Here is a 122,929-nt window from a genome sequence, read left to right as displayed (position 1 = left end):
AAGTGTTTTTTAGTTGACATGCTAATAAAATTTGGCCACTTGAGCTTAAAATACTTTTTCTTTTTGGGGTAGGTTGCTATGAGGAAATTTCCTCATCAGCCCTATTCAACATTTCCTCCTTCCAGACACAGCCTGGTCTCCTCCTGACAAACGGCTGCTTGAGGATCAAAGAATGTACACTATTGAGAAAGGTGGGAATATTTTTCCAAGCATCACTCACTCTTCACAATTCTCTGTGTACATTCTCCGTAGGTTAAAATTCCCTTGGCAGAGCTCTGAGCATCTCCCAAGGGCTCAGACAGTCGCTCTTCGCTTGGTTTTCTCCAGGGAAAGCTCCTGTATCCCACTGAGGAAGCTTCTCAAGCGTGCCTTTCCCTCGAGAGCGACCTACTGTATTTCAGAGACACACTGGGTAGCTTTTCTAAGGAAAGAGAAGGCACTTTCCTAATCTACGTAGGTGCCAGTGTAACCTGCTCTTCACTGAACAGCCAGTACACAGATCATATCCCCTCATCCGGAGAGCCTGGGTGGGCAACAAGCTCATCATGTTGACACTGAAAGTTTCATCATTGGCATCAGAATGGCACAGGTTGGCCAGGTACTGCCTGTGTCAGAACTGCTGGTCCACAGTGCCAGCCAGGCTCAGAGACACCGGAGAACCGCAACAACCAGAGAGCATTTCTTCTTAGACACCAGCACAGACACTGAAGATTAAGAAAGCAACAAGAAGGAAGCGCCTGCAGCCTCCAGTGCTTCCTGGACAATGAGTTCTGGCAGAAGGAATAATTTTGGAGATAAGTCTCTCTCGATCACAGAATCACAGAATGTCAGGGATTGGAAGGGACCTCAAAAGCTCATCCAGTGCAATGCCCCCATTGAGCAGGAACACCCAGATGAGGTTACACAGGAAGGTGTCCAGGTGGGTCTGAATGTCTGCAGAGAAGGAGACTCCACAACCTCCCTGGGCAGCCTGGGCCAGGCTCTGCCAGCCTCACCGAGAAGTTTCTTCTCAAATTTAAGTGGAACTTCTTGTGTTCCAGTTTGAACCCATTACCCCTTGTCCTATCATTGGTTGTCGCCGAGAAGAGCCTGGCTCCGTCCTCCTGACACTCACCCTCCTTTACATATTTATAAAGCAGCGGAGCAGCCCAGCAGGTAAAGCAAATCCCATCTGTGCCTTCCTTATGAACATTTTTTGTATTCGTTACTGCTATTCCATAGAACTTCTAGGAAAACTTACCACTATTAAACCCTGGAGTAACTTGTAAAAATTTGTTCTTTGAGGGTCTTTCCTTGTTTCATTTGTGTGTGCTCATGTTCTTCTGTTGCCAGTCCTTGGCTCCACTGCTTTGGCATTTCTTTATTCCTGCTGCGAGCAGCACGGGACAGGCAGAAGCATAAAGGCCGTCGAGATGCGAACTTCAACCTGGGCTTTATTCCTGCTTTACCACTCCCAGTGCAAATCTCCCTCAATCTTACTTTCCATCCACAAAAAGAGTAATTCTTACCTAACATACATCTATGTAACCTCCTAGCACCCTGTGGTGCATCACGATATTTAAACATAAAATACATAAAAATCGACAGAGTTGTCTTCTTGCCTACCCTTTTGTTTTGAGGTAGCACAAACTAACTGAACTGTGCTTAAGAAATGTTTGATGAATTTTTAACAGTAGAGCTGCATAAAGATTAATGTTGCACAACCTTCCTAAATGTATCCGTTCTGGTGTTTACCTGCTCCACTCAAATGTTTTACACATCTTCAACCGTGCAGTTCATTTTTTATTCAGGAGTAGCTCAGTCCAAGTTCAAACTACAAAGAGATGGGAAAGGCAGCACGAATGGCTTCTGTAAATACGTCAGTGGCAAAAAGGAAAGGAAAAAAGGGGGGGAAAGAGGGAGCAAAGGGGAGGAGGGAGGGAGGGAGGGAGGGAGGGAGGGAGGAAGGGAGGGAGGGAGGGAGGAAGGGAGGGAGGGAGGGAGGGAGGGAGGGAGGAAGGGAGGAAGGGAGGAAGGGAGGAAGGGAGGAAGGGAGGAAGGGAGGAAGGGAGGAAGGGAGGAAGGGAGGAAGGGAGGAAGGGAGGAAGGGAGGAAGGGAGGAAGGGAGGAAGGGAGGAAGGGAGGAAGGAAAATCTGCTGCTCAGTGTGGGAAGGGACCTCATGATGAAAGACATAAAAAAGGTCAAGGTACCCAGTACTTTTTTTTCTCTTTTCACGGTTTTGGGCTCCCGATCCAATAAGATAATGACCTACTGGAGCAAGTCCAGCAGAAGACCATCAAGATGACCAGGGGGTGGAAGCGCACAATGCACAAGGAGAGGCTGAATGTGCTCACCTTTAAGAACAGAAGCTCTTACTGCTGCCTACAACTACCTGCCAGGACAGCAGAAAGAAGACAAGAGCCAGACTCTGCTTGGAGGTACGTGGGGATGAAATTAAGAGTCAAAAGCCACTTGTGGAAGAATGGACGTTCTGGTTAGGTATGAGGATGGTTTATTTCTTACCTTTAGGGTAGCAAAATCCAGGAACAGGATGGCCACAGAAGTTGTGGTATCTCCGTCCTTTAAAATAACTTGACTGGAACTCCAAAGGTCTCTTCCAGCTGCACTTCCACAATTCGGTTCTACAATTCCACTTTGTGACTCATGTAAAAGAAAGCTGCAGGGTAATGAGTGGAGACCATGTCTCCCTGACTTCCAGCAGACCCCTAACTGATGGAATGCCTCCACTATTACAGATATGTTCTATATATATATCTTTAAACAACTGCTGTATTGGGATAGATTTTCCACAAAGAACACAAGATTGTATTATGGACCTAATACTTCTGCAAGCAACTAAACAACATGCAAGGTTATTTGTTTTTTCCTGAGTACAGGAGACAGGATCAAAAAGACACTCAAGTATTATAACCTTCCACTAAAGGAAAAGCATGTTGGTAACAGCAATCTAGTATCCATATACTTCGTCAAACCCTTTCTCTCTCTCACTAATCACATGCACAGGAACATCTGTGCAAGCCAGTTGGCTCCGGACAGCTCCTGTGGCTCCTGAAAGACTATTTCTTGGCAGGTTCTGTTTTTTACTCTAATTGAAAGGTTAATCAAATCAGCCATGCTTGTATGTCGGCTAAATAAACACACTGTCTCCACTGATGATGAAACAGATGCATTACCACTCACGTTTCCCACGGGGTTCATTTGTTCCATGATCGCATTCAGTTTTCTTCAGGCTTCTCTTTGCAGCACCTGACAGCATTTTGGATAGTTTTCATAAGGAAATTTATCTTTCAGATTCTATTTCATTCACATATCTCTTACCTCTAGTAGTCTTTGGCAGAGGTGTTGTATATCCTCAACACCGCTTGGTTGTGGAAAACGTGGAAGGAGTTAATCCTAAAAGAAGGTGAGAACTCTTATCGAGGCATAAACGCGTTGTCGAGTCGAGCAGCTGGTGTTGCTGAGGCAGAACGTGCCAACACCATCAAACCTGGTTCCTCTCTGCCTCTCGTCCCTCGTGCTACGTGTCATTGTGCAGAAAGCCATTCCGTCCCTCGTGCTACATGTCATTGTGCAGAAAGCCGTTCCAGCAGGTCCCGTTAGCTTTTAGAATCATCCTGCTAGTTCATATGTGTTTGATTTCAGAGCTAAATGGTGCCGCTGACTCATTACATGCGTGTTCTCTCTTTTTGACACCGGTGTTTACATTCAACACAGCGATTCATCGTTTGTTGGGCATACAGAATATATGGTGAATGCAAGACACGTAGAAAAGTATTTATTAAAATTAAGAAGTTTTGTGTATCACAACATTTCCAAAAGTCCAAAAGCTACAACAGCTGATATTTCTTTAACAGGAAAAGGCATTGAAAAACATTCTGCAACCTGGTAACTAGTATAATGAAGAAAGTCTCCATCCATACAGAGATCAACACAGATTTAGGTAATTTCAATATTACATATTCTGAAATGTATTTTAAAGAAAAAAAAAGGTGCACCTTTTTTCTCCATTAAAAAGATAGTATTTGTGAGATGCATTACTGAAGTTCTTTAGGGTAGAATTCATCTCATCTATATTCTGTGTTGTAAAAGACGTGGGGACTGAACTAGTTTGCTAAACAGCACTCTCTGCAAGGGTCTTAACAAAGCCGGGATTTAGAGATATCTCCTATTGACTGTAAAAAAAGATCAGACTCGTCAGGTATGTGTCTGAACAATTTAAGTCATCTGCACAACAACTCATCATCCAACAACCAACTCCCACTGCACTGTCCTTTTTTTTCTAGTTTTAAAAGTTCAAGTGTAAAATCGTGACATTAACTTCCAACCTTAGGGCTCCATATTAAAGCCTTTTTCTTCCTCTATCTCGCAATGAAGAGGAAACTGTCTTATATAGAGCTGAACACCACACTAAGAAAAAGCACATCATTTTGCCACTACAAGTAAATGGCATTTGAGGAAAAGCACCATTTCCTCCCAGCCTGTACTATCCCTTTTTAACCTCCAATGCATCTAAAACCCTCTTGAGCCAAAGTAAAACATTCTCATTCACAATGTCACCGTACCAAAAGTTGCACCGATAGAAATTGTACCATGCGTGTTACCATCATGTAGTCCCTTATAGCTTAACAGAAATGTCAAAGACAGGAATAAATCAGGACGGCTGAGGAACCCAGAGGCGGCACCAGGTACAGGACTGACCTCTGGGGTCTTAAGTTGTCTGGAAATTTACTCCCACCATGTTCTTCCAGCTTGGATTTGTCATTCACTTCAACACTTTGCTGAACAGAGACATGGGGAGAAAGGCAACAGCGCTCAGATAGCAGGTGGGTTTACATTTTAAGCCATAATACAAAAGAGAGATTTTAAATCAGTAATTTCTCTGCAGAAAGCTTTGCATAAGCTAAACATAGTTTATTTCAGTTACTACTGTATTTGTAAAAAATTCCCTGCAAAATGGTTCTGCATAAAAATACAAAATGCTTGAAAAAAATAGTGTTGTTTAAAGCATAGCTATTGTTTAAAGTATTTTTTATCCTGCATTTTGTTCTGTGAATGGTTCACAATGTGCTGTAATATACTCCATGCCATACACACAAGTATCTGCACTCCCGCACCAGAATCTAATGGCTGATCAAACAATACCTGATTTTTAGGATTTTTCCATCTACTAGAATCTAAACTGACAAAAATGGTAAAGTCAGACTATTAGAACTGTGTGTGTATTAAGAAATACAACTTAGGAGACTGTTTTTAATATTTATTTAGTAAAACTCACTATACAAACAAAAGTTATCACAACAGCGTAATATGCAGGGTTATTATTCCTCCTTCCTTCAAGCTGCTTCGTTTCAGTAAAAACACATAGGCATTTGCAACGATTTCCCTTTAAAGCACTGGGATCTCATATATTAAAACATACCTGGTAAAATAAGCTTAAAATAATTTTACATTGCTTGGAAAAAAGATCTGAGTAATTTACTCTTACCAGAGTGCCACTGCTGCACAGTATTCAAAAAAATGAACCACCACTAAAATATAGAGTAAAACATTTAAAAGTACATTTATTTAAAATGTGGGCAAAATATCAATATAAAAGAAAATAGAGTATAAGAAATAAAAATAAAGTACAAAACATTTTCATCTTCAACATCCATAATTTAATAGATAGCAAGCCCTTTTATTTTTTACATCCAAATTACACTTTTGGCTGAAGTACCATCATTTACGTTAAAATGTCTAAAAACAGGCTAATCATGATACCTAAAGTGGGCTCTTTTAAAACGGTAGTATAATACAAAACATAGTAAATTATGTTTCAGCATAATAAAATTACACATCCTAAAAAAGATGCAGTTTATTTTTGCTTTCCTGCTTTAAACTGCTCATCATCCCCAGGAAAACAGCTGGAAAACAGCATCCACAGGAAGTTTTAGTTGCTTTGTACAATGGCTGAACAGCTAGATTTAATGCTCCAAGGACTCCGAAGCAGTAAGGCATTTTACTATCCATCAAGTAAATTTATATGTATGTTTGTTAAGAAAGAACAACTTCAAGAAATGACTGTAAAATAGAACTTATATCAAAAATATGCACCAAGAACCCTTATTGGTCCCTCCACTGCATTTATCAAACAGGGTTTGTAATTTTCTTCAGTAAAAAGCTATTTTCTTCAACTGCAAGTAACTCATGACAAACATTTCTCTTAGTGACAAGATGGTTTTTTCCTGCTGCTTGATATTCTATTACTTTCTGACAATCCTACCTCCCTCAAGTATTTCCTATGAAAAATTCCACTTTGAACTTAAGCTAGTATTAAATTACCATCCTATCGAGTAAATATTAAACATCCTAAAAATATAAATTATCAGTTCCTAATTAAGAAAAACTTTTGGTAAATCACAATTCCCTAAGAAGCAGCCAGCCTTTACACAAAAAGGATATGATTCATAATCCAGTGTTTGAGTAAGTACTCCAGTCAGGACAAACTCAGCATTGTGGACATCTAGAAATATAAAAACCATTAATACAGTTTACATGCTACAAAGACATTTTTCCTCATTCTGCAAGTGCAGGAGGGGCTGTTCTGCACCTTTCTGCTCTTCACACACAGGTGCAAGGGAGTATTGCCCCACCACTACCACTGCCCTACTGTTAATAAATCCTCCATGTCTTGGGTTCTACATACAAGTAAAAATGGAGACGTTAAACCCCCAAATCTTTAGCTAACTTGAAAGAGTAATCTTGCCTCAGGCAGGATGGAAGCCCCAAGTGCCAACCTGCCCTTCCAGAGATTTATGATGAGCTGGCTATAAAATATCTCTATTAGAAATACCTAGAAAACAACCAGCTCAGATTTCTCCATGGTTTGAATGACAGACTATGTATTCCTCCTATTATTATCTGAAAGCTTCTAAAGATGTCTGTACTGGTAAAACTATAATAATTTAAATATAAATAATAAAACTATAATAATTTTTAAAAATAATCAAAATTACATTGATAGCTTCTACATACCTATGCCTCTCGCAAAATACTCTCGACATAAATGAAGGTCATTTTCACAGGAAATCAAGATTATCTCCGGCAAACTCTAAACAAAAAAAAAAATCATAAGCTCAGAATAACACAGTAAGGTATTAACAGTAAATTTTAGAAAGCAACACTCTACACACTTTGTTCTGCTTGTGTTCCATGAGTTTTCGAAAAGAAGGTTGCTTAGATAATACTTTTCCTCCTGCGCATTCCACAATAGCTTTCATGGTGGAAAGACTGGGACAAATTCCAGGTGTAATATAAAAATATTTTCCCTAAAAAAAAGAAAAGAATGAATAAGTAAATAACATAATTTGGTTAATTGATTTCTGCAATGCACTAGGTTTTATTATCATGTAACTCTGCTCTTACACAATCATGGGGCAGGCTTTGTAAGCTGGTATTAGGTGTCGCAGCTGATGGCAACAAATTCATCAGCTGATGAGTTGTCCTCAATTATCACTGATGTTTCTCTGGAGGGGAAACACCACAATTTTGATAAATTTTATAAATTGTGATCAATTTGAACGTTTTAGGTGTGCTTATTTCAACACCTGTAAAATAACAACCAGGAAAACTTCAAGTGAACACGGGCTAAACCACAGTTAAAAAAACCCACCCAAGATGTGTAAAAAAAACAGTGCTCTTTGCCTCTTTAAGCACAGGGAAGTCTCAAGTGTTCCAAAAGAACTTTCAGCTTTTAGTTCATAGCCAATTTATTACTGACAAAAATTACCCTACTACTTGACTGAGCCTGATACAGGTGATCAAATCACAATGCAGATTGTCTTTGTCTACCGGCTAGGAATGAAAAAAAAAACCTTGCTATTTAGACTGCAGAACTGAGTGAAATGTAGTATTTAGACTTAAAAGACCTAGATACTTATTCATCACAACTTGTAAAAATACCCTTTTTGGTGCTTAGCCTCAACAGAGAGTCTCAAATTCAGTTAGGCTAAAGAATCTCTAGCAAAACTTGGATCTTCAGATACCTCTCTGCACTGTAACATAATTTTAACCGGAGGCACAAAAACCATCTGGCAAACAGCCTGGTGGTAAGTGCAGCCTTCAAGGAGAATCAGACTAGAACTCCCCGAGGCTGAAGTGCAAACTCAGTCTCAGACTCATTTTTATGGGCAAGTGGGTTGACTACCAGGCGAGTGAGAGACAGAAAAAGAAAGAGAAAGGGAGAGAGAGGGGGAGAGACACACAGAGAGTGAGAAAGTCCCTTCCATAAGTGGCTTTTTACAAGTAACAGAGCAACATTCTAGATTTTGTAAAGGAACAAATACTGTTTGCTATACTGAGTATACAATGAGTATGTTTTGTTCACATCTGCAGGATCCGGTCACTCAGAGGGCTTAGATCCACCGCAACGATGCTCATGCAGGAAATAGGCACAAAGTAAAAAATAAAGTTTATAACAAATGCTTTACTTTATCTGCTAGTCTCTTTTATTGCCCTTGGCTATAAAACCTGTGGTCTCAACGCTGAAAAAATTAGGTTGAAAAGCTCCAAGTATTGAAATGCCATTTTATACTGCATACCTTGAACAATGGAGCTACTTGTGCTCTCTTCAGAGACTCCTCCAAACTAAAGCAGAAAAGCACCTCAGCTTCAGCATCTCTGAGCACAAAGTTCTGCTCATCTGGAAAAGAAAAGACCAATAGTGTAACACACAGAACACAAAAACATCCACATAACCCAGGATGTAATCTGATCAGAAAATGCTGATGATACGTGATGCTAAATGGTAAATACCTGCTGATTTTAACATGATTATAATAGCCCCTTTTATTAGGCTTCTTACAAGGATGACACAAAATTACTTGGAGAATAAAAAACTGTGTGTGTATTTTACACTTGTGTATCTAGCAACAACCACTCTCCTACAAAGTCCCTTTTTCTAACTTATTGGAGGAACTTTCAAACTTGTATTTTTTGTTTTTGTACAAAAAATGAGCAGAATTATTAAGTTCAAATCACTGTGACAACCTATGGGAGCCCAGAAACTGTCTCTGACTTCTCAAGCAGCCTTAACAGAGCAACTTTCCCATCTGTTTCCCTTGGCCTGTTATTCAGCTGATTTTTCATGTAAAACATATTTCTAAATCAGATTTAAAATATCTGATATTAAAGAACAAATTTTATATGGAGAATAAATTCTGACAACCTGCAAGAGATGGTGTTACTATTCTTCCATAAGACAATCAGTACGACAATTTTTCCAAACAATTGTCATATTTTCCATCATAGTTATAGGTAGAAAAGTGAAGGCAGCCCACTTGCTATAAATTAACAAAATTTCAGTAGACAAGTAAAGTACTTCAAGTACTAGATCAAAACAGTTATCCTTCTAAATCCCCAGACTTTCTTTATCTTCTAATAGCTTTCGAACGGATTGATTTCTCAGTTCACTGATGCTGAACCAAGCAAGTTGCCTTCTGCAGATTTATAAAAATGTTTATTGGTTTATTGGTTAATTATCCATAGATTTAAGTTTGTGTGATGGTTAGGCAGCAACGTTATATATTTGCTCCTTACAAACAAAACATATAAACCAATTATAAACCAAATAATCAGCCTTTAAGATATTCTTCAGATCCGACATCCTTGTCAAACAGACCAAAACCATCAATTTTGGTATTTTCAGTTGTCAACGGAAAAGCAGTGGAAATACAACGTTGATATCTTCCAATCCAGTTACGGTACTAGTCTAATTAACTATGATTATTTTAAATGCATTTTTGTATGTATTTTTGTATGTAAAGTAATCGTAGGTAAAAATCTGCAAATGTATATGCAAGAAGAAAATACAACGCTTAACTACATCCAATCATTTAATCACCCTAAAGCAAACTTTTAAAGTATTTTTTAAATTCAACTTAATGCAAAGAAACTGTATTAAATCAGATGAAAAGTAAATGAGACAAAATGTGCTGTTGAAAGTGAACTTAATAAAAAAACTCCCATAATTTCTTCTGATGACAGTTTTATTTAACGATACCACATAACTTCCCACCTCAAGTGAAATACTGCCAATATAATTGTTTAAACATAAGTTCTGAACTATGCTTGTCAGATTTGCTTTAGACTTAAAATCTCTGCTTTTAAAATGAACTTGTTAGAAAACTGGCAAGAGACACTAAAGTCAAAAGTCAAAAGGAAGTGTATTTAAATAAGTGTGCCATCTTTGCATACTTACATCAATAAAACTTATGTTTACTATACAAGTGGTATTAGTTTAACTTACCAACAAACTTCTGGCATTTGAAACACTCTTCTAACCACTCTGGAGTTACTATGTGCTTGACTACAGAAATTGCTGTCAGGAACTTGACAGTTCGGGTCACTTTACTGGCAATGAGATGGGTGCATTTCTGGGCAGATTCTGCCACTTCACCTCCAAGGATATACAGTTTCTGGAGGTATAAAACACAAATCAAAATGAACAGCCCTTTAAAAACTGGAGGAAAAAAATTAAGAACCATAACATCAGCATCTAATAAAACCAAGCTCCAAATGAAACAGTAAACATAGGAGATTTCTGTATTACAGCCATTCCTAAAGCTGATTAATTTTGACAGAATTTACAGCCATTGAAAATCCAGGTATTTCCAGACATACATTTCATCTTGCAAGACTGAGAGACATATTCACTTCTGCGGTTTTTTGGGTTACGGAGTTTTTTTAAGTAAGGAAATAACCAAGATACAAATTACAATTTTTTTTTAAGTGAAACATGCTATTATATTTATTATATTATATTAAGCAGAAAACTTGATAATTTTGCTCTTTTCTATGGAAGGTATAGTATACACTGCAGCTACAGTAAACTTAATTTTGCTAGTTTTTTCTTCAGAAATACAAGCATCTCATGAAAAACATGTATGCTCTAAATGCACTAGTTCCACAAGTATTTGTCATGATACTGAGCAACTAGCCTTTTTTCCTTGGTTTAAGCTACCAAACTAACTCAGGACAGTTACTATCTTGTCAGTTAAAACAGAAATCATTATCTGAAGGGATTAGCAATACAACTAATCAACTGGTGAGGCATATCAAATTACCACAGGTGTTAGGTACAAATAAAGAATGCTTCCTTCTCATAAAAATTTAAAGAATTGAAAAAATATTTGGACAGCTTTAGTGTTAAATGCCGTGGATTTCTGATTTTCTTTGACAAGCATTTTGTATGAACAAATAAAAAACCCACCAATACGTTTGGATGTAAACTTATTATCTCACACCTGCCATAAGCTTTGTCATCAGCTTTCTTTGAAGCATTTGGCATCACAGACAGCAATTACAAGAAAAGAATCTTGGGTCTTATCAGTACAACCATCACTACTTTTCTCACCTTAATTTGGTCACGAAATTTGCCAATTTGAAAACAAATGTGGAAAGGGCCTTCTTGCTTTTTAAATATTTGTATGGAAAGAAACTTATTTCACATAAATCTACACTCTAACCTCAGCCCCAGTAAGTATAGCTTTTTATCCACTAGTCTTAGATAGCAAAAATTCCACATCAAGAAAACATTATCAGACGTTTCAATGTAGTTCACAAGAAATAAGCCTGAAAGCCACCTTAATGTACTGTTGAACTTGCATAGGTTCAAATCCTGTGAAAAGCACCATCGGCGTCAATTCTGGGGTGAGTTTTTTAGTAGGTGGTGGTAGGTCTTCAATCCTGCAAAATACATGAAATACAGCAGAATGTGAATTCTGAAACCAAAGTTGTGTTATTATTATTTTAAAACTAGACAAGTACACTCTTGCAATTTTTACCAATGGAAGTACTCAGGTGAATGAGAATTAGGTAGGATCAATCTTCTGAAGAAAAAAATTCTGTGCTGAGAACAGGACACATTCTCCTGTTTCTGTTCTCTCCCAATTCTCCGACTACTTCACTGTCTAGTTATCCTTTTATTCCTGCCAGTTGAGTAGCTAGCAACATGCAAAAAACATTGCTAGTTATTTCAGTTCACAGGGCAGAGGTTCCATCATTTTTCTGTATAAAAGTAAAGAACTACTGGTACATATTGCTCGCTGGTCTTACCTTGCTCTTTTGGAAGATGGCTGAAGACTGGATTCATTTTGCTTTGGTTTCAAAGGCAACCTCACACCCTGAAATTAGATCATCTACATGTTTACATCTGAATTGAGCAGGGAAAGCAACTTTTATTCTGAAAGACAACAACTACATATGGATATTCTGAGACTATAGTAAAGAAAATTAAACACAAATGAAAAAGACATACTACAGGATGCATACTGGTGGATCTACTGCTTAGACAACTGACTTAAGAGCAAAGCTGAGCATTAACCAAAGCTTCTCTGTAAAGTTATATAATCATTTATGTGAACACCAAATAAAATATTGCAGGACTTTTTTTTTCTTTAAATAAAGCTGATAATCAATGGAAATCCCAAATAACCAAATAAGAGACTGAAAAACATGTCCATTTGTATGAAGACTCAAATATCCTTCCAAGTGCTTAAATATCAACAGAAAACACTGGCACCTGCGTTTTAAACACTCAGGTTCCCTAATGACATAAAAAGAAGCTCCAGTGATGCTCTGGTAGTCACTGGATGGACACTCCTGCCTCACTAGTGGAGATCAGCCACTAGAGCATCTGCCCAGGAGCAGAGAAATGTGGCTTCGAGGCTCTCCTTGGCCTATATAACTTGAAACCACAGCTCTCACTTGCAGGAGCGTGTGACATCTCTTCCTTTTCAACCTTCAAATCTACACCTGAGATATGTTAGAGGCACAGAAGCAGAAAAATAGGCAGCATTATTCCAGCCTTGTCATGAGGATGGTCCATTGGGAGGAACATGCCACAGGGGTTTGTTCCCTGCACTTTTATTCTAGACAATCACTATAAAAGCAGCTGGAAAGAAAAGTGCCTGCACTCACTTTGTGATAGACATTTGAACTATGAAAATGCAAAAGGTAGATGGCATCAACACTGTCTGACAGACAGCTGTCCTCAAAAGAGGACCTCATACTTTAAATCCCAAGACAAATAGAAATGCCTGCTGTGATGGCACTGAAGTACCTTGTCTGACAGTTCCACATGCCCGGCATTTTTTATTACCAAATCCTATTCTTCACACACGAACACCCTGAGGGGAGCTGAACAGGATTACCTCCAGAAGTCCGTTTCAATCTAAGTTGCAAGATTCTCACTTCACATGGGCAAGAAGGGTCCCCATATATTAAATACAGAAAGGGAGGTACTAAATTAGGCTTTCTAACCCCTAAGTTCTCCCCATTTGCTACATAAGACAAAACATGGACCACCACCTTGTCTGACTGAGTCATGCAAAGAAGGCACATGCTCAATTTTAAGGATGAGCTCAACTGCAGTGTGGACAAAAAGGGCGGTGGTAGCAAACCCAAACCTGAGTTAGTTAAAAGCTATTTTATATACTAATCATGCACACTGAATCTCTTCAAGGATTTTTTATTTTGCCACTAGTAGAAAACATCCTTCTCCAGGAAAATATGAAGTATATGAATTTTTAAAGGCAGTTAATTTCCTATAAATACATTCCTATGGATAAACAAAACAATTCCACAGGGGTCTGTAAGAAGAAGAACATTTCAATCTTATGGCCAAGGATATAGTAATGGCTATTGCTAAAGCTGAAAGGTATCAAAACACCAAATAGTGCCCAGACCCCATTTAATATATTAGTACAAATTAGGTTATGACAGTTACTAAGCTCCTCTTATCTTAATTGTTTTGTATACTCTTCAGAAAAGAAGTGATCCAGAACACAAGAGGCAGAGCAAAACTTTTTTGCAATACAGAACAATATCTGGCAGTCATCTGTTGTACAAATTAATTGAAAGATCACTAGCTCAAATTGGGATTTATTAATACCTACATCAAGACAGACACTGTGAAAAGTTATCAAGTACAAATCTGAAATGGGAAAAGAATTTAAAATACAAGAACTGAAATAGTTTTCTATATATTCACAATAATGAAACAGTTCAGAAGTTGTAGTTGCACCCCAGCTGTTACACGTGTCTTGTGTTTTATATGTGTCACAGAAAACACTACATGACAAAAACTAAATGTTTGTTATCTTTCTTAAGGTGCTCTCTTTGTTTCCTTATTGTAGTTCATTTACACTGCTGTTATTTCCAGGCTTATCAACTATACTTTTTAAAGCATGACTTATTTTTCAGCTATCAAATACATGGTATACATGCTCATAGTTCTACTTCTTAGAATATTTCAAATAAATGGTACAAAGTAGTTCCAACCCTAATTAACATTATCTTTCCTACTGAAAATTTAGTGAATACTCTTAACAAAATTCTTACTGATTTCAGGTGCTCTGCCTTAGTGTGGTCTGATTTTCAGATAGTATTAGGTACTGACTCAATAAATACTAAGTGCTTTCTAAAGGTCTGATGCAAAAATTGAAGAGTGAAGCACTAGACCAAGATGCCTCAAAAGTAACTTGATTTCGCATATCACACTGCAGTTTCTTAGTTCTGCAAAAGACCATTTCTCAGATTTCTCAAAATAAAATAAGAGAGACCACTAGTAGGAAGCACAGCCAGAAGGTCTGTTTAAGTCCCTTGTGCACATTGCTCACACCATATACACACATGTGCTCACACATTAAAAACACTGAAGAGTAACCTTATAAAAGTGGCTGTAAATATACAATAATTCAACATACCATTAGAAGTTCTGGTGACACTTTTAATGGGACTCTCCAAGCATCTAGGAAAGGATGAACAAAACAAGAATAAATCCATTGTAAAGTTATTTATAACAGAAAGGAACATGCTTCTATTGATTAAACAGGTACATACACAAATGCTATAGAACACGGGATTTTAGGACTGCAACTCTTACCCAGAAGGTTTAGAACCAGATGTTGACTAGGAGAAAGTGGATCTTGAAGGTTGAAAACTGTATATCGACTGTGCTGTATCTGCCGTAAAGCTTCAAAATTTCCTAGCAGTATGTCACAGAGCCACTGTGCATTTACACAGGGTATTCTCCATTCTTTAGCTTTCTCATACTTCAAGCCACTGGGCCTTATTGTTCAGAGATAAAGCAAAAAATACATACTTTTATGAAACAGATAAAATAGCAATTGCTAATAATAAACCTAAAATACCAGTACTTTTGGGGTGGCCTGTTATCTATTTTAACTGTGACAAAGTAGGTACTCTGAAAAAATATTTTTGCTTTACATGCTAGAACAAGGCAATTTAGGGAGAATTTCTGCCCCAAATGGAAACAAGTTAGACTTGGATTTAACTTAATTTTCCCCTCCACAACATTTAAAAAAATTATTAAAAAAAAACCAAAAACATATATATATTTCTTATAGATGATGTAACAGTCAGCATCACTTATAAAACACTGTAAAACGGCAAAATTAGAAATTACTTGTTTTTGCCTGTCTTCAGAAGGCAAAATTTATCATGTAACAGCGTGTGGTACTTCAGTTCAAGAAACAAGATGACTAAGTTTATTGCCATCGCATCACAGAATTGACTAAAATTAACATTCTTATAATGAGATATAACTAGCACCTGACATTAAAAAAAGCGCTAACTGGCAATAGGTGACTGAGAATGTGAGAACCACAGAGATAAAGCACTTACTCTTTACAGATCAGAACAGTATTGCTGCGGCACAGGTAGCCTGTGTATTTGGCACCTGCCAGGTAGGCCATTAGTTTGAGGTCATCTCTGTCACTGTCAACAAATCCTGTCACAGAGATTATCTACAGGTAGAAAGAGAGCATTACAAACAACTGAATATAGATGGCATTTAAAAACACTCCTGTTGAAAATATTTTTTCTGTTTGGTTTCTTTTTATATTAAAATAAAATATACAGTACCATAACTATGCCATATAGGCACTTAATTAAAATATGGCCTGCAGGAAACAAAGTATAATTTAAAAGTGATTTGTTCATACATAAATTTTTCAGGTTTCTAGCACCAGTTCTTATTCAGGAAGAATCATTTTCATTGTGCTATTCAGCTTTTTCTCATTTACAAAGAGTACACTTTTACTATGAAAGAGCTCACAGCTAGTTTTCTTCTCACACGTCTCACTGCTTTCTTCTGCTGCCTTTTATATTCATGGAGACAGACAAACATTTATACATGCCCTACTCTACTTTCAAACATCTCCTGAACGCTCTGCTCTACCCTGCCATGAAGCCAAATAAACTGTGCCAGATGATAACAGGTGGTGAACTGTAATCCCACCTCTTCCTTCAGTCTTGCCAAGTTTTCATTGTTGCCATTTTCTCCTTTTATGTAGGAAAAGGTAAGAGCAATTCTGTCATTGATAGTCTACTCCATTTATTACATTACACATTAAAATTACTACTAACTGCTGTGTTCACAGGTATGTTGTTACATTCTAGTTTTCCCAAGCCCATATTTCTTTTTGTCTTTTAAAAAAGGTTAGTAGCGAGGTCAACATCACAAAGAAATACACTGCCAAGACATACTTTGGCATCTTGCTTTATATTGCTGAGTGTGTTTCAAGATGTATCCGATTCACTTGCAAATTTATCTTTCAACCCCTCAAAATTCCACTTCCCCAGTGCTCCTCATTGCACAGGTTACTGGAACCGTGACCTGACTAACAGTTCAAGTTCTCTGACTAACAGTTCAAGCTTCCTTTTCTGATATTTGCTAGGTATTGACCCAGAAAACTCTCAAAAAATACCCTCAAACTATTGGGTTATGTTGTTAGATGTGCTCTTAGTAATAAACTGCACAGCTCGGATTCCTGTCACCTTGTTATGTGTACTTCATGCAATCTTTGCACCTCAGTTTCTGAAAGAATAATTCACAGAGGTATTTGTTACTCCTCAGCCCTCTGAACTCTTGCAACACACTGAATCACCCAGTAGCATCCCACCACATCAACACAGGACCTGAAAAGTAACAGAAGCTTTTCTTCTGAGATGAAAGAGATGTGTATTTTGCTTTGAGTAAGCACTTTCTAGCTGTATTTTAATGTTGCTCATGTAATGAAGAAAGCACTCTTTACAAGTCAGCTTTTTCTTCTTACATGTTGGGAGCATGGCTTTCCTCCTGGTGGAAATGCTACTGGAAAATGAAGGGCTCGATGAGGTGGGACCATTTTCTTCTTCTTCAAGATGGAGTTCAGCCAATGTGCTGTAATACATCTCTTCCTTTCTCTTAAAGCCTAGGAACACAAGCATGAACAGCTTACAAAATACATATTTATTTTTAACATTATCTACAATACAAAGTGTTCATTGTAATTGTTTGGTTTTATCTACTTTTTCAGGATCCTTCTTCTCATTGCATCTTTCTCAGTGTTCTCTGGAATAAATCTACTACATGCACTATGAAAGTTTGTTTTACCATAAACCACAAATCCTAAAAAAGCACATTATGGAAAACTTTAATTTTATACTTACAATCTGAGCATCAAGTACATATTGAAAAGCCCTCCCTTTCCAGTAATAAAATGAAAGGATGCATGAATAGACATCACCAGTTTGCTTACCTGAGCATACATGTTACTGACTTGGCTTTCACAAAGCAGATGTGTACATCTGCTTGTAAGGGTTGGGTCTACCGTCCCACCGTGTGCTTGAATGATCTGGTAAGAGAACAAATCCCAAATGTCTAATATATGTAACAACTGTAAAATTACCCTAAGTAACAGTCTGAAATTAAAAGTCTACTCTTTAGGATGCTGCCACCATTAGCACCGTTTCACTGAAGAGTTACCCCCCCAAAAGGTTTGTTATCTTGCTTAAAAACATTTTTGAAAAATAAAAATGGAGAAAACAAAATTAAATATGCACCTTCTCACTGTCAAAGTCACTGACAAAAAGTCTAATTTTTTATAGAATCCATTAGAAAAAGATATACAAAACAAGATATACAAACAAAAATAACCTTTCTCAGTTTTTTTATTTTTGCAGTATAACTATTAAACATTTTTTTCATGACCTATTCAATTCTATCTCAGCAATAAACACAAGTGCTGTTAAAAATGTCAACAGCTTACTTGATTATGCAAAATTGTAGGGAAAATTCAACTATAAAGTCCATCAGAAGTTTCTGAAGAACATCAAAGTCCTCTCATTTAGGAAAGGATACAATCAGATATTTCTGAAAAATAGAAGTTGGCAAAAAATAGAAACACTCTATTCCTCCATCTCATTCACTCAGGTGGATACCTCACAGGCTACTAAATGCCAAAAATATATGCAAAAAAGACTATAATTATACAATCAAGTTAAAGATAGAGAGCAACGCAACATTACATTTGCTACACCACAGCTGCCTGATCAAAAGCATAAATAGTCAGGAAATAGTTAAGGCTATAATTTATTTAGCCAGTGTTCTGACAAAAGACCTAATTCAAGCAGGCTGCACATTTAATGCAGTTTTATGAGTTTTTCTGGTCAGCTGTAGTTGAATAATGGTTTTTAGGTTGTAACACAAACATCACACAAAAGGATGCCCAAAGAAAAGTGGACAGTGCTGAAACACTTCCAATCATTCCTTTTATGATTTAGTTATTACGACATTATGTTATCATCGCTTTTTTAAAAATAGAGCAGAATCTTACCCGTTTCCAGGTCGCTAGCAGCTGTTTGTCAGACATCTGTTCTGGATAATCAGCTATTGCAAAGACACAGCCCAGTAGGAAATAGTCTTCTGGAACTGGAAGAGTTTGGCACATAAAAGAACAAGAAGTTAAACACCGACAAATCTGAAGAGTTCATCTCAGAACATACTGCGACACTAATCTTTCCTTTTACCAGGTTATGAACTTCAGTCACTTTTGAAGTGAATCTTTCTTGGAAAACGTAGGATCCAAAATTTCAAAGCTGACAGCCATATCTAAAGGCACAGCTCAGCCCAGGCTTTGGGTTTGTCCTGGGTGGTGGTTTTTTTTCTGGAGGAAGGGGAGCTAACAGGGTAGAAAGAAGGGCCACCAAAAGGAAAACTTATATAAGACAACAACCTGCTCTTTTATATAGATCAGCTATGAAGAGTCAAAACAATCAAAAAGCTCTCAGTTTTGCTAGCATGGACAGAATTCAAAGCAGGGAATGACGGCTTTCTGATACTGAATATTCATTAATTTACTGTTTTTTCCAAAATTTAAGCTGTATTTCCAGTTGTTATCCTCTTTGAAAGCTCTCCTTTCCCCTCTTCCAAAGGAAAAACTAAAATTAAAAAAAACCAGGGTATGTGTAGACTAACACTGTTCTCATAGCATAATTTACATGCTAGTGGCATAAACTATATATTTGAAAAGAAAAATCTCTCAGTGCTCTCAGGCTTTTCAGATTTCTGGATCATCCTTAGTTATAGTGTAAATCTGTTTGCCTAAAAATTAATAAGACGGGTCCTGAGCCATAAATAGTGTTTCTAAGTCTTAGAATTCTATACCATAAATGCAGCATTATATTTTATATTCTAATCCACATTATGTCATGTCATTAGCCACTTTTTTTTTCCAGGATCACAAGGCAATAATTACTAACTTTCTGCTGCTGGATCGTGTCCAAAAAGCGGCTGCTGTTGCAGTTGCTGCTGTTGCTGCTGGTGGTGTTGTGGCTGCTGGGGTGCAACTTGATGCTGTAGTGCTTGAGATGTCTGAGTTAAGTGCGGTGTTGCCTGATTCTGCATTTGCTGTTGCTGATGCTGTTGGTGCAAGCGCTGCAAGTGCTGCTGCTGCAATTGCTGCTGCTGCTGATGTTGCAGCTGCTGATGCTGCAGCTGCTGATGCTGCAGATTCTGTTGCTGTAGCTGCTGCAATTGCTGCTGCTGTAGCTGCTGCTGCTGCAGCTGATGAAGTTGCTGTTGCAACGCATGCTGCTGCTGGAATTGGAGCTGCTGCTGAGGTCGGTGGAGCTGCTGCTGCGCGTGTAACTGCTGCTGCTGCTGCTGTGGAAACTGAAGCTGCTGTTGTGCGAACTGGTTCTGCTGATGAACTTGCTGTTGTGAAAACTGATGAGGCTGTTGCTGTTGGAAAGACTGCTGGGCAATCTGGGGTTGTTGCTGCTGCTGCTGCTGTTGTAGCTGCATAAGTTGCTGAGGCTGAAGGTGTAGAAGAGGATGGTGCTGCTGCTGCTGCTGCGCTTGGTGCGACTGCTGCAATAAATGTGTCTCTGGTGTTAGTTTCACTTGACTAAACAGCACCGCATTTGGATGTCCCTGTTGGCTATGATTTACTTGCTGTTCTAAACTTTTTGTAGGTGCTGAAAGTGATTGTAATATCTAGAAAACAAAGATTAATTTTGTGACCTTTTTGTTGTCATTCAATATAAACAAATATGCAAAGAACTACTGGGAAAATACAATTCTCAAAAGAAACTTATGCTTAAATACATTGCGAGCTAATAAAAAATCTCTGTTAATAGCAAAATGAAGACAGGACTTACAAATAGGAAACCATGGAGCTACATGTGGCTCCTAATATAAGGCAATGCATATTCTAGCAAAATTTAAGATTAAAACTCATCCCTGTATTATGGATATCTCAAACCGCATTATGACTATTAATACTGTATTAATAATTACACTGATCCACTCAATCAATTGTAATATCAATTTTACAACTCTGTTGGCCCATTTAGTTCAAGGTTTAGTTCCACGGTCTTATTTTCTTTATCTTAAAATTTGCTAATAATGCCTCCACTAATTAGTGCTGTTTGAAACATGGAAATTTAATACAATCTTGCTTGCTTTTGAACCAATTCAGGAATATTTAGTTCTATTTTTTAAACTGAATCTCAAAATACAAACACTGATCTGCTGAGCACTAGTAGTTTTTTGGGGAAAAAAAACCAAACCAAACCAACTAACTAACCAACCCCAAAAAAACCAAAACACACACACACACCCACACCCACACACAAAACCCCACACTAACCAACCTATACTTAAGAATAATAGATTACAGGTTTATATAAAACGCTGAAGTGATCTGAAGTTTAATTTAATTTCTAGATGTAAAACTCTACGTTAAGAAAAAATCATTTCACTCTAAGCAGACGTAAGTTAGCAAGTGAGCTTTTAAAGCATTAGAAAAGAGAAAATTAGACAAATTCCTAACAAGACTAAGATGAGTTCTATGTATTAAAATATTTTAATATAAACTACCTATTAAAAAATAGAAGGAGCCATAAGAAACTATATATTTGTCATTCATGAAGTCCTTTAAACATGAAAACAGCTTTGGTGAATGCTGCAAAGCCTGTTTCTTTCACCCACAGAGTAAACTTCAGTGATATGCGTGTGCAAGAGAAATCAAACCACATCACTAAAACACAAAGCAAATTAACTGTATCGTTGCAGTGAGACATCACCATTAGAGATGGTTCAAGTATTAATTATAATGCCCTTCAAAACACCTTGGGTTTCATATGTGTAATTTTGATGTTGTTGGTATAGTGTAGATTTACAGCCATGATTATCAATGCATCACCCATCACTAATGTCTAGACAGAACTACAGTATAAGCATTCAATAGCTAAAAATAACATGCACAAAAAGAATGTTTCCATAGCTCAGTAGGAGATCTTAATGCTGCTCTCCACAAAAAGTCCCAAAAGTCAAAATTACAGAAGCTTCAGGACAAATATTTCCAAACAAAGGGATAAAACTTTAAAAAGTATCCTAGGGCTATATTCAGAAAGTAACTTGGTTAGCTGCAAAATGCCTTGTTATTACAGATCCTGCCATTCCGCAGAAATTTCAGGTTCAAATCAAACTAACTTTCCAAGATTATGCACCAAGACATGGGATCCACCCAAGACTGGTATCCAAGCAGGACACAAAGTACAATTTAACCCAGCCAGAGGGAAGTTATAAGGAAAAAGGTAGAACTGGTAACCATCCCTCTAGGAAGCAGCTTCACAATTCCAAAATGCAAAGCTTTTCTCCAGGTGCTGGAGCTCGCATGGCAGCCTACACAGCAGCCTGACACAGTGCTCGAGAACAGCCCCTGCACACCATGGCCAAGTCTCTGTCTAACAGACTTGTGGAGAGTAAAGTCTAACTGAAGCACGATAACATCGACTGCCCTGTAGCTCTAGAAATACTAGTTATAGAAAAATACTTCAACAAGGACACCGCTAAAGAGTATTTGATAGTACAATGCCTGGTGTTGTAGATATTGTGTTCGGACATGAAAGCATCAGCCAACTTACCAGCACTGGCCAATCGACCAAGACCTGGGCGGTTCTGCTCAGTCCGTACCCAGAAGTCTCAGTCCTTAAACAATTCAAGGCACTGAGAAGAGGAATCTAAGACTCAGTTTTAAAAGTAAGCCTGCATTTCTGTTTCTTATTTAGAACTCATATAGATAACAATGAACCAACATTTCTGAGTGACTCCACTTTTTGTGTTTAAGTACTAGCTGTAAGCTTCTATATTATACAGGCACCTTTGAAAGTTTTACCTTCAGATAAACATCTGAATAAATGCATCGGTACAATTATTTAAGTAAAAGATATGTCTAACATTTACCAGCACCTACTTTGCTCACATTCCCTTCTCATGAACATCTTAGAATTTCAATGCCGCACGTTATCCCAGTGCATGCTCATTCGCTATTTTCTTCTAAAAATAAATCCAATACAAAAGCTGCAATTATTTCAACTATACAAGTGGCATAAGAACTTGTAAATTAGGGTGTCTGCATCATAATCCTGACTATACTGTATAACAACTTAATGATGCCAAGCAGAAAACCACAATATAAAACTGAACCTACTGTGAGAACAATCAATTTCACAGTTTTATGTGTTTGTAGCACAAATAATTCCTCACGCTAAATAAAAAGCTTGAAGGGTATGAAATCAGTTTTCCTGAACTAGTCAAATAATTCTAAATTAATAAATATTTTTTTGCTCTTGCTAAGAAATTAGTGCTGAAACTCTAAACCACGCAATAGTTGAACACAGCTTTACTCTTCCAAGCAGTTTTCCAAATGCATTCTTACTTCTGTAAACCTGCTAGGAATGAAGTTGCTTATGACAAAGAGGTTACTAATTTGACTACAACTTCTAAGTAATACGCAGAACTTTTAATCCTTTGTACATTTAAAGAAATATAAAGGGAAAGTGAATATCTTGGATTACGATAGTTCCCAAGAAAAAGTCCAATATCTTATAAATTAAAAATCCAACACTTACATGTGCTACATTTGATGGTCTATTAATCTGCTGAATATCAGCACTATTAGTAATATTCCTTAATGTCCGCATGGCTGGACTCCATGTCGCCATCATTTCCTGTCGATCAGAACTTTGGGCACCTTGTACTGAAGCCATTAGGTTGCTTCTCATATCTGGAGGCAAAATATTACCTGGCACTGGTGGAACATTGGCACATAAATTAATTAAGCCCGAGTCTTTCCCTTGAGGCAACCTACGCTTTGCTGTAGATGCCTGTGGGACTTCAGCTGGTGTCCAATTCAAATTCCTTTCTTGCTTTTCTGGAGAGGAATCTGAAGAATCATCAAACATCAGTTCCCCTTTTGCCTTCTCAGCAGTAGTAGATTTTGGTGAAAAAGCTTGATCACCCAAAGGTGATCCTTCTCGCGAAGATGCTGGGCTTGATAACTTTTCATCAGTACTAGCTTCATTCTGAGACTCTTGTTCTTCATTTTCTGCTTCTTCCTCCTCTTCCTCCTCCTCCTCTTCTTCCTCCTCGTATATAACTAAACGGGGATGATAAGGAACCTCTTCTTTTTTACTCTTATCAGCTATAGAATCCAGTACCCAGTCTGGTGTCACAATTTTAATGCTGTCCCGTTTACAAGCACATTCATATTTTTCCTGGAAAATAAAAAAATAAAAAAATTAAAGACAAAAAATCCCAAATAACTTTTTCAAGAGCAGGGCTAGAGAATGGAGAGGCAGATCACAAAAGGCTGTCCAATAAAACAAAGTGATCTCTTCCTGAACAAACAAGAGAAATTATGCTACTGTGCATTACCACAAGTTCCAAGAGATTAAAACAAAAACCTCCACATTTCTGATATAAAGGACTCAGAAGGCACAACTGCAGAAGATTAAGTCTTCGCTCACAAAAAAACCACCACAAATTCTTCTCAAATACAATCACAAAAGGATTTGAGAATCATTAAGATCAATCATGAAAAAAAACCTTCAGAACTTCAGCAGCTAGCAACATCACAGTCAATACTAAGGTGCTGTTGATTTTAGGTGGATGTGAAGTTAAGTCTAAACACAGTTTATACTTACGTTTTATCCACTCATAACAAAACAACAACAACAAAAAAAACCACACCATCATGAAAAAGCATTTGGGGAAAAATCAGAATCTCACAATAGGGACAAATATTTACAGGTGACACTGAAAAAAATGCATTTCAGCAGCAATGTAAATCAGAAACCAGTCAGATATTTCCCATACACCTTCTCAGAAGCTGCAAACTGATGCTGCCCTCAACTTTAAAGCTACACTTCTGTCCAAATATTAGCTAAATCCATTTCAATGAGAGGTTGCAATGTTGACAAAATAGAAAACTTTATCCCTCCCTCTTTCCTCACTATTTAATCATTTGAAGATATATACAACTAGCAAAAGTTCAGTCCTCCCTTTCCTATGAATAGACACAGAATCAGTGTTCTATTTATTCAGACATCCCCTTTGATGGAAACCCTTCACACATATCAAAACAGTGGGAAAAAAATGAAAACTTTCTTTCGAAGATTTGAAACTAATTTCAAGATCTAATATTTAAAAGCGATTGAACTGGAGTTTTCTTTGTGTGACAAACAATATAAATTAACAACGAGCACATTCAGAGGAAATTAATTTAATTGAATGATTCTCTAGAGTTATTTCCTACAATGAAACTGCCATTCATACACAATAAAGAGATTACAGATGAAATCGAGTTTATTTGCAGATATGAGTCTTCTTTCTTTCTTCGTCGTGAGAATTATTAAGAATCTTGTTTTATCATCTTGTGTCTAGTCAAAGCAACCATTCAAGTTTTCACTAGTGTCAAGATGTTCTCATTACAAACTGCTGCAGATTCCCTTGTAGTAGAATGTCAGAGGGGCAGGGCTAGAAGCATTCTAAGTAACCATCCTAGGAAACTGTTCCCATTCAATGATTATACAAATTAAACTGAATATTTATTTTATCCTACAGATATGAAATGCTAATGTGTTTTTTTCAGTTTCTTGACTGGCAAGCTCAAGACAACATCCTCTGCTCTAAAAAGCTTATGATTTAAGGTAACACTTCTTAAATATATATCATTGGCTCTTAAAAAGACCATCTTGGGTAGCAAAGCTCCTCATCCAAGCACTACATTTTGTTATGATGCGGGAGGTGGTGTTTGCTACACCCTTCTAAGTCTTTCACAGAAGAGAATGCACTTTAAAAAACCCCTGAAAAACAGAAAACCAACACCACCACCCCCCCAAAAAAACCCCAAACAATTAAAAACTAAAAAGGTTGTTATCGTTTTAAATGAAACAGGGAAGAAAAAGCAAGCATTTCCATGTCCACACTCTCTCTTCTCCCAGTGCTGATCCATGTTTTATTTTAAAGCACTTTCCTAGGTACTGCATGCGTAAGTTTATTGTCATCCTACTAGCGACATGTTTTTATTTTAGTATTAGGTAATTTACATTAACTCCAAAATACAAAAAGAGCCATTGGTGGGACAACAATATACTCAATTTGTATAAAATGACATTAGAAACTTCACAAAGTTTTACAGATTTATGTAAGGAGGTAGAGTACAGAACCTGACCTTAGAGCTACTCATTCAAACAACGAACCTGTGCGACCACTCCCACTGATTTGAAATTAAAACAAAAGGATGATGGAAGTGTGCTTATGTTATTAAAGGACAAGAAATAAACCACAAAAAAACAAAATCAAAAACTTGCTCCATCCAACGCATTAACTAAAAGCATCCGAACTATCATTTTAAAGTGAGCTTCAATTTGTTTGAAGTATTTTCAGTTTCTGAACAAACACAATAAATCAGTTACAAATGTATTTGTTCTTCAGGAAGAGGAGTTCCTCACCACTTCATGAAGTTCCAATGAACTATTATAACCAAAGCATTAATAGCATGAGAGGAGAGGAGGCCATTCTGATGTGCTCAGTGCTGCCTTTGGCCAGTTACCTGATCTTTCTGATTCAGTTTCTCCATTTGCATAAGGACAGGAACGTCTGACTTCTGACACAGGAGAAGGAAGTCAAATGATGACATTAAATCAGGGGGAGCTGTGGACTCTCTCAAGGGTAGAGAGGCCTTACAGAGAGATTTGGATAAACAACAAAGCTGGGCAATCACCAGCTGTATGAGATGCCGGATCCTGCACCTAGGACGGGATAATCCTGGTTATACATATAGATTGAGGGATGACAGGCTGGTGGAGCAGCCCCATGGAAAGAGATCTAAGGTTGATGGCAAGTTGAATACAAGTCAGCTGTGTGCCCTGGCAGCCAAAAGGGACAGCCACGTCCTGGGGTGCATCGACCATAGCACGGCCAACTGGGAGAGGGAGGTGACTGTCCCATTCTACACTACTCTGGTGTGGCCCCATCTCAAGCACAGTGTGTGGTTTTGGGTACCTCAGTTTATATAAAGGGATATCAAATTATTAGTGTGTCCAGAGGAGGGCAACCAAGATGGTGAAAGGCCCCGAGGGCAAGACTTACAAGGAGCGGCTGAGGTCACTTGGCTTGTTCAGCCCTGAGAAGACTGAGAGGGGACCTCATAGTGGTCTACATCCTCTTCAAGGAGGATAGCGGATGGGCAGGTGCTGATCTCCGCTTTCTGGTGACCAGTAATAGGACACGAGGAGATAGAATGAAGCTGCATCAGGGAAATTTCAGACTGGACATTAGCAAAAGGTTCTGCACTGAGAGGGTGTTCGGTCACTGGAACAGGGAAGCGGTCACAGCCCCAAGCCTGACAAAGTTCAAGGAATATCTCAATGATGCTCTTAGTCACTTGGTTTAGTTTTAGGTAGTTCTGTGAGGAGCAGGGAGTTGGACTCAATGACGCCTATAGGTCCTTTCCAACTTGAGATATTGTATGATGGGAGTGATTTGAAGTATGACTTCATCAGAAGTTGGAGAGGAATGTTGTGTGCTGTTTATCCTGCCATCTCTCTTTAAAACGAATGCATTGAGGGATTCTGAGAGTTCTCTTTCAAGAAAAAAAACCATCAACTATAAAGAAAAAAAACCTCTTCCTCCTTCTGCTTTCCTTGTTCCTTTCTCCCTCATAACAAGGGCCATTTAATGCATTTTTTTCAATTTTGCCCTTCACTTCTCTTCACTGATTCTGTATCTAGATTTATAAATCACAATCACTAACAATTATGACGTGTCAAAATTAGGTTCAGATAAACAGAATAAAGAATAAAATGTTTTATTCAATCAGAAACACAAATACCAATATGAAATTGGACATTTTTTGAATTCATCAGGCTTAAAGCCATGCTGATAGTAAATACAAATGCAATAGCTGCAATGCAGAATTGTGCTGAATTTAGCTCTTCTAAGACTAATGAACAGCCTTAAGAATCCTAACTTCAAGGAAATGGAAAATTTTTGATTATTCAAAAGCAAATGAGAGCTACAAGAAGAAGAATTGCACACATAATAAGATCTTACCCCCTTTGGCTCAGGCACAATCAAATGAGTACACTTATTATTGAGGCTCAGCTGGCAATTCCCTCCATAAAAAGTAATCAAAGCCCACAGCGTATTTCGGTCTTCAGATGAAACCTAAAAGGAAGGTAAATAAGCCTTTTAGTTCTATCCAACCAACTGCCTTCTGCTTGAAGAATTTTAGTACAATCCATGACATACCATTTACAAACCTGGCTAATGTATTACTTGCCACAAATACCAAATTAGCACGAAAAGTCACAGAGAAGAAAGGGTGACAAAGAGACGGCACAAGAAATTACATTAAACAATTATTTTTAGCCTGCACAGAGAAAGAGAAAACATTCTTCACTCCTGTAAAACTCAACACTAATATATGACCTTCCACGAGATAAAAGTTAGTGATCAAGCAAACAGGAACTATTTATCTCACTTTATTCACTGGCACCTTTGTTAAGGTATCAGTGCATAAGCAGATAAAATATGTTGACTGAATATTGTGTTAATGCAGAAAAAGGAACAATAGGAGCAAAATATAGTCTAGAGTACTCGGTGTTTTAAAATCACTGTACAGCTGAATACAAGAAAAATTACTGATTGTTCACAGTTTGAAATATTCATGCCCTCATTTTCAGTGAAAAACTGTTTTATGTGATAATTCATCTAACATACAGAAAGAAGTCATAGTACAACAGAAAAACTAGTACCTCTCCTCAAAAAAAAAAGGCAAAACCAAACAAGCATTACATATATATTGCACATTGGAGTAGATTGAAATATGGTTCACTTCTTACCTGAGAGAGACATGCAGTGACTCCAAAAAAGATCTGACACGATTCTGGAGAAAAGGCATTTACACTGGAAAGCAGGTGTTAAGGACGCAAAATTATTTCAGTAAGAGTTTCCTGAGGGACATTAGAAGGAAATGAAATAGCGTGCATGATATGTCTCAGATATTATCAAATATCTGACCATTCAAAAACTTTTATTTTAAAAGCATGTTGCCTTTTTCCAATTCAAGTTGTAAGGATCAGGGAAAAAAAACCACAACAAAGTACAAACTGCGTCAAGACACTTTTAATATTATGACTTATTTTGGTGACATTATAAGCTTGCCTCTTACCAGAACATATCCCTCAGCCCATCCCAGGATGCTAAACACAGGAAGTCTGGCTTACAGAAGTGTTTACCAAGAGCTTTCTTTCATTATCAAGTGCTTATCTTCCATGCTTAGAAGTATGAGAGAACCTGAAGAAGAAACTTCTGCTACAGTCAGCAACAAACAATTATGATGCACAAGAAATTTGATAAAACAGATCAAGAGAAGTGTGTTTTTCTAAAATAAAACCTAAAAGCAGACACTCGTGAGAAAGCCGAAGTGCCTTTTTTGCACACTTACTAAAAAAGATGGTAATATGGCAGATGACTCCATTTAAAACCAGCAAGAAATAAAAGCACTGTCTTAAAAATAAAAATAGGGTTAGAAAGTAATCCAGAAGCCAGAGGTTTCAGAAATGGCTGTTTGGTAACCAAATGGTAGAATTTTTGCTTGAAGACATCTTTTGGAACCTCACCTGCCCTTTGCAATTTTTGAAAGACTGGAAAAGTAAAAAGTTTTCTAGCATACAGCATGATGATTCCTAACACACAGCATGGTGATTAAGTCCACAAAAGGCACTAGGGCACCAGTTTTCTAATAGTGCAATTTCTCCATCAGAAAGAATGCTAATAATGCAATACTAGGTTATTTAAGCCTGAAAATGTAGCTAATTCAAAGGTGTCTTTTTATTTTTTCAACAAGTCCTCAGGAACAGGGAGAAGGCTTATAGATGTGTGACATAACAACAAACATATCAAGGGATGAGCTCATATATCAACAAAAGCAGCAAAGTAAAGTATTAGAGAGATTACCTGCAAACAGTAGTATAAGGAAGCATCAAATCTCCTGTATTTTTTTTCTTACAGAGGTGTAACACTGCATTGAAAGTTGGCTTAGGCAACAGATCTGGGATGCGGGGCGAGGGGTAATCTAGGAGCTGCTATGAAACAAACTGAGAAAATATCACACTGGGAAGTAAAAACAGAAACACAGCATGAAACTAACATGAAGTTTTCCACCATGCTTTGAAAATTCAATCAGATCTCTAGTAGCAATGCAGATTTGTTTTCAGATGCATGAAAGAGATAGATAAACAAAACGGTATGCCAAAAAAAACAGTGAGAATTTTTACAGACTTAGTAAATATGGCTTACAGGAGGAAACCGAAAGATCAGAATTGATGTGTTTAGGAACCTAAGAGGGCACATCTTCAAATCCTTTAAAGGCTGCCAAATGAAAAGAGAAGTAATTTGTTCTCCCTGTTCAGAGTGGCTCAGATAAATCAAGACAGGGTTAGACTGCGGCGTGGTAACAGGGTGAAACTCTAGTGAGGCACTGTGAGGTGACTGGGGAGACCGTGACACATCCAATACAGGAGGGGCCTTGTGAAACAGGAGAGAATGGTTTGACAGAAATGACCCAGGCAAGACAGACAGACCAGCTGACTTCTGTAATGTCCCTCCCTTTTCTATACTTTCACATGACTTTGCATTTACGATATATGTACATCACGTTATAAAAAATCACCACTAAACCAGATGTGTATGGTGTTACAATACAAGCGCATACTGAGATTTCTGTAATGAAACACAATTATTTTCCTGTGCTGTTGAGAGATGCACCAGCAATACAAACATTTTGATATCCAGAAGAGACAATACACAAAAAAGCCCAAGAATACCCCAAGAAGTCAGATGAACATCCTGACTTTCTCTGTGTTGCTCGCTATCCCATCTAAGGCAGAGATTCAGTACTGGATCTTTCAAAAGTGCTCAGTTTTCTACTCCCTGCCTGAACATCTGCTCCAGGCACATAAAGCAGCAACAGCTTGGTGTTTAACTTCACAGAAGTCCATCAGTTTGACTGCAGCTGGCACTCTTATTTCAACTCAAAGTGAAACAGACCCTCTTAAAACAGTTACAATCAGCACAACAATCATGTTGCGAGTGGGTCTGGAAAACAAAAAAGAGGAAATATGACAAAACTCACTTTTCTTCCCTCCTAGCAACAAAAATCCACAAGTGCTCTGACCCTCTGTCAGCTGTACAAGACTGTGGAAAAATAAAACATCCCGCGTTCTTGCTTTTGCTGCTATCAAAGAGGTTTAAGAAAGAAATCACCAGGCCTCTTCCTGGCATTATAACTGAGGCTTTCACACACGAGACTGTCTTTCCTTCTTCATTTTTCTGTTACTTTGCTTCAACTGCAGGTTAGTCAGATTTTGTGAACATACGTTAGCAATTAACAGAACACTCTGCCTCCTGAAGTTCCCCACGGTGAAAACAACTTTCACAGTTGAATGTTAAAATGTATTCATAAGAAACAGGCAAAATTATTATGCATTTATATTGTAATAAGTCATTCTACATTAAACTTCACCTTTAAAAACTGACAGGCAAATGCCCATAAAATAAGTACCAGAATTGGTAAGCTGCCATAAAATCTTTAAGGCTCTAACTAGATGCATAAATCTGACAAAAGATGTTTCTAGGACTTGTTTCTTCAGAAATGTGAAGAACACTTTGAGCATTACATCTCCAAATTAAAACATAAACAAAAGACAAAACGTAGAATCTCAAGCCTCTACCTAAACAGGGTCCAAACCAAAGCAACTGAGCAACTAAATTATTCCTATTAACTACTATATTTTTTCATTGTGGTAGTACCTCAAACCCTAATGAAAGGCTGAATGCCACTGCACGGGAGTTGTGAAGAGACTGAAACAGAACAAAGTTAAGATTTAATAACCCGTTTTAGTGAGCACTACAAGGCTCAGAATAAAATCTAAAACCACCAGGTTGTAAGGACATGAAGTGCTCGGGAGAATAAAGCAAAGGTCCAAGGACACATTTACTGCTGACAGGTGTACAAAACTGCCTTCCTCCTTGCAACCCAAGAATACGACACCACTGAGACCCGCTCTTTTCATTTGGCCATTCCAACGTATACCCACAATAAACACTCCCTGGGCAACAGCCATTCAGGGCTGCATTCACACATTTATTGCTACAATTCAGTTATGGATTGCATCACTCTGGGGTTTTATCTGTTGATTTCTCTTCTAGGTACACAATAATGCCAGCTCTTAGAGCACCCTTTTAAAAATGCCTGGTTTTAGACAGAAGACCAATTTTCTAATAGTGCAACTTCTCCATCAGAAAGAACAACACTAATCATGCAATGCTAGGTTACTTAAGCCTGAAAATATAGCTAATTCCAAGCCATTTTATTACTTTTTTACGCAGTCCTCAGGAACAGGGAGAAGGCTTACAGGTGTATGACATAAGCAACCATCCACTCCCATCCTGATGATGAAAGGATGATAAACACATATATTGTTTCCAGATGCAAAACCACAAAAGTCACCAAACCTAGATTACATCACAATAATCAATTTTTTTAAAATACAGCAGTAGCTCTGCTAATTTGGCTTTTGCCATGTAAAGTTTGATGCATCTTTTTCCATTTGGAAGCCAAGTCGTTAACGGAAAACTTCCTTCTGCTCAGGACAGAAGACTATCCATGACTACGGCAAATGTTTCACCCAAACTGCTGAATCCTATCCAACATGTTAATTATCATGATCAAAACAGCTGCAAAGACCTCACTATATAATTTTATCTGATGAATTTAATGTTTTCTCTTCCTACGATTCACTTCCTGAGATGAATTCTCTTGGAGAACTAGAGAATATACAGGCTATTTCACAAATACCTGAGACACAGCAAGATGTAAAGGCATATACCCTGAAATACTGAGGATAAAACATGGATTCTGAAACACCAGAGCACGTTAAGACCTGAATTCCTAATATGAACACCTGAATTCTTGCATCTACCACCTCTTGTTTTCTATTACAGACACAACCACCTGCTAACCTCATTCCAAAATGAGGTCTCATGCCTAACAGCATACCTGCTTAGTCCTGGCATTGTTTGTTGCAATAATCTGCTCCTATCTGTACTGAAATGTATTGCTTTGTTTCAGCTTTTCCATACATAGAATCTTTATCACGAAAGGTCTGAGAAAAAGAAGTATGAATTTTTTTCCTTAATAACAGCCATTGTCACAATTCCTATAATCCAAATAAAAAAACGAGGGGAACATACATAAAGATGAAACAATAATAACTGACAAGAAGAAGGACTATGCCATCCATATGTGAGAATATATGCTCCAAACAAGTTAAGAAACAAGGGTCTACCAAAGGCAAGGACAGACTACCCCAAAAATGGGAATACCAACACTATCTGTTAATAAAGTGTTATAAATAACACAGTGTTGATATGAGTTATAGCATATTCACCCCTTACTTAACTCTGCCTCTAGACAAGGCAAAATAGGTAATTCTACTGTGAACCAACGTTTGCCCACTTACTGCACTGTACTGTTTTTCCTGGATCCTCACAGTTAATTATCAACATGCAGCTAAAATGTTTTGAGTCCATTTGCTGCCAGTTTTCTTGCAAGTGCCTATTAAGCATCCCAAATAGCCAGAGGAACAGGAAAACTGAAGTAAGACAAAGAAGCTTCTAGCACGCTGCGAACTCGGCAAGCAAGACACATCCATCATTTTAAAAATTTAAGTTGTACATACTTGAGACAGTCTTAAATCCCTGGACAGTATCTATTTTAACATGTTTTCTATAGAAATTATTCAAATGTGAACTTAAAGGATACGGTAGAAGAGCTCCACAGCGAACAGACAGGATCACCCAGGAAGGCTGAAAAATAAAAACCATGAGACATTAAAAAAACCTCCACATGCATGTGTGAAATGTGAATTATCTTCCGAGTTCATACTATAGCTAGTTTCAACATAGATCTCACAGCTTTGAAGTTTAAGTGTTTCACAGACATTGTACTTAGGCCTTTTACAAAATAAATCAGAACAATCTTCTTTTTGTAGAGTTAATATGAAGACTGCTCAAAGGTTGTGCAGCAATATGGGAGCAAGACGCCCTTATCTCATCCTTCTATTGTGCCAGGAAAACCATTTACAGTATTTATTCATCCTCTCAATTTTTTCAGTCTTCCCTGCTCTAAAAAAAAATAACCCTACCTTACACTCATCACCAAGGAGTCAGGAACCATAACCTTGCATAGAAAAGAGTTTGTAAACACACAACCATGAGGGCTGCAACGCACACAGGTGCTGACCCGTGAATGACAGAATTCCGGGACAGACGAAGGTGGTGGAGAAGGGAAAAGATACAGGACAGTGGTCCCAACACAATATAAGAAATAAGGGGGAAAGAGTGGCATCACATTCAGTATGAAATGACATTTACTCAAAAATAAACCAACAAACAAATATATTGTGGTAACTATGCATATGGTGTCCCAATTCTTGGTATGCTCCCTCCTTCAGAAAAAAGATATAAAAAATTAACTAAAATCATCCAATTCATAATTACTCAATACTCTGCAAAAAAATTGGGAGATTTTCCTCCTTTAAGTTTTTCTCTTTCTTGTTCTCTATTCTTTCCTCTCAATAACAAACCACCTTTGCCTCTGATTTCTATTCCCTTAATACTTAGTCTAATCTTCTTGGTTACAGATCATGCTGTGATATGTTCAGGTCAAACTAAGTGACATTACTGAAAGACTTGCTCTTATTTGGCAAATGAAAAAGTTCAGCTAGTAGCAGTTATAAAGTAAACTATTTAAGTAAATGGCATTAGAAAGCACTGTAATGATGCTGATGCCCTTCCTTCACATGAGAACGGCAGCAGTCTTCTTGTTTGTAAGACTAAAACTATGCCACAGAACACTTCAGAAAAAGGAACTAAAATTAATCACCACGCTCACTATAGCCACAAAATCTCTAGCTAAGCACCTTCTATTTTTTTTGGAATTAATTCCTACTTCCACACTGTCAGATTAACCCTCGTGACATAAGTTGTCAAAATACTTTAGTGCCACCAGCAACGACATAGAAAAAATAACCCAAAATCATGTACCCAAAGATATTGGCAGTGAAATACTAGTGCTTTTTCTTCTAATCATTCTCAAGACTTGCAGAATGATGAGTTTACATTTTCAAACATGAAGTCCACTAACTTTCAACGGAAAAAAATAAAACAGTATTGCAAGATAGTATCAAAATACTGGTAATTCCAGCACAAGTAAGGAAAGACTTGAAAAACTAATATCAAAAGAAAAAGAAAAAACCTACAAGTTACTATTGTTTAAAATTAGCACAGTACACATATGCAGAACCAACATATCCATTTTGCACCTTGCCAATTTTATGTTTAAAAAAATCCTCATCGTCTAGTACTTATTCTAAACTGATGCTTCCCATTCCCAGAAGCTTGTAAGAACCTTCCCATCAGAAACATTTCTAAAGTACAACTAATAGGACACCATCCTACAGATGACCAAAGGAAGAATCTGGAAAAAACAAGCAAACAAACAAAACAATAGAAAACAAAAAAACAACCCAAACCACTGACAGATACAGAACAAAAAAGAGAAAGGAGAGAACAGACTTGTACAAGAAATCTATCAGTCAGGATGAAAGTTTGCGTAACAATAATAGAAGATTTTTCATGTTTCATTTGTTTCATTTTTTTCATCATCCAAAAATAAATATTTTCTGTTATAATAATGAAGTATCCACATCAGTAATTTGACAATATCATGGATGTGTCATTCACCTTTACCACAGGGAGATCAAAAACTTCACGAGATTCTCCAACTTCTGGATTGTCTCCATCTTCTGCAATAATATGTGAAGCCAGTGCATTGTAAGAAACTTCCTTCGCTTTCCCAGCTTTCAGAAGTTGAATAACCTAAACCCAAAAGAAAAGAGGGAGAAGTTAACTACTTTTAGCAACTTTTATTTGAGAAAAACATTAATGCAAGAACACACTAACACATGAAAGGAATTAATATGACTTTCTCAGTGGTCCTCCTGTAAGTGGCTAGCACGCCTTTTGAAGATGGAAATGCATCCCATTTAAAACCTGATCACCAATGGTTTGCACCCCTGTCATATTTTAATCATACAAGTTAAAGATTTACTTTCCAACAAAATTCAGGCTGGGGCAGAAATCTGGAATGTCAATTTTTTTCCAAAACATATGTTCTTCAAAAACATCTCAAAATAATTCTCTCTAAGGCATAAAACCCTTCTCCTCTGTGTTTGTTTTTGTATATGATAGCTTCAGAAGCATTTGAATACACTTTAAAAGAAGAGCTTGAAGCTTAAAAAAGGTAACCCAGTGGTTACCTTAGAAATGGTAACATGATTACTTTACACTGCAGTCTTCATAGGAATTTTGCCAGATTTAGCCAATTATTTACTTGGATAAGTGAGGAAAAAAAAAAAAACAAGTTCATGCATTTTCTGAAAATGTTCATTTAATAGCTGAGAAAATAATTCCTTCACTAAACACATTTAAGAGCTGGAACTTAAATGTCTCACTCCATCACTCTGTCCTCAGAAAATACAAAGCACCTCACAACTCATATCTTACTCCTATTTTTGCAAGGCACATATAGATGATGTTGGTTTAAGAGTTCACTATTCTCTCAGCTCATTTGGAGAGAACCCGGCCCTGGTCCCTAAAAACAGGACTCACTTTTATTTGAATCAAAATAACAGAGAAGGCAGTGGGGTGTAGAGGAAGAGAAACATGTTTTAAAAACAATAAGGCCTAGAGTTCAAATGTTAAAAATGCCAGTTAAGATTACTCTTTCTCCTTTCCTTATTCAGAAATGAATAGAGGTTCACTTCATAATCATCTTGCAAAACCAAACTGGCATGATGTTCCTCCTCCAAAACCTGCCAGGGACAGACACTTATCCCTCAACACCTGTTGGGGACCCACCCTTTGTAACCGGGTGCTCTGCCCACTAGATGAAGAGCAGAGAGCAAGGCATCGATCAAGCAAAATATTAATTGGTCCTCATGCAATTGCTACCTACCCTGTACACTAAACAAGACAGTGAAGGCAGTGAAAAAGAGAGTCTTTCAAAACATGGTGTCAGGCTGTTATAAAGCATCTAGGCTAAGGAGAAAAACAAGGATGGAGAAAAGTCACCACTCAGTAAGCAGACAATTTTGTCATTTCCTGGCTGAAGTATTTGACTTTAAAACTTCATTTATTTAAGAAATCAACTTTTTTTCTGCAGTGGATGAATATGTGATATTGTCAAATTACAAAAGAATTACTCTAAAATAACCAAGAAAATCGATCACAAGCTTACTGTTCTTGCCACTACAGAGTCAGGAACAAGAGAGAATGTTTCCATTTTACACACCAATCTCCTGTATCACAGGATACCTTCCTGCATGAAATCCAGTTAACTGCAAAGTCACCCAAGATGCTATAATTCCAATGCGAAAAGCCAAATCAAAATAAAACACTTTTGAAAACAGCAGATATTTAATAATAGCCCCAGCACACAAGCTCCTTGTCTGGCAGAGCTCTCCCTGAGTTACGAGCCCCATTCAGGTGTTTGGTTTTGGGAAAGCTAAAACCAAGAGTGAACACAATGAAAACTACACACCCAAATATGTGACATAGTGTGAGAAAGAACATACAACTAATGGGCTAAAAGTATGGGGTTTTTTTAATATCAAACCAATATTGCATTAAAGAGTCTGTGCAAAGAGTCTACTTAGGCAAAAAGTTATGCTAGTTTCAGGTAGCAAGTTTAAACACTATAAATACCATTGCTAGTAATTTCTCATGATTATTTAAAGTGGTGTGAAAAGGCTTTTCCTCATTTAGCTCATGTCAACTTCAAAACTCCTCTAAGAACACAACTTCTTCAGTTTCAGTAGTGTACAAGGTAAGAATCTAAACCGCTATCAACCATATACTTGTAACTAGAAAATAAAATGCTGAAAAGTCCTCATATGATCATTGTAATAACCCTGCACTTTAGGTGTTAGCTTAAATCCATTAAGTGAGATTTCTTTTTTTTTTTTTTGACATATACATTTTATTTTTGTTCTTTCCCACTAAAATCTGTGTTGGAAGAAACAAGAGGAATATTTCAAAACTAAGAAGGCAATGAGCATTAAAAAAAAACCCAAAATAATAAAACAAGAGATAACAAAAAACTAAGTATCCTGCTCATGCTGCATTTAATTACTTTTATCTCTTTCTGTATGAAATACCAATTTTAACTGGTACTACCAAAGCATGATGGTTTGGGTTTGCATCTTTTAGGAAAGCAGCAAAAAGCATTTATTAAAAAAAATAATAGCTGGCATCTACCCCTCAGCCCTGTAAGGTACGAGCAGCCAAGTCCACATCCCAATAGAATGGATTTAAAGCTGGGTGCCTAATTCTCCCTCATTTGCCAAAGAATATCTAGGCACAATTCCAGACTTTTGTTTCCCTTCTAGTTTACCCTGCATATGTTTTAATAGGCAGTGGGTATTCAGTTATTCACCTGAATATATTACATTGTTTTTCTTACTCTTGGATTTGTTTTGATTAAGAGTGCTCATGTGTGCTAGGGCTGTTTTAATATTTATTAGGACAACTGGTCTTCCATGAAACCATTTGTAAATTCAAGCTGATCAAAGCGTGCTCCTCCCCAAAATGTGGGGCAAAGTTATTTTCAAAAAATCAAGCTGGCAACCATTTGTATATAAAGAAGTTAAAAAACTTCAAACATATTTGTAAGCTTTATGTTAGTAATGGACCAACATTTCACTCTAAAAACTGCTTAAAAGCTACTTCTTGAGCTCGATTTATAATTTCTGCTTCCTGCCTCGGTTCAAAACACAACCACTAAGTACTACTGTGGTTCAAGCTGCTCCCAGGGTATCACGGAGGACACCTGCAGAAGGGAGGACCAAGGCACTCATGAAGAAATGATCCCAAGCTCAGCTCAGCACAACGTCCTCGCTCTGACAGGGCTCTGCATCCCTCCCAGGTGCAAGGGATTTCAGCATGCAGAGCACTGGAGGGAACAGTGTTTGAACAGGCCAGTGGGCTACAGAAACAACTCAGGTGCACAGGACTTGTCAGTTCGGCCATCACTCACGGTGAGAAAGTGGCTCAGCAGCTCCCAGCACGGCTGAGCTCAGACACAGTGCAGCCAGTTCCATGCAGTGCTGGGCCTGAGCTTACCAGTGCTGCCAGAGCTACCTTCACTGTCTGCCTGCAACCCCAAGAAGCCATCCACAAACTGAGGAGAATTTAGGGGACCTAATTTAGAGCAAATTGAAGCTGTCAGACAATGGCATTAGCTGCTAAGAAGAATAAAACTTAACAGAAGAAAGAAAAGCAGCTGAGTAGAGTGCTAGTTTACTCACTCTGTGAGAATACCCCTGATTGTCTTTGCTATGTCAACACAAAAGTAACTACATGCCTTTTGGGACACTGTGTATATATGATAAATGATATACAAGAGTCTTATTGGTTTTTGCACTCACCTCCACATAATACTGCTGCTCTAGGCTTTTTTAAAAATACAGGAATTGTTATTCAAGCTCTAACACACTGTTAAAAAAATATGCCTAAAGACTTTGTTTTGTCTCCTCCCCCCCGCCCTTCAAATATATTCTTAGTCTGTGTTTCTTTTAGCATATAATCCTATTCCTATGAAGAAAAAACACCTCAACAGGTCTGTGCCTATATGTGAAGTTCACTTAAAGGCCCACAAGACTCAGTGAATGTCAGGACATGAAACTAAAGGAACTCAGAGGCTCGATTGCAGCAACTACCAAAGCAGCAAAGACTTTCAGTGTGAAACCTGCAAAAATCTGTTTGCAGAAAGGTGCTGTCCTAAAGCTACATACAGTACACTTCAAGCACTTGTTTAATTGGACATGCCACAGAAAGCTTTTTTTAATCACCTTCACCCGACATGACTAGATGTTATTAACTCTTAGGCCAACTTCATCATCTATGTCAGGGGTGTCAAACTAGTTTTCACCAGGGGCCACATCAGCCTCGCGGTTGCCTTCGAAAGGCTGAATGTAATTTTGGGACTGGATAAATATAGGAGTAGTTACATCTAGGGCCAAATGCACAGAATCACACAGAATGACGGAATGTCAGGGATTGGAAGGGACCTCAAAAGCTCATGCAGTGCAATCCCCCCATGGAGCAGGAACATCCAGATGAGGTTACACAGGAAGGTGTCCAGGGAGGTTTGAATGTCTCCAGAGTAGGAGACTCCACAACCTCCCTGGGCAGCCTGGGCCAGGCTCTGGCACCCTAAACATGAAGAAGCTTCTTCTCAAATTTAAACTGCACCTCCTGTGTTCCAGTTTATACTCATTGCCCCTTGTCTTATCATTCATTGTCACCGAGAAGAGCCTGGCTCCGTCCTTGTGACACCCTTTACATATTTATAAACATTAATGAGGTCACTCCTCAGTCTCCTCTTCTCCAAGCTCCAGAGCCCCAGCTCCCTCAGCCTTTCCTCACACGGGAGATGCTCCACTTCAACACCTTCACTGCTCTGCGCTGGACTCTCTCCAGCAGTTCCGGGTCCTTCTGGAACTGAGGGGCCCAGAACTGGACACAATATTCCAGATACAGTCCCACAGGGCAGAGCAGAGGGGGAGGAGAACCCAGTTATCCAGGGTGTTGCCCAGGCCAGGGGGCTGCACGGTCAGCTGTCAGCAACTTCTGCTCTTTGCCTCCTCTGGATCCGGGCTGGCACCATACGGAGATGACACCTCCAGCACATCACACACAAGGGGTCTGAACGGTCCCGTGGCGGCTACGAGAACCACGGGGACCCTGGGCTGTGCAGGGCCGGCCAAGCCCTCATCCGTGACACCTCCCCCCGCCCGGAGCGGCCTGTCCCTGTCCTGAACCCGGGGAGGGGCCTGGACTGGCACAGCGGGACGCCGCGGGCGGGCGGTGGGGCCGAGCGCGGCCCTGCGGAGCGCCCAGCGCCCGGAGCCGCGGGCAGGGCCGCTGCCCCCCGCGGTGTCCGGCTGCCCGCCCGGCCCGGGCTGTGACAGGAAGTCCCTTGGCCCGCCCCTCCTCCGCTCAGGCGGCGCCGGGGCCTGCGCGGCGGGGCCGCCGGTTCGTTCCCATGGCGGGTGGCAGCGCTGGCCGCGCGCGCGGCCGTTACCCCCTCACAACAACAACCACCACAACAACAAAACAACAACAACAACAACACCCCTTCGGCGCGCGCGCTCCCCCTCCCCCGCGCCTTTCCCGGGCGCGTGCTGCGAATCGGCGCGTGAGCCTCGAACCGGCGCGGGAAGTGGCGTTGGGGGTGGGGTGGGGGGAAAGAGGAGCTGGAAGATGCCACAGTGCTCCCCCCCGGAGCCGGGGGGGGAAGCGGGAAGGAGCTGAGGGAAGGGGCAAAGGGGAGGGTGACCCGGTACCTTGGGGTCGATGTCTCCCACCACGAAAAACTTGACATCTTTGAACATATCCTCCGGGACTTTCAGCTCCTCCTCGTCCGCCGACATGGTCCCGGCTGCCAGCACCGCACCCCCCCCTGCGCCCCCTCCCCGATATTCCCCACGCTCGCTGTGGAAAACCGCCGGGGCCCGGGTCTCCCGTCCCCTCCCCCCGCCGAGTCGCCGAACCGCGCGAGCAAGGCGCGCGCTGCGGGACACACCATCCCCCGCCGGGACGCAGGGGGGGTGGAAGGGGGAGGGGAGAGCCGCCCGCACCCAGCAGCTCTCCCCGCCCGATCAGCCACCGCCGCTACCGCAGGACAGCGCCCACTCCTGATCCATAGGGGCTATCTCTGCTCCTCCATCTCTCTCCGAACCGGACCGGGAACCAGCATCCGGGTCCGAAATTCCCCCCGTATGGAACGCAATGGACTCGCCCCGAACGACAGAGGCGGGCAGCGGGGATACCCGGACCCGCCCATTGGCAAACAGGCGAGGGGGGGGGGGAGGGGAGCGCCCCGCCCTCGGCCCCGCCCCCAGAACCGCCCCTGGCCCCGCCCCCTGGTCGCGCCGTGTGGGCGATAAAGGATCGTTACGGGTCCTGTCGGCTGCTTCTGCCATTTTTTCAATTCAACAAGAACCTTTTGAGATTCAGTCCTTTCTCAATATACACATTACCCTTTGCACCTGGGAGTCTCTGCAAATCCAATAGGCATAATTATGTATTCCAGCATCCAACTCATTAATGGACATATTAAATACTAACCAAATGAGACACTGTCCTTCAAAACTCTTAATTCAAAGCATCCTCCTAGGTTAATAGTAAAACATTCAAGCGCAGAGGATGTATCTAGCTTAACTGCAGACAACTGATCAGAAAACTGAAACAGTCATTTTAAATTACCTTTATATTAAACAGAAAGAAATGAGCACTTTGAGAGCCTGATCCATTAGGCGTATTTTTAATGTGTATTGTCAGATAAATCTTACCCTTGCACTATACTTTCCAAAGTAATTTTGGACCCCTCCTAATACTTTTATGTCAATATTTCCCTACCGTACTTAAGAGCGATGTTACAAGATGGCATCAAAAGGGTTATTTCAATAAAAACACAGGATCCTTATAGTTTGTCTCCTGTTTACGAGGCATTCATACTTTTCTCAGAAAAATAGATTAGGTTTAACGAACCTGACATATTCTTGAAACGGACCTGGTAGTAACTATTAATCAGTTTACAAGAAAACTGTTATTTATCCAGTATTTTGAGGGGGAGTTAAAGAGAAATTCATAGTATCCAAGTTCCTAACTTCTTTTTCATCCTTTTTCAAGGAAGGTGCTTCATCTGCCTTTCTTCTGGTCTCCTGGGTCTACACATGACATCCACCCCTTTCTACTCCAGCTATGGAAGAAACACACAACCTATCACTACCTGTTCTTTTCCTACTCCAGAAAGAGATTTTACCCTTTGGTTGTGGGTTTCATTGTATTACTCCCCCAATTACAATATACTTTTTTAGTGAAAACCAAGGTAAGAAGTCCTGAAACTTTTATATGATACACTTTTTTTGCAGTGCAGGGAAAAAAAAGTAGAAATAATCATCTGCTTTTAAATCTCTTTATCCTTTTCATCCAATAATTCATACTCTCATCTCACTTTCTTTTCTAATAACTCTTGTTTATGGTCATTTTCTTCTGGCCCAAGTATTTCCTGGAATTTCTTCAAAAACATTTCTCTGAGTCTTGCTTTCCTTTATAGCCACAGTCCAGGCCCCCAAGTCCAGCTCTTGCTTTCCTTGTTCCACAATTTCCACTCTTTCCAACTTCAATTTTGATCCATTTTGACTTCTTCTCGCTAAATTAGAACTACTTTGCCCAAAATCTTCATTCACCTGTGGCGAAATATTTTTCTTATTCTTCTTCAGCCATCAGATATCATTAACACCGTTGCTTCCTGAGTCCTTTCCTTTTGGATTTCAGTGCCTCTGTAATCATCTGCATCTGCCAGCACCGGTAATTTTCAGCTCTTTTCTTTCATAAATATCTCTGTCTGTTGGGTTTCTGTTCCACGTTTTTCTCTGAATTCTTTTCTCTTCATCATGTCATTCATTACTTGGCTTCATCTTCTTTCTCAGTGGGATTGCTAAATTGCCCCTTCTCACAAGAGTACTTTCCTTATATCTAATCTCATGCGCTATTGCATATTCCCACTCCACACAAAGAAAACCAAGTGATTTGTCCTCTTGATTTCCTATTTTCTCAGTTACTCTAATGAGTTCCCCTGGCTTTCCGATCTTTTGGACTTACTGTAGCCACACTATTTTTAGTTCTCCGTACACCTCAAAGATAAATATATTACATCAAGTGCTATGCAAATACTGGCAAAGAAGCATAATGCAAACAACGAGCACACTCTGAATGTGATTTTTAATAATAATGCTGCTTCCTAAACCTTCAGCTCAAATTGTGCTATTGCAGCATCAGGTTGGGGTACTTTGGATTTTCTGTTTGTTCAACCATTCAAATCAGAAGAATGAGAGATAAATTTAGTATTTAAAATTCCATCTATTTGAAAATCCTCTAGAGTATATTAGCAATACAACGTCACAGTACTGTGTTGTTACTGAAATTCATTGCGAAAGCAATTTCCCACAAAAATACACCCATTAATAAGGTGTCAACCTTAACCAGAATTGTTCTTTTCGACCAACTATGACAAACTTTTTGACCAACGATGACAAAAATCCGAGAATAAAGTTCAATGCCATCCAGAGTATGGAAGTGTAATGTAAAAAATGTGAAGAAAAAGGAAAAAAAAAGAGGTTAAGAATTTACCAAAATAGCTTGATCAAAAGAAATTTGTTTTATAAAAGCAAAGAAAATTGTTGGAGCCCTGACCTGGGATGTGGAACATGGACATCTAGGTCTGCTCTTCTCATTCTGAGTGGAATAAAAGCAACTTCACTGAGGCACAGGGTAGGTATGGCCACTGGATGATGCCTTCGTGCTCTGTATGTTCTTCAACCACAGAGCTCTTGATTAAAATGGGAAGAATGAGACCATCACATCCTCCTCCAACCAAACAAATAAGCCTTGAAAGCAGGTCCTGGACAGAGCCCTGTAGCTGTGCTCAGTGAGAGAAGGAGAAATTGGAAGATCTTGCCTGAGCTCACGTAGAGGTAAGAAGGTACGAAGCCAGCTCTGCGGCACAGCTGAAGCAATGGCATTTCTGCACGTGCCATGAAGCACCGCGCAGCAACAGGTCTAAATAAAACTTACCTAGTAGAAGCCGAACAGTGTTAGTGGCCCCTGAAAAGTAATTCTGCAAATTGCAGTGTTGGACTTTGGGTGACACAGAGGTGCTGTTGTATTACCAACAGAGATACTAATCTTCTTACATAGAAGCACGTCTTCTTTTTTTTATGCACAGTTTTGTTGGCTTCAGGATGACTGCTCCCAGGAGAAAAGAATCTTCACAGGAATCACAAATTCTTCCCCTTAATTATCGTCTAAATAAGCAGTAGAATTAAATTAATGAACCTATTTCTTACTTCTTTGTGTATTTCATGAATCACCGGTCAACAAGTTATTTGTATTTCAGTAATTACACTATTTCTAACAAAAACGAATAGCTCTGATTTCTGCATCGTGTGTATGCTCTACATTATGAACCATAAGAACAGAAAACTAGGTTTAAAAAGTACATTATTGAACGTGAAAAATATCCCCTGCATTTGCCAGATACAACTTCTGGGCTCTGCTCACAGGTTAACACAACAAACTGAGTCAAATCACGGGGCTGGTCCTGCTGCTTAGTCACAGCAAAGTGAAGGACGTGTTCACCTATATCTGACCTTAATATGGATTTGTTAGGTTCTGAGACAAAGCTCATTAAAGCTCAGAGTGACAATGGCAGGAGAGGCCCTGACACTCTGTACCATCAACCAGAGCAGGGCTGCAGCTCAGGGCTTGTAGGTCCAGATGCCAGCAACTGGGGAGACTGGGATCCAGAGGCCAGCTACTGAGCTGACTTGAGTGTCTGAGAGCAGCTTCTGGAGGGATTTACCTTCTACATATCATAGAATCATAGAATGTCCTGAGTTGGAAGGGACACACAAGGATCATCGAGTCCTACTCCTGTCCCTACATACGACAACCCCAAAATTCACACCATGTGTCTGAGGGTGTTGTCCAATTGCTTCTTGAATCATGTCAGTTTGTGACTGTGACAACCTCCCTGGGAATCCTGTTGATATATGTGTGTAGATATATATATGTATATAGTCACTAGTGTACTTCTATACTGTCCAGCCAGAGGGAGAGGAGCATGAGGCCATTGGTGCTGTCCGTGTTCATGTGAGTGCTCTGAGGGTCTCAGTGATGTGTGGCTGATCACGTATACATGCACATATATATTATATATTTGTACTTCTGTGCATGTGCTGGCTGGAAACACATCTTCAGCCTCGCTACTGGTTGGACCTGGGGACATAGAGCGGCAGCAGCCTTGTCTCTCTCTGGATGTTGGATCTAGAATGATATATTTTCTTCTAACAGCATTCGTTCTCCCCATTAATTTTGTCCTCCTTCAGAAGGGTTTGCAGTCTTTCCCTGCCAGGTCACCGGATTTGTGCCCGTCACGTAGCCCAGTCACATGGTGCTGTGCTCATGTGTCCAACCAAGCGACTGTTGGTAGGTTTGATCACAACACACAGGTATGAGACTATTTCAAAGGAACTTAACTCTTGCAGAGATGCTGAGCACATGACAGTACCTTAATGTACCCAAGAAATGTCCACGATTGGACTATTAAGTACAATTTTTGCTCTGATGTTGCCACAACAGTGTAATTACATGGGGGCAACCACTCGCAGAGATGAATTATGCCTTAATACCAGTTCATTTCTGGGCTTAGTTACTCTAGTCAATAGACTGAACAGAGATTGTGCAAATCACCGTGGTCCACGAGGATCTGAACAGCACATTGCACGATAAACACAGCAAGCACGGGATCTAATATGTCTTAACTGTAAGAGTTCTCTACACAGAAGTGCATGACCATGTTTCCAGAAAAGCTGTAAAGTGATGTTTATTTTGCAATGGGCGTTACTTTTACATAGTGAAAGCCCACTGAGTTGACAAGATTTGTGTAGACAATTAGTCTTTGCTTACATAAATGCCTTATTTGTGTGCACAAATGATTATATGAAAAATTCATATGCACCTACAATATCATATTTAGGCATAATTGCTTGTTGAAAAACAAGAGTTTGATTTTTTTATTGCAGTTAATTAAACTCAGAACTTAGATTAAATTGTATATTTGTTTTACTTCAGCGAGCAGAAGGCTTTCTGAGTCCTTTGTTAATAATACATACTCGTTTGGTAGCAGCTGGCTCTCTAGTGTTACTTTTCCAGTGAAATAGACCTTCACAAAGCACCCAATTTTTTGGAGAAAGCTGATGTTAACTTCAATGTGTCTGGAAAGTTGTTGAGAAGTCACAGGAGAAACATTTCCTGCATAACCACCATATCGATTTCTTCATGTGAATAAGAATCTGGTTTTATAATCTGAACCAAAATATGTATAACAGGTACGTAGAAGGCTCTGCTTTGGCTTGAACTGTGTATGCATTTTTCCTCTTTCCTTCAGTGGGACTACCTGCCATGGCAAATATGTTTTATAATTAAAAACTTACTTTTTATCTGTACTGCAACACTGAATCCTAAAAAGCTCTCTTGGAACTGATAGTTTCATTTTCAATTCTCTTCCAGTACCAGAACTGCACTGAGGATGCTTTGTCATCTGCTTGACAGTTTTCTCTTTTAATATAATAGTTGCAAAATGTTTTGCAAATCCCAAGTAACAAGGTGTACCTTTACTATAACTGTGCATAAATGAGCAGGAGAGGAGAATGCTCTCATTAGCACATCCAACATAAGGGCATTTTTTATCATAGTGTTAAAGGAGGATATATTCTCCTTTCTATTACCTGCTACAGAAAGTGTCTGGCATAATAGCCCATAGGGAAAGGTGAATGAGATGTTGTGTGTCACATTGCAAGGATGGAAAACCAGCCCTAAGATGCAGCTGGATGTGCTTTTATCAAAATATAGCCAGCGTGACAGCAAACAGTGTAATTGCACTAGTTACACTTGGCTAAAGCCACTGCTGCTCCAACAAGTGTATCACAGAACCACATCGGTACGGGGCTTGCTTGAAGGTTGTCTACAGGGAGGGCTGCATAGCAGTTTTTTAGCTAATAAAGAAATTAATTATGCAGACTGACACAGGGCCCTTCAAAGCTGCAGAATGTCCACACATACAGCTGAAAAGAGCTGCCAGCATGGATGGGGGAGAGCGGGAGGAACTGCTGGTTAATCCCTCTCCTTTAAAGCTTCCAGTGGTAACAACTATACAACCTTCCTGTTACTTTGTTCTTGTGTTGTAAAAATTCCTTATGGTTAGAAAGTCTTCCCTAATACCTAATCTAAATCTTCTGTTCTGTAAATGAGGCCAATTATTCCTTTCTACCTTTCCCTCATAGTACCAATAACCCTCTCTATATAAATTTTCTAGATGGATACGTACACACACACACATATATAGAACATTATAATACTTTCTTAATGAGTTTGTGGACCTGATTGCAATGCACCATGAAAGAAGAATGCAAGTCTTCCCAGTACTCTGGGTAAGAACAAAAAATTCGCCATAAATAAAATGTGATACTGTAATTTACAGGCTCCGTTCTTTGCACTTCAGGAGAAGCCTTTACTTCTGTTCCTACTAAGGTACCTACCGATTTCTGTATATTTTCTGAGTTTGAAAAAACGTGTTTGTGAAACATGGTGGGTAATTATCCCTATAGCCCTTCTTTGTAGCTTGTCAAGATTTTCTTCTTTTACAGGCTTTCCATTTGGGTTAATTAGTATCAGCCAAACAACGGAGAACAGAATTTTCCTTTAAGTCTGGGCTTTCATTCATGCAGGCTTGGAAAAAAGTTAATGAAACCTGAAGTTACTGAACTGAGTTTTTCTAGAAAGGAATAAACTTGGCATCATTTGTGCCAAATCTTTATTATGTAATTTAAAGAACACTAACACTTGTGTTTATTTTTGCATTATTAATGCAGAAAAAAAGCAACTGAAGTTGGTGGAGTTCCAGAGCATGTTACAGAAAAGTGTGAAGAGTGAGTCTGGGTTGTTCTCTGAGACAATCTCCATTATTCATTTATGGCTTTGTGTTTAAGAGTAAAGATACTAAATTCATACTGATTAAACCTTTACATCACATCGCTCTCTTTCTGTTGTTCAGAAAGTTAAATGTTTGCTTTACCCATCCTGAAAGGGGAATGGAGGGACGACATTTACTGCAGGATGTGGCATCACCTCCTGCTTTGCTGTTCTGCTGCCTCATGGCCACTGCAAGATGGGCAGGTTTCCTCCATCCTTTCCACGACACCCTCTTTGGTTAGTTGGCTGGTTAATTTTTTGCGCATTCACTGAAAGCTGATCATCTGGTTTGGTTCCTTGAGCCTGGATTTCTGCAAGGTCTGAAGTAGCATAAAGGAGCACTCAATGCTGCTGAGGTGGGAGGAACTGTCTGCTTAGATCCTCCAACCTGCAATCTCACTTCAGTTGGCTTAAACCACCCCTAAACCTCCCCAGGTTCGGGTCTCTCATTTCTGCATTTGCACTTTTTTCAGCATTCCACTCACACCAAAACTTCAGTGCCTCGGGGGTGACCCACACTGATCTCACTGAGAACAGCCTATTAAAAATGGTTATTTTTTCCATAGATAATTTTCCCAACTCAGTTACTGGTTGGTGCTGGCAGCAACCGAGGGTTCACAAAGTGGGAGATGGACGGCAGCAGCTATACAAGCCCGTCTGGCCGCCTGTACTGCCAGACAAATTCGTATCTAGCCATGGGGTCTTAGTGCCAAAACCAATGAAAAAGATTTCTGCTAGGAAATTTTCCCGGGTTGACATAAATTCACAGCAACTCCATCAACTTCAGAGCAGTTTCTTCATCTTACAGAGTATAAGGCCAGAAGGTCACTTAGATTATTAACCTTTCACATGGAGCACAAGGAGCAGAATTGATCAATCCATTGGTTTTCTCTAAAAACAACCCCAGCCTGGGAGCACATTTCTGTTTTATGGTGTTCCTAAATGCTGAAACTTAGAGCAGCATTTTCAGGGCAGCTGAAAGACACGTCCCTGCACATCCTTAAGCACAGACACGGACGTATAGACCATGCTGCCTATGCTATGGCACAAACAGAGAAGCTGATTGCATTTGTCACACATACGGGGTTGCAGCTTTGGGAAGCTCCCAGTGCTTACACGTGGATGTTAATGCACTATGCAGACAAGTAGTCATTGCTGCTGGGTCGGACCATAGTTTCTTTTTCTGTGGAAGGAACCTGATTTCTGTTTCTCACATGTTTTCAAATAAAACAAAGAACTTACATTGACATTCTTGAAAAATATGTTCTGACAGCATTCTGGTAATAGCCTTGCAGCTAGAAGAAACCAGTAGATTTTCTGGTCAGCCTTTCTTACAATTTGCCCTTAAATTTCATCCAAAATACTCTTGCTCTGAGCTGAGTATCTTGAGTGACTCGTTAGTCAAAATGGGGCTTCCCAAAAGATATTGAACCTTGATCTGAAGACGTCAAGAGATGAAGAATCCACTGCTGCTCTTAGCTGTTCAACAATTTTAACACGACCTCAGGGCCAGCTTAATTAATTAGCGATTGATATCTAGAACTCTCTGCCTCTTTAGTATGCCAAGCAAAAACCACTATGAAGTAACACATTTGTTACTTAAGTCTCTAATTGTCTGCCTTTTTTCAGTGCTAAACAAAAAAAATTAGAATTATTGATTTGGTATCTAGAGTAAGTCTGTTTTAATGATCTCAACTACTCAGAGGTAACAAGGAGTTGGAATTCAAAGAAACAAGTCTTGCTGTGAGACTTTTCTCATCAGAACTAAGCTCAGGACAAATGCTTATACTCAGGATACTGCTTATACTTTCAGGCCAGTCCTGGCTCTAACTCCCCTTTTTTATTTTTTTCTTTCTTCTAGGATGGTTTCCCAGAAATAAAGGTTGTGTAAGTCCCTAAATGTTCTGGCTACTTGGAAGATATGCCCTGTGATACGCTGAAGCTCCCTCAGTATGAACAAATAGTTCTCTGAACCAAGAAAGCCTATGATCCATGTATATTCCAAGGTCTAATTCCTCTGTGAACCATCTGAGGCCAAATGAGGTTTAAGTTTGGAATGTGGCTCCTTCAGTGTTTAATAAGGTTTTTCATCCCCACCATATCCTTGATGCACCTATAAGCCGGTCAGATATGGTTGAAACTGCCCAGGAATTGGGGAAAAGAATCAACTGCCAAACCACACATAAGAAAACGTGATCACATTGAACCTCTGCAGGATGCCAGACTACAAAGCAGCTGTTTCTTTTGGTTTGAGTATGCTGGAGTGTGAACTTGTTATCTATCAAATGTGCTTAAAGGAGCATCCTCCTCCTTCATCACTGAGGCATTTACCATATTCATGTCAACATTGGTCATTTTTAATCTATGACACTGCGGTAGATACTCACAGGTTTAACCTTTAAAGAAGCCACAGAAAACTTCTCTGAGTTTATTTAGAGCTTTCTGAGCTCCCTGTATAAATTAGAGCAGCCTCAGGGTCCCAGGACTTGCCAAGTCTGAATTCTCAGTGTTGCAAATGGAAGAAATGGTGGCATGAGGCATCGAGCACGGAAGCTGCAATGATCTTCCTTCGGGGTGTCAATTACATTTGCTGTTTGCCTTATGGCACATGTAGGTGATTACAGTGTGAAGGCCAGGATACATTTGTTTAATGTATCCTTGAACTCTATTACATTTTCCACTCATCTTGCTAGAGCCTTATCTTCAATTACACTCCTTTCCACATGCCCCAAGCTGTTCTTCGTTACAAGACTAACCTGACCCTCTTGTATCCGAAATGTCAGAGAATTAAATCAAATTTTTATACTTTTCGACTTGAATAGTTATCTCACGATGCACATAACAAACAGATAATGAGATCTGCATTTTATTAGACACAGCGGCGCTTACTGATGTTTAACTATTAGGCAGAACCATTTTGCTGCTCGTGGTTACAATTACATTATGTTTCTCTGTGGCTGGATGGCTATCAATTGATTTTACTCATTCTAAATGTGTAGTGTAATATTTTCTGTAGTGTAGTTTGCACTCAGATAACTGGATATATTTCTATTCTTTTATTTTTTTCCTAAATGGGCAGGGACATTTCCATAGTTACATTTCTCTACAGTGCGAGCTTTTTTGCCTCCTATGTTTTGTGACAATTTTCCCAAGCTTTTCCTCTGAGTCAGGGATGCTCCAAAAATCACATTCTTAGCTTTAAGCGTATCTACAAACCCTGTTCATTTTAACAGGACTAAAGCACATACCTAAAATTAAACACAGGCATGAACAAGGATTCATTCCTGACATATGCCCATGTAAAAAATGACCCATGGGGCAGGGTCCAGCGGCTGACATCTACACCAGCTAGTTGTAGTGCTCTACACATTTTATGCTTTAGATGTGCATGCTTGTAATTTATGATTCATACAGTGCTCATAATAATTAAAGGATAAAAGCACCAAACTGGGATCTAATCAATGCAAATATTTAGGTCCATCACAGGATACACGAAGATTTGCCCTCCCAGAACAGCCGAGCTGCCATGTGGCTCTGCCACACGCCGGGAGCCAACTCACACACTCATAAATAATCCAGTTGGTAAATATCAAACGATTCCATCCCTTCCCTGGTTTGTGTGTGTGCTCCTATTCTGGCTCAGGGCAAGGGAAGGAAGAAAGCAATGCAGGACGGTAAATCTAACTCTCTTTACATTAAGCCCACAAGAACAGAAGCATATATGTCATCATTTACTGCATCTCAATTTGCAGGGGGTAATTTCTCATAGTATATGCTGACTTGATTGCTTACTGAACACACCTTGGAGACTGGTCTTGCTTTTGTACAGCAAAAGCTCATCCATGTCTCTCTTGACTCTGAAAGAATAAAGGATATAGAAGCTACTGTTGCAATATTATTATTCAGGTAAATAAAAGAAAGCTTGATTCAGATAAGGATGTCTTTCTGAGATTTACTAGGCAGTCCAGAGGATTTAGGTATCTACATTTTAGACATTTCTGTTTTATAAAAAAAAATCTTAGTACATTTTAAAATAATAATCATCCTTGAAATGAATGGAAGAAAGGCACCCAGAGCCACAGAATACCTAAGAAAATCTCTTTCCTTATGGATTTCACTGATGCTTACAGAAAGCAGCTGCCATAAGTGTTTCTAATAAATGCTTGGAATATTGATGGCTAACTCTGTTTACACAACCCAAGCCCTTGCACTGAACCTCACCTCTGAAATTGTCCAGTTGGGTATTTCAGCAGTAATTGCTTGCAAGAATCACGCTAATGAACCCTGCATGGTTCTCCACAACCCTTGGTGTTCTTTTCCAATGCTTGCCATTAATCTCAGGCTGTGATGTGGTGTTTAATGGGGCTTGCCTCTCACTGGGCAGGAGGGGTTATCTGGGGCAAGGACACTGGGATTTATGGTTCCACACTGCTGTCATAAAAACAGAAAAGCTGTAAGAAAGCCTTGAAATGAAGACCAAGCACTGTGGCAGACATCATTTGTCTTTGTGCCTCTTCCTCACAACATATCAAGCCCTGGACTCCACGTACAGACTCCCATTGATGTTGGTTGTGCTCTGGGAGGGATGGTGGCAGGAGGACAGAGCATGGGCAGCCAGGCTGGCTGGAGTGTGACCAAAACGGGAAGGATGGGGAGTAAATGTGTGTGAGCAGCTCTGCGAGACAGAATGGTGCAAGGAGTCAAAGCGAAGGAACAGGAGATATTGTATGTGTGAAAGTTGGGTGAAAGGTTTTCAAATATTGAACTATTAAGTATGGGGTTTTTTTCCTCATTTTTCTATTCAGTTATTGGTTGCAGTTACAAAATGGCATTTATAACCCTACTGCCAAGTCACTTGCTAGTGGTGATGGTTTAAAAGCTGACCATGTTAACCGTTCTAGCACTCAATAAAGCAAAGAAGAGAGGAAAAGCATCAGCATACAGTGAAGATGGTGAAGTGTGTGGAGGAGGAAGGCCACTGCCAATCTGCCCAGAAAGCTCTGAAGATGTATCAGGTCAGACAAGGAGTCCTTTAAAAACAAATAAACAAACAAACAAACCAAAAAAAGAAAAAAAAACCAAAACAACAACAAAACACAACAACAACAACCACCAGAAAAAAACCCAACATAGCGAGATTTCTTTGTTTCCAAAATAAGGTTCAGCTTTTAAAGCAATACATGATCCATCTTCTATGCAGATACATAATACCTTCTCTAATGAAGACACCCCATGAACTATGCTTGTATAAGACCCTGAAGGAATTCGATGGTATCCAGATGGAAGATTTTTACTACATTTATGCTGAAATTCTGATAGGCAAGTCAGTTTTTTTGGTTCCTTTAGCAGCTGAATTCAGATCCACTGCGACACTGTCGAAACCTGAAAGCAGAAAGTAACCACAGAAGAGGGTCTGTGGTTCTTACAGGTAGAAGAAGGACACACAGAAAATGGATATACAGAAGCCACCAGCTTAATAAATCTAGCCAGGTCATTGCTGTTCAGGTCACATACAAAAAATCTCTTCAGGGACAAGAATTACAAGACACGTTGCATCTACCTGAAGACACCTGAAGAAAGGTGGAAGGGAGGGCTGCTGCAGCTCGCAAACTGCTGGGTCACCAGCTATGAGTTACAGTCTACCAACCTTGACTCTCAGACCAGCAGACAGAAGGAAATCCAGCTATTTTATAATAAAATGCATTGCTAAACAGTTAAGAAAGGTCTGGCAACATTTTGCCGCCAAAGTAGTGAATACTCATTGTAAAAAATAATGATGCTGCTAATAAAAATCCTTGTGAAAAATAGAGACACGTTTAGACATACAACTGCTTTCATCCCATGGGTTCAGCGAATTTTATAGCTGTAGCAAGAAGACACTGCTTGATCGGATGCCTGCTGCAGTAGAAGGAACCAAAATGAAATATTTGTAACATGATACTGCCAAATTCTGTGAGAGAAATGATGTTTTGGGTCCTTTCAAGCTGCTGTCTCTGTTCAGATTGCTGGAAAAGTTCGCTGTCTTGCCTGTGATCAAGAGGCAAGCTTTTTGTCAGCCTACAGGAGATGTCTGCAAACACTTTGTTTTTCAGCATGGCAGCAGGCTCATTTTAGTTGCAGAAAGAAAACGTGTGGTCATGTCTTACCATTTGACTTCTTCTAACTTGTAAATAATTCCTCTCATTTCTATGAGCCTCTCACTCGCTTGAACAGCAACTTGGATATGAAATATAAATAAGAAAAATTATACAGATTTCCCATTTTCTCTAATGGCCTGTCATGTTGCACGGCTTGAAAATACTAGGAATTTACTCCACTGAAATTAACAGCAGTTTTGTTGATCTGCATGACCTGGGCAGGCAGGGGCAGGAGGACATACAGGTAAGCTGAATAATCAGGAGGGAAATATTTCTCATCTGGAAGGAAACAGCATAAGAATATGAACCCGAGACTCTCATCAGCGATACCCGAGCAGAGAAAGCTGTAGAACTGTGCTTCCTTTGGCAGGTAGAGATGTGGCTGTGGATGTTCAGAAACCTCCAGGGAATAAGGCAACAGCCAATGGCATAAAAAGAAATTAAGCTCTTAGGGTGGAAGAAAAGACATCCTTTGATGATGGACATCTGTGGTTTCATTTTTGCAGATATTGCCAATCAGATCCAATTACAAAATCAATCTCAAATGCTTAAGTTAATGGAGGTTTGGGAATATTTTCCTCCAACCAAGGAAGACATGGGCAAGGGAACATACTGCCAAGGAGTCAAAGGGAGCAGAATGGGGATGGAGGTGTAAGGAAAAAAGTGGAAGGATTTCTGACCTGGAAAACTGTTTAGAGTGATTTCTCTCCCTGTTACAGTAATTGTATCTTAAAACATTTTTCCTCTGGAACTCTGAAAGAACATTTCCAGACTAAAGATGGATTTATGTAAGTAAAGATTCAGAAACCTGTCACCTGCAAAGGGGCAGAATGGTAACCTGGAAAACACCACACAACAGAAAAACCTGTGTTCAGTCAAACCCTATCACAGCCTTCCCTATAGCTTCACACCTATAAGAATTATCTGCCAAAATACATAAAACTCAAGATAAACAGATCTCTTCCACAACTTGGCATACAGAAAAAGAATCTGAACTAAAATGATAATTGAGTTTTAGAGACCCATCCATTTGTTGTCATCGTGCCATCTGTCTCCCTGGCAGAGTCCTGGTCGTCTGCATTGGCAGCTCTGATTGCCAAAGCTCATGTATTAAGTTAGAGTTACCTACTCTCCCCACACAGTTTCTTATTATTTTCCTGTAGGCCTGCTATTCTAGATGATTGACAGAACTGCAGGATACTGTGTATTCCCAGAAGCATAATATATTCTGACATTTTAAAACTTTTATTTTTTATCAGAAACACAGATAATTTTCTATTGTAGTTTGTAAGCAACTTGCAGCGACCAAGTCTTTCAGAGTCCAGAGATAGTCTTACTTTTAAGGGACTGCCACAGGTAAAAAAGATCACGGGTGCTGATATATATATATATATATGTTAAATATTTGCTATCACCAGAGTAATAAATGAAAACTGTGAGAATGCCTTATGAGGGCATCACCCACTGAGGCTGCCCCTAGTTACTGCATTACTGTCACAAGTACTCACTGCAAAAACTAGAATGACACCTAGCGTAACACTGCTGACTGCTCTGAAGTTACACAGATGATTAATGTTGGCCCTTAAGGAAGGAAAGAAGTGGCAAAATTATTTACATTTCATATATTTACACAGAGCACAACTTTAACTGTGGCAGTGAATGATGTGGGAGTTACCCTAAGACTTTATGAAGCCATGTTCCATCTGGTCCTATGACCATAAACAGGTTTTTGTCTGTGCAAGAATGAAGGGTTTAATTCCAGCAGGAGTTAATCCACGTCAGGCAGAAGACAGATAAACAGTCCATTTACTGAGGCATACACAGTAATGTGAAGTGCCAGAGTCCATCCTCCCTTTAGGCTGGCTGTATAATATTAGTAGAATGTGGCCAAATTCAAGAGACACAATGGCTGAGATCCTTACCAGGGAGATCACATAAGAGAGGACTATGCTCTAGGCAAGAGGCTGCTCTGTTGAACAGCTTCTCTTCTTGTTCTGCTTTGTTGCTATTGCAGAGCTAAACAACATTTTAGTTATGACACTGAAGTCATACAGTGGGTGAGAATTCCTAAAGGAAAGCTTGCATGCCCTAAACCAGGGGTGTCAAACTCATTTTCACTGGGGCCCACATCAGCCTCATGGTTGCCTTCAAAGGGCAAATGCAATTTTAGGACTGTACAAATGTAGGAGTAGTTACACGTTTGACACTCCTGCCCTAAACCAAATAAGATCTGCCAGTAGTGGCTCGAGGAGGGGTAGTTTTCCAGACACACATACAAAAAAAAACCACAACAAAAAGAGAGAGATAACAGGATTTCAACTCATTTTCCCCTCTGCTGCAGGATAGGGAGACTTCTCAAAGTTCCTCATAAGCATCTGGAGCAAGAGAACCGGGTTTGGCCAACAGGTCAGTCACTGGGGCACTCTGGGGACATGGGTCCTCCTTGTTCCTGGTCTGACGTGCTCCCACAGTTCTGCTGAGTGTCCTGCTAACACACAGCAGGATTAATCTCTGCTTCTCGGTCAGTAGGAATTGCTCCACTTTGCAATAAGTAATTACTTGTTACTGGGAAACGAAGGCTGACTCCATCTTTCCATTGCTGTGGCACTTGGCTGGGATGTTAGAAAATCTCAGGTGAGTCCATGCTCCATTAAATACGTGATTATTGAACAGCTTCAACATAAGAAACCTGAGAGATAGCTATCCAGAACAGCCAGCCACATGGCAATTAAAATGCTTACATGGGATAGGAGGTATCATGATTGAAGCGTGTAGCCTGAACTGGTATGCTTTGAACATTGTTTGCCTATGCTCCAAATAAGTAGTCTAACTTAGGAGAGAAGCATCTCCCCTATGGGGACAGGCTGAGAGAACTGGGGTTGTTCAGCCTGTGGAAGGCTCCAGAAACACTTTAGAGCAGCTTTGCAGTACCTAAAGGAGACCTACAAGAAAGCTGGAGAGGGACTTTTTACAAGGGCATGTAGTGATAGGGCAAGGGGTGATGGCTTTGAACTGAAAGAGGGTAGATTTAGATTAGATATAAGGAATAAATTTTTCCCCACAAGGGTGGTGAGGCACTGGAACAGGCTGCTCAGAGAAGCTGTGGATGCCCCATCCCTGGAAATGTTCATGGCCAGGCTCGATGAGGCTTTGAGCAACATGGTCTGGTGGAAGGTGTCCCTGCCCATGGCAACAGGGTTGGAACCTGATGATCTTTAAGATCCCTTCCAACCCAAACCATTCTATAGTTCTATGAACTCATGGACCATTGGAGAGAGAGGGTATCACTCGGTCTTCCTCCCAGTTAGGGCTGCCACCCCAGACCTGAAATAGGTTTTATAGAATGAATTAGTCAAAGAGATGAAAGCTTCATGAAAGCTGGTGTGTGTCCACGAAGAGCTCTGGTTCAGCATTCCCCCTTTCCTGTCCCACAACTACAGTCCGAACAGCACAGGACACTGAAGACAGAGGTGAGGCATCATGGGAGTCTATCACAGTGCTGATATTGCCCATCTGTGAAGGCCTCATTTTTGGAAAGACTAGAGTAAGACTCAGAAGTGTGGATGGGCTCTGAGGGTGTGAGAACAATTGCACAATCTGTGCATTTTAACTGTATGTGTTTCAACACTTTGTTGTTATAGAAGAGGAGCAGGTGTTGTGCAAGTGTGTTCAAAAAAGCATGTCTGGATGTAAAACATGTGAGCTGGAGTTGATGAATGTTAAATGAAAATTAAGTAAAGATTACCTGAGTTTTAGCAATTGCCTCGACATGATGCAGACTTACTGAGCAGTCTGGCTGGCAACTGAGCAGAGCTTTCGGTGTTGGTATATATATCTGCAGTGAGTACACGTTCCTTTAATCCTTGCTTAACCTAGCAGCTCCACCTACCCTGTAGACTGAAATTCTCATGTATTCATTAAGTATGCTCAGCAAAAGCACCTCTGAGCCATCTCCTCTCCCTTTTCTGCCAGTTAGAAGAGCAGGGGTTCAAAAGACCTGCAAACGGATTCACAGTAAAGTCCATTCACTCTATCCCCAAGAGCAGATGCTACTTGGATGTGCACTGGTTATGTTGGGAATTACCTCCTAACTCCAACCACCAGCTACATACTTTGAATTGGAAGGTACCTCCAGTAAAAGGTATTTAGTAGCAAGCAGCATTTAATGTCTCTACTGGAGGGAACCATGTAAAATCTAGGGAAGTCCTGTCACTTTTAGTTCCTCTGGGTCCATCAATGAGGATGTGAGATTATCCTGACTTTGTAGTGTAGATCCTTTCCTCAGAGACTTTCATATATGTGATCATTCCACAAACATTATCCACTCGCTACAGATCCCAGCCTTCCACTCACTTTAGAAATAATCAACACTTCTGAGGAAATCAATGGGCTTACTAATCTGTGTAAAGTAAACAGCATGTTGACCTTTAAAATAACAACATTCAGCCCACATGCTTAAAGATTGCAGAATCAGAACTGTGGAATGACCCAGGCTGGATGTGATCTCTGGACATCACCTATTCCAACCTCCGTTAAAGATGAACCAACTTCAAAGTTAGATCAGATCACTCACACTGCCATCCAGTTGAATTTTGAACATCACCAAGGATGGAGATTTCACAGCCTCTTTGGACACATTTCAGTGTTTGCCCACTCTCCAGGTGAATATTTATTTCCTAATTTCTAATTGGAATACCTGATGTTGTGACTTGCTTTCACTGCGTCTTGTTCTATTGCTGTGCATCTCTAAGAAGAGTTTGCCTCAACACTCTCTACACCCTTCCCTGAGGTAGCTGGAGACAGCAGTAAGATTTTCCCCTTAACCTTCTCTTTCTAAGATGGGTAAACTCAGTTCTCCTCTTTATACATAATATGCCAGTCTGCTCATCATCCACTGGACTTCCCCCAGTGTGTCAGTGTCTTGTACTGAGGAACCCCAAACTGGACATAAAATTCCACGTTTTTTTGGACAGAGGGGACATCTCTTGCTCATACAGGCAAGGGTGCTGCTGGCCACTGTTGCTGTCAATGGCACATTGCAGACTGAAACTTCTTGCCCAAGAGGCCACCCAGGTCCTCTTCTGCAAAATGCTGTTTACCCAGTGAGTCCCCAGCCTGTACTGCTGTATAGGGTGCTTCCATCCCAGGTGCAGACCTTTACATTTCCATATATACTGCATATATATATATGCATTTGCCTATATTTTCTATTTCCAATTAGTACTCAATTGATACATGCAACCCCCAAATTTGCTAATATGTATTTTTAAAAGTCCAGCAAGATAATTAAAATCATCATAATTTTTCATTAGAGCATAATCTAGTTTTACTTCTTCAGATTTAATGCATTTTATTTCCATTTCCCTGTAAATGTAATTTTTGTCTATTTATTCCTGAAGCAAAAAAATAATAACATCATTTCAGGAGCACATATTCCATAATTTGAGGTTGATTCTGTTAATTCTGGGCTTCATAGTCTTCTCTGGGAAGGGCCCACGCACCAAAAAGCTCTCAGTCCTAGCAGCTGCTAAGTGTTTTGATCAATTGAATGACAGTCAAGGATGTTTGGCACCTTGCAAACCAGGAATTTTAAATCAGGAGTCTTCATGAAAGCCTGCAAAGCCCATTTGTCCTTTGAGTTATAAGTAAAAAACCTACCCGTTCCAAAATTGTCACTATTCATGTCTATAAAAGATAAAATAATCATCTCTCCCCCAAAAAGATGGCAGTATACTTCCAAAATTATGTTACAGTCTCTAAGGCTACATCTGTTCTGGTAACTACAATAGGCCGGGTCCTGTCCTCTGGCTCTGAGGACAAATGTCACAGCAGAGCATGAGTCCGTGTGGGGAAATTCCCATCCCACCAAAGCAAGGTCCTGAGTGAGTTTTGGATATGCTGCCTTGTGTTTCACTTGGTAGCATGGAGAAACAAGTAGCAGTACTAGAAAAATATCTCATTTCCTTAGCCCTTGCTGTTGTAACTTTGCTGGGTTTCATTTAAAAGTCCAGAGAGATTCAGAGGAGACAGGAGAAAGCACCCACTTGGTTTTATCCTCCACATAACACAAGCACAGCATGTGTCAGGTACCCCCTAAAGATCTCTTTCATTCGTGTTTTCTCCCCCAACAGTCTGAAGGCGCAGGTCACCAGCAAGTGTCATTGTCACCGATTCTTAACACTGATGCCCTTCCTCCCTTCTCCCCGCTGGGGATGCAGACTGTGAGCCCTGTGTTAGCACCTGCTGGCTTCTCACATCATGTGTCAGCTCCGACCCAAAAGCTCTTTGGTCCCGTTATCCCGGAGACACCCAGAGAAGCCCAGCACCAGCACAGCCCTGCCCGAACGCTGCCCGAGGCTCGCAGGCTAGAGCTGGCCGGCATCCCCGCAAGGAGCTGGTGTGCGGGGAAACCAGCTCTGTGGGTTTAAAATCTGCTTTCTGCTGTCAGGCCCAGAATCCCACTTCTCATCTCAAGCAGCACCACAAAAAACGGGTGAAATGCTCAAACATTTCCTTAATGCTTAATGAAATGTTATTAACTTATCAATTAATAACCACAGCCGAGTAATAGATTATTTCTAACAAAAGGCCCGCCAATTGCTAACAAGTTACGAAATGTCGGAGCAGAAGTTCTCAAAGAAACAATCCCCTGCCACATCCCCCCACATGGAATAACCAGGATTACTAGCGGGTTTGCTGGACACTGACTGTAACATGTATGTGAGCTGCAGAATTCCCGTGGCATCTCACTACCACATTTTCAGAGGAGCCCAGGTACAATTTCACAGGGATGCTAACTTTCTCAGTCTGACACGGAATATGCCCCACGGGGGAGAAGCCGCCCCGCGCAGAAGCGGCGCAGACAAAGCCGGGGGCTGCACCCCGCGGGGTGCGGGCTCTGCCTTCGCCCCGCTCCGCCCGGCGCAGGTTCCGAGGGACGATCCGCGGGCTGAAATGACTAAGCACGAACTCGCCAGCCGCTCCCCGCCGAGAGGCTGCTCGCTCCGCACCCGCGCACGGCGAAGCGGGGGGGACGCACACACTCACCTGCCCGCCCCAAGCCCCGCCAGCGCCGACTCCTCCGCAGGGGCCGCCGCTCCTCCGCGAGGGTTCCGCCGCCGCGGCCGCAGCCCAGCGCCGCCCCGTTCCGCGCCGCCCCGCAGCCGCGCACCCCGCGGAGCCGCCGCCTCCCGCCGCCGGGGCGGGCCGGGGGCTGCCGTCAGCCGGCGGCTGACGCAGGTCTCTTCCTCCCGGGGATGAAGACCCCGGCGGGCAGCGCGGAGCCACCGTGCCCGGCGCCGCTCGGGGCGGCCGGGGACTCTCCGCGCCCGCGGTAGGGAGGTGCTGCCCCCCCGGTGCGGGAGTGCGCAGCGCCGAGCACCCCGGAGGAGCCCCCCGGAGGCCCCGGCATGGAGCGTCCGCTCAACCTCAGCTGCTTCGCTGATACGATGCCGGACGCCGGCAACCAGAGTGGGTCCACCAGCCTGGATGGTGGCCGTGTGCATCTCTCTGTCTTCAGCGTGCTGGTCCTCACCCTGTTGGCCATGCTGGTGGTGGCCACGTTCCTCTGGAACGGGCTGGTCTTGGCCACCATCCTCCGGGTGCGCACTTTCCACCGGGTGCCCCACAACCTGGTGGCCTCTATGGCCATCTCCGACGTGATGGTGGCAGCCCTTGTCATGCCCCTCAGCTTGGTGCATGAGTTGTCCGGGCGGCGGTGGCAGCTGGGCCGGTTGCTGTGCCAGGTGTGGATCTCCTTCGACGTGCTGTGTTGCACCGCCAGCATCTGGAATGTCACGGCCATTGCCCTAGACCGCTACTGGTCCATCACTCGCCACCTGGAGTACACACTCCGCACCAGGCGCCGCATTTCCAACATCATGATCGCTCTTACCTGGGCACTCTCCGCCTTCATCTCTTTGGCCCCACTGCTCTTTGGCTGGGGAGAGACTTACTCAGAGGACAGTGAGGAGTGTCAAGTCAGCCAGGAGCCTTCCTACACCATCTTCTCCACCTTTGGCGCCTTCTATCTGCCCCTCTGCGTGGTGCTCTTTGTGTATTGGAAGATCTACAAGGCCGCCAAGTTTCGCATTGGATCTCGGAAGAGCAACTCCATCACCCCCATTACACCAGAAGCCCTGGAGGTAGGTCAACTCAGTTGTATTTCACTCTACTCAACTGCAGGTCACAGCCAAGCCCTTGCAGCAGTGAGGGAAACTTAGAGCTAAAGCATGTGAGCAAGCAGCATCACGCCAAAGCCCTGTGAATCCTTGAGGCTGTCAAGGGAAAGCTGACAGCAAAGCTTGCAAGCCCACTCTTTTGACTCCTTCTGAGTCCCAAGCTGTGAGCACACAAGGTGTAGCTACAGCAACTTTGGGCCAGGTTGCGAGCCTGAGCTCCAGGTGGGCGTGTGGTGACTCACAGATGTCCCCCCGTGGAATGCTGAATCAGTGCTTGTGAGCGTGAGTAAGGGGTCACTGTTTCTCCCTTGTGGGGGTGTGAATGGTTGGGATCCCATCTCTGCTGTGGACCATAACCTGGCAAGCAGCTGTGCCTTTGGTTGTGGTTTTACCCACACAGAAGACACACGTGCAGAGTGTCCTTGTAAATCTTTTCTAGTTGTGGCTGCATCGTGTCAGTTCATCCCAGGCACAGTGACTGTGCACTGAAAAGACTTCTTGGGGGGGAGGGAGGAAATGTGTGCTCATATTCTTGCCTTTCCTACCAAGGACTCCCAAACTCAGTGAGTTCAGAGAAAGCAAGGATGCTTTTGTGCACGGCATGTGGGTGTGTGCCCATTCTACTGATCTGATTGTAAATGGGGAAATAATCTCATTGCAATGCTGTGTGAGCAATTCCCTGTGCCCATGTATCTCTACTCTCTTTAGTTTGTAGCTTCACTTTAAAAATAGTCCCTGTTACCCAGGACAGGGTCATACAACCACTTTCTCCTCCGTTAGAGCATGACGTAGATGGCCTGTGTTTCCCCATGAGCTCTGGCCATCACTTGCGTGGTTTGGTTGTGCCACTGCTGTGTGAGATCAGCTGACTGAGGCACATATGGTGCCATTTGTGTTTGTGTTTGGCAGGTGAAAGAAGCTGCCCAGCAGCCACAGATGGTCTTCACTGTCCGTCACGCCACTGTTACGTTCCAAACGGACGGAGACACGTGGAGAGAGCAGAAGGAAAAGAAAGCTGCCCTCATGGTCGGCATCCTTATCGGGGTCTTCGTGCTCTGCTGGATCCCCTTCTTCATCACAGAGCTCATCAACCCCCTCTGCTCATGTGACATCCCACCCATTTGGAAGAGTATTTTTCTATGGCTAGGCTATTCAAATTCCTTTTTTAATCCACTCATCTACACTGCTTTCAATAAAAACTACAACAATGCCTTCAGGAACCTATTCTTTAGGCAGCACTGAGCAGAAAAAGCTTTCCTGCTGCCCCAGGAAGCTGATTTCAACTCTCGATGAACACTACCAAACTCTTGAGGAAGTTTAAAGCCACAGATACTGAAGTGATGCTAAAGACACATCCCCATGTGTTGTATGTCCCAGCAACAGTGCTGGTTCCTCAGACTCTCCACCCCAGCCTCTAAGTCAGTCGCTCTTTCTCCTGCAAACAGCATGGAAGGGTTTCTCTGGCCAGCAGCAGAAGGTTGTTCCTCCAGTGCCCCACTGCCTTCCTCCTGCTGTCCTAGTGATGTTCTGTTTGGTGGCAGTAACAGTGCAGAGGAGTCTTCTGGCAACGAGTCATATCTGAAACTCTGGTTTGGCCACTGCCAGTCTCTCACAGCATTAATCAGCTTTGTCCCATGTGCAAAGCTGGGACCCTTTAATGTCAGGGGGTTGTGTGATTATATATGAAACTAGATATTTTATGGCTTGGTTGAAAAGGCTGTTTGTCTTGTCTTTCAGTGATAGAGATTAAGTGTTTGTATTTGCAGAACAGTAAGGGTTAAGAGCAGACTGCAAGTACAAAACCTTTTCTCACATGCTCTATCAATAACAAATTTGCTATTGGATTCTGTGTAGCAATTATTTTAAAAACATATTTATTGTGAAAGCTTAATGCATGGTGTACCCTGGAATGAGAAAGAATGCATGGAAGCCCCACCTTTCTTGTTCTCTGGCTGCCACGTGTGAGCATCTGCCTCAGACCTTTACTTTCAGAAATACCAGCTGTAAATGTTAATCTTTGTGTCTGTGTTTCCCATTCTAAACCATAAATGTATTTGGAGCAGCTGTGAGGCAGGTTTCCTGTAGTTGCACAGGATGCAAGGAGCACATTTCAGTTGGCCTGTCAATGAGGGTCTGTGTTCTACCATTTCTGAGCACGATTCAGGTCTTCTTGAAACCAAAAGAAAGATCCACTTCGTTTTTGTGAGCACTGGATTCCAGGCAAAGGGCAGTTAATGACAAGTCATGTTTCATTTTGAAAGTGTGACCAAACCATAGATGTCCTCTCTTGTAAGGACCAGATTTCAATATTTCTTCTTTTGCCTACCCCTTCTTCGCTCTCTCCCCCCTAAAGCTCCAGTCCTGCCTGGTCATTATTCCTCTCTTGCCTCCCTGTCTTTCCATGTTGCCAACTTAATCATAGTAGTTGGCATTTCACTCCCAGAATTAAAATTATGCACTTCATGCTCCTCTGCTGGAAGACTGACAGCCCTTCAGATAAGGAAGAGCATTAGTTTTAACTGTCAGCTCTTATGGGGCAGCCACTGAAATCAGACCAGAACTGAAATGGTGGAGGAAAAGACAAGACTGGAATCAGAACAACATGATTTCATGTCAGATATCTCAAGAAGAAGAGATAAAAGGGAAAAATGTCAATAAATCATGGGAAAGGTCCCTGGGGGTGGGTAGAATTAGTTCCTATCCTTAGCAGATCACAGGACATCAGATGTTAAAATTGTCACTGGTTCTTTAAAACAGTCAAAAATCCTGGTAGAGTTGGTAAAAAAAGTCTCTTTTCTTTTCATATCTCAGGACAGGTGAAAATGGAAGCAGAGCTCAAGGTGCTATCAAGTGTTGAAGCTCTTTCAGGACCAGTTAGACAAACATCCATCAGGACTGACATAGATGTAGCTAATCCTACCTTGCAGCAAGAGGAGAAATAGGACATCCTTCGAGATCTTTTTCAGCACTATTTTATAAAAGTCTCTTAGAAAGATCAGGTAAAATCTTGCCCTCATTGAAAGAAACAGACAAATTCTCAGTGAGCTCAAGCGAATCGGAATTTTATCTACCATGTCCTGTCTTGTAAAAGCTTAGTTTTAATGTTAACTAATTAAAGGAGAAGATGAGTGGGATGGGAGCAATCTTCTAACTCCCCTGAAAGAGTCTCTGATCTGCACTAACCATGGACCAATCCCTCTACACCTAGTGAAGCGCATTTTCTGTCTTTGCTACATATTTTACAGTATTATTAGTGACACCTCTGGTGTATCAAAAATTGTAATAAACTCTAGAGCCACTTTTTTTTACTGAGGATATAAAGGTTGCTTTGCTTTCTCTGGACAGTCTGTCACCAGTGCAGTGTTTTTCTTTTTGGGAACTTACTCCTTTTGCTGCCTCAAGGGCTGTTTTGCCGAAATGAATTGGAAAAAAGTGCTTCCTTGCCCAAACCAGATCTTCAGCTAAGCTTGGTGGTGCCTGAAAGAGGGAGATTACTTGTTTGGCCACCACAGCAGCTTTTTAAACACCGAAGTGTGGATTAACCAAGAAGTTGGACTTCAGTTCACCATTTTAGCACATAAAATCATGTCTACACAACCCTATTTCAGTCCTGGCTCTGTCCATCCCCGTTTTTATTTTCTCTTTGATGAATATTGCAGGTTCCCTACCTGTGTTGTGTGGGATCCTTGCACAGGCTGCGGAATCAATTGCAAATGCAGATTAGTCTCCTGTGTAAGCAGACAAAAATTAAACTGAAATTGAAGGGGAAGATCCCCACTTTTGCTGCAGCTCTTTGCTGGGATGAAGCTCCCTTTCATTACACCCTGCATTTGTCTATGTTGTGCCTTAAACGGTAACAGGGAGATAGGAGAGGAATTTAAAACAGTACTACGTAATTCTAATTGGTCTGTAGTCATGGATAGTCCACCATCCTGGTGTAAATTACATCCATGCTTATTTGACAACACATATCTCATACAATGCAGACTGATCTGCAAATAACAGTTTCCAGTTTTTAATAAGTTTTGTTCCTTGAATCTCGACATAATTAACAGTTATGTTATGGGCCAATTCTTACAGCTCTTACTTGATACTTTAGACCACTGGCTTTTCTTCTAAATGCCATTCTGACAACGTAATATGACCACGCAGGAAAAATATCAGTATTCTGGAGACTGCACTGAAGAATCATATTGAAACATGTTGCGATGGTCCAGGCACACTGAAGGGGCACAAAGAAATTTGACTTCTGATCCTGGCTCCGAGGCTTTTTACAAACCTCTCAGTATTCAAACACAGATGCTGAGTGGGCTCCCAGGGACACAAATCAGATTTGAGGAGATACAGAGTCCCAGCTTCAAAGGATGTATCTTGTACCTTCTTGTTTCCATTTATAAAAGAGAGCCAGTGGTGTGAAGAGGTCTGCCTCACCGAGGCTTTGTGAGGATTAATTAATAAATGTTTATCATGTAATAGGAAGGTGGAACACTCTGGTTTGAATGCTGAGCAGCGTTATAAATTTGGCTTATGTTTAATTCCTCAGAAGAACATCATTACCCATTATTATTGAGTTTCCCATGCAATTTAATGGCTACATAATACTTCCAGAAAAGATTTAACTAACCCTTCTTCCACTTACAATTAATTTATTTTCCTCTTGATGCTCTGACAGCTCGGTGAACATCTGTATGGGAGCTCGATAGCCAGGGCAGCGATGGCGCGTGCTGAATGCTGTCTGCTGAATGTCTCCTCGCAACGCTGAGTACGTACTGTCAAGGTTCAAGGAGCAGCAGCTCTCCAGGCAGCCTGCTGCCGTGTTTATTTTTTAGGGAGAAGAAAAGGTCACAAAAGAATGCCCTTGGATTACATGACAGGTTGGCTGACCACCTGTCTCCTCCATCCCCGTCCCTCTGACCTTTCTTCTCGCTGCAGGTGACGCCATCCTGTACAGCCAGAGGTGGGACAGAGGTGGGCTTCACCCCCTGGTTCATTCGCCTGGGCTTGTCCTAAAAATCACGGCTGATAGACATGGCCTTTAAACTGGCAGTGGCAGCCAAAAGTGGGAGTATCCTGTAAGTTGCAGGCAGTTAAGGAAATTTCACCTGACAAAGGTAATTAATGACTATTAGTTCCAGTGATTGCTGCGGTGACAACTGACAAAGTGTCAGAGTGATTTTTGCAATGTAGTGATTTGAGCTGATTTGTTCGTGAGGGCTTGTTGCCGTTTTACTTTTGGATCCCTTATTTTACCTCCATTGGCACAGCAGCAAACTGGGACACCAGCAAAGTCATGGTGAACGTGATATGGGCATCATTAATCCGGGAAGAGTGGGGTTAAACATCCATGGCAAGATCTGCATCCCCACTGTGACAGAGCCCTGACTAAACATCACAGAACTTCCAGCATATTAATCAAATTTAAGAGGTGACCGAAGAGCCCTTTAAATCACTCTTATTTTCAGTAACAGTGGAGTGCTGAGGAAGTTGCAGGAGACTGGAAGAGAGCTGAAGTTGTGTCAGTATTTTAAAAGGGCAAATTGGGAGACTGAAGTATTTATAAGGCTAATACTGTTACTGATTTACAGCTTGAAATTGATCCTTGGCAAAAATGTGGAACAGCTGATAAAGGACTCAATGAATAAAAAATTACAGGAAATAAATATAATTAAAATAAATCACATTGATGTCTTTCTTTGATTGCAGTGCGTGGCTCATTGCTGATGGTGATACAAAGTATTCACTCCTCAGTAATGAATCTGACTTGACAACACTCAACGCTTCCATGAAAAAGTGAAAGAGAAATCAATATGAAGTTCAAACTGTCCAATATTTGCTAATGACTTACGGACTGGGAAAGGTGTAAATACAGAAAATTGAGTCACTTGTACAGAGAAGTGAGGATGCAAACTGGCCGAGGGTATTTTAGTCCAGTTTGGGGAAACAGCTTGCACGCAGGGGCTGGGACCCTCTGGGCGGTGGGGAGGCACAGCTGTCTCAGGACCTGAACGCACAGAACTGTTCAGCATTTTGGGAACAAGCAGAGTTATTTCTTACCTGTGCATGGGCTGTGTCCAGCTACGGGTTTTAAGCTGGTCACTGGAGGGTAGGCTATCATTTCAGTTCCTCGTCTTTTCACCATTCCCCACCTCCACACCACTGCCAGGCAGTCAGCCTCCGCATTGCAATTCACCCGACCGTGTAATCTCCCGTGCTGGCCAAGCCACATACTTTCCCTAATCATCCTAAAAAGTAAGGCAGATGGGTCCTTTATCTGGATCCCCCAGCGCATTGCTGTTGTTCCTCTAACCGTTTCAGGGGTGGGAACAACATCTGCAATGCTGAACATTGTCTGCCTGCTCGGTGGTTGGGACCAAGCAGGATTGGGAGCAGCTCCGGGGGTTGGTCCATGGGGTAGGCACTGCCCCACCACAACTCTTTGACAGCGACTAGGATGGGGGAGGAAGAAACAGAAGCTATAATCTCACCTTGGATTTCCACTGGAGCCATTCTCAACTGTCAAGGTTTGATTGCAGGGTGACAATAAACCATGGCAGATGCTTTGTTAACCCTCTCTCCCCCGCCCAGTCCCTTCAGCACCCCTCTCCCCTCTTCCCACTAAGGAAAGGCGATAGGAGGACAAAGAAAAAGCAAAGAGAGAGTGAGTTGGAAAAAGTTAAAAATGTTTTACTAATGCTACTAACAAAATAGAGAAAATAATACAAAATATACAAAACCAGTCTTGAAAGTCCTGGCAAATCGAAATTGCTCCGGCAGCTGTAGAGCCGGCACCCAGAAGTCCTGGGTTGGACTCTGCAGCAGACCGGAACTGGATTGGAGGATGCAAAGTCTGTTGCTAGGCCTCAGTTGGCAGGGACTGCAAGCAGGGTCTTCTCCTAACATCAGCCATAGTTGAAGAAGACAAAAAGGGACAAGATCCTCATGATCTCCCACTTTTATATGAAGTATCACGTGAATCCAGGCAGTCAGCAATAGGACAAGGGGGCATGGGCTTAAACTCTGCCAGGGGAACTTTAGGCTGGATATTAGAAAGAAATTCTTTACAGAGAGAGTGATCAGGCATTGGAATGGCTGCCCAGGGAGGTGCTGGACTCGCCATCCCTGGAGGTTTTTAAACTGATATTGGACATGGCACTTAGTGCCATGATCTAGTAAACAGACTAGAGTTGGACCAAGGGTTGGACTCGATGATCTCTGAGGTCTTTTCCAACCCAGTCGATTCTGTGATTCTGTGATTCTGTGAATGGGATGATTGGTCAGTTTTAGTCACCTGTTTGGTTCGCTTCTCCTTGCCCCTCTCACTTATGGGACATACATCTTTATCAGCAACCTTGCATTCCATTGCTGTGTCTAACAAAACATATATCTTGGTTTAGAAAAGTGCAGTTATTAAGAAGACTTCAGCTGAAAGTAAAATTCACTAAAAGAAACTTGTCTTGTTTTTAACAAAACCAGGACATTGACAAACCGATCCATAATCCTGCTTCTAGCTGCCCTCCTTGCTTCTGGTGAGATTAAATTCAGACAGGCTGCCCCTACGGTGGCTCTGGTCATCTCTGTAGGAATGCAAAAGGGAGAGAAAAAATTTCCCTGATGCCTTCATTGAAGGGAAAAAAATCCCCAGTCCAACTACTTCTCTGGGCACAGGAACATTTGGTGCATGGTTTGGACATCCACCTTGCCCAGGTCGATCCCCTTCCCACTGCTGGCTGTGAAGAGGAAATCCCTGTACCATTTAAAACTATCTGCTGCTGGTCAGATCCACAAGTTTGTGCTAGCGTTGGCTTGAAATATTGCATTTTCAAACAGTTCAGGGCTGTGACCAAAGATCAGTGTTTCTTCCTTGTGCCTTTCCATCACTAAACTGAGGTTTGCACCAGCCCCACCACACTTGACAGAGGAGTACAAAATTAGCATCCTTACCTGTCAGGAAAACCCTCTTTCCTGGATCAAGGTACCAAACCAATAGCTGAGGTGCCACGAAATCCAAGGATCTGCTTCCTCTTGCCTGAGCTATGATGGCTCAATGTTTGAATCACCTGGCTCTCCATGAGACACCTGGTTGGGAAGTCCTATAGCTTAAGCCATGCCTGGCCTGGCTCGTTTTGCTAAGGTCCATCATGTGTCCCACATTTCTACCACTCTCCTGTTATGCTGCGTTGGAGCTCTGGACATCAGGATGCCATTCACACATTGGCCAGGGTGCTGCCTCTGCAACATCTCCTTGGCTGGACCAAATAGGGTTGTTTCCAACCCAGAAGAGCCTGTGGTGCATAGGCTATGGTGAAAATTAGTGCAATCACCTTGCAGTCCCCTTGTAGATCTGCTAACAGCCTTATATCCTGCCCCACAGGTTGCCTGTGCTTCTGCTAGGCAGACTTTATAGGGGAAAAGCACACCTGATGATCACGTAGTTTTGCAGTTTAGATGGAGACCTGTTCTCAAGGAGGGGGGAGAAATAATTTTCATGCAATGCCAAACTCCGCTCTTTCGGCAGGCACCAGAGCATATGGAGCCTCTCACACAATTGCCTGGGAGTTGCAGGTCTGTGAAGGTTTTTTTCTCTCCTCAGCTGCTCACCTGGTGCCAAAGTTTCCAGGTGCATTAAGGCAGGATGCCCCTGCCGCGCGTCTTGGACCTTCCGCCCGCACATCACGGCATCAGGGTGAATATTAAACAGACAGGAGGAGTACAGCAGATGCGAAGTGCAAGTACACTTGCTGGCACAAGGGGTTACTCAATATCTGGAAATTGAACGGAAAAAGAAACTGCAAGCCCACAGTGTTAAGCAATTAAGCTTTTTTGAGGCTTTGTAAAAGAAGGCGGGTAGATGGTGAGGTGAGGTGATGCGGCACTCAGCCACGCTCCTCTGCTTCCCGCAGTTTTGCAGCACACACGTCAGCCTTACTGGGGATTTCAGAGCACAGTACCCTGACTAAAGCCCTAGGGCTACTTTATAAGCTGCTAGCAGTTGCCAACCAAAATGAGTGTCAGGGCTGTTTCTTATTAAAATGAGCACTTCAGGCACCTGGAGAAGATTTGAAGTAGCATAAACCCTTTAAATTCCTTCCGAAACCCCAGGAGTAGCCAGCGTTTGTATGCACAACACAGCAAATAACTTTCAAACGAAACCTGTTTGACAGCAGATCTGTTGCTGCTCCTCAGATCAGCTTCTCCACCACTTTTATTCACATGTGTCTCCAAGACAGCACATACCCACCTGCCATGTGTGCACTACAGCATCTTCCCCACATGACTGCTGAGTCGTTAGCACTCCAGTGTATCTGGGGTACTGTGTTCAGTTCTGGGCTCCCCAGTTTAAGAAGGACAAGAAATTACTGCAGGGAGTCCAGCAGAGAGCTACAAAAACAATGAGGGGCCTAGAGCATCTTTCTGATGGGGAAAGACTGAGAGAGTTGGGTCTGTTCAGCCTGGAAAAGTGAAGCTGAGAGGGGATCTTATCAATGCCGATGAATATCTCAAGGGTGAGTGTCAAGAGGATGGACCAGACTCTTTTCAGTGGTGCCCATCAACAGGATGAGGGACAACAGGCACAGACTGAAGCACAGAAGGTTCCATCTGAATACGAGGAGAAACTTCTTTACCTAGAGGTGCCAGAGCCCTGGAATAGGCTGCCCAGGTTGACTCTGGAGTCTCCTTCTCTGAAGACATTAGTGTCTGGACACGTTCCTGTGCAATCTGCTCTGGTGAACCTGCTTTAACAGGTGGGTTGGACTAGATGATCTCCAGAGGTCCTTTCAACCTCAAACATCCTGTGATTCTGTGATTGTCCCACATGGAGGTATTCCCTAGTTTCCGCAGCTTTAGGTGCAAGGCAACACCCCAGGCCATGCAGACTCCTGTTCCCGGGTGGCCCAGCCTCTGTGGTACACTGTATAATTCATCTAGCTATGGAGCAGCTGGGCTGCTTTTCACCTTCATCCCTCCAGCCAGCAACCCCAGCTGAGCAGTGGATCCCACCCCACATCACTTTTTCTGGCTTCCTTCTTGCTCTTGGAGTTGCTCAGAGGAGATCTCTGGTGGCTTGGTGGAGCCTGGTTCCTTATGTACTGCCATGGTGGGGCTCTTGGAATCAGGGCTACTCCACCACTCAAGGGCTCATAATGAAGATAATCACTTCATAAATTGAATGACCCATGCCTCAGATCAAATGAGGTAATAAAAAGCTGGTGAGTTGCACTGGTATTGCCCTAGAATGCCTGTTTGCAGTATGCTCTAAGCACTTCAAAACCATAAAGGAGGCACAATCCTCACAGAGGGGGCTTTTTTTCAGGAAAGGGAATTGTCCTAGCCTCAGCCTCTCCAGCACTATTAATATTAATGGGAGAGACATTTGTGTCTTTTAGGACACCCTTTCTTATAGAGGGGCTTACGTGCACCCCGTGCAATGCAGCCGGACCCCAATCCATCACAAGCACCCACATCAGTGCCACCAAGAAGACAAAGAGCATCAGGCTAGACATGAGGAAGAAATTTTTCACAATGTATCACATTATCACAGTATGTTTGGGATTGGAAGGGACCTCAAAAGATCATCCAGTCCAATCCCCCTGCTGCAGCAGGAACGCCTAGGTGAGGTTGCACAGGAACATGTCCAGGTGGGTTTTGAATGTCTCCAGAGAAGGAGACTCCACAACTGCCCTGGGCAGCCTGTTCCAGTGTCTGTCATCCTCACTGAGAAGAAGTTTTTTCTCAAATTTAAGTGGAACTTCTTGTGTTCCAGCTTGATCCCATTACCCCTTGTCCTATCATTGTTTGCCACTGAGAAGAGCCTGGCTCCATCCTCATGGCACTCACCCTTTATATATTTATAAACATTAATAAGGTCACCCCTCAGTCTCCTCTTCTCCAAACTAAAGAGACCCAGCTCCCTCAGCCTTTCTTCATAGTGGAGGTGCTCCACTCCCTTAATCATCTTCGTTGCTCTACGCTGGACGTAGGGTGGTAAAACACTGGCCCATGTTGCCCAAAGAGCTGGTGGATGAACCATCCCTAGAGACATCCCAGGCCAGGCTGGACGGGGCTCTGAGCAACCTGAGCTGGGTGAAGATGTCCCTGCTCATGGCAGGGGTTGGACTGGATGAGCTTTGGAGGTCTCTTCCAACCCAAACTATTCTATGATTCTATGATTCTGTAAGAGCATTGTGCTTTTAGCTCAGCTCATACATGACGATGTGGACCTGCACAGAGCCTGGAGCCTGCCAGAAAGAAAAGAGGTGGCTCTGGAGAGGGGCAGAAGGGTAAGGTGAGGGCAATGGGCTCCCTGCAGGCTCCCTGGCTTGGCTCTGTCTGCAGGAGCTGGAGCTGCAGGCGACAGACAACACGCTCTGCCTGGCTCCACTGCCGCCGATTTTGGCAGCAGGCAGACATCAAGATGACTCTGCTAGCTTGCAGGGAAGGAGATGTGAGGTCAAAAGCACCATCTGGCCTCGCTCACCTTCCGGCTCCTCTGTGGCGAGATAAGAGTCTGTTTGGCAAGACGTGAGGTTAAGGGCTGAGCGTGCTCTGATCGGCTCAAGGGTGGCAGCACAGGGCAGAAAAAGACTGATTATTTTTCGTTTCCTTCTGCCAGCTGACGTGCAGGGGGGGAAAAGGAGCAATAACCCTTTTTATTGTTCCCAGATGTGGTCTTGAGAGATGGCAAGATGCTCAGACTATTTTTTTTTTTTTAATTTGAATGGTAATGAAGCACCTAAATAACCCAGAGAAACCAAACCTTAGCGCAGACAGTGGAAGGAAAGGAAAAGTGCACTCTCTGCCGCTGAGCAAGTATCCTCCAGCTTTGCAAGATGTCTCGATACTGTGTAGAATGAGCAGCGTGTACATGTTGTTCAGCACTTGGATGCTCAGCTTTGTACAGCCCTTTGTAAGCGGAAAACATCTTTTGTGCTTTCCCTCTACAGCTGTTATAATAGCCCTCTGAACCAGATCAAATCCACCATTCTCCTTTCCCTTCCAGTGCTCTGAATTTTGAGATGCTTCAGGGTATTTAGAGTGCTTTTCTGGACTCCTTTACCCAGCTTTACGCCCTATAACATTTCTATTCCAGGCAAAGGCAAAGCCACCCAACAGGGCTCTTGCAGCTGGAGTGCCAAGTGATGCACGTTGCTCAGAGCCAGGGGTTTCGGGGTGTCTGTGCCATATCAGGGAAGAGGCAGCTCTGATTTAACTCAAGCCTCATTGCCCCAGTTTCTACATAAACATCCCATAGCACTGAGTAGGCAAGAAACCCGGGATTACCCAGATTGCAGGGCAATATACTTTCTGAAGAACAGTTGATTAGTCTTATGGTGCTGGGATGCAACTTTTTTATGCACAAATGTCCTTAGAAGACTTGAAAGAGATGGGCGAGTACAGGAGCCTCTTTTGTCACTTACAGAGCAGCATAGGAGATGTGTGAACGCACACACATCAGCTTCCCAGATTCATTGCTCTGAGTGCTCCAGCCAAGCAAACAGCACTGCATACCTAAATACACCCAGGAAAATATGTTCTCCTTGGGCACAATGATCAGCCCACATGCACTGGAAAATGTCAACGCAGATGCATAATTTTCCTATAAAACATGCACACACACATGAACACACTTGTTTTTCACACTGCATCAACCATTTTAGCTGGTTTTTTGTTATTTTGCTCTTGAGTAGAAAGACTGTGCAAATGCATGAAGGACAAAAATCTCTCTCAGCAAAAACTTAATTACTAAAGCCTCTCTCTGATCAAGGATAAAAGGAAAGGCAAATTAAAGGTAAACTGATTTTCACCAAGGAAAATTCTGTTAGCTTGTTGGATTTTTCTATTGCATCAATTGTATGTGATTTGAGAAGATAAAACATGTCTAGAACTCTTTCTGGAAGAGGTTAGTAGATGTTTTAGAAATCACTTCGATTGCTCAGGATTGAGTGCTATGTTATTAATCATTATGCATGAAGGGCTGATGTTACAGACATAGACAGAGTTCACAAAATCAAAGAATCACAGGCCGGTTGAGGTTGGCAAGGGTTTGGAGATCATCTGGTCCAACTCCCCTCCTCTAGCAGGGCCACTTAAGGTCTGTTGCCCAGGACCATGTCCAGGTGGCCGTTGAGTATCTTTGAGGATGGAGGCTCCCCAAGCAGCCCAGGCAACCTGTGGCAGTGCTCGGGTATCCTCACAACAGAAAAGTGTTTCCTGATGTTCAGAGGGAACATTCTGTGTTTCAGTTTGTGGCTGTTGCCCTTGTCCTGTCACAGGGCACCACTGGAAATCTGTCCTCTCTGCACCCTTCCCTTTAGTATTTACATCTAAAGCTCCCTCAGCATTCTCTTCTCTGGGCTGAACAGTCCCAGCTCTTTCAGCCTTTCCTTGCAGGAGAGATGCTCCAACACCATCATCATCCTGTGGCTCTCCCTTGGACTCTCTCCAGTATGTCTGTGTCTCTCTTGTACTGGGGAGCTCAGAACTGGACACAGCACTTCAGGAATGGCCTCACCAGTGCTGAATAGAGGGGAAGGATCATCTCCCTCAACCTGCCGGCAACGCTTTTCCTAATGTAGCACAGGACAGCGTACGCCATCTTTGCTGCAAGGGCACATTGCTGTCTCAAGTTAAACCTGGTGTCCACCAGGACCCCAGGTCCTTCTTCACCAATGCATTTTCTAGATGGGTGTCCCTCTAGCATATATTCGTGCACAGAATTGTTCCTCCCCAGGTGCAGGTCTTTGCACTTCTTATTGAACTTCAGGTTTCTGTTGGCCCGTTTCTCCAGCCGGTTGAGGTCCCTCTAGATGGCAGCACGACCCTCTGATGTGTCAGCCACTCCTCTCAGTTTGGTGTTATCTGCAGACTTGCTGAGGGTACATTCTGCCCCATCATCTAGATCATTAATGAAGATGTTAAACAGGGATGGACCTACTATTGACCCATGGGGTACACTGCTAGTCACTGGCCTCCAATTAGACATTTCATCACTAATCACTGTCCTCTGAGCCTGCACATTCAGCCAGTCTGCAATCCAACTCACCATCAGCTCATCCAGTCCATGCATCAACAGCTTCTCAGTGAGGATCTTAGGAAGATGGTGGCAAAGACCTCACTGAAGTCCAAGTAGACAGTACAGTTGATGAAATATGGTCAGCACTAAATGGTATTTTCTGGAGCATCTTGATGCCTAACTTCTCATTCAAAAGAAGTGAAATGTAGATTAAGGGTAGACATATGGAAGAAATTTTTTGCACGGAGGGAGGTGAAACACTGGCTCAGGTTGCCCAGAGAGGTGGTGGATGCCCCATCCCTGGAGACATCCCAGGCCAGGCTGGACGGGGCTCTGAGCAACCTGAGCTGGTGAAGATGTCCCTGCTCATGGCAGGGGAGTTGGACTAGATGAGCTTTGAAGGTCCCTTCCAACCCAAATGATTCATTGATTCTATCATTGCAAATAATACACATTTTTCCACTGAGTATCAAAAAAGCCTATGGAGACTAGCTCACATTCAAACATTAAATTTGGAGACTTCTCTAGGTAGATGAGTTGTATCTTACTTGGTGTACAAATTAATTTAAAATCAAGACAAGTACAGAAAATTAGTTTACATTTTTTGCTCTCTGATGACTAGATAAATCTAGGAGACTAGCAGAGTTTTGTTTTGTTTTGTTTTTTTTCCCCTCTTCCTTATTTTGATTCTCTTCTTACACATAAAAAAATGAGGGTTACGGAGGGACAGTTTTTGGTCCTGTGGGCCTGGGTCATCTGGGCTGTGAAAACCAATTTTTACTGTTGGATCATACTTGCTGCTGTGCTGTCCATTTGTCAAGCTTCTTTGCTTTTTCTGAGGCCTCTTGGATTCCAGGCCACGTAAAGAAACTTGTTGTCTTCTAATTTTGCTGTGTCTTCAAACCATTGTAGCTGGCAATGTGTATTACTACTACGATGCCATGAAGCAATAAACCAGCAGCCACTACCAAAGCTTGTGGTACCCACAGTTATCCTTTGCCATTATGAACCTCCATCATTTAATCCTTTTTGCTTCTGTGCTTGGTTGCATTCTAGGAAAATACTTTGTCTTGTGCTTTGAGTCTTAGGCTCTTTAGTCACACCTCGAGCTGGACCAAGTATTCTTGATGCTCATATTTGAGCAACTGGCTAAAAGCAAAAGCATCTTGGGCCATGGATGTTTCAAATTCTATTCTAATCTTAGAAACTGATATTAGCAAGAGCATTGCATTTGCAAAGCTAATTTCTCCATCTCCTGTTCTGTAACCTGTGTAATTCACTCTCATTTTCAGTGGCTCGTGACTTCAGAGCTTGAATTACGTGTTAGTCTAAACCTACTGTCCTGGTTTTGTTAAAAACAAGACCAGTTCTCCTATCATCTTTCCGATCTAAAGGAAGGGGTGGTGGGAGGTAAAAGGGATAATAGGGAGCATCTGCCACAGTTTATTGCCACCTTGTCTTAAACGTTGACACCTACTGAAATGACATAAGTGAAGTTTAGGGTTTTTTTTAAAGGTTTTTAAAGCTTTAGACTAACAGGACAGAAAAACTTGCAAGGTCTAGCACATCATTTTGACTGCAATATGACAAATAACTTCATCACTTCACATTCATATCCTCTATGGCAATTAAATCTAGTGTATTGTTCCAATGTGTGATTGCATGTGGGAAGCAGGGATATAGCCTGTACTCTGACTTACAGTATTCTAGGAATTAATGAAAGCTATTCTTTTTAAAGAGAAAAATATTTATTGTCTCCTATTTGTTACTGCCTTTAGGGATCATTCAGAGAATTCTTGTAGCTACATGTCTTACAAGTATTTAAAGTAGAAAAATATATGATAGCCTCCTTTTTTCTTCATATTTTTCTTCCTCTATTAAAAAATAGTGTGCATTGTGTGAAAGTTATTTGGTGGTGTGTGGGTGTATTATGTGTACATCAATCCACCATGGGGGAAACTAATGAAGAGCAAGGAGCTTTGCCCACAACTTAAACATCTCTTTGAATCATTCATTTGACTGGCATTTCTGAGAAAAAGCTAATGGTTTGAGGATGAAAGAAAAGCCAGAATTGTGGAAGTAATATAAGGTTCAGCTGGGGCTGATGTTGCAGCGCTTCTCTGCAACTTCTGCCATAACGCTGATCTCTCTGGGAAGATGATGAACTGCCATTTTGCCATCAGCTTGGTCTGTGTTCAGGCTTTTCTTGCTCCACATGCCTTGGAGAGCTCAAAAATGCTCAGCCACCCCCGTGCACCACTGAGGACACAGCCCCATGTGTCCAGCAGCTGTGGGGCATCTTTGCTGACAATTGCTTGGGTCTTGTGGCACTTCAGTGCTGCCTCATGGAGAAGAAGGTTAATGTAATCAGATAGGAAGAGTTTTTGGCAGCCCTGTGCTGTTCTTGTTTTGTGGTGCTTCTGCTTGAGACCGTGAAAATGGTCTTTGCAATGAGATGGAGCTCAGGTATATGGACAGGGATCATCACTTGATGGTAACAAAGCACATCTCAGGCGTGGGAAAGCACTCCATAAATCTGTTACCAAGAGAATCTGGGAAAAATAAAAATCTTCTCATCCAAGATGAGACTTAGATGATATAAACTATTGTTTCTAGAAGAGTTCAAGCATTAACTACGTGGGAGGTTTTTTTACTTGGTGGGATGGGAGGGAGCACTGAGAGAATTTCTTCTTTCACCCAAGATCCTGCTAGTCTAATAGCTCCTTGGAGTGAGTTCATAAAATCCACGTAGAATAGGAGATTTACTACAGCTACATCACCAGACAACAGGGAAGGGGATGTTTTTAACAGTGGCACACTGGTTCTTTGGCTACTGGCCATGCTTTGTAAATGAGAGCATGAATGTCCACAGGCAAAAAATATTGATGCTGTTTCAAGTGATGGCTCCTGTGGACTCAAAAGGAAATCACTCTTTTGCAGCTGAATAATACAGTAAATACAAAAAGCCTTACCACTACCAACCACCAGTGTTACACCTATTTTTGAGCCTGGAGACAAAACAGCAGGCTGAACTTCCAGCCCACAGTTTCATGACAGAAGTGCCCATCCTAAAGATATCAGAGCTTATGCTTTTTTGCCCTTCACTAGTCAGTGGAAATGGATGTTGGATTTACCGGCTGGATTTTTGAGTATCTGCTCAAGAAACGAGATACGGATGTGCTTTACTCATGGGTGGGAATAGCGCTTCAAAACCTGCCTGCTATTTACTAGTATTAAACAGGTCATATGTGGTACTTACTTGGTTTTCGAAAAAACATCAGGCAAATAGCAGGAAGTCACCACCTAGATAAGTGTTGTCTCTTGGTAACACTTTGCATTTCTTAATTTTGTCAGATTATTCCCTAGCAATTCAGCACTGTGAAACACTAGAAGGTGCCTGCCTGAAGCAGTGATCATCTTATTGCCCATATTAAGGTTTGAAAGCATCAAAATGTCCATTGGGTTGATGCTATTCTTATGTTGCAGCCCTGCCTTTGCCTGCCCATGGGCCCCCACTCCAACCCTGACCCACCTGGTCTTGGCTCATCCCTGTCTCCTTTCCCGTGGAGATGCCCAACTTCACTGGGCTGACCCTGAAAGCACTTGCTTGGGAAATGCTGTAGAATGAGGGGAGACAAAACTTTTAGAACGAGGTTTCTCAGTCCCCGTGAGGTTAATACAAAATATGTATTATATATTTATATACATGTATCTCTTCGGATGCCAAGTTCCTGGCCAAGGTTTGCACTTCAGAAACTTCCGGAAGGCTCCGCTGTTCCCCACGGGCCATTGACATGGGCTGCTCCTCTGAGCTCCCTTTCCGTCACTGCTGAACCAACCATAGATACCCAGGACAATCCTAGACACTGGCCTTATGTTTTAAATATTGCAATTAGATGCCTAAAGCAGGCAGTGTGGATCTTGCCTTTGATCTGTGCACATGTACCATCTCCTTTATTCTTTTATTACCTGTTGTAAAATCCTTCCCTCAAAAGGGCTGTGATCCCAGCTCAGGCTTCTTACTGATTCCCTGCTGCAGATGCCAAAGGGATTTATGGGAGGTGTAAGATGGAAAAAAAAAAAGGCTTAGAGGAACTCTCAGTGCAGTTTTCAGTGAGCTGATCTGGAGAACAAAACACTCTTTGCCTTTGCAGTTCAAGTATCCACAAAGCAATAACCAGCAGCTCCTCTCCCAGCACTCACCGTGCTGTAATTGCCTCAGTGCGACCGCAGACCTGTTTTTCTGAGCTGGACCTGTGGGGAAGGGGCACAGCAAGTCTGTGTCCCCCACAAGGAATGACCTACATGTGAAACTGGTGCATTTCCCAAAGCTCACAGTTGCAAGTGTTTGCATCTCTGAAGCACGCACTGACATTAAGCAGCAACGTCCCAGTGTGGAGCAGGGTCACTCTTGCAGGAAACTTTCTGTCCTGTGCTATAGAAGTTGGAAGTGATGTTCCAGCAAGCTCTGCAGCCTTACAGAATATGAACTAAACCTCTTTTGACCCACTTATCAGATGAATACAATTTTTGCATGTGAGTTATATTGCTGGCCTGCATAGTAGATACTACTATGGCTGACAAGGACTTACGCCTCCAAGCAGAGCAGAGGGCAGAGAACTCCTCCCAGGGGATGTAAATGGTGGTTTTGTGGGATGGAAATAACCCATGAGTAAGTGATGCCAGCTTGGACACTCATCTCTTCATAGACCTGGTGGAGCCTGGTCCTACTTGTGATTAGGAAATAAACACTGGACACAGAGGGGGTGAGTCCTAATGCCAGAGGACCTTAATGCCTAAAGAAGTACGAGCTTCTCATCCAGACTTGTGAATGTTTGTTTCAGGCCCACATATACATTGCAAAGGGGCACAGCTCCATAGGTAGCCCTGCAACATCATCGTAGTCCGTGGTAGAAGAGAATATTGGTGAGGTGCTGGTCTTTGTTTGAATCAGCTCTTGGCTGGAAAGCCCAAAGGGCTCTGATGTGAAAAATCAAAGAGAAAATGTAGTCAGAGCTGCTTGAATGGTCTGCTGGTTTCTGAGGCTAAATCAGTAGAAAGAAATATGTAGGCAGCAGTGACTGATGCGGGAGCGCTAGCAAGTTGTTCTGAGCCCAACGTTCAGATTTTTAAAAAGGAGCAAAGGATGAAGTAGCAAATACAGAATTTGGAGGAACTTGAACAATTATGCTCATATTTTCAAAGCATATTAAAAAGGAAACACCTGGTTGGATTTCTCTAATTTCTCTGAAACCTTGAAACTTTCTATAGATTTCAGAGAAAAATGGAGCAAAAAAAAAGTCTCCTTCCACTCTGTGTGTCCAGCTGGGAAAGTGCTGGGGCAAGAAAACAGCCCAGTGTGGCTGATCAGAACATTGCAATGCACAACAAGTAAAGCAACTGTGGTTGTTTCTTGTGAAAGGACATGTTCCACCTTCATTCTATCACCTTCAGGCTGAACTGAAAAGCCAGTCAGCATAGCTGAAGAGATTTTTTTCTTAGGAGAAAATTTTGAGATGTTAAGGGAGTTTGCAGCAGTTTTAGTTAAGGATCTGAGTTCAGTGCTCAGGGCTGAGTTTATCCGTGTTGCTGCTCTGGGTTTCAGTGGGAAATGAGCTGAAGTCTTGGTATGGAGATGTACCACAGCACGTGCTCTGCCTCTATCTCCTTGAATTGTACTAAGTGGAATCACTTAATTCACCATTTCATTCCAGCGAGTAATGGTTAAATGTAGTACCGTGAAGCAACACGTTTCCTGCCTCCTTGAGTATCTCCGTTGCCCTCCCTCCTGTGTCACCCATGGTTGTTCACAAGCCAAAAGATCTGGGTTCGAATGGCTGGTTCACTGCCATCCTGCAATTTAAAAGTCCTTTTTGCATGTAAAGATATGAGGTTGATAGAGGAAAAAATAATCACTTTCTCTTTGTACAAAGTCCCTGAGGATCACTTCGGAGCTTCATGAGGCTCTTGCAGTCACTTGCCTGTAACAAACCACAGGTCAGAGCTTCTCCCACTGCCTGCTTTACATCCTCCTGTTTCCTTTCTCACACAGAGACTCTGGTGGTAGGGACCCTTCTCAATAGGGGCTGAAGTAAAATTGAACCACATAAGAAAAAAACCAAATTTTGCCAGGGCAGTTAACTGTGGGAATTGCTAACCAAGCGATTTACCCTTACTTGAGAGCGAATAACTGATTTTTTCTAAAAGATTCAGACCAAGAGAGGCAAAAGGGCTGAGGCTGGTGAAGGAAACATGAGCTGGAAACCAATAGAAATTAAAATAAGAGGTGGTCTTGTGGGATGATCCCAGTAGAGATCTGGGATTATTTCTGCAGCTTCTGCTTGAGTTCTGATTTTAGTTCCTTCAAATACCACTGAGTTCGATACCCACTCTTCCTCATGTTTAAAAATTACTGCCCTGAAGACTGAATCTGTGAGATACACACATTAACATTAATGCAGCCTTGGACTCCTAGCCTGCTAATCCAAAATAAATCCTACAATAAACCACTCGCTTGATCCAAATGGTTGAAAATACGCACTGAGAAAATTGCATTGAGACATCCCAGGATGAACAAGTGCCCACAGGCGTGTTAATGGCGGGAGGAGAAACCTGTGTTACATCGATGTTTGGATTTGGGCAGTGCCTGGGGCTGTTACAGAGACATGGGGTATTAAAGACTTGAAGACTGCCAGGATCTTACCTGCCCCTGAAACACAGCTTCAGGGCCCAGAGCAAACCCTCGGTGGTCCATGATCTGCTCACTGTCCTAGTATGAGAGCTACAAAGGTGATCCTAAACTAAATCTAAACATCACAATTCAGACTGCTGCTAAAATTCAGCTCCAGTTAAGAAAATTACCAAAAAAAAATCCAACTCAAAAATTTGGGAATGTTCATTGCTGAGTGGAAGCCAAGAAAAACTTGTTTACAGCTCCCTCTCCTTTTAGAACAATTACTCACTAAGCCTTGGCTGCACTTACCACAAATCACCCGAAAGGACAGCTGTCAGGTTGTGTTAAGCCCAAGCTCTGTGATAGAGTCAGCTACTGCCTGGGATATGGATGGAAACTGGCATGTTAGTTCACTGCTAATAGGTGATTTACCACAAACAAAAGAAAAAGAGAAACTATCAATTGAGGTAAGAAGGACCACCTTTTTTCCCCCTAATTACTTCCTGATATCTGGACTGAACCCACGACTGAGAGCTGTATCTGAGATGCTCCTGGAGCTCCACAGGCATGGGCTCTTCTCTGGCCATGAAGGAAGCTCAAGAAGTGAATATATCTGAACCTCATGAAGTTCAACAAGGCCAAGGTCCTGCACCTAGTTTGGGGCAACCCCCACTATCAACACAGGCTGGGGGATGGATTGAGGGCAGCCCTGCGGAGAAGGATTTTGGGATGTTAGTGGACAAAAAGCTGGACAGGAGCTGGCAATGTGCACTTGCAGCCCTGAAGGCAAATCATATCTTGGGCTGCATCACAAGGAGCGTGGCCAGCAGGTCAAGGGAGGTGATTCTGCCCTTCTACTCTGCAGTGCTGGTCCAACTCTGGTTCCTCAGCACAGACCAGACATGGACCTGCCGGAGAGGGGCCAGAGGAGCCACAGAAAAGATCCAAGGCTGGAACAGCTCTGCTGGGAGGACAGGCTGAGAGAGTTGGGGTGTTCAGCCTGGAGAAGAGAAGGTTCTGAGGAGACCTTTTTGTGGCCTTCCAATACATAAAGTGGTCTTATAAGCAAGATGGAGAGGGACTCTATGATTCTATGAAAAAAATGCACTAAGAAGTGTGCTAAAGATAAAACTAGTGAGAGATTAAGAAAAAGTTTGGAAAAAAGGAAAAATTTCTTCCACTGTTTTTTGCATGATTTGGTGTGGGCAGACCCATCTGCAAGGTGAGCTTTTGCATTTGGAAACTTTTCCCTGGCTGGAGGCTGGGTGAGGGACATGGGCTCTGCATCCTCATCTACAGCTGTTGGTATTCTCCGTTGCTGGCCCTCACCTGCATGGCTTGGTCATGGACATGCCTGGTCACTGAGGACATGCCTGGAGACCAAGATGGTGGTCATCATTTTATCTGCACAGGGAGCCTAGTTAACTGGTTTAGACTGCCAAAGGTTGTTACCCTGGTTAGAAAAGAGATAAAACATGATAAATATCTCTCCATTCATCAGCATACTAGATAAGTTACACACACTGTAAAATGAACCAGATGCTGAGTTTAGAATTTTATGTGAGAGCAAGAGAATGTCTTGATCTGAAATGGTTATTTTTGTTTAAATAAGAAATAAAGTTGAGATGAATGTATGCTATGTTCCCAAACCTTCCCTGAAGAAGCATGAACTTTACAAATTTATAGCCTGACTGCAAATATTCAGCAACATTCACTTAGGTCATTATCACACATTAACCAGTGCAGGTGTAGGCTTCTAATTACCTTTAAAAATAATAAAATGTCTAGAAGATAATTTCTTGGCATTTTGAATTGCATTTTTTCCCTATACTGCAGACATAAAGTGATCACTATGGCTCTCAGCTGATGCCTAAGAAGCACTGATGAAAACAGACACATCAAATATTGAGAAATCTCTTCTTTTTACACTGTCTCTGCAAAAGAATTACTTTCATCACTTAAGCGATGAGTTGCTGTTTTAATCTGTGTCTCCATGTCTCCTTTCCTGTTCCAGTACAAAGTCTTCGGCAAGAAGAGAGTTTTCCACTTAGGAGATCTATCAGCCTGTCTACACTATCTTTCTGAGTGCACTTTTAATTACTTTGCCTCCAAATGAATGCATTTGCATTTTGCAATGCATTCTGATACCAAAACACACTTCAGAAAAATTATATACCAAAGAGAGACTCTAGAGTACATTTCAGTAGACTTTTCCTTAAAGTAATACTTATTAGTGATAAAAGTTTCTTCTTTCTTGAATATCACAGTCTAAAATTAAGTGTTAAGCAACAATTTGAGGAGTAGAATGTTTTTAATCAGAGTGAAATTTAAACAACAAATCATTCCGTTAAATACTGAAGCAAGTCACCTTAGATAGAAAGTCAGCCTGGACCACCCAAAGATTGCTGGGTGTTTGCCATCTACGGACCTGCTCCTCAGTGCTCTGAACTAGGCTCAGTAGCATTTGGCAGCAGTGTTGGAGATAAGGAACATTTCAAATATCTGTTTTTTCTTCTTTTAATCTGACCTTCCTGACCACCACTGCAAAATTTAGATAAATAGCAAGGCTGTCCTCGGGTCCATGTGAGAAAAACAGCATCCTTGCAGTTGTGCGAGTGCATTAATTAGGACCGTCTGTCTCCAGAGTAAAAAGGTCTGCAGATGACAGAGGAACAAGGTGCAGAGAATTGATGCAGGAGCAGGGACATCGGTTCATAACTTACACTCCTGTGAAATGTATGACCTTTTGCTTTAGATGCTGAGATGTACAGTAGACTTGACACTAGGAAGCATTTCTTTACAGAGAGTGTGTTCAGACAGTGGAATGGGCTTCCTAGAGAGGTGATCAATGACCCAAGCTTGTCAGTGTTTAAGAGGAATTTGGAAAATACCCTTAATAACATGCTTTAAGTTGTGGGCAGTCTTGAAGTGGTCAGGTGGTTGGATTAGGTGATCATTGTAGGTCTCTTCCAACTGAAATTATTCTATTCTATTCTAATCATAGAATGGTTTGGATTGGAAGGGACCTCCAAAGCTCATCTAGTCCAACCCCCTTGCAATGAGCAGAGACATCTTCACCAGCTCAAGTTGCTCAGAACCCTGTTCAGCCTGGCCTGGGATGTTTCTGGGGATGGGGCATCCACCACCCCTCTGGGCAACATGTTGCAGTGTTTTACTACCCTCAGTGTAAAAAAATTCTGTTCTGTTCTGTTCTATTCTATTCTATTCTATTCTATTCTATTCTATTCTATTCTATTCTATTCTATTCTATTCTCAAGTTGAAGGACTTTATGCACTAGAATTTTCTTCATCAAACTTGCCCTGCATGGCCCCTCTCCTGGGCACGTGTCCTGGCTGTTGGATGATGTGGTTGGCTTCTCAACCTGCGCCAGATCGCAAACTGGTTTCTGTTTGCTAAATCAGACTGTGCCCAGGGCTACGCAGAGCTTGTCTGTGGACGTTTAGCCCGAGGGACTGTGCCCTATGTCTTCAGTGCTGTCTTTAGGACTGGCACAGCAGCAAAATACAACATGTGTTTGTTTTCCCCAGCCGGCTTCCTTATGGGACTGCATGGGAATAGGAGTCTTGCTTGTAAAGCATACTGAGATCTGCAGCCTGTCGCTCCCACCGCGTTGCTTTTTCATAGCAGCAATTCCCAGCATCACACACCAGCAGTTCCAGGGCCATAACATTATACATCATCAGATCCATGTTAAAAAAAAAAAAAATATATATATATATATTTAAAAAAAAGAAAATAAAAAGAAAAATGGGTAAATAAATCAATTTTAATACAAACATGACCAAGCAGTCCAAACCAGAGCAGAGGGCTTGCCAGTGCTGAGGTTTTCAGTCCAAATCCCAGTGCCAGCAGAGGTACGAAAGGCCCTTCAGAGAAATCTGTTGCCTTTCAAGTTGTTTGATGTTTCTCAGCTGCACGCTGCTTTTACAAAACAGACTTTCTCACTTCAACAATCAAATTTGTCGTCTGAGGAAGCAGAGAAGCGATTCCCTCTTCCCATTCTCCTAAACACTCATATTTTTTTAAACAGGTTTGTTATGTCTCCTTTCACAATGATGAAACGTGAAGAGTAAGAATACCATAAAGCAATTCGTATTACACTACATTGGCTGGGCTCTTATCTCAGATCAAGGCAGCAGTATTTTCCCCCTGCATCCTTCCCAGAAGAGAAACCAGCTTTTGTGCTTGCTGTGGGAAGGGGCTGATTCCACATGAGTTTGCACAACACACACTTGTGTGTCACAAACACGATCAAGGCCATTGGGGTTTGGTTCCCACATGTGCAGAAGATGTGCTGGACAGCTTTGCCTGCTGCTCTGCAGGATAATTCTCCTGGGGAAGCCCCAGAGTACAGCAGCTCTTACTACACCACAGGAAGGCAGAAGGTTTGCTGGTTTAGCTGGAAAGAGTCTCGTAGAACAAGGTTCTGGCCCTTCATGTGTGTCATCTTGGCTATGAAATCGGCACACACCTGCAATTTCTGTTTTCATACTGGCTTGCTTATATATTTTCAGCCCACATGCAGTCATTTGTATACAAGCCCTGGTCTTGTGAAGCATATGGGCACTGGCATGGCACTATCAGTTTCCTTACACACTTTTTTTGGGATACACACTATCAGTGTGTTCAGATACACAGATATCAGTGTGTTCAGATACACACTATCTGAACTGAACATGTTTACCAGTAGCATACAACATGGAAAAGGTACTTATTCCTTACACTCTTCTAACCTACCTGGTGAATGAGAACAAGTTATGGAGTACAAGAGGAGTAAATGAGAAGAAATGGACTCAAGTTGTGCCAAGGGAGGTTTAGATTGAATGTTAGGAAAAATTTCTTCACAGAAAGGGTTGTCGGGCACTGGAAGAGGCTGCCCAGGGAAGTAGTTGAATCAGCATCCCTGGAGGTGTTTAAAATATGTGTAGATGAGGTTCTTAGGACATGGTTTAGTGCCAGCGTTAGGTTAATGGCTGGACTTAATGATCTTGAGGGTCTCTTCCAAACAAAATGATTTTATGATTCTTTAATGCTCACACTCTCATAACCTACATACTGAATGAGAAAGAGTTATATCAGAGCAGGAGGAGACTGCCTGAGACCATCTCTCCAGGCACATGAAATAGCCCACATACACCTGTGGCAACCCCTGGAACAGGTTCAATAGGTCCTCATAAAACATCTTGAAAAGGTTGGATAAATATCACAAAGTGAGATCACTCTACACGTTTCACTCAACTTGTTCTTGTATCCCACTTTTTGCTTCAGGGCTGTAATTTCTTGTCCAGAACTGCTTATAGTAGTAGCTATCTTTTAACAGAAAAGGACTGAAATCCTCCATAGTAAGTAGTGTGTGGGTTTTCACATGCTTTATCCACTTTGCTCACAGCCTGCAGGTGATTTGAAATCATCTATTGAAGACACTTAGGCAGGCTCTGTCTATTATATGAAAAGCTTTCATGAAAAAATTTGGATCAAACTTGCTGTGGGGTGTTTCAGAGTACCGAATATCCATAATTTTAACCAAATACATTTTAAATAATACTTTTTAAACCTGTCATATGAAGTATTGCCTTGGAATAATCCTGCCACTTTGGAAAGCCAGTACAGCTTTTAACTTGTCTCTTCTAAATTGTTCTTTTAACACATATTCATTCCCCAAATCTCTCCTTAAGAGAGAGGGCTGCCCTGGAAGCCATGGAAAGTACATAAACCTCAGAACAAGATATACAGTGATGTCCATTACTGCTTCTATGCAATGTTGTCCAACTGGAGTGTGAGCTCTTCATGGAAAGAACATTATTCTGTTTAGAAAGCACTTTCCTGTTATTGGTATTTATAAACAATATAAAGCAGCCACTATGCCTGGTGATGTGCAGATGGGTGTTTGTCTGAACCTTGGGATTCAAGATTCAACTGTTTTCAGACAAGCAAAGGACTCATTAAAAAGGAGAAAAATTTTATTTTGGTGAACAAGCCTAATTCCAAGTTTATAGCAAATGAAGAGCTGAAGGACGCTTAAAACTGTGAATGTTTGCATGTGTCCAGTTGCAAAAAACAAGCTTACTGGAGGAGAGCATGGGCACATGGTCTTTCAAGAACTAGAGACACAGTATATGAATTGAGAAGGATGAAAAGTGCTCATTATAGATTAAATCAGTCAAGAGAATAAAAGTGTCATCTGTTAAACCAAGCAGACAGTTGTCATTTGGAAAAGAGCCACCCTTTATGCTCAAATCTCCACTTTTGGATTTTACCCATTGTATCTGTGACTCTCCTGGTGTCACTGACATCTATCAGAATTCCTATTCGCATCGCCTCTCAGTTTATTCTGTCAGGTGCATCTGCGCTGCATTTGAATGTTGAAACACTCAGTCTCCTCCAAAGCATCCTGCACACCAAAGCATCCAACAGCCAAATCCAGTTATTTCCAACTAACTTTTATAAAACTGGATTTTTTAGTGGGTTCAATATGCAGAAAAGGTAGAAGATACTTTCATTGAATAAACTGAGAGGGATTTAGGTGCTTTATATTTATTTGAAACTCAGCAGGCATACTGTGTAATGCTTTCTCCACGAGCTTCCCGAATGTGCCAGGAACAACGCACGGGCTGACAGCCATCATTTCAGGCTGCCGCAGGCTCTGTTCTGCTCCAAAGGCAGATTTCCCCTCATCCTCTGGATTCACTTCTATTTGCACTGTTCGAGATCTAATACAGGAAAACCAAAACCCAACCTGCTGCGGTCTCCAGGGAGCCATATGTCTGTGCTAATGGATAAGAATCTTAAAAGTGACTTAATTTTGTTTGCTGCCATCTGTTTCTCCCCAGTATCATTTTTGGCTGAACCAGTGCGGTACAACTTGTGTCGAATGAAGTTGTGTTTGCTGTAGAGTAGGAGAGCATCTCCTGATGCCCTATCAAAATGTCTCTCAGACCATCTCTGAGGATCTCCTTCATCCTCACCCCATTTCTTCTCCTGCCAGCCTGATTTCACCCAAGAGCCAACATTCAGGACTCATGGTCTCTGTTCTCCCACCTGCCATTTGCCATGGATGTTCAGCTCACAAAGAGGGCTCTACCCTGCCTCATGTACAGACATATTCAGATTTATCTTTTCTTCCCCAAAATGCAGCTTCAGGCTCGTGCAGTTTCTTCTGCGGAAAACTTCTTCTGCGGAAAACTTCTTCCCCACAAGGCAGCCAGGCCACAGCTCAAAATGCAAATGCCACAGGCAAACCTGTGGACCGTGTCTCAGATTGCCTCATATCTGCCCAAATAACATACCCCAAAGGCTTGCTCAGCCATTTGGCAGAGCCAGAGTCCTCTCACTTGAATCCCCCCATCTCCATGTGTTTTGGGTTGGGGGCTCCCATCCCCTTACCTCACCTGTGGACACCACAGAGGTGGCTGCCCACTGGATCCAGTCACTGACCTCCACAGCTCATCTCACCTCAGAGATGGCTCGTCTGGGATCCAGCACGTTGTTCTCATCACACATCTCATTATAAAGGAGCCAATTCCTGTTGTCAATGCACCTGGATGGAAAACAGATGTGGAGAGGTGATATTTTTACCTCCAACATTAGCTTCTTCAGCTTAGTGTCTCTGTTTCACAGAATGGAGGCGTAATTTCAATCTTAAACAAATTTGTCCTGGTTAGTCTTATATTTGTGGTAGCCTTTTTTCTTGCCATTTTTTCCACTGTGTCTGCAGTTAACTGAACTGATTCCCTTATTTTCTCCAGAATCACTAATTTCCTTGGTATTGCAGACTGGATTTATGACTTTTTCTGAGCATCCAGTAATGTCATGAACCAGCTGATGATCACTTTTGTCCTCATGCATATTAAGCACAGCTGTACAGGGAGCTTGCTCTCTACCAACCCCTTGCTTTCTAACAAAAGTCAGAATAAGAAAACTGAAGGAAGCTCCTCTTTCTGCATGTCCCCTGAGTTCTGTGAAATCCCATGTTGTCCAAATGGGAATGAGGAGAGGCTGTAGGAAACCTGACCTGACTTCTGATTGCCAGAGGTCCTTTCCAACCCAAAGTCTTCTCCAGCTCCACAGACCTGCTGTAAATGTCACATCTTTACCAACTGCATCAACTGGCCCAACTCCATTGCCAAGCTTCTGGCTCATGCTGAGTCCTTGCTGGTGATTAATTTTTTGCCTCCTGCACTGCCCTTCACATCTGTCAGCAAATCCCAGGTCAGTCAATATTTCTCTGCTTTCCACTATTTCATGGGAAAATTTTTATTGGGTTGTGGGTCATTTCTTCAAGCTGGTTCACTGTTCCAAAAAGTGAGATTTGCAGATGGCTCCCAATATGTGCAGACATTCAGCAGTTGCTGTTCATGGAAAGATGCTGCCTAAGTGATTAGTGTTTCCGGGAAAACTGACATCGCTTGACAGAGTTCTGGTTTTATCTCCTTTGGCAAAACCTTTGGGCTTTAAATCCTTTTTGCCACGTCCAAGTTTGTGACCCTTTCTATTTCATGCTCTGCCTTGGCTAGCTCACAGTTCTCTTTCAATAGCTGGCTACTTCTGCTGTCTTACCCATCACTCTCTTTATTTTAGTGATATATAAATTAGGAGTCCTGCAAGGTATCCTGGTTGCAAGACAAAAGGAGAGGCACAGCCATCCATCCTCGATGTCGCTGTGTTTATGCACAGAGTTATCCAGAGTGCTGCTTTGCTGAACATCGGTGCAAACCAGCAAAAACAAAGAATTTTGTTGCTTCTCGTTCAGCCAGCACTTGGCCCCAAATCCCACTCTCAAAGGCAGATGGGATCTGAGAGGACATTAAAGCTTTATTTGCTACCTGCACTGCTTCTCATCACCTGTTCATGCTCCTTCCAATACCACACTCTGAAAATCTCCCAAATTGCTGGCACTCCTGAGTAATTTCACATTTGCTTTTATGAGGACAAGCTCCTGCTTAATCGTCTGTAACTCTACCTTGCATTAAAGGTGCTGATTAAACATCTCACTTCCAGTGAAGTTTATTTCATCTTGAAGAAAAAATCCCCCCAAAGCATGTGCTGTACTTCTGCCGTGGTCAGTGCACAACACGGCACCAGCAACCTTGACTTTCCTCCCCAGAAAAGCAAACTTTAGTCATCGCTGCAACAACCTTCCTGGATTTATTCCTTCATTCAGCAGCTTTCTTCCGCTGAATACTTTCAGCTCCTCTATCACTGGGGCAAAAAATAAGAACAGCATGAGCAGAAATAGGCAAGAGACGGAGTTAGAATAAAGCTGCATTATTTTATGGTGCAACATATGCAACAGTTATAGCAACACTAGCTTCTCAGGGGGATTCTTTTCACGTTAAGAGCCTTGCAAGGGAATATCTGGCCAAAAAACCACAAATACTTGAACTAGTTCTGATTGCTTTTCTCCTAAGAAAAACCAGGAACATATCAGTGAAGTTCCCAACCCCCTCTGCAGTGATTCTTCCCAACGTACCTCCACAGCAAAGGAGGAAAATCTGCTTGTAGTCTCTACATACATCATGGCATACGCAAGTTTGAATTAACTTCTATCTAGAGCCCAGTTCACAATGCCTGGATCACTAATGCAATGAGTCCTTTCCTTTCCTTTCCTTTCCTTTCCTTTCCTTTCCTTTCCTTTCCTTTCCTTTCCTTTCCTTTCCTTTCCTTTCCTTTCCTTTCCTTTCCTTTCCTTTCCTTTCCTTTCCTTTCCCTTCCTTTCCCTTCCTTTCCTTTCCTTTCCTGCCATGGGCTAAAAGCACTATTGCACCACAAAATACAGAGTTCAGGAGTCTGAGAGCCACCATATCACACCACCTTTCTGCCATGGCTATTCACCCAGATCTCACTTCACTGGCAAAAATCCCCAAAACTGAGGGTCAAAGGATAAAAAGCTTCATTTCCTGACCTCCATGGAACAACCTTCTCACAAGTTGTGAAAAAGTTGCCTGTGTATAATTGGTAGATGCTTTTTTACCTTTTTAAATTTCTGGAGGAAAAGGTTGAGGATTTGACTGGCGTTTTACGCCGTGTGACCCCAAAGGTACCCTGAACACACAAATATTTCTTGTGAAGATCTGAGTGTACGTGCCTCCTGTGCACGGCAGAGTGAGGTGACTGCTGGTTGTTCATCCAAGCTGCCAATGCACCTGCCGCGGACGCCTGGATGAGTCCCCTCCTGCTCGCTCACAGGTGAGGTGCCTTTTGGATGTGATGGACTTAAAGGGAAGTCCAGAAAATTGTAGGTTTTCAGCTCCATGTGGCCACAATGAGGCTCCTTGCCTGTGAGTGCAGAGCTGTTACCACCACATCCTGCAACACCAGGACAAGCCACAATCATAGACCCACGTAATTATTTAGGTTAGAAAAGACCTTTAAGATTGATGAGACCAAACATAAACCTAACATTGCCAAGTCCACCACTAAATCATGTGCCTAAATGCCACATCTACATGTCTTTTAAACACCTCCAGGGAGGATGACTCAACCACTTCCTTAAGATATCCAGGGCCCACATTAAAGTAAAATATCAAAATAACTAAATATTACTAAGTTCTCAGAGACATAATTCTTGAGTTAGGTATATCTCCATCACACCATATACAGCATCACTAACTGCTTTGTCCTGGTTCAAAACAGCTTCAGAGTTGGGAGTAACAATGCTTTGTGATCAACCGATGGAGAGTGAATTGGCAGGGAAAACCCTCACAAAACTATATTTTTAGAGGGATGGGTGAAAATACTTTGTTTTGCTGTGTTCAAAACGTCACATTTCTGTTTTGAACTTTTAAATGGCATTTCTAAATTGTACTTCATTACAAAAACCTCAGGAAATTCATGAAGCAGTTATTTCTCTTCTCTCTCTAGATATTTTTCAGTTTTTTATTCAACTTTAAATGATTTTTCCTTCAAATCCTTGGTGCATCTAATAAACTAGCACACCAAATAGCTGTTCACTACCTGGTCTTTGGGATTTTGTCATGGCATAACTCAGCATGAGATCAAGGGATATCATGCTCAGGACTCTCAGGTGTCAGCAGCAGCCCAGTTCCACTGCAGGTACAAACATTGCCATTCATAACTACCTCAAGTAGCCAAAAATCACAGCACCAATTCAAAATCAGTTTTAAAATACAGAACAGTACATAAATGTTTTGACTCAATCTTTATATTCAGCACATAGTTCATGATGGCCCATTTAGCCCAGGGTACTGCTGTACACAGGTACTGTGGTTTACAGAGCTGCAACATGTACAGACCAACCCATTTTTATTCATTTTGGTTGTACGTGGTTTCTCCTTTTTGAATTTTGGCCTGTGAAGCTTTCCCTTATGTATATTATGGTGAGGGTTTTTTTTAGAAGGGAGAAGGGACAAGTTGTTCATACACTCCCACTACTCCATGATCTGGGGCTTTAGAAACACTGAATGTTATGGGACTTGCAGAAAAAAAGATCTGGACACTGGCTGTGATCTTATCATACAAATAGCTAACACACTAACACACCATCTTTTTAGAGATGTGTTGACTGAGAGCCAAGCATTTTGTAGCTCTGTGAGAAAGTACACAGTGTGTTCAGTTGTTCAGGAAAGTCATTTGACTGAAATATACGCAGCCATTAGTACAAATTTCATCAAGATGTATTCTTTTAACCATTAAAATATTTTCTAATATGTTGTGGCAAATGAAAAAACATATTGCAATAATGAACTAGCTATATGGAGATAATGCCTTGGAGAAAGAAGGGACATGTCTCCAGTGACCAGACAACCTATGGAAAGAGAAATACCAGCACTTACTAAAACTCATAAGGAACTGTAGTTCTTGCATTCACAGGCAGAGATCCGTCTCTCAACAGCATCAACAACTGGGAAACTCAGAAGAATAACCCAGGTCAGCCTCCCGCTCTGTAAACTGTGGAAGCAAAACCATGTTTATAACTGCAATGTCCCAGGGATGCTTTTAATCAAGACCCTAACTACCTGCATCACATAGGTTTGGTAATAGGAACCACAACCCTGCAAAGGCCTAATGCAGCACAGCCAGTGCAATGGACAGTCAGCCACTCAATCAGCTCTCAGAGCTGAACAAGTTCCTGGGTTATAGCCCAAAAACATACAAGTTAAAAAAAAAATAAATAAAACAAAAACAAACAGAAAAAAGACTCATCAGGTCCAAAAGCTCCCAGGACTGGGAAGAAGTTAGAATTAAATGCTGAAAGTATGGGGTAAAAAAGCAGTGTTTCAGTTTTCTGCTGTGGAAACCAATAAATGCATGGTGACTGCTTTCACTGTTCCACCCATAGAAATCTAACAGTTTCATTTTACTTGAACACCGATACTAACTGCTGTTTACCTTGAGCTAAGGAAGAAAATAATGGGTAGATGGAAGTAAGATACTGAATGTTTTACTGAAAGTCCCTAAGAAGGAGAGAGTAATGCCTCTGTAATGGGAAGTACCTGGGAGGAGCAACCTTGCAGTGGGTGGGGAGCTGCTGAAGAAAGGCTGAGTAGATGGAATGCACAGCGGAGCCTTGAGCTGGCCAAGCAGACTGTGATGAAAGAATGGAAACACCCAGGGAGCTGATGGGGGTCACAGATTCATGTTATTGCTAGAGAGCATGGAACATTAAAATGGTAGCTCACATCCTCCTCTCTTTTGGCCAACAATGTGGACAGTAAGTACAAGATTCACCCACTCCACGTCCTCCAACCATAGGACTCATTCATCTGAGAGTGCTGCATTTACCACTAAACCTTTTTGCTGCTGCTTCTTCCACCTTGCAAGGAAAACACCTCCCTTTGGGACCTTGTAGGTATCTAAGGCTGATCTTTCCCGGCTCCTGAGATCTCTGTGCAGCCAGCAAGAATAAAGGTGAGTCACAATGACCCTGAGGCTTCCTACAGAGAGAATATAATAAGTTTCAAATTTTGCAAAATGAAATTCTTCTTACTATTTAAATCTTTATTCACATTTTAGAAGATAAAAATAAAAAAAATAGGAGTCTTATATTTGAGTTGAAGCATTTCTCCTGTGCAGTGAAAGACCTTTACTTCACTGCTTGCAAAATTGCAAGCACCTGGAAACCCCAGACTTGGGTAGAAACAGCTTGGCCCATGCAGGCCAGGAGTGCTGAGCAGTCAGACAGGCTGTGTATGGGAGCTGAAAAAGCCGCACAAGCCTGGAAGACATTAGTACTTAATTCTCCTGCTAATCAACACCTGCTGTTCTACCAACACATAAAATGCAGCACAGCCCTTTGTTATTTCCTCTCCATGACCCAAGCACCTGGCAAAAGACTATCAGAGCAGCAGAAGACAGGCAAAAAGCCCTCTTCCAGACTAAGAAGTGTCACTTCTTAATTAGGAATAGCAGGCAGGACACCTTAAAGATTTTTTGAGTGAACTCCAGGCCATGACATGTGATTTAATATTGAAAGCATGGTGCCATCAACCATACCATGGCAAAGACAAAGTTATCGGCAACCTGACTGGCCAAGATTGGCCAACTCTGTAACACTGGTGATGTGTTTGGAGAGCAGATCATACATCCATCACAGAGCTCTGCTCAGAACCATGAGTTTCCAGACAGCACATGTACACTGGCCAAGAAAGAGTTTACCTCTGGAGGTACAGCCCCTTCAGCTCCAGGGTCAGGTCTGCACAGATCTTCATGTGGAAGCCACCTTGTTTTTCCTGGAGCTCACCTACAAGTTGTGCCAAATACACAGCATCTCTCCTTCCTGCTCCCATTGGTGTTTTAACTTCAGAAATGTAGCTATGGACAGCGAAGCTTGTTTTGTAAAGAGCTCTTCTTCTGAGAGATGCTTCTCAGTCTAGCATACTTCTTGTTCCCCCTACCAGCCCCATCTGGGAGGAGCTGCAGATCTGGAAGATGAAGTTAGAGCTGATTCTTCTAAAATGGCAAACGGAACTGCATGCCATTGGGTGTCATTCTGATCCAAGTATGTCACTGTGTATCTACCTACTAGCTCTGCACAAGAAAAAAGGCTGTGAAAAGGCTTTGTAGGTCTAAACTGAAAGAAATGAAGAATCTCACCACAAATTAAATCCTTTGGTCTCCTTTTGCGTTCAGCAGATGGTACTAGATCTCTTCACATGGCATCTGTCCCAAAGAAAAGGAAAAGAAAAAAGCCAGAGTCACCTGCACATCATTCTGTTAATCACAGCCCACATGCCGCTCCAAGTGGGAAAGGGTACAAGGTCTTTGCTCAGAAATCCATCTCCTCTTGCTAAATTTGTACTGGCATCTAGTGGGTGCTATGAACAATCATGCCTGATAGTACCCAACTGACTCTGGATGCAGGGTTGGGATTTGCATTACAATTTTTATCAGTTGTTCCAAAGACTGGTTCATTCATTAACTGATGCTTTTGCCTGATAATTATTGCATAGCACTGTCTGTGAAACAGTGATCCTGTTTGGTGGATGACTTAATGCAAAAACCTTGCTGCATAAAGAAAACAGGAGAGGTGTCATGTTTATTAATGTTCAGTGGCTGCTACAGTAAGTGCTTTTGCAGACAATACCCACACTCATTCTCCAAGAATGTATAACTAATGTACTTCTGAAAATGATCTCATGAAGCAGAAACCATGAAGCCAAGAACAGATGGGAACCAACCTTTCACTCACTGCTGCATTTTGAAATTAGAAATAATTTCTAAATAAGAACTCAAATCAACAAAGAGATTGCAGAAGCATAAATGGTCATGATATGGTACTTCTAGTCTTTCCTTTGGAACATTCAAGTCTTCTCAGAAATGCATTTACTTTCAGTAATTACCTGCCTTTAAAAAAAAAAGGCGTGTCATTGTGAGAAAATAATTACAGCGGAGTTAATGTGATGTGCTCAGTTAATGCTTCTGTGTACCATTAAATATCCTCAAGGAAATTCTGGATGTGTATCAATTGCAAATAGAGGGGGTTTTTTTTGTTTGTTTTTTTGGCTACAGCACACTAGTACAGACAGTTCGAGGAGTGAGACGAAGAAGAGTTTATTACTAGGAAGTAAGGAACTTCTCTGTCCCACATCTTATTAGTCTCAATCTAAGAAGAAAAAGATGAAAGGAAATGAAAATTCATCACACACAGGACAGGAGATAAATGTGGGTGGAAGGACTGACAAGCAAACAGAGAAGCCATTCTGGAGAAATAATGAACAAGAAATAAGCACAGTGGGAGGACTGAGGGAAAGAGTTGTGAGTTTGATGAATCTGTGGAAAGCAGGCAGGCATGGTTTATTGTGTATTTTTTGCCACCTGGGAAACAACTTCTGTGGTTAGATTAGTTCCTCTACCACCTTGTGACTTTTTTTTTTGCTTATAGAACGAGAAGCAAAGTAAAAATCCTGAGGTCTCTGGCTTTGAATTTCACCCTACAGACATGCAATGAGCATGGTGAACTGGCAGTGGCTCAGCCCAAGCACCAGCTTCACGGCTAGAGATAGCCTTTGCACCAGTCCCTCCCCAATGTGCCACTCGAGCGGCATGAAAGCACCATGGGAGAGAGATAAAGCCTATGGACATGCCTAGGGCTGGAACAGGGTGGAAGGATCGTCCTGCTGGTGAGAATCACACCTTAAATTGCAATTTCTAATAGCTTAAGCAAAGAGTTCTTGAAGAGTGTTTGTTCTGCTCTCCATGCATCAAATCCCTTGGGTAGCTGTGTTGCATGAGCTTGGGGTAACCTGGACTTCAGCATGGACCATACAACTGCACTGGCAGTGGTGAGCAGCTGCAAAACCATGAGCAGCTCAGAGATAACCAGGAGTGGAAATGCTGGAGATTGGCACACTTGTGGAAAGACACCACCTGAGCAAGCAGAAGCCTGCTCCTTATGCAAATGAAAAGGCCATTTCTGTACGTCTCATATGCACTACAGAGAAGTAAAGCTACTCAGACTTTGGGAAGAGACCAGGACTCATCTTCTGGCTTGTGATTAAAAGATTGTAAACTAATACAGGGAAAATAATGGCAAAGGAATCAAAGAGAATGTGGGTTAAGTAATCAGGTAACACATGTAATGGCGATAAAAATGCTAGAGACTAAAAGCAGTTGTTATTTTTTTATTATTATTCTTTGTTCTTTATTAAAAATACAAGGATAAAAGACATGAAATACCTTCGTTAAATGTGTGGTTGAAGCGCAAAAGCCACATGAATTACACAGCATCTTCTCTAAAGATAAGAGACTTTGGCGCAGAGCAACATCCATGCTTCATCTTCACAAATCCTCTGAGCACTTACCTGCACCTCTCAAACATCCCAGTGAGAGGCAATGAAAGGAGACTCCTGCCTGCTGTGAACCTTTTTAAACAGATTAAGAAAGACAAAGGTGCTTAGCCTTGGATCTGTCTGTACCTGTAGCTTTTCAGAAAGACTAGGCAGAGGCCAGCATGATCCTTTTCTCTACCTCTGGTCTTTAATTTTTCTTCTCTCTTTATTTGCAGGGTCTTCTGAAGTTTCTGGCAGCAGGTCCCTGGAGCAACTCTGCTCTGCTACATCAGACGATTTTGATCTTTCGCAGAATGGGACCTAAACACCTCTTCGCTGAAAAGAAAGGAGAACCTGATGTTTGAGAGCTCTGTCCTGCATCAGACCAGCACATTTGTTGTCCAAGTATTTGTCTAATGATCTCACACTGGCACAAACTTCCCCCAACATTGAAATCTTTCAGTCTACGGCATCAGGTGTATGTTAAAGAGACCACAGGGGCACAAGATGTTACAAGACAAACTGCTTGTGTCTCTTCTCTTTTTGTTGGAAGCAGAAATTGCAAAGGCACTTCTGATTAAAAAAATAAAATGAACAAATTCACTGTGGTGGGATGACCTTGGCTGGACACCAGGTGCCCACCAAGCTGCTCTACCACTCCTCAACAGGACAGGTGGATAGAAAATACAACAAAAGGCTTGTAGTTTGACATAAGGGTAGGGAGATCACTCACCAATTACCGTCATGGGCAAGACAGACTTGACTTGGGGAAATTAATTTAATTTATTGTCAATTAATCAGAGTAGGATAATGAGAAGTAAAAACAAATCTAAAATCAATTTCCTCCACAAGCTCAACTTCTTCTTCTTCCCAGGCTCAACTTCACTCTTCTACCTCCTTCCCATGAGCTGTGGAATGGGGCCTATGGTCAGTTCATATCGCTTTCTCTCCACCGCTCCTTCCTCCTCACCCTCTTCCCTTACTTCAGTGTGGGGTCCCACCCATGGGAGACAGTCCTTCACGAACTTCTCCAGCATGAGTCCTTCCCACAGGCTGCAGTTCTTCATGAACTGCTCCAGCGTGGGTCCCTTCCATAGGTACAGTCCTTCAGGAACAGACTGCTCCACACTGGGTCCCCACAAGGTGACAGGTCCTGCCAGAAAACCTGCTCCAGTGTGCGGTCCTCTCTCCCTACAGGTCTCCAAGTCTTGCCAGGAGCTTGTTCCAGCGTGGGCTTCCCACGGGGTCACAGCCTCCTTTGGGCAACCACGTGCTCCAGTGTGGGGTCCTCCATGGGCTGCAGGTGGAGATCTGCTCCACCATGGACCTCCATGGACTGCAGGAGACAGCTGGCCTCACCATGGTCTGCACCATGGTCTGCAGGGGAATCTGCTCTGATGCCTGGAGCACCTCCTGCCCCTCCTTCTTCACTGTCCTGAGTGCCTGCAGTGTTGTTTCTCTCACATATTCTCATTCATCTCCCAGCTGATGTTGCACAGTAGTATTTTTCCTTTCTTAACTAGGTTATCCCAGAGGCTCTACCACCATCGCAGGTGGGCTCGGCCCTGGCCAGTGGCCAGCAGGGGTGAGAAGGGGCTGACGTGAGAGAAGGACTGAGAAAATGATGGAAAATGAGAGGGGACAGCTTGATAAGGCAGCAGAGGGACATGCAGATGGACAAATGTCACGGGGCCAGAGCAGGGTAGGGCAGAGCACAACAGCACTTGCCATGGCCGGAGACAACAAAGTGGCTGCAAGGATGATGCTGTGAGTGTATCATCAGTGCTGAGCCACAGAATTACCCAGTTAGGGGCAACAGCTAAATCCCAATTGACTTCAGCAGAAGACAAATCAGGTCCCAAAGCTACAGGTCATTTCTGCATGACTCTAAGCATAACATGCCCCAGATGAAATTACTATTTTCCCTACTGTTTTCACTGCTGTCTCCCTTTTCTTCCACTCAGTTTACAGACAGGGAAAAACATTCACATAAAAGTTGATTTTTTTAGGAATGTTTGAGAACAACAAAGTGAGGGAATATCTTTGTTCATGTTGCTGTGAGTACATCACGTACCAAGGAATAGTTCCTTTATGTAATCACTGTGGAGCATCACATCTTGTTTTGTCATTTTTTTGGCCTGTTAAGCAATAAAAAATAGGAAATCCAAGATAATTTGTAAGGTCTTAAATTCTGGTCTGTACAACACCTTGAAATGCTGCATATGAAAATGTAAAAGGTTAACACACTTTTTGGCTATGAGAAGCAAATAATGAATGCTTGAGTGGGCTTAGTAGCACAGAAAAAGCACCTTTGATATGGAATAGTACCCACAATATGAGGAGAAGCAAAATACTACCTATGACTTTAATACATGGATTTGTTTGCTTTCTGCTTCTCATTGATTTTGTACTGTGTGAATTCACTGACTTTAATATAGTAACTATTGATTTGTACTAGTGAAAGACAGCAGAGAATCTAGCCCCATCTGTTATAAACAAACAAGACTCTTTGGGGGTTTATAGCAAATATTTTTTTTTACAGAGCAATTATAAATGAAACTACAAGTTCCAATTGAAACACAATTTTATTTCCAGGTTAAGACACCAGAATTTCCTTACAGGGGTGGCAGAGGCTGCTCAGCCACAGGACAGTGCTAATTCAAGCATCGAGGGAACTGGAAAATCTCTTCTAAGCTGCAGAAGATTTGTCTGCAACATGGCTGCATCTTATATTTCTTGTGTTTTTTGCAGTGATGAGAAGATGAGCTCCAAATGAGGATTTTGAGCTCTGTTTTTTCCCTCAAACTCACAAACTCAGCTTGCAACACTCAGCATCCAGTTGCTGCAATGTCTCAGTATTATATCCTGAGAGAGTTGGGGTGTTTAGCCTGGAGAAGGCTCCAGAGAGAACTTATTGTGGCCTTTCAATACTTAAAGGGGGCACAGACGAAAGTCAGGCACAGACTTTTTAGCAGGGTTTGTTACAATAAGACAAGGGGTGATGGTTTTAAACTAAAGAGGGGAGATTCAGCCCAGACATAAAGAAGAAATTTCTGACAATGAAGGTGGTGAAACACTGTCCCAGGTTGCCCAGAGAGGTGGTGGATGCCCCATCCCTGGAGACATCCCAGGCCAGGCTGGATGGGGCTCTGAGCAACCTGATCTGGGTGAAGATGTCCCTGCTCATGGCAGGGGTGGCACTGGGTGAGCTTTGGAGGTTCCTTCCAGCCCAAACTGTTCTATGATTCCTACACCACTGCTGAGTCTGCCTGGCCCCAATTCTGCCTCCTGGGTGCCCCCCATATCTCCAACATCCAACCGGGGATGCACCACAGTAATTTCTGCAGATTCAGGAAAGGCAGATGTGCACCCTTAGCCAGGACCCAGATGCACACTGCTCTGCTCAGTCAACACCAGCATCTAACATCTACCTAGAGACACTTCATTCACCTTCTACATCTAATCCCAGCTAAACGGATTTACCCTGATTCACTGCCAAGCAATCAGTATTTGGGTTTGCTGACAACTGTAAGGGCAGAAATGCACATCTCTGTGCTTCAGACACCATATTTGACCATTCCTTCCTCCTGGGTGCTTTTCTTTTTGGTTTATCCTTGTGCAGTTTGGAGCTGGTATGATATTCCCTAGGTAATAAGGCCCCAGACTGTCACCATCACAAACAAGCCAATAAACGCCCCTTGGTCTGGCAGGGGAGTGTGAGTCATTTGGAGGTTTGAGGTTGCGAGTGACCCAGCCAGTCTGTTCCCAGCTGACATCGCTTAATGAGCTTCTTGATGAACACCAAGCCCACGGCAGTGCTCAGGGGAGCCCATTTTCTTTCCATGATCCTTGGTTCACTCAAAAATGAGCAAGGCTTGTGGAGCCTGGGCCCATTATGAGCATCTTAGAGCTGAGTTATCCTAAATAGCTGCAATACCCAAAGCAATCCCCAGGTAAAGTGCAAGATTTCAGCATGCCTCTTGGTTTTATGGAGAGACTTAGCAAGCAACAGCTGCCCAGGGTCTGCGGGCATCCTTCATTTAGGGACCACTCATCTATTAAGATGAGGTTGCTCTCCTGTAACTAGGCAGCGTGCATGAGCAGACCTGAGCTACTGGATCTGCACTGAGGTTTCCAGGTGTAACACCAAAAATAAAACCTGGCTACATCTTCAGCCCAGTCCCTGCTGGCAGCTGTGTCAGCCCACGACTGCATCTCTCTGTGGTCCCATCAGCAGCGCTCTGCCAGGGAAATGTGGCAGTCAGTGCATCATCCTGGCAAAACTGCGCTCCCAGTGATGCGGCTTCTTTCCCTGGTGAAGGAAAGTTTTCCTATGCCTGCATAAAATATAGCCCTGTTGAACTGTTGTGTTCACAGTAAATGCACTTTGCAGGTATAATATTCCATAAGCCCAGACTAAGGCAGGTGTTTGGAGCAGGCATGGCCTCAGTGTGAAGCAGCAGGAGGGATAGTTTTCTAAGTTGTGCATGGTCAAGGTAATTTATCACACTGAAAGTGCTATGAAAATAGAAGCAAATGAGATAGCTTGTTAAGTCTCTAATGAAAAGGAGAAGCCACTTCCAAACAGAGCAGCCATGAATCCTCTTGGCCTCCAGAAAGCTCCAGAAAGTTCACGGTGAGACATAAATATCACTATAAATGATGATATGGTACATGGTTACTGAGATGGGGCTACAAGACCTCAAGGTAATCCTGATTACAGTAGCTGAGTACAAGGAATGATTTGGAGCCTTGCAGCAAGGAGGGAATGATGGACCCCATCTCTCACCTGCCTTCTTGAGTGGTACAAAACAATTCAACCACCTGCGCATCCTCAGAGCTCAAGCTAATGTTACAGAACAGACCCTCGTATGGCTGTCCACGTGTGCTGACATCTTATGGGGTATAACAGGGTAGGTAAATGCATAGAGAAGAAGAAAATGGGTTTATTCTCAGTGTAGGATAGTTGAAATGTGCTTTAGTAAGACATTGATTCAGTCACAACCAGGAACATATCCCACAGCCCAAAACACTAGGTACTGTGCTAGCTGCTGAACAGGACTTACCTTCTGTATGGACGTCTGAAAAAACATTAGTCCACTTATGTCCCGTGGTGCTGGCGGACTTCTGATTGATTGAGTAGATTAAAGATGGATGAATAATTCATCAAATAAATAATGTATTTGAAGAATTTCTCCCCTGTTTTGTTTGCAGATTGGAGTGTGGCACAAACAGTATCACACTGATTTGACATTATTTCTCAGCTACTTTCAGCCCATAATTGTGGCTCAGTCCATGATGCTGACAGCTTGTTTCCAGTGCTCAATAGCTGCAGTGGCGTCGGCGAGGAGCAGTTCTGGCTGGTTACTGACGATCTCAGCCCCCATGGAAGTAGGGCTGAAGTTTCACCCAAGCCAAGGTCAATACGATGCCATAAGGAGCACAGCAGAGGGATGAGGATAACAGCACCAGGTCCCTCATTTTCCAGAGGGTGAAGAAGCCCTGTGACAGCTCTGTCCTTTGGAGCAAGGTTTTTCAGGGTGTTGGTTATACTTTGGAAAGCCACTCTAGGCTTCTAAACCCAAATATGTTGCTCATTGAGAGGACAGCCTCTAAAGCACTCATAAAGCCCTCTTGACATGTCTCCACAGACCAGATTCAGGGGTCACTGCCTGCAGAGTTCAGGCCTAGAACCAGTGCCCATCCACTGCCCTTCCTGCCCTGGCTCATTTGCAGGTGCAAAACCATCCTTCTCGCCCTAATCCTTGAATAGCAGTAAGCCAGACTCGTCATGGCCAAGCAGAAACTGGGTTTCCCGTGGAAACAGTTATACGTATTCATTTAAGCCAATTATTTACACATATTTTCCTGTTTATTCAGAAATACTCCACCCTCATGAGCATTTTTGTGAGGTAAGTCACTGCCTGGAATAGCCAGGCAAAAAGGCAATAACACAACCTGCTTTATAACCATGGGCATATGTTCACCATGCCTTTGCAGCATTTCTCTAGCTTTAGAATTAAGATGGAAAAGGAATGAGCCAGGCAGAAGTGGGAGAAGAAAACCCATCTCCAAATTCTGGATGTCTCCTCACAGGTGGTCCCTCCTGCTCCTTTGCTCTTTTTTAAAAAGACTAAAAATCAAATTTAAATGTCCACTTAATTAACATTTCTTTGGCCTTTCTATGTGAAAAGGACAATGATCTTTAAACTATGTGATACATGTTGTATAAATGTACCATCATTTGTGTACCATCTCTTGGAGGCTATATATATTTGGAACACCCAAACTGCACCTAAATAAATGTCAGGATCCTTTCAGTGCCATGTCCCTGAAGGTGCACGGCAAAATCTTCAGCTCATCAGTGTTTTTTAAATTCCTTCATGTACTTAGTGTTATATTTTGCTATTTTAACAGAAGATAAATCCACTTTTAAAATGAGATTTCAATATTGATAGCACTGCAGGCACAGCTTTGTTGAGCTGGCTTCTACGTAGGCATATTCAGTGCATCTTTTCAAGAATGAGCTGCATGGATTTTTTCCTCCCTTGCCTTAGCTGTCTTGAAATCAATTGAATCACACAAGTGGAAGGCAAAACTTCAAGATAACACAGAATTTTTGGCACCTTTATTATGAGCAAAGACATGCCAGCCACAAAGGACTCATTCTGAAATGCAGAGGGTTTGGGTTTGCTGAGTAGCAGAGTAAGGAATATTGACTCTTTTTACTTATATATGAAGATTATCTGCACTGCAAGGATAAAAGCACAGAAGATAGCTATTCTCCAAAATTACCCAGGTTCTCTTGAAAATGGTAGTTAGACTCTCTCAAGAGGGAGTTGCTCAGGATGGGACTGAATTTTGACTGGTAAGAGCACATGAAAACTTAAATACAATCCTGTTCTTTTTGGGGAAACAACCTTAGACTGAGTGTAGATCTGAGGAAGCTGAAAGCCCATCCAAACCTTGGTCTGTGCTAGCAAATAAAAGGGGTCCAAGTGTGCAATTTTCCACTTGCCATGGGCAGGGGCCAGGGTGCACAAGGGTCCCTCCCAGGAGGCAAGAAACAAGGTTGGACTGCCTCCTCCCGACGTGACAGCTCCTTTGTTTTATTAAACAATGTAATTTACCCATCTCTGTGCATATTTGTATGCCATTAGTATTTAGTGATCCTGAATTTCACCAGCTTTTTCACTGCCTGGGCACTCAGGAGGACATGGTGAAACACCATCCCTAGAGGTGTTTAAAAAGCATATAGACAGGATTCTTAGGGATGTGGTTTAGTGCTAGAGTTAGATTATAGTTGGATTTAATGATCTTGAGGGTCTCTTCCAATCAGAATGATTCTATGATTCCATGATTCTATGATTCTGTTATTCTATTATTCTATGATTCTGTGCTCTGCAATGCTAGTAATTTGCCATCAGTCATCACTGTCCCTTCACCCTGTGCTCCTTTTTCCCAATAATTTATGCTATTTTGAACAGCACAACACCCAGCACAGACCCCACAGATCCTTTGCACAAGATCCCACAATCAGTGTCCCTCTGCTGTAAAAACTGAGCATTTCTTCCTATCATTTCTTTCCCACTGCTAAGACAGTTATTACACACAAGGACAGTGTGTCCAGTACATTATTACACCAAGGTCCAAGGTTGTGTAGGTGAGCAGAGCCCTTTCACACAGCGTACTGTCCATTTTTTCTGTGCTTGCACATAAAATCAAGACCTACTGCACCTGTGATATCGAGGTGGCACCAGATGCATCCAGACTTTTCTAATAGCACTGTCCAGGGGACCTTTCCATTTGACTAGTGTACCTCCCTTAAAAACCTTAGGGGAAAAGTCCTGCCAAAAGCCTCCTGAAACCCAAATATTGTCCATTATCCATCTTGCCCTACACTCATCCACTCTTTTTAGAGAACTGAGACATACTGCTGATATGTAGCTTTCCTCTAAAAATATGAAGTGAACATGCCCAGGAATCTATCTAAGCACTAATCAATCCTTCAGCAGGACAGATGTGTTTTCTAGTAATAATAGTAATTATCTCTAAAAGCCCTTGAAAGTTTGACTGTTGTTTACCAGGAATAAATAGAAATAGGAGCTATTTCAAGTTATAAAGCCAAGCTGCTGCTCCTGTGCTCATAGAACCAGGCCTCTTCTGCAAAGACCTTTTAATGATCAGAGTTCCCAAAAATATTACTTTACTAAGGATATTTCTACGTGACACAGGAAAGGAGAAGGATTGCAGGTATAGAAGTAGAAGCCAGCCTTGGAAAAGTGGGACAATAGATGATGAACCACTGCTAAGTAGCTCACAGCTATTTAGATTTTGCTACTTGAACAGAGAAATGACTATCTAACATACTGATATTCCTGATGGTCTTGGGAAATACACTACCAACGCACCCATAAATTACACCCAGATCAAGTTACCCAGCAACAGCGTAACTCCATTTTCCACCCTCTCGGGCACACACACAAACGAATGGTGTCTGACACCTCTACACTCTCACCCACTAACCTGCTATGGATAAACACAGAAAATAGGGGTTCCAAGGCACTGCAGAAAATCAATCTAAAACCCAATCATTATATGAAATATGCGCAAAGCTTTCATTAATGTTTATAAATATGTAAAGGGTGAGTGTCAGGAGGATGGAGCCAGGCTCTTCTCAGTGACAACCAATGATAGGACAAGGGGTAATGGGATCAAACTGGAACACAGGAGGTTCCACTTGATTATGAGAAGAAACTTCTTCACAGTGATGGTGCCAGAGCCTGGCCCAGGCTGCCCAGGGAATTTGTGGAGTCTCCTTCTCTGCAGACATTCAAACCCGCCTGGACACCTTCCTGTGTATCCTCATCTAGGTGTTCCTGCGGCCGTGGAGGGATTGCACTGGATGAGCTTCCCAGGTCCCTTCCAATCCCTGACATTCTGTGATTCTGTGATTAATTCATGTAAAGAAGTCTCCTTCATAGGAGCTGTAGGTATGTCATGACAGGTCTTTCCACACAGATTCTGAGCATTGCTGAAATCTCAGCACAGCTCAGATTTATAACTAAAAATGGGTTAGTAACACTCCAGGCTCAGAAAAATGTGTTGAAGAAAGCAAATCTTTATTTTATCTGAGCAATTCATTTCCACAGTCATTAGGATTCCATGAGCAAAATACAAATAAGCTTTGTAACCCCACAGCTGTGGTGGTCCTGTAAGGCATCTGGCTCATCATCAAACTGAGACCTGTTCCTATGCAGATGACACAGGGAGCATCCCTTAACCCTAAATCCCAAACCCAGCCTTTGCTTTCTTCCTTATATTACCTGGTTTTCAGTCACTACAGTCCCTCCAAACAGCACTATCATCTGTTGCAGGCAGTGTCGTACTAAGTGCTTTATAAACACAAAGAGAAATGAGGGAAAGAAATGTTATCTTAGGTTAAAAAACAAAACAAAACAAAACAAAACAAACAAAAACAAAAGAAAAAAAACAAACAAAAACCCCAAACAAAACAAAAACAAAACCCACAACAACATAGACCAACAAACCAACCAAACAAACCCCAACAACAACAACAAAACAAAAACACAGAAGAAATTATTAAGAACAACAAAAATAAATTATCATAGGAGTAGGCATTTTTAAGATCGACAATATAAAAATGTACAGTCTAATCCAGGTCACTTCAAAGTCAGTGGAACTTTTATCATTGGTATGTATTGGAATCAAGGCTCCTGTTTCTATCTCGGTTCTGCTGCCTTGGTAAAATTTTCATTAAACTCTGGTGGAACCTCAGTTGGGCTGTAGTAACTGCTGTAAATAATTTGTCCTATACATGCTAAAATAAAATGTTAAAGTCTTTTTGTGCAACTCTTATGGATGTTTGTAAACTATAATCATTGTTTACAATCTCCTGCAATTGGTGGCAGACGTAAAATAAATGCAAGTCTGAGTAACAGCATCTTCCTTTACTGCTCTTCCACTTGGACTATTTCTATTTCCAGAAAGAAGGGGAGAAAACAGAAGAGAACGTGAGTTCTCCAGACCAGGGCTGTGCAGTGCCTGGAGTTCAGCTCCACTTGAAAACCTGCCTCAGTTTGTTGTGCAGAATTTCCTCCCACTCCCCAATTACTTTTCATTTTATTCACAGCAGCACACAATTGTGATAATTCCTTCCGAGGGGAGAAAAATGAAAGGCATGAATTTAAAAAATAAAGCCCTGGTGCCACAACTTTGTTTGAAAACTCATCTAAATTAATTGCCTTTTGGCTCGGCAGTGCTGCACAGCTTAGTGCCTTTCCTGCCAAAGACGGACTTCATTTAGGAAATGTCATGGTGTCAGATTGAGGGATATTAAGGGGAGATTTGCACGTCACTGTGAATTTGCACATTTCTCGGCTCGCAGGCACCTTGCAGACACTTTCAAGTGGCTGCAGGAGGATTTTTTCCAGCCAGAAGTAAACACGAAGGTGTTGGCCTCTTTGGGAGTTGGAAAGCAGTTAACTTTGGAGCTAATTACAGGGAGCCTGACAGATGTATTGTCCTGATGAAGAGCCTGCTGCCGGTTCTGCTGTGAAAGAGGGAATAAAGCCCCTCTCCTTCTCTCGGTAGGCCCGTGACACCAGGGAGCAAGAAGACAAGGATGTCAGGACTTCTAATTATACACCAGGAACCTGTGAAATCAGAGCATTAACAAGTGTTAGTTAAAAATAATGCCCCAAGGTGATGAAGTCAAGCAGCGTAAGAAGGAAGAGTGCAGTGGTGGGGGTCAGGGGTGGGAGAGGAGGTCTTCTGCTCATCCTCTTGCTGGTGGGTTCTGGTGGGGCTCCTCACCAGCGATTTGCAAAGCAGGCATACAGTTTTATTTCTGCTAAAGTCTTGCCTACATTTTAATTTGAGGCGTGTTTCCAAAAGCAGTTTTAAACTCAGTTTAAAGCCACTTCTTTTGAAAATATTGCCAGTATGATCTATCCAGCCAGTCATCCTCCAGCCCAGAGGAAGGACGCTTTCCTGTAAAGAGAGGAATGGACTCATTCGCCTCAGACTTTGAAGACCTGTGCTCAGTTCCCAGCTCTGCCATAGACAGATCAAGGTAAGCTTCACATGGGCCCACTTCTCAAGCTTGTCCAGGTCCCTCTGGATGGCATCCTGTCCCTCAGGTGTGTCAACTGCACCACTCAGCTTGGCATCATCCACAAACTTGCTGAGGGTGCACTCAAACCGACTTGAAATCTTCTGCATAAAAAGGAACTTGTGTGTATTGAGCTTTTGCCTGAAAATCATCTGGCATGTTAATATAAGTCACTTAAACCAACTTGGAGGAGAGTTCACTGAAAATCTACCTGCATCCTCACTAAGGGATGATCCACTAAGGGATATGCAGTCATGACAGATATTGAAATGCTCCTTGTCCCTGGAGCTAGACCAGTGGGCAGCTCAATACAAGATCTGTCTGTTGCTGCAGCACAGCTGGGCTGTACCAGTGCCGTGCATAGCAAGACCAAGGGGAGAAACTGAATGCTGAGATGCTTTGAGGAGCTGGGCTATGGCACATGCAGCTGCGTTTTATGGATTTCCTCATTTATCTGCATTTCCAAATTTTAATTCATCTGGTGGCCTGTGAGGCACACACCCTGTAAATCATCAGAAGAGTTGCCATCCAGAGGGATGACTTAACCAGCAGACAGCAGGCTCATTCTCATGTCTGGTTCAATGTATAAAGTACTCCAACATTCAAAGCAACTAACAGCAGTGGGAAGGACAGAGAAACTCTACAGGGCTATGAAGCTGGTGAGGTGTCTGGAGCACAAGTGTGATGGGAGCAGCTGAGGGACCTGGGGGGTTCAGCTGGAGAACAGGAGCCGAGGGGAGACCTTCTGATCTCTGAACTGCCTGAAAGGAGCTTGGAGCATTGGAGCTTGGAGCTTGGAGCTTGGTTGGTCTCTTCTCCCAAGTAACAAGTGATAGGATGAGAGGAAATGGCCTCAAATAGCATCAAGGAAAGTTTAGATTGCATATTTGGAATTTTTTTTTCCTGGAAAGGGTTGTCAGGCATAAGAACAGGCTGCTGAGGGAAGTGGTTGAGTCACCATCCCTGGAGGTGCTTAAAAGATGCATAGATTAGGTTCTTAGGGACATAGTTTAGTGCCAGCGTTAGACTAACTGTTGGATTCGATGAGCTTGAGGGTTTTTTCCAAGCAAAATGTTTCTATGATTCTACCAAAACACTCAGTTGGTGGCTCTCAGGTGGGATCCCCTTTCCAGGAAATTGTCCATGTCTCAAAGAGCACTGGGTCCATCTGAGCATTTTTGTGTACATGGGATACCTCACCTCACCATCACCACTGCCACAGAGGCAATAGTGAGGCAAGGTATCTGGTGGGGTTTTGAACCCACTCTAGGCCAGCCCTTAAGCCCAAAACTGGACAATTTAACAAACTTGTAGGGCCACTGCTTTCCACCTGGCATGGCTGATGACATTGCAAACTGGTGGCATCACAAACATTAAAACTTGACTGCATACATGTAGGAAAGGTACTTTTATTGGAGTACATCCCAAAATGAAAAAGTGCTGCCATCATATGTCTGGTTTTATCAGTGCCCACAGCCTCGAGACAAAATGAAGTATTAGGAGGTAAATCACCTCCATATATTTCTCATGGGCACATAGGAAGAGAAAGCAATTTTAGGGAGGACCACAAGGAATTCCTCTCCCTCAGTGAAGGAATTCTATTATCTCTCCTGTGCTCTAGCATTGCTCATCAATATTAAACCAAATAAATATGAGAGATGGGAAGGGCAAATCAGACAGAAACAGTCAGGGGCCTCAGATGGCACAGGAACCATCTCTCTGCCTTGGCCCTTTCACCTCTGCAGTGGTTTGGCTCTTGCCCCCATGGAAACAACAACACAAGTCATCTTCTCTCCTGGGTGTGGGTCTTTCTGAAGATATTTCTTTTTGAGTGATTCGCCATATTTTAGAATCTTCCAAGGGCACAAGTGCAGCTCAAGTTGAGCAGACACACCGACCTGCCACGCCCTGAAGAAATGCATAAGCAGTTACTGATGGCGTCATCATCTTTGGCTTTGGCGTTGTTACACTTCATCAGCCTACTCATAGCCATCACTTGAAGGATGACAGAACTTATCCCTTGAGTTTCCAGATATAACTTTGAAAAGGCAAGCTGGTATGGAAGGAGAAGAAAGAAAGCTTTTGTTTGAGTCTGAGCTCCTGAACTGTGCAGGCTGGACAGGTAGAAGCTTGCAGAGTAGGAGCTCCTGGAAGAAGAAAACATCTACCCAGAGCACTGAGTACTGCCTTCAGGACTTCTGTGCCATGAAGTGATCTTAAATACCCTGATCATGGGAAAAATGATGCAATGTGCACATCACTCAGTGCCCACCACTTCACAGAGAGGCACTGGCAGGGCATTAGCTGGAAAACTGTACAAAACTGTACAACTGTACAGTTTTTTTGACTGTATTTATTTTTTACACTGAGGGTGGTGAAACCCTGTCCCAGGTTGCCCAGAGAGGTGGTGGATGAACCATCCCTGGAGACATCCCAGGCCAGGCTGGAGGGGCTCTGAGCAACCTGATCTGGGTTAAGATGTCCCTGCTCATGGCAGGGGTGGCACTGGGTGAGCTTTGGAGGTCCCTTCCAACCCAAACCATTCTATGCTTCTATGGTGCTAAAACCAGCAACATTTTCAAGTGCAACTTGAAATGCCGAGAGGGAATAATGGTCAGCTCTATGCTTTACTGAAAGAACAAGTAAGTGGCAAGGGCAATGCTGCAGGGCGATGCACGCCTGGAGGCTGCGGAGCTTCCCCCTTTGGAACAGCTTTAGGAACAGCTGACAGGATTTTATATGTAGTTAATCTATTTTCAGGGCAATGGGAAAAATTTTGTACTGTCCTGAAGATCATTCCAGCCCTGTTAACCCCACCTCTGTATCACACACAGCCCTTACATGTGCTGTGCCTTGAATATCTCTGTGTCTCTGTCCTTTCCAGGGAGGGATCAGTCTTCCTCACAGTAGAAAGGCATTGTGGATGCAAAACCAAAACCATTTTCAAAAGACTCAGCCACTACTTCATGGTTTTTTGGTTTTGGGGTTTTGTTTGTTTGTTTTGTTTTTTGTTTTGCTATGGATAGCATTGCATAAGTGATAACACATCTCCTACACTGCTGTTGCTAGTTGTAAGGGGTTACAGTGATTCTAGACATTTATTGCCCAAATCTGCACACACCTTACATCCATACACAGTCAAGAGGAATCATCAGGACATGCCGGCTCTCAGGTGCATGAAATACAGCACATGATCATGCTCCAACCATGCAGGAGAAGGTAGTTGTTCTGGTAATCTCAGAACCATGAAACAAGCCACTGGAGCAAGCAGGGTGAAATAGGGCACTGTAATAAAATTGTCATTATACATGGAAGGACAGTGGATGGGAAATTACAATAAAAATTGCCTATTCTAATGAGAAAAAAGATGGATGGTGGTAGAGCAAAGAAATGCATTTCAAAGGAAGATAAATAATACCTTATGGAAACTGCATGAGGTTTCTGTTTGCTTAGAGGTAGCAGAGGCTAAGCCTGACAGTTTCATCAGGGAAATTGTTTAGGAAATGACCAAGGGAACACACTTCATTGTTCAAATGTCAAAGTGCTGATATCTAGAGAGGAGAGTGTGCATTTATCAGCAGCAGCAGTACAAACCCCACAAAGAATAGCAGAGAAAGCAAAAAAAATATCATAGATCTGCTGTGACTCAGATATCCCTGGTGCTTTGACTGAAGATACTACACACAAAAGGAAGGTTCATATATACATTTCCTAGAGAAGCAGAGTGATGGGCCAATACTGAGCATGACATAAGCCATGATAGAAGAGAAAACAAAGCTTTTTCCCAGCCATTAGATGGACGAAAAACAAAAAAGGGCTTTGTATGATCTCAGTGCAAACACAAGCATGAGAGATGCACCTGGAGTAACTTGCAGCCACAAGTAGACCAGAGGATTCAATCTAAGAGGACAAGAGAGTACCACTAAAGTAGTTTATTTTGCAGAAATGACAGATTATGACAGATTTGCAAGAAAAAAATTCTACTGAAAACAGTTTTTCTTTAAAAGAACAACTACTACTTTTTACATAGAAAAAGAACATATCTAAGGGAATAGGAGGAGGATATGCGCTGTATCAAGAATAAATGTTTGTTGTGATCAAGAATAAATATGTTTGTTGTGTTATATCTAGAGCAAAGTAGAAGGGGAACAACACTCTGCTGGAGATGAATTGAACACAGGGTTTGTTGGAACAACTTTGGTGTGAGATTTGTTGTGTGACATGCCTTTTGGTTCAAGGATCTTGCTCTTTTATATTATTGTCTAAGAGTCACATGTTCATCACAAGAATCTTGTTCACCTCCTGAGATACTGAAGTTGAAGCACAAAACTCAAATGTCAGAAGTGAGGTACAGTTCTTAGATTTCGAGGCTCTTCATTTTGCCTTTGGATCAGTGTAAGTGATGAAGGGACCCATCTGTGTTCTGCTTAATCTGACCTGCTGCATCCACACTAAACTGCTTTGGATATTTGTGAATCAAATCTTAGGAAGGAAATCTAAGTCAATAACTAGGATGACAAATTCAGATTAGCGGATATGAGTTAACGGAGAAAAATTGCAATAGCACTTGTCACCACCAGGTGTCCAAACAATTAAAAGGCTCATGAAATTCTGTGTAGATAAATGTAAAATGATGCAAATACAAAAATAATTCTCATTTTGCTTGTATAATGATGGACTGTGAGCTACTACCAACGAGGAGAAAAATCTTGCATTTATAATACAGGGTTATGTGAAAACATCAGCTTGGTGAAAATGGTGCACTGGGAATTGTTAGAAAGGAACAGAGATCTTCTAGTTGAAAATTAGTATCACAGAAGTGGAAGAGGTACAGAGAAGGGTGATGGGATGGTCAGATATGTAGTAATGTTTCTGCATAAAGAATTTCTGAATAGACAAGGACTCTTCAGCCAGGGAGAGAAAAGACTGAGAGGAATGAGCAATATTCATTAAGCTCACCAACTCTGTTCCACTTAGCTTCTCTTACATTTTTTGGATACTTAGACCATGAGCACAGCTATTCATATCTCACACGATGTAATGCAGCATTAATACCTCTTATCTCCCATAGTCCCTGCAACAGAAACCACAGAGCTCTTCTCCCTCCTGTTTCTTAGGATCAACAGTCTGACAGGGTTCCCAAATATGCTCATTTTTATATTGCTTCCAGGTGGAAGTTATTGCCCTGAGTGTCATAATCAACTCCAACAAATGTATCTGTCACAGCACATTGCAAGCCACCTGTCTCCCTGCTCCTTCTCATATGCTAGCCCCCGGTTTTCTTAAGAAGGTCCATCCACACTGGGAAACACTGAGATACCCCAGCCAATTCTGTAATATATACATATATATGGTATAGAATAGGCTGTGGTATAGTATATGATATAGTATAGGCTGGACCTATACAGCTTAGCGTTATGGTCTTGTTTGACCCGAAGGCTACAATAATAAGAGCTGCTCTGCTTGCAGATGGTAATTTTGTTTGCATCCTGAAAACCAAGCCACATGAAGAACTGGAGTTTACAGTTCAGCCTGCAGTGAAAAGGCAGCAAGTCTCCCCCTGCTTTCTCAGAGCTGCTTGCATATTCTACACACTGCCGTGATTACTTACAAGCCTTTTTTACATGCATGCAAATGTTCAATCATCTCTTGGCTCTTCAGACTTCTAGGTCAATGGAGAAAAATGTCAATGAGTCAACAAATGAACTAAATTTATGCACCCTACAGATGAAGAATAGAGGCATACAGCAGGTTCTGGGCAAGAATGAAGATTCAGAGAGGCAGATAACAGCAAAGCATTTGAGATGTGCACAGCTTTGTATTTATGGATATCAAGGATGCAATCAGGTAAGTAATTTCTGAATAGGACTGTGTCGGCTGGTGAAAACTGCTCCACACAAGTTGCTGGTAGGCTGGTAACATGGTGACGTGATTCACATCAGAAAACTTCACATACATAAAACCCAGTACACTGTCATCTCAGTTTTCTCAACACATGTACCATCTGCAATGCCCTCAGTGTCCTGCCTGACCTCGCCCCTGGAATGGCACAGGACTCCTGTAGGACTTGTCCTGCATCTGCTGTGCCATGGAGCCACTGGTCTCCATGGGAAAGCTTCAGATGACCAAATCATTTCAACTCAACAGTGTTTCAGCTTCACACTTCCCTTTAAAACAGGCAAGCATTGATAATGTCAATTTTCAAATAAACGAGATGCAGAATAACTGATAGTCAAGGATTTCATGGCAAATGTATAATGAATCTAGAAAGGGCTTCCCTTCCCTTCCTTACAAACCAGCACCATCCCGCGCTGTGCACACAACGGTTTGCTTTGGGTCTGAGTATGCAATGGTTGTGATGAAGATGCTATATCAGGTTGGAAGGACTCTGTAAACCTGTGCCTTTGAGTTCAAAGCCAACTTAATTAGTGGTCTGTTTACTTGAAAGAGGACTATGTGCTTCTTATCTTCAAATGTAAACAACAAATTAATAGAAGGTTCTCAAGGATTTGTGATAGTAATTAAAAGAAGATGCGTGATCTTCACAAACTGCAGCACGGCTGCTTTCCAAATGAATGTTGTGAAGCTTCTTGGCTGGGATGTTACTGTGATTGCAAATTATCATCACTAAGGCTAAAGATGTAGCAGGGTTTCCACGCATCTCTCTCTAAGGCAGCAGTACCTTGGCAAGCACAGGGTACACAGCCGCTGCGTGACAGACGTTGTACTTGGAGCCATGTGGAGGCAGCAAACATGTAACTGGAGTCCAGATACAGAATGAAAGAAAAAAGGGCGTAGATAGACCTGTCAAAGCAAACCTGGTGGGAACAAAGTGACTTTCCTACATCCTTCCTGCAGATCCCACTCGCAAAACATAAAATTCCCCACTGGGAAAACAGAGATATAGAGTTTCTTAGGGAGGAAAGAGTTGTGGGGAGCAGACGGGTATGTGCTGTTCCACAAAGCTTTTCATTGGAAATAGCCAAGTTAACAAGAAGGAACATTTTTAGGACACTGAAAGTCTTCTCTGCTCCTTCTCTAATGAAATTTGCTGTATCTGCAGTTTGCTTAGTGCAAGCTAATCCCTTGGCTCATTTGTAAAGAAAATAGCTATATAAATGGATAAAGTTCTCAGGATAGCTGCTAACAACCATGTTCCAGACCATTTTCTGCTTCATTAGTATCCTGAAGCTAATCAACATTTTTCTAAGTGATCTCTGTATAGTACTCGATTTTTCTGCCCCCAAAATATTTACTGGGAGACACGCCGGCCACACACTCTGCCACTTATTTATAGTTATCAATTAAAACACATTTTGCAGAAATACTTCTGCTGGCTGCAGCCCCCAAACTGAGTGACCTTGTCCCAGGCTGGGTGTTTCCCTGGCATCCAAAGCTGAAGGTGCCTGCATGCAAGGTGAACAACAGTGGAACGGAAGACGGGTGCCAGAGCAGATGCTGTCACAGCAGGTACCAGAGGGGCAGGTGGGGACTTCACCAAACCCTTGATATTGCAGAAAAATTGAGGGGCCTGAGCTGGTTTTCCCTGGAATCAAAACTAGGATATGTAGATGGCTGTAAAGAAGACAGGCAGGTCATGGACATGCCTCTCAGGGCACATCAAGCATGGGGCTACCAAAAGCTGTGAGTTCCTATCTAATTTCACCACACAAATTTAAACTTACTATTGCATTGACCTCCTCAGCAATCTTGATAACAATTGGTATTAAATTCACCAGCTGCTCAGTTTTCTGATAAAGAGGCATATTTAAGGAGGAAAATACACCATTGGTGGTTCAACTGTTTCATCCTTGGCTTCTCACTGAAGTCCTTGAATGAATATCACCCAGTCCAGAGTGTTACTCTTCATTTTGTGGATTCTTCCATAAGCTTTTCTACTAACACTTTGGTTTGGAATGAAGCCTCTAATGAGTCCCAAGTAACAGTGCTCCCCAAGATACATTAAGATGAACGCAGATGAAAAAAATTAATCCGGTTTTTCTGCAACAGCCTTATCTATCTAAGTTCTCCTTCTAAACCTCACCCTTCTATGGCAAGGGTGTCGAACCCATTTTCACCATGGGCCACATCAGCCTCGTGGTTGCCTTTAAAGGGCCAAATGTAATTTTAGGACTGTATGTACAGAACAACTCTTACATTCATACAGTTCTAAAATTACATTTGACCTTTTGAAGACAACCACGAGGCTGATGTGGCCCCCGGTGAAAATGGGTTGGATACTGCTGTTCTTTGGGATTTACCACCTTTGGGCAGGACTCCTTTCCTGAAATATTTTTTAAAAATGTTATGATATGTGGTTATTTTTATGCCTTTTGCAAGCTGTTCTTCAAACACTTTTAAATCTGTCTTGTTTCATTTTTAAACTAGCAGAGTTTAAACTAACCACCACATGGAGAGTGCTGGGCTTCCAAGGTCCTTGTGGAATGCCCAACTTAAGTAATCTCCAAACATGAATCTACTATTACTTCCAAAAGCAATTCATATCTCCAGGAGAGCAAGATTGTGCCATGAAGACTACAGAAACAGGAGACGGTTTCTGAAAAGACAGAGAAAGTTAGATAGACGTGGCCTCTGCTTTTTCTGAGATGTTGATCATTTTTAGCTGAATCTGTGTTTGAACACCTTGGTTTTTGTTCTGTATCTCCATATCAATTTGTATTTAACCCATTTTTACATTCAATGCAGGACTATTGCCTATCTGAAGTCTTTCTGAAGGCAATGACTCCATTAAACAGCACCTTTTGCCACTACATTTTATTGAAACACCAGATGCACGGCACTGCAAAATGGTCAGGGAAAATATTGTTGACTACTTCCTAAGAGCCTTGCAAAAGGAATGTGGTGTGGGCTGTGACAATACCACAGGCATCAGATAGGAACGGGTTCAAGAAATTATATAATGGGCAAGATGTGAAAAGAATATTGAAATTTTCAGTTAACTCCACTTAAGAATAATCTTAGTGAATATAACTGAAGCATTTGCTATTTATATGTTTCCACTGACAGTAAAATTCATAACTTCCATAGAATCTGTTCAACAACATAATTCCCTCTTCTCCAGCTTCAATTCCATTCTCATCTGAATGAGATGGACGCCCAGAAACTGAAATAAAAGAAAGCCTGTAGAACCCCTTGCAAATTGCACCCTTCAAAAGGCTCCTTCTGCTACGTTGGCTTCAAGCAAATCCTTCTCAAGGGTTCCTGAGACACCACGAAAGACTCACAAGTTCTGTGAGCTACAAAAATAATGGATTTAGTTTATATATTTTTATTATTTATTAGTATGTTTTACTCACTGAGGCAGAGAAGTATCTGGTAGATATACAAGAACTAATCAAAGTATTGCTTTGTCAGCAAGTTACAAAAGTGCAGAGGAAGTGCAGCAACACCACAGCCTTTCTTAATGTGTGGTTACAGCCAAAAAGAGTTAAATATTAGAGTTTCTGCTACATTAAACCATTGTTACTTCTGATAAATTTTCTTTTGATTCATAAAGAAGAAAATTTTTTAAAATTTCCATCTAAGAAAGTACTTAATGAAGTTAATTAAAAAAAAATAAATAAAAAAGAAGAAACCATGGAATGCCAAACCGTTTTTGCCTCTTTGAAGGGAAGAAACAACTTTGACCCTGGAACTTCCCAAACTACCCAGTAAAATGCCTAGAAGACTTGTGTATCTCACTTCACAAAATCATTAAAGAGGCTTCCCACATCATGAAGCTCCTTCCTCCAGTATCATAGCAACCTTGTCTTCAGTTCAGTTTAATAGACTAATCTATTTGAAAGCATTTGGCATCGGTCTGGTGGGAATGCTGTGGGAACATTACAGGCCTGATAATTACAAACTTCCAATTAATTTCTAGGGTAAATGTATTTGTGGTCATTTTATACCCATTTGTTCTCCTGCCAGCATTGGCTGCATCTGAGAGCTGGGACACCAGTGGAGCATCCCCAAAACCTTTAGATAACTCTGTTAGGGACCTGAGCCCAATGTGTATGTCCACCCTAATGTAGAATGGATACCTTTCCAGGATCAAATGCCTCAATTTCCATTGACTACGATGAGAGCTTAGCCATGGAACTCACAAAGAAATATGGACATGTAGACATCTGAATATAGGTGCCTTAATTTCTGACTTGAATCCCACTCAATCCTCCAATATTAACCAGAGAATCACTATTTTTCTGGACATCCTGATAAACGATTTTCTGAGCTCTCTTATTGACAGTCTATCACATATTTCGGACACCAATAGGTAATTCAACATATTAATAGAAGGGGGGTAAACAAAACATAAAGCATAGATGTACATTTTCTTCTTGCTTTCCTCCAAGTGGTCACAGTGGCATAAGTGTACCTCTAAACTTATTGTGAATATATAGAGGGTTTTTTCAGCTTAGATTTTAATTGTCAGAGTTTGAGAATTCAACTTTTTATAGTTGGATTTTATGCTCTCCCAAGCTGAAAGCATAAAAATTATGAGAAGTCTATTAGAAAACCTGGGCTGACCTAGTTTCAATTATTCTTAAAAGGGGTTAGTAAAAAAAGAGGACATTGTAGGAAGGCTTTGTCCTCTAGAAGTGAGATTTCTTATGGCATTAGGCTATTGCTGCCTGAGGCTCTTGTACGAGAGTCAGAAGGTGCCTCAAATGTGGCAGGAAAGTAGGGGAGAGTACTGTAACGAAGAAGGAAAGGAAGAGTGCAGACAGCATCAATGAGATGGAAACTTAAATAACACATCAGACACCTCCAAATATATGTCAATAAAATTAAATGGAGGGATAAGGCAAAAGAAGATTGCAACTGAATTTCATTATTTCAAGAACACATCTCTGACATGTTAGAAGGGGTTGTTTCTTCAGTGAGGTGGAAAGAGTATTAGAGAGGACTTGAATATCGTGAAGGCTTTGGATGGCCTTGCCCCATCTGACAGGACAATTGGCATTCTGTCCCACCAGCCAGGAGGGAGGTCTGTAGGAAAGAGTTCCAGATACCTCAGGAGCAGTAATGAAAACAAGCAGAGAGACAACAAGGAGTGGTATAAAGAGTTGCTGGAGAAGAAGACTGTATCTTTAAAATGAAGAGCTGTAGTGATTAAAGCAAAAATTGCCAGTCATGTTTAGCCAGGCTTTGTTACCAACACCAAAGCCAAAAGAAAAGCGTTCTGCTGACACATACATGGACATAAACAGAGAAGAGGCATAGAAGTGAAACTTCACAACAGATTCTCATCTTCAGCCCTGTTTTCAGTCAGGTAGTACAGAAGCTATCCATCGGCCAGAAGAAGGAGGAGGATGGAAAAAGCAGGATCATGGCAGACCCTGAACCCCAAGAGTTTTACATCCAGCAGCCAGAAGGATTCATTCCACTTCTTGAGTCTCATGTAGCACCTCTGGGCAGGAACAAGCATTTTAAACTAATCCATCTAGCCAGAACCAGCACCATACCACTGGAGAATAACAAGTTCAAAGGGGAGAGAAAAAAGGGAAGGAATAAAATGCTCTGATGTCTGACTCCAAAAATATTTAAGATCAGATTTTGAATAAAAGTATAATGGAGATAAATTATACAAGAAGCAGCATGGACTCACTGAAGTTAACTCAGGAACATAATTGGCTTTGTAGATGTGGAGAGAGCAGTAGAGCTCATCCACACTGACTTGAAGAAAGCATTTGATTAAATACCATCTGGGAGATGAGCTCAGACAGGGAGGGTGGAAACTAAATGAACTGCAAACTGAGTGTGCTGCTGGCAGAAGGGAAGATAGAAACATGTGCTGCTGCAAAGGTAAGGATCAGGCTGGAGGGAAGCTATTAATAGAATTCCTTGAGAAACAGTCTTGAGACCAATATTTTTATTAAATGCTTGGGCACAGAAAATGCCTGACAAAATCTGCTCAAGACAAAATTTAAAGGCAATGTCAATATGGAAGTGGAGAGAGATAACAGCAGAAGAAGCACAAGATCTTGAGGACTGGGGTAAGTGGAAAGAGAGATAACATTCACTGGCACAAAATGCAAGGTGATGTATTTGGGAACCAAATAAAAATGCAGCCTTATATAAATGTGTAGCACATAACATGGAAATGACTGAGGAGTATCAGCTGATGGGAGAGTGATTAGC

The 122,929-nt window shown here is 41.8% G+C and overlaps 2 protein-coding genes across 5 annotated transcripts; one reads left to right on the top strand and one right to left on the bottom strand.

Annotated features, from left to right (window-relative positions):
• Positions 1–5,264: 5,264 nt before the first annotated feature.
• PAXIP1 (PAX interacting protein 1) lies at positions 5,265–41,243 on the bottom strand (the record flags this gene model as incomplete). 4 transcript variants are annotated; one of them, XM_080339813.1, is made up of 22 exons in its annotated part: positions 41,151–41,243; positions 35,488–35,622; positions 33,506–33,549; positions 28,521–28,584; positions 27,730–27,843; positions 23,483–23,888; positions 23,244–23,398; positions 19,587–20,322; positions 18,662–18,756; positions 17,585–17,680; positions 17,120–17,257; positions 15,687–15,808; positions 14,926–15,110; positions 14,747–14,790; positions 12,096–12,163; positions 11,624–11,726; positions 10,288–10,456; positions 8,582–8,682; positions 7,175–7,309; positions 7,017–7,092; positions 6,445–6,504; positions 5,265–6,027 (listed from the first exon to the last, which is right to left on the bottom strand). In XM_080339813.1, the coding sequence occupies exons 1-22, from the start codon at positions 41,235–41,237 to the stop codon at positions 6,011–6,013; spliced, it is 3,150 nt and encodes a 1,049-aa protein (XP_080195939.1). In that variant the 5' UTR covers positions 41,238–41,243. The 4 variants fall into 4 exon arrangements, with proteins under 4 accessions (XP_080195939.1, XP_080195938.1, XP_080195937.1 ...); XM_080339812.1 differs by having other exon boundaries at positions 23,244–23,888; XM_080339811.1 differs by lacking the exon at positions 5,265–6,027 and having other exon boundaries at positions 6,374–6,504; positions 23,244–23,888.
• A 20,705-nt stretch (positions 41,244–61,948) lies between these two features.
• Positions 61,949–63,961, top strand: HTR5A (5-hydroxytryptamine receptor 5A; the record flags this gene model as incomplete). The annotated part of the gene is made up of 2 exons (XM_080340771.1): positions 61,949–62,683; positions 63,629–63,961. 2 exons carry the CDS (start codon positions 61,949–61,951, stop codon positions 63,959–63,961), a joined length of 1,068 nt encoding a protein of 355 aa, XP_080196897.1.
• Positions 63,962–122,929: the final 58,968 nt, after the last annotated feature.

Source organism: Nesoenas mayeri (assembly GCF_963082525.1).
Source record: "Nesoenas mayeri genome assembly, chromosome: 2".
In the NCBI taxonomy this organism is placed as follows: Eukaryota; Metazoa; Chordata; class Aves; order Columbiformes; family Columbidae; genus Nesoenas; species Nesoenas mayeri.
The sequence above is the reverse complement of the archived record's forward strand: the minus strand, read 5'-3'. Positions and strand labels throughout refer to the sequence as shown.